The sequence below is a fragment of the Felis catus genome, chromosome E2 (genome assembly GCF_018350175.1).
Source record: "Felis catus isolate Fca126 chromosome E2, F.catus_Fca126_mat1.0, whole genome shotgun sequence".
Taxonomy (NCBI): domain Eukaryota; kingdom Metazoa; phylum Chordata; class Mammalia; order Carnivora; family Felidae; genus Felis; species Felis catus.
In genome coordinates, this window is record NC_058382.1 from 13,858,695 (window position 1) to 13,993,838 (window position 135,144).

Sequence of the window (135,144 nt, forward strand, 5' to 3'; positions counted from 1 at the left end):
TGTCTTCTCATTGCTGGACAAAGGTTGAGGAGGAGCATCTACCTGGAGCAGGCCAGTGTCATGTGAGGGAAGGAAAGTAGCAAAGCTATGAGATGATCCTTAAAGTTTATGCTTACCAGCTTCCTACCTCATTTTCACTGATGATTTATTCCCCAAGACAAGTTAAGTGGGCAAACCTGAAATGGGAGGGTGAGAAATTTAATCTGTCCATAGGGTAAGGTTCAGTAGGGAAGGAATATAATCTGCCAAAGACAATGTAGGCCTAAGACTCTGAAAAACCATCTTACAACCAGTTGGGGAAGCCCTAGAAGAGAACAAAGTCATAAGCAGACTAGTAGACCCAAAAGATACAGTTATGGACAGGATCCAGAAGGCTTATCTGAGCACCTGAATCCAAACATGGTAACGTCTGTCAACTCAGTGTGAGTTAACCAACTATTTTTGCTAAAGTTGCTTTGAATTGAGTTTCTACCACTTGCAACAGATGAGTCCTGACCCAGGGATATTGGAAAGGTTTTTGATTATTCCTGTCCTACACCTCTACCAGGAATTTGAGTGATAAATCAATTCAAATTGGAATCTGTTCTAACATGAACAGCTGATCACTAAGACACCTCAAAGCAAACAACTTCACTTCCTAGTTCTCCCCAATGATCCACACCTCGACATGCAGAACCAAAGTGGTAAACCAAGAATCTGAGAATCACTAACTGTCTCAATCTGAGCATCAGGGACACTGCATTTTAGGATTAGAAATTCTTTTTAATTTACATCTAGGCATTACATTAGATGATCCCCTAGCATGGTAGATGTCAATCGGAAGCAATTGGTATTTCTTCCCAGCACCTGTGAAAAATCCTTCCCACCCACTGCTTATAAAGAAGGAGGTGGCTGCATTCGGCTTCCTTCTGTAAACCCAGGGCTATTCCCAGACAAGGCATCTGATTGGCAGGAGAGGATGGATGGGAAGGAGGAAAGACAATCCTATTGTCACAGAGCTAACAGAGGAAGTAGGTGTGATCAGATTTCAGCAGAGGTGCTGAGCAGAATCATCTTCAAGCCACCAATGACCTTGCTGTTTTGACCAACCATTGCTCGTGGCCAGTTCCAGAATTTTGAAAGGTTATGCTCCATTAAATGAAAATCTGAACTCATGACATTCATTGGAAGGTGAAGCAGCTTTGAGAGGTCTGGATGTGGGGAAGGCTGAAGAGATGGCTTTAGCCCAGGATCTGTCATGAGCCACCTGTACTATCCTAGCTCCTATGATTGGCCACTGTTTCCCCTTCTGTGCAATGGGGATGGTGATGACCTCTGCCTCCTTACTTAAAAGCCTCACTTTTAGGTCAAAATGGAAACCGGGGTGCCTGGTGGTTCAGTCGGTTAAGCGTCGGAATTCGGTTCAGGTCATGATCTCGTGGTTCATGGGTTTGAGCCCCGCATCCAGCTCTGTGCTGACAGCTTGGAGCCTGGTCCCTACTTCAGATTCTGTGTCTCCCTCTCTCTCTCTGTCCCTCCCCTGCTCATGCTCTCTCTCTCTCTCTCTCTCTCAAAAGTAAATAAACATTTAAAAAAATGTTTTTAAATGGAAACCAGATGATACAGGGCCTGGAAAACTGTCACTGGCTACAGGCATAAGGACAGTTAACATGTGCTGAGCGCCTCCTGTTAAACACTGTCCTTTTAGTTCATTTAATCCTTACAACGTCAAAAGGGAGAGGTTGTGATGACCTGCATTCTACAGATGAATAACATGAGCCAAAAAGAAGTTAAGTACTTGCCCAAGTCACATAGGCAGTCTGGCTTCAGGTCACTTGCTCCTTTTTCTACCACACTCTCCTGGAGATTCAGGTTCAACACCAGTTATCTGTTGGGTCATATATGTCTCAGCAACCCTGTTTCCTCCATGCTGAGCCCTCTGACCTGAGACTCAAATGCCATCTGCACCTGTCCTAAAAAATAGCAATCAAATAATAATAACAAACAAATATTGGTGAGTGTCTATTTTGTCTTACCCATATGAAAATAATGATTACTTAACATTTATTGAGCATTTCGGTAGACATAATAACCATTTCTCTTGCATGGTGTCACCATGTCTTTACAACAAATTTGGGAGGAAGGGACAATATCAGTGGTATAATGGGAAGTATCTAACAGCTGACTTGCAGCAGTAGGGGTGGGGGGTATCCTCTAACTTAGAGCTGATTTCAAGTTATCAACTCAACGTAAAGTCACTAAACAGTGGGATTGAGAAGAAATGCCTGGTGGCTCTTGTGAGTTGGTACTGGCCAGTTCCAGCACACCACTGGTTTATGTTCATTTTACAAAGCAAAAAAGCAAGACTTCCATGATTTTCTTAAACTCACAGAGGGAGTAAACAGGGAATTGGGCGTTTGAACCAAGGCAGTCTAGATGCAAAACTAAGACTCTTACTCACTATCTTATACTGTCTCTCTAGACTGGGCTCCTCCTTGGACCAGAGATAATTCATAAAGAAACCTGTCCTCAAAGAATCCACTAGGAGGAATTAGCAGATTTATTCCCCAGAGAAAACGTTCCTAGCTTGCTAGTGTCCCTTAGCAGAGACTGAAGGCCTCATTGTGGAACATTAAACGACCACACAATCTGTACTGTCATGAGCTGAGAATTCTCTTATTTGCCAAGCCATAAAGTTGGAGGTCTGTAGCAATAATCTATTGTCTAGGTAGTTGTGTGAGCAGTTGGCTCAGGTTTGGTTCACACCAGCTCCTGATGTATTGTCCTCTCTTTCCATCTCCAACCTTGGCTTCATGGAGAAGATTCTTATGATCGACTGATAAAAGACAAAAACAAAACAAAACAAAACAGAAACAACCGTGGGCCTGGTTTATGTATGTTTCTAAGTTTTACTGACACCAAGTGGAAATGGGCTGATGGAGCATTAAAATTCATTAAATTCCTCAAAGAAAGTGAAGGAGTAAGAACTTTGACCAGTGTATTTGATGGTCCACATTGACCTGACTGAGAGAGGGCCGAAAGTATGAATATATAGTAACTCGTGGGAAGCCAAGTGCTCAGGGACTTTGAAAGAAAAAGATTAGAAGAAGACTGATGAAAAGCAGGTCCAGGGAAGAGGTGTTTGGACAGACCTCTCAGAATGGCCTTAGAATAGGAAGTTTGGGGGTGTGGTTTTTTTTTTTTTTCTGATATGAATTCTCAGTAAAGCACATCCAATGCAGAGTTTGGGCTCAGATGTATAGCATGATTTCATGGCATGTGGATTTCACTCAGCCTCTACCTCCAGCCACCTAAGTGTTTCCTCAATAGGCCCATATACAGAATAGACAGTGTCAGTGGGAGGGCTATGCATGAACTGAACAACACAGATCTAATCTCAACAAGGCTAACCTCATTATCTCCAATGCTGAGAGCCTAACCTGCCACCAGCAGAGACCAAAGCTGAGCCTCTGATGTAGGATCATCATTCGGGGGATACCAGCTAGCAATTCAGTGGATTGATTACATTGAATCCTTTCATCATGAAGAGGGAAGCTATCTTTCCTTATTGAAATAGACACCTATTCGGCATATGGATTTACCTTCCTTGACCATAATATATCTGCATTGACATCCACTGACTTAAAGAAGGCATTACTGACAATTGTAACATGCTGTAAAATATTGCTTCTGATCAAGGAACTCATTTTATAGCAAAGGAAGTGTGGCAATGTACTCTAGTCCATAGAATTCACTGGTTTTACAATATGTCATTACCCAGAAGGACTTAGCCTCAGAGAATGGCTGAAAAACCTTCTAAAAACTTTAAAGACTCAGTTACAATGTCAGTTGGAATGCCACACCCTGAAAAACCTGTTCTCTTTTACATAATGCTGTTGATACTTTGAATAAGTGACTGACACATGATTTTATTTCTCCCACAGGATTCAAGAATCAGTGGTGGCATGGGGCATGGGGCCTTTCATTAATAACTCACCTGTAGCGCCTTTTCCCTGCAGTTTTAAGCTCTGCAGTTTGGGAGGTCTTACCCGAAAGGAGGAGAGCTTTCAACAGAGTACCTGACATTGGTTCAATTGAAGGGGAGGTTGAGATTGCATCTCAACATTTTGGTCTTCTCATCCTATGGTACCAATGGGCAAAGAAACACTCTTAGAAGGAGCGGGCGATCCTGATTAGGAAGGAAAAATTGGATTGCTGATATATAAGTGGGGCATGCAGAAATATATCTAGCACTTAGATGAGTCTCTGGGTACCTCTCAGGACTTCTATGTCCAATATAGGAAATGTTAGTGGAAAATTACAACAACTGCAAAAAAAAAAAAATAGAGTTATGGAAGATTTAGGTAATTCAGACACAAAAATCTGGGTCATAGCACTTGTAAGTGGCCCCACCAACTAAGGTCCTGGTTGAGAGAAAAAGAACCATATGCAATTTGGTAGTTGGGTGAAGGAAATATAAATATCAGGGGCTGGAAGAATATGGTGGGGCAGCTTTCTGACTTGAGGATAATGTGCCAAGGCACCACTGTTTCCTTGCATAAGGAAAGGGTTGGATTTTACCAAACTTGGGTGGGAAATTTCTGAGATGGCAGGAGTGCTCTGCTGGGGAGACTGAGTTGGGATAGCAAAATACAGCATGCTTGGGCAGGAAAATTGATGATTTTTAGAGCCCTTGATTCCTTATTATTATTATTCTCATTTTGCTGGTGAGGACATTAAGTCTCAGAGCCATTGAACAACATACCCACAATTACACAGCTAAAAAGTAGCAGTACCCAGACTTGAACCAGATCTCTTTGGCTCTTTCTTGCCCTTTTGTATTCTACACACAGGCAAAAAGAAAGGTCAAGTGTGAAGTAACTTAACCTCCAGAGCTCTGTATGTTTCATAACACACCATAGTTGTCCAACTCCAAACATGTTCAGATTTGTGTGAACAGCTTAGGTTCCAATTTCAGATGCTTTCCATGGTGGGTGGGGGTGGAGGGGGGTGATGGGAGCAAACTCCAAATCCACGTGTCTTGTTTCATAACAAGGACATTAACAACAAGTGCTTGTTCAGACCATAACCATCCACGTGCACTGACTCTTGGGAGGTGGCTGAAAACCTCTGACTCACACAATCTTCAATGTATGGCATAAAGATTCATGAAATCTGGGAACTATGGTCTCAGTACCAAATACTTGAAATATTGCAATCATTATACACAGAATCATAGTCCCTTAAAAATAAAAATGTTCTTTTTTTTAGTGTTTATTTTTGAGAGAGAGAGACAGACAGAGCATGAGCAGGAGAGGGGCAAAGAGAGAGAGACAGAATCCAAAGCAGGCTCCAGGCTCTAAGCTGTCAGCACAGAGCCCAATGTGAGGCTTGAACCCATGAACCATGAGATCATGACCTGAGCTGAAGTCAAATGCTTAACTGATTGAGCCACCCAGCTGCCCCAAAAATAAAAATGTTCTAATATTTGGGGTGCCTGGGTGGCTCAGTCGGTTGGGCGTCTGACTCGCATCAGGCTCTGTGCTGACAGCTGACAGTCGGTTGGGCGTTTGAGCCTCGCATCAGGCTCTGTGCTGACAGCTGAGAGCCTGAAGCCTGCTTCCAATTCTGTGTGTGTCTCTCTCTATGCCCTCTCCCTCTCACATTCTCTCTCTCTTTCTCAAAAGTAAATAAACGTTAAAAAAAAAAAAAAGAATTAGTGATCAGACTAAACAATAAACTCCTATAAACCAATAAGGAAAACTCCAAAGGATATTCAGAGGCAGTCTGCCGTGGAGGAAATTGAATGGCCGACACACATTCTCAACTCAGCGCCACTTGGAGAAAAGTAAATGAAAGCAAGATAGAATTTCACACTCACTGGATTAGCAAAATTCCATAACTGACAACACTGAGTATTGAATGGCAATACAGGATTCTTTATACACTGTCCATGGGAGTATAAATTGGTTCAACTGCTTTGCACAGCAGTTTGTCAATGCCAAGTCCAAGCCAGCAGTTCCACCCCCAACGATCCACCCTGGAGAAGCTCTCACAGCTGAGCACAGCAGGTGCCCCAGCTAAAATGTCAACTCCGTGAGAGCAGGGCATTTTTGTCTGTTTTATTCTTTTCTGTATCTCGGTGCCTACATCTAGTCGGTGTTTGATTAATATTTGCTGACTTGATAATGAATGAACTGAAGACATGGAGATATTGAGAAAGATTGCTCTGGCTCCATCGAGGAGGTGGGGACTAGAGGCAGGAAGAGCGGTGTAGGGTGATACAGGTAGAAAGTGACTGTGTCCTCTATCATGGAGACCAGGTCAGACCAGTCCAGAGGGAGGGACTGTCCCTCCCCTATTGCACCACTCAGCCAGGAGGTTCTTTTTTTTTTTAAGTTTATTTATTTAGAGAAAGAGAGAGAAAGTGCAAATGGGGGAGAGGCAGAGAGAGAGGAGAGAGAATCCCAAGCAGGCTCTGCACTATCAGCACAGAGCCTGACCGCAGGGCTTGAAACCCCCACAAACCGTGAGATCATGACCTGAGCCAAAGTCGGAGGCTTAACAGACAGAGCCACCCAGGTGTCCCACAGCCAAGATGTTCTTAAATTCGTCTTCAGTAAATTGAGAGTCAAGCATCGTGTGTGATGGGACTCATCACTCAGAAACCCTGTTCCAGGATCTAGGAAACAGTCTGAGCTCCTCAGCCTGGCATTCAATGCCCTTTAATTCCCACCTTCCCCTACACTCAAATGCTCCCCCGCCCCAGGAGACTGACAGGTCACCAGCAAGTGATTTGGGCTGGAAGGGGACTGGGGCCGACAGCAGGTGTCCCATCTAAAATAGGAAGCTGCCACCAGCCCAGCAGACAAATAGGACAGTCCTCCTGACCTTCTCTGTCTTTCTGGGATCTTCTGCCCCCAGGAGTGTGTCTTTGCCTGACTCCCACACCCCACCCCATGTGATAACTCCTTTCCCAATGTCTTCCAGCTGTGTTTCTCTGTTGCCCCTTCTTCCCTGAAAGCTCTACTCCGGACCTCCCCTGCTTGCAGTGTCTCGCTATTTTCTCCTCTAAAGCCAGCCTTTCCTTGAAGCCCTTCAAGTGTTCCCCTCCCCCCACCCCGGCCTGTTGTCTGTCCCACAAATATGGAACGTCTGTGATTGTTTGATTCAGCCTGTACCTTTCTTCCATGTGTGCCCTCTACCCAGTGTCCCCTTGGCTTATCCTCCAATCCAGCCGCTATTAAGGGAACTGGTCAATGCCTGTGTTCTCACCCCAGCACTGAGGTGCCCATGGGAGGAGAGAGGGTTCGTCCCCTTCTGCTCCAGCCAAAGCCCCAGGTCCGTCTTTACTTCATCAGCTCCCCCATCTTTTCTTCGAATCCCAGGTCACCTCTCCAGGTCTGTGGCTGAATAAGGAAACCACGTTCCCACTGCCCTGAACCCTTTGCATGCCAAAGAGAGGCTGAAGGGATAAGGAGTGGGAGTGTCTCTGGGTCCCCAGGGTTGAAATGGAGAAAGCTCTGTGGGGATGTGAGTGTTCTTCTCTGCAGGGAGTGCCTTGTGCCCAGGAACTGAGGAGAAGAGAGTGCCACCAAGCATTCCGGCATGGACACGGACAGGAAGTAGTCTCAGCAAAGGATCTGGTGGAAGTGGGAGCAATGTCTTCTTTCACTTCTGCAGGGATCCAGGTATTACTGTTAATAGAGTGGGGTTGGGATTCTCAGCTTCTAGAATGCAATGATTCAGACCCCTTCTACACCTTTCCTGGGATGGCAAGGGGCTCTCAGAGCCGGACTCGCCCTTGGGAGAACAGGAACTTTCATTTTACTCCCCTACCACCCCTTTCCCTTACCTGCCACTGACTGAGAGGAAAGGATCGGGGAGCGCCTGGGTGGCTCCGTCGGTTAAGCGTCTGGCTTCAGCTCAGGTCACGATCTCATGGTTAGTGAGTTCAAGCCCCATGTCGGGCTCTGTGCTAACAGCTCAGAGCCTGGAGCCTGCTTCGGATTCTGTGTCTCCTTCTCTCTCTCTGCCCCTCCCCCACTCACTCTCTGTCTTTCACAAATGAATAAACATTAAAATATATATATATATATATATATATATATATATATATATATATAGAAAGGGTCAGGACCAGGGCACAACCCAGCCCCAGGACCACAAGCTGACACTGTCACACACAACCTCTTGTTCGGGATTCTCCCCCCGTTTTCATCAGTGCCCCACCTGGGAAGAAGATATCAGGCTGCCATTACCTGGGCTTTGGGAGGCCAGAGAGGGACATTAAAAACAATTCTCAGATTAGGGGCACCTGGGTGGCTCAGTCGGTTAAGTGTCCGACTTCATCTCAGGTCATGATCTCACGGCTTCTGGGTTCAAGCCCCGTGTCAGGGTCTGTGCTGACAGCTCAGAGCCTGGAGGCTGCTTCCAATTCTGTGTCTCCCTCTCTCTCTCTGCTCCTCGCCCGTTCATGCTCTTTCTCTCTCTCTGTCTTTGTCTCTCTCTCAAGAATAAACATTAAAAAATAATAATAATAACAGTTCTCAGGTACCAGGTATTTACATGGTCAGGTGCTCTGCTAAGCATATGACATGCTTGAGTTCACAGCGCTCTCTCAACAGCCGGGCGGTGCAGAAACCAATACCCCCACTTGGCAGACGAGGTCACTGTGGCTCACTTATCCAGGACACACAGAAAGGACGAGGTCTGTCTGATTCCAGAGTCAACCCCTCTGCAGTGACTGTTGATTCACTAAACGTTCCTTGAGCACCTACTATGAGGCAAGCACTGTGGATGTAGTAGCAAACAGACAGGTCAAGTCCTGCCCTCTTGTTACTTTCTAGGAGGGCAGAGAGGCTGTAAATAGACAAACACACATAGGTTCTTTTTTTTTTTTAAGTGTATTTATTTTGAGAGACAGAGAAAGCAAGCAGGGGAGGGGCAGAGAGAGAGGGAGAGAGAGAGAATCCCAAGCAGGCTCCGCACTGTCAGCACAGAGCCCAATGCGGGGCTCGAACCCACAAACTCTGAGATCATGACCTGAGCTGAAATTGAGAGTCGGATGCTTAACCAACTGAGCCACCCAGGTGCCCCAGCACACATACATTCTAACGTCAGGGAGCAGTGAGCACCTCAAAAAAATATAGCAATTAGTGGCTGCAGAGGAGTAGAGGTGGCTGTTTCCCATAAGGTGGTCAGCGAAAGCAACCGTGAGGACGAGAATTTGCTTTGAGATCTGAATGCAGTGAAGGAGTGAGCCATGTAGATGAGTTTGAAGAACAGAGAAGGCAGTCTGTGGAACTACACCCAGCATGTAGATTATTTTTTTAATTGAAGTCTAGTTGACACACAATGTTACATTAGTTTCAGGCGTACAACCTAGTGACTGGACAACTCTATACGACATGCTATGCTCATCACAAGTGTAGCTACCATCTGTCACCGAACAACGCGATGACACTATTATGATACCATTGATTATATTCCCTATATTTCATCCCCGTGGCTAATAACTGGAAGCCTGTACCTCTCACTCCCCTTCGCCCATTTTGCTCATGCCCCCTACCCCCTCTGCCCTGGCAACCATCAGTTTGTTCTTCAGATTTAAGGGTCGATTTCTCTTTTTTGTTTGTTATGTTTTTTAGAGTCCACATATAAATGAAATCACATGGTATTTGTCTTTCTGTCTGATGCATTTCAGACAGATAGACTTTGGGTCTATCCATGTTGTCACAAATGGCAAGACCCCATTCTTTTTTATGGCTGAGTAATATCCCATTGTGTGTGTGTGTGTGTGTGTGTGCGTGCACGCACGTGCACACGTGTATACACAACTTCTCTACCCATTCATCTATTGATGGACACTTGGGTTGCTTCCAAATGTTGGCTATTGTAAATAATGCTGCAATAAATGTAGGGGGGCATGTACCTTTTCAAATTAGTGTTTTCATTTTCAGTGGGTAAATAGCCAGCCCTGGAATTGCAGGATCATATGGTAACTCTATTTTTAATCTTTTGAGAAACCTCCATACTGTTTTCCACAGTGATTGCACCAAGTTTCATTCCCACTAACAGTGCACAAGGGTTCCTTTCTCTCCACATCCTCCCCAACACTTGTTATTTCTTATCTTTTTGATACTAGCCATTCTGACAGGTGTAAGGTGATATCTCACTATGTTTTTTTTTTTTAAGTTTTATTTATTTTAAGTAATCTCTACACCCAGCATGGGGCTTGAACTCACAATCCCTCCATCAAGAGTCATACGCTCTTCTGGCTAAGCCAGCCAGGCTTCCTTCATTGTGGTTTTGATTTGCATTTCCCTGATGATGAGTGATGTTGAGCATCTTTTCATGTGTCTATTAGCCATCTGTATGTCTTATTTGGAAAAATGCCTATTCAGGTCCTCTGCCCATTTTTTATCAGATTGTCTGCTTTTTTAGTGTTCAGTTGTATAAGTACCTTATATATTTTAGATATTAACCCCTTATTGGATATATCATTTGTAAATATGTTTTCCCAGATGCCTTTTTGTTTTGTTGATGGTTTCCTTCACTGTACAAAAGCTTTTTATTTTGGTAGTCTCAATAGATTATTTTTGCTTTTGTCTCCCTTGTCTGAGGAGATATAACCAGAAAAATACTGCTAAGGCAGATATCAAAGAGATTACTGCCTATGTTTTCTTCTAGGAGTTTTATGGTTTCAGGCCTCACATTTAGGTCTTTAATCCATTTTGAGGGGCGCCTGGGTGGCTCAGTCAGTTGAGCTTCCGACTTCGGCTCAGGTCATGATCTCGCGGTCCGTGAGTTCCGGCCCCGCGTTGGGCTCTGTGCTGACAGCTCAGAGCCTGGAGCCTGTTTCAGATTCTGTGTCTTCTTCTCTCTCTGACCCTCCCCCATTCATGCTCTGTCTCTCTCTGTCCCAAAAATAAATAAACTTAAAAAAAACCCACTTTGAGTTTATTTTTGTGTATGGTGTGAGAAAATGGTCCAGTTTCATTCTTCTGCATGTATCTGTCCAGTTGTCCCAGCACCATTTATTGAAGAGACTGTCTTTTCACCATTTATATTCTCAGAATGCATATTTTTTTCAAAATCTTGTTTCACATGGTATTAGAAGACACTTATAACCAAATCCTCCCAATTTCTGATTCCTTTGAAAAGCCAGAGTGTATCCTTTGGGAGTCCCCATCACGCTCCCCAACACAACAATCCAGTGTGGCTCCTGAGCACAGCAGCCCACCTGGGTTTCCAACGCTGAATGGTGCTGTCCAGGTACCAGGTTCTGAAAAAGGAAAAACAAGTCTCATTGACAGTGCAGAGGAGCTCGGGGTCTGTGAGGTGTTCCCTTCCAGCACGGGATGGTGACACTTGAGCCAGGACATCTCTCCCCAAACTCTCCCTATTCCTTGACCTCCAAGCTAGAGGTGAGAGCATATGACAGGAAACTTGGTTCATTCATTTATTCATTCAGCAGCTCTAGTAGTTCACAATCACCCAGTAGTTTCTGACAGTCAAGGTTGCTGGTGAGGGCCCACACCAGGCAGTTACAAAAAATTTCCTACAGGGGGCGCCTGGGTGGCTCAGTCGGTTAAGCGTCCGACTTCGGCTCAGGTCACGATCTCACAGTTCGTGAGTTCAAGCCCCGCGTCGGGCTCTGTGCTGACAGCTCAGAGCCTGGAGCCTGCTTCACATTCTGTGTCTCCCTCTCTCTTTGCCCCTTCCCTGCTCATGCTGTGTCTCTCTCTGTCTCAAAAATAAATAAACATTAAAAAAATTTTTCCTACTGAAACGTTCAGTCCTATTGTTTACCCCTCTGTCTGCTGCCCTTCATCTCCATTCTCTGCAGCTGATGACTTTGTAAATGTGAGGCCCAACATCTCCCCCGGCTCTTCCTGAAAGAATGGGAGGCACATTCTGCAAATTAACTGACCAGGTACTGGTACTTTTTTCAAGTATCAAGGTCATGAAAGGCTGAGGAATTGACATAACCGTCATCCAGTATGACATCCATCCTGGATGCTGGGTGTCAGGGAGTAAGGACGGGGGACTCCCAAAGGACACAGCCCTGGATTTTCAAAGGAATCAGAAAATGAGGGGATCTGATTATGAGATAAGCAGTTGGTTGACTCAAGTCCTCTTCTAAAACCATGTAAAATAAAATTTAAAAAAAAAATCTACATTCTAAGGGGATGCCTGTCTGGCTTGGTCGGGGGAGGGAGTGGCACGGTAGCATGCAACTCTTGATCTTGGGGTCATGAGTTCGAGCCCCACGTTGAGTGCAGAGATTGCCTAAATAAATAAGTAAACCTCAAAAAATCTGCATGCTAAGAATACACAATGGGGAATTTATAAATATTCATAAATTGGAGGAGCCTCAGAAGACACAAAAAACTAAACACAATGTGAAATTCTAGACGAAATATTGGAAGAGAAAAAGGCCACTCATGGAAAAACATAAACTGAAATACAGTCTGTAGCCAGTAGTGTTGTACCAATGCCAATTTCTTTTCAATTTAATTTAATTTTTTTCATTTTTTTAACGTTTATTTATTTTTGATACAGAGAGAGACAGAGCATGAACGGGGGAGGGTCAGAGAGAGAGGAAGACACAGAATCCGAAACAGGCTCCAGGGTCCGAGCTATCAGCACAAAGCCCGATGCGGGGCTCAAACCCACCAACCGTGAGATCATGACCTGAGCCGAAGTTGGATGCTTAACCTACTGAGCCACCCAGGTGCCTCTGTTAATTTCTTAGTTGTGTTCATCGTATCATGATCTTGCAAGAGGTTCTCATGAGGGGAAGCTAGGTGAAGGGGAAGCAAAATATCTTTGTACTCTCTGCAACATCTCTGCACTTCTGAAAGCATTTCAAATTTATTTGTTTGTTTGTTTGTTTCTTTGTTTAGAGAAGGAGAAGGGGAGGGGCAGAGGGAGATGGAGAGAGAGAATCCCAAGCAGGCTCCATGCCCAGCACAGAGCCGGATGCAGGGCTTGATCCCACAACCGTGAGATCAGATCATGAACTGAGCTGAATCAGGAGTCAGACTGAGCCACCCAGGTGCCCCAAATATATGATTTTATAAAAGACTCTTCAAATATCTGCCATTTTTTATCTTCCTCGGTGTCTTTCCACTGCATGAAAGCTTTTGATCAGATAATGAAAGGGAATTCTGAAACCCTTTAACATCATTTCCTTCATTAATTACCCTAAACCACAGCTCTTCTGAGTCATATTTATTGACCCCTCCTGTGTAACCTTCCCCTGAACCCCCTTTAAGGTAGAATGGCTTATAGGCAGAATGAAAGGCCACTTCTGGAACCTCTTAGAACTGTTGAGCTTGCACAGAGGTCAACCTCTAACCTCAGTTTCAGCATCAGAGCGATGGGTAGAGACAGGACATATGGCTAAACATCCTACCACCACAGTATACCCACACACACACACACACAAAGAATTATCTCATCCGAACATCAGTAGTGCCAAGGTTGAGAAACCCTACAATACATCCCTTCCTACCCCCATATTTCCTCTGTAGCAAGGAAAGCAAGGCAGGCTGCAAGAAGAATTCAAAGCCCCTTAAAAGCTCTCCTCATGAAGGCCACGTTCCCTAGTGAGGCAGTCCCATTGGGACTCTCTCAAACCAGTTCTAGGGTCAGTTATGGGCTTCAGATGGATCCAGTCCTGTCTCCTCCCCCAGAAGTAGGGATAGATGCCAAGGGAAACTAGAGATATATAATCTCATAATTAAGCCTTCTTCCAGGACCTGCCCTAACCCACCTTTCTGAGATTTAAACAACAGCATGGGCCCCGCCTTCCTCCCGGCCATGTGCCTGAGACCTGGGGTGTCAAGTTCCCCAGGACCTTCAAGCACTTCCTCCCCCACCTCCATGGGAAAGGTGAACATGGTGTATACCCACACACCTGTGGGGGCACCCACAGCTCCACCTGGCCTCCCAGGCCCTTGACCTCAGGGGCTCTCTCTCCCATCCTATCTTCTGCCACTAGAGTCCTAGGCTCACTCCATGTTTTTGAAACCTTCCCTTCTGATCTGGCCAGTTACTGGGGCAGGTGCCCAGAGCAGACATAGCTGGTGGGGGCTGAGGAGAACAGGGGGAAGACTATGTGGGCAGAAGGCAGCAGGGGAATCATTCAAATCTGAGATCTGGCAGCACCTAGCTGGCTCAGTCAGTGGAGGGTGCAACTCTTGATCTCAGGGTTGTGAGTTCAAGCCCCACATTGGGTGTAGAGATTACTTAAAAATAAAATCTTTAAAAAGGAAAAAAAAAAAAAAACAAGGGGTGCCTGGGTGGCTCAGTTGGTAAGTGTCCAACTTCGGCACAGGTCATGATCTCCCGGTTCGTGAGTTTGAGCCCTGCATCTGGCTCTGTGCTGACAGCTCAGACTGAGCTGTCAGCTCAGAGCCTGGAGCCTGCTTCAGATTCTCTGTCTCCCTCCCTCTCACTCTGCCCCTCCCCTGCTCATGCTCTGTCTCTCTCTCTCTCTGTCTCTCTGTCTGTCTCTCTCTCTCTCTTTCTCTGTCTCTCTCAAAAATAAATAAATGTTAAACATTTTTTAAACAAAACCAAAAAAAATACCCAAATCTGAGGTCCTTTCTCCTCCACTTCTCCCAAACCCTTCTCCCAAACCCTCCTCCTAAACCCTCCTCCAGCTTCCCCCTACTTCAGTCCTGCACTGCAGTCTGACTCATGGAGGTGTGAGACAGAAAGAGAAAGGGACAGAAAGAGAAAGAGACAGAAAGAGAGATGCTCAGAGACAGGAGGAGATGGTGGCTGAGAAAGATGTACAGGGAGAGAGAGACAGAGAGAAAGAGAAAAGGCACGGGGAGAATTAGAGACAGAACAGAGATGAGAGACAGAGACTCAGAAATGCAGAGGATGAGAGAACAAGAGAGACAGAGACATAAAGAGAGACAAAAAAGATTCAGACGCAGAAGCAAAGTGAGACAGATACAGAAACTCAGAGACAAACCACAAGAGACGGAGAATGGCCAGAGGGCTGTGAACAGGCTCCAGAGAATGGGAGAACTCCAGCCCAGGACAGAAAGGAACTTGCCTGAGGTCACGTGCAGTCACAGGCAGAAATGAACTTGACCCCAGATGAATAGAACCAAGTGCCTAAAACACCAAAGAGACCCTGCCCCCACCCCTGGCTCATTTTGCCCAGCCCCAAAACCCCGGGTCAAACCCAAAACCAGACTCAGGGCTCCGAATGGCAAACAAATGGAGATTTTGCCCCACTCCAGGGAAAACGGCCACTACTGACCACAGGAATGGGTGTTGAGGTCAGCCCGAAAGAGGCCAGTGGAGGGTTCCCAAGGGATGGCACCCACCCAAGGCATCACTCCAACTGGCTGCAAGCCCGGGCCGCTCCCAAGGTAAGGTATAAAAGTGAAAGGGATTAAAAGTCACTGGGAAAACTGGGTGTGGAGGGGCATGGGCTGTGGACAGAGGTGATTTAAGAGCAGCCCCCTTCTCCCCAGGCCACAGAGCCACAGGGCACACGCCTGGAGCAGATCATATCTCAGCCGTCCTAGAAGTTCAGCAGGTAAAGGGCCAAGTGCGGGTCACAGAGGAGGAGGGTGGCTCTCAAGAGCGGGGTCATCGGCTTCATTTCCTTGTCACTACGATTGGCCGGGATCTCCCTTTTCCTCTTCTGAGGGTTCTCAGGGTCTCTGGGCCTGTGTTTCTGGGGCTCTCTCTGGCTCTGTTCGTTCATATGACAAATGTTTTAGACCTCACGGTAGGCTGGGCACTGGGTCTTGATCACTGGCTCTTTACCCAGCGGGTGGCATCTGTGGAATGAGCCCTGAGCCCATGGGGTCAGAACCCCTGATTCTTTTCTATCTGATTCTGCCCCCTTCTCTGTCTCAGTCTGTCTTGGCCTCTGTTTCTAGGTGTCTGTCTAATGTTCTGTGCGTGTGTGTGTGTGTGTGTCTGTCTCTCTCTTGCCCTTTCTGTACCTTTCAGTGCCCATCTCTAAGTCTCTTAGGAAGTGTGTGTCTGTCTGTCCGCCTCTCTTCTGTCTGTCTCTAGCTCTGTACCTTGATTTGTCTGTCTCTGTCCTTGTGTGTCTCTATCTCTAATCACTCTCTGTGTGAGAGTCAGTCTCATGATAGACGGCAGATGATGACAGACAGACAGATGATAGAGAGACATCTATAGATATTCCAATATCTTACTTGGTTTTTCCAAATACCTCATTATCTCCATGTGTATCTCTGTCTCTCTGTCTCCATCTCTCCATCGGCCTCTGTTCCGTTGCTGTCTCTCTTGCTGTCGGTCTCTCTGCATTTTGACTGCCTCTGCCTCTGTTTTCTCCTGGTCTCCATGCCCTTTTTTTCCTTCTCTGTCCCCACCCCTCACTTCTGTCCCCTCAGGCCTTGGTTGTTCCCTCTCCCTGCCTCTCTATCTCCTCCCTTCTCTCTCTCTTTTTTTTTTTTAATATTTATTTATTTATTTATTTATTTATTTATTTATTTATTTTGAGAGATAGCCCAAGCAGGGGAGGGGCAGAGAGATAGGGAGAGAGAGGATCCCAAGGCGGGGCTCAAACTCAGGGAACCACGAGATCATGACCTGAGCAGAAATCAAGAGTCCAATGTCTAACCAGCCGAAACACCCAGGTGCCCCTCCTTCCTTCTTTTCTTCTGCCCCCATTTCCAGGGTGTGGGGGAGGCAAGTCCCAGGAGCTGCAGAGTGAAGGGATTTTGCTCCCTCCCTGGCCCTGCGGGTCCTATGCTCTCCCACTTCGCTCCCCAGATGTCTGCGGCTGCTTTCACCATAGACAGTATGAGCACAGCCATCTTGCTCCTGCTCCTGGCTCTCACCTGTGTGTTCCTGATGCTCAATTCAAGGGGCAAGAGCCGGCTGCCCCCAGGCCCTAGGCCTCTCCCACTCCTGGGAAACCTGCTGCAGCTTCGCTCCCAAGACATGCTGACTTCTCTTACCAAGGTGCAAGGACCTAGGGTTGGGTGAGAAGGGAGGAACAGGAGGAGGGGTCCCAGGGTCCCAGACCCTCCCCCCCCATGACGTCTGTTTCCCTACCCTCAGCTGAGCAAGGTCTATGGCTCGGTGTACACAGTGTACCTGGGGCCCAGACGCGTAGTGGTCCTCAGCGGGTACCAAACCGTGAAGGAGGCCCTTGTGGACCAAGGGGACGATTTTAGTGGCCGTGGCGACTACCCCACCTTTCTCAACTTCACTAAGGGCAATGGTAAGCCTGCTCCCCATCTTCTCCCCTCTCCAGCTCACTCCACACTGAGGGAGGGGATAAGGGTAGGGGACTGTCCTCCCAATTTTGGTGACACCCAGGGCTACTAATCTCACCAATGACACCAGCTGGGATGGAGCCAGACAGTGCTAGTCTAGGTAGACTCAGTTCCACCTTCTCCATCCCCAAATCCCACCACCATTTTGAAATGCGCTTCCACACCAATCCCCCACCTGCGTCCAACTCCAGCCCCATTCTCATCCCAATCCCTATCTCTAGCCTGACCACATTATCAAATCTCCATCTCAGTCAAGTGGCCAAATTATCTGGCCCAGCCCACATTGTCCACCTCAAGCCAGTCCTCGTCAACCCTACCTCCATGTTCCCCATTCCAACCTCAACTTTCATCGTTACCTGCAACGCTGACTTCATCTCCCTCCAACCCTCCATTCCCATTATGAACCCTCTCCCAAACCCCACATTAAAATCTGTTATCAACCCCATCCTGACCATCAAACTGAACTCCACCATTATTTTTCTCCCCAGCCCCAGCCCTATCTTCTATCCCAATCACCCATTGAAGTTGCTCGTTTCAGTTTCATTTTCAACCCTAATCAAACCGCCATCACCAAAACTAACCTCAGCACATATCCACCCAGCCCCAAACTAATCTCAAGCCCAATCTACCAGTCTTTTCCATTCTATACAACTCCATTCCCATCAGCAACCTCAATTTATCATCAACCCCATAATCCCTCCTCCTCCCCCATTGTCATCCCATCCCAATCCAAACCCAGGTCCATCCCACCTAGCCAACAACTCACATCAACTCCAAACCTCTCCTATCTCAATACCCTGTCCTCCTTAGGTTTGGAAATCACCTAGTCTTCCGGGTGTTCTTTCTTTTTTTCTTAAAATTTTTTTTAATGTTTATTTTTGAGAGAAAGAGACAGAGTGTGAGCAGGGGAGGGATAGAGGGAGAGGGAGACACAGAATCTAAAGCAGCCTCCAGGCTCCGAGCTATCAGCACAGAGCCCGACCCGGGACTCAAAGCCATGAACCATGAGATCATGATCGGAACCAAATCTGGACGCTTAACCGACTGAGCCACCCAGGCACCCTGTTTCTTTCTTTCTTCTTTTTTTTTTTTTAACATAAATCTTTTATTCAGAGAAAGCCATAAGACAAAGCCCAATAAATGACAAGGGAAAGGGAGGGGGAGAAAGAGATAAGATTGGCAGAAAGTTGCTCTGATTGAAACGGGGATCCTGGAGACCTGCATCCTCAACTATCCTTCTCCCCCTAAAGAACCCCTGGGGCTCCTCCTGTCCCCTTCACTAGGTGGGTACCAGCTGCTCCAGGATTTGGTAGCAAAGAGCTCTAGTTGAAAGCAAGAACAGGGGCACCTGGGTGGCTCAGTGGACTAAGCATCCAGCTCTTGATTTCAGCTCAGGTCATGATCTCACTGTTGGTGAGATCAAGCCCCACACTGGGCTCTGCGCTGATGGCATATGGAGCCTGCTTGGAAGTCTCTCTCTCTCTCTCTCTCTCTCTCTCTCTCTCTCTCTCTCTCTCTCTCTTCCCTCTCCCTCTCTCTCAAAATAAGCTTTAAAACAAACAAACAAAAAATCCAGTGCATTGAGTACACATTCCACCTTCATGTCCCCTTCCCGGTCTTGGTCTGATGACCTCACCCGTCCAGGTACACCAGGTACAAGGAAGTGGAGACAGTAGCGGTTTCTTTCTACTTGCCACACAGAAACCATCTGGATACATACTTTATCTGTTACTAGTTCTTCCTTACATAGTACAAAGGATAACAACAGGGTTCTGCTCCTTCCTGGGTGTGTGCCTTTGGACAAGTGGCTTCCTCTCTCTGACCCTGAGTTGGCTGGGATGAGAAAGCTGTTTGTTCCAAGTCAATGAGATAAGGCAGATGGTGTAAGGCAATCAGCGTCGTTTTTTCTTCTTTCGCTTCTAGTTCTCTGCTTGCTCCAGGGAAACCAGAGACAAACACATCGGGAGACCTTATCCTATTGTAGCCCCATCACCAAATTATGACCACCTAGCGTAGTCAGGGCTGGAATGGGGAGCTGTAGGAGACCAGCGGCAAGTGCCTGAGCCAGCCAAGGGAGGGTCAGCAAGGGCATCGCGGAGAAAGGGACCTCTAAGCTGAGACTTAAAAGATGAGGACCACCATTCAGGAGCAGACAGATGTTGAAGAGTGTTCTGGAAGGACTAGACTGTGCAAAGACCCCGAGTCCAGGGAAAGAAAGTTCCTAGACGAGGTCCTAATGTTTATTTCTCTTGCTTTTCTCCCTCGTTTGTGCTTTCATTAATTAATAAGCAATCACCAGCACCTCCTGTGTGGTAAGGCCGGCGATGGACAATGCTAGGGACAAGGTGGTGACCAAGACAGCCCCTCCACCCCCCATCTTCACAGCGTAGAGAAGGAGATAGCCCCATGGCCAGACAGTGATGGTCTAGAGTGATCAGGTCTGTGATGAGGGAAACAGAGAGATCAGGACTATGGTGAGGAAGCCCATGGCCCTAGGGAACCTCAGAGAAGGCACCTGACCTGGCCTGGAGGGTTAGGAAGGGCTTCCTGGGAGGGGGTAGATTCCACACTCTGAGTCTCTCCCCCAGAAGACACTGGGAAAGGGGACTCAGGTGGCGACGGTCTTGGAAATAAGCCATCAGTAGAGCTGGCCTCTCCCCTTCTCGCCAGGCCTCGCCTTCTCCAATGGGGACCGGTGGAAGGCCCTGAGGAGGTTCTCCATCCAGATTCTGCGGAACTTCGGGATGGGTAAGAAGAGCATCGAGGAGCGGATCCTGGAGGAAGGCCGCTTCCTGCTGGCAGAGCTACGGAAAACTGAAGGTTGGTCCTCGAACGCAGTTGATACGCCTAACTCACATCCATCTTACTTAGTCATCAGGACTGCCAGAGAGTGTGGGCGTGAACTTAAAACTGCTGGAGGCTCCTCACTTGGCCCACGGTGAGAGTGGTGCCCCCTGGAGGTGGGTCAGCTCCAGGTGCTATGTTCTCTGAGGTACGGCAAGACGGGTTATGTGGTGGTTGTTCCGCTGCGCTGTCCCTGCGTGGTATTCTGAATGCAGTGTGTATCATTGTGGTGGATGGTGATGATGATGATGATGATACTTTTTTTTTTAACATTTATTCATTTTTGAGAGAGACAGAGCGCAAGCAGGGGTGGGACAGAGAGAGAAAGAGACACATAATCCACAGCAGGCTCCAGGCTCTGAGCTGTCAGCACAGAGCCCGACACAGGGCTCGAACTCACAAACTGTGAAATCATGACCTGAGCTAAAGTCGGACGCCCAACCGACTGAGCCCCCCAGGCGCCCAATGATGATGATACTCTTGACACCACACCACTTATGGGGGCCCTGTGTTAAGCACACTTTGGTGCATAAGCCCCTGGAGCCTCAGAACGATCCATTTTGCAGATGAGGAAACAGAGGCATAGAGATCAACCAACTGTCTTGAAATGATCAAGCTAGTCAGTGGAGAAGCAAAGGTTTAAACCCGGTTCTTGCCGACACCAAGGTCCACACTTTGCACATGAATGCCCGTTTACTGAGTACTTCCTGAGACCAGGGGCTGTACTAAACTCTTCACACATATGAACACATCCCACGTCCCCTGAAACCCTAGGAAGCTATTACAAGTGATGAACCTCAGGCCCAGAAAGGTTAAGTCATGTGCCCAGGAAGTGGCAGAGCTGGGGTGTAAAACCCAGCTCAAAACTGCCCACCCATGAAAAAAAAAGAGTTAAGAATAAAGACACTTACATGGTGCCTACCATGGGCCAGCACTGTTCCAAGAATTTCGTGTATATTACCTCCTTGAACAATCACCCAAACCTAAGCAGGAGTCCTATTTTAAACCCCATTTTACAGGAGAAGAAACTAAAACACAGAGAGGCAGACAGCCCTCTACCCTGATCTCCAAATCTTGCTGGCTTTTGACAGGAAAAAAAAAAAAAAAATGATGCTGCAGGGTTGGAATGATGGGATGTAAGTAAAGGAATAACTGCCTGAGTTAGTTTCCTGTAGCTGCTACTTAAAAAAAAAAAAAAAAAAAAGCCGCAAACTTAGTGACTTAAAGCAGCACACATTTATTCTCTTACAGTTCTGGAATCCGAAGTCTAAAACTAAAACGGGTGGGCAGAGCTGACTCCTGGAAACTCTAGGGGAAAATCCATTTCCTTGCCTTTTCCAGCCTCTAGAGGCCACCCACGTTCCTGACCTCGTGGTCCCTTCCCCTCTTCTTCAAAGCCAGCAACACAGCATCTCCCAATATCTGTACTTCTCTCTCTCTCTCTCTCTCCCTCCTCCCTCACTCTCCCTCTCCATCATCATATCACCTTTTCTTACTCAGACCCTTCCGCCTCCATTGTAATTACATTAGATCCACTCGGATAAGCCAGAGAATAATCTCCCCATCTCAAACTCCTTAATTTAATCACAGGTTCACAGGCTCTTAGAGATTAGGACGTGGACATTTGGGGAGGGGCGGGGCATTATTCAGCCTACCACAGCACCCTGGCTTATACAGGCTCAGGATGGACCAGGCCCTTACCCAGCCACCCTTCCAACTCCTTCCACCAGCCCCATGAGGAGAAGACTGTCACCAAGCCCATTTTACAGACGAGAAAGCTGAGGTTCAGAGAAGGGAAGTCAGTTTATCCAGGTCACACAGAGATTAAGAAGCCAAGGCCAAGTCCAAACTGTCTATCTACCTCCAGACTCAGTTTTCTGGGCCGTGCTGTGTGGCATGGCCAATGGGCTATTTTCTGTGATCCCTTCAGTGGTCAGACCACTGGGTGTTAGGGGTTGTGTCGCTGTGTCACTGCTGGCTGAGGCTGTAGTGTTGTCAGGCGCTGATGTAGTATTGTGTTGTGTTGTTTATTGCGTGTGTTGTCTTGCGTGGTGCGTGCTGCGGGTCGGATGGCGAAGAGGAGCCTGTTCCGTTGCTTGGTGGTGGTGTGGATGTGCCGCAGGGCCTTGTGGGTTCTGCGTTGCCAGGTACTCTTGCGGTTGTTTATGACGCATGCTGGGTGGCCAAGGAGCACTTGTTTTGTGCTCCAAGTGACCTTGCCTCGTTGTACTGCCATTCAGGAATCCGGTGTGTTGCACAATGTGCCCCTTGACTCATTCTGCCCCTGACCCTCAGGCAAGCCCTTCGACCCCACGTTCGTGCTCAGCCGCTCGGTGTCGAACATCATCTGCTCCGTGATCTTCGGCAGCCGCTTTGACTACGACGATGAACGTCTGCTCACCATTATCCGCCTCATCAATGACAACTTCCAAATCATGAGCACCCCCTGGGGAGAGGTCAGGAGGCCTAGTTGGCGGGGGTACAGGGTTGGGGTTCGTCCTGGGACATAGGGGAAACAGCGGGCGGGGAAGAGGTGCGCTTGACCCTGTCTGGCCCCGCCCTTTCCCGTCTGGCCCCGCCCTTTCCCGTCTGGCCCCACCCCGCCTAGCCTAAGATCACTCTCTCCACCAAGTTGCCACACACAGAGTCCCCGCTCCACCTCGGCCTCTCCAGAACCTAACTGACCCTCAAGACTCCGCCCGCCCGTGCCTACCTGCTCCCCCCTGACCTCACCGGCCTCTGCCCCCCACACACTGCCTGATCCTCCAAACCCCTCCGACCCTCCCCCCATCCCCAGTTGTACAACGTCTTTCCAAGCGTCCTGGACTGGTTACCTGGGCCGCACCGACGCCTTTTCCGGAACTTCGGGCGCATGAAGGACCTCATCGCCCGCAGCGTCCGCGACCACCAGGACTCCCTCGACCCCAGCTCTCCCCGCGACTTCATCGATTGCTTCCTCAGCAAGATGGCACAAGTAAGCCCGGCCTGGAAGTCTCATCCCTGATCTGACCTGCTGCCCCAGCCTCAACCCAACGAGGATCCCGGGTTGAGCGGGTTTGAGAATGATCTCCCAGCCTCCCGGGAAGTGCAGTTAGAACTCCCGGCTCTGCTCGGCGGGAGCCCAGAGCCACTGGGGGCCACGGCCCGCCCCGATTAACAGCTCATTAAGAAGTCCCTAAGGCTCTGTTAATTGTGGGCCCTGCGGCTGAGATTTTCTCTAGCCGGCCCTTACGCACTCCCCAGCTTCCCCGACCGAAAGAAAGTTAAACAGAGGAGGGACTGAGCTGACACCCAACGGGGGTTGTGCAGAGCTGAGCCTGTGGTCAGTGTCCGGGCGGGATCTCCTGGCCCGGGCTCATATCCCCGCCCCTCAACCTCCGCAGGAGAAGCAAGACCCGCACAGCCACTTCCACATGGATACCCTGCTGATGACCACACATAACCTGCTCTTTGGGGGCACCGAGACCGTGGGCACCACGCTGCGCCACGCCTTCCTTGTGCTCATGAAGTACCCAAAAGTGCAAGGTGCGCGCGCCCCAAGCCTGCCCACAGCGCCAAGGGCCACACCCGCTCCGCACGCGTGCCCCACGGGCCTCAGCTCGCTCGCCTCGAAGCCCCGCCCAGCATGCCAGACAGCCCAATCCTCCGGCTTACGCCCGGGACCCACAGCCAAACCCACAAACCCACACGGAGGCCCAGCCCACCCACACGGTTCCCGCGGTCCACACAGCTTGCCGGACCCCGGACCCGGGACCGCGCCCTCATGGTCTTGCTTTGCGGCCCACCTCTGACCCTGACCACCCAGCACGCGTCCGGCCTCGGAGCCGGGATCTCCCAGTCCGCCTAGAGCCTGGCCCTGAGCCTCAGCCGCAGGGCCAGCCAGGAACCATCAGTCTGACCCACAAAGTCTGACCACCTGCCCACACAGCACGGTCTGCGACCCCATCTCGCCCAAACCCCGCCTCTGGGCAGATCCCGGAACCCTGGCCTCCGGCACAGAGTCTATTAGGGTCCACGCCGCCTGCCGCATCCGGGATCTCTCGGAGCTTACGCACAGCCCACCCACTCGACCCACCCCCCAGCGGGCCAGGTCCTCCCATCGGGGACCTGGACTCCAGGCAGCCCCTAAGCCCCTCCCGCCCAACCCCGCCCCTAGGAGCCCTTGCACCAAACAAATTTTCGTCCTCACCTACAACTCTCAAACCAACCCTTCCCTCCGTGGCCCCCGCTAACCCCCACAGGGACCTCTGCAGCGGCCCTCCTACTGGGAAGCAGGGGCTGGACCCCGCCCACACAAGCATACCCCGCTCCCCAGCCCAGTCGAGCCCTCTGGTACCCCCGACTAGGCTCCCCTCTCCACCTGCAGCCCGCGTACAGGAGGAGATCGACAGCGTTGTGGGACGGGCGCGGCTGCCGGCGCTGGAGGACCGGGCGGCCATGCCTTATACAGATGCGGTGATCCACGAGGTGCAGCGCTTCGCAGACGTCATCCCCATGAACTTGCCGCACCGCGTCACCCGGGACACAGCCTTTCGCGGCTTCCAGATACCCAAGGTGTGCTGGGCATCTGGCAATGGACAGCTGGCACACTAGAAGAGGCATCCCAGATTTGCTAATGGCTTCCGGGGCTCTAGCAAGGAGGATCCCAGGCCCTAGCAATCAGTACCCTGGGCCTTGGCGACTGGCATCCCAAGCCCCAGCAACAGACATCTGAGGCACTTAAATCCAGAGCCTCAGCCCCTTCCCAAGACCCTATTCGGTACTGTAATGGACTGGATCCTGACCCTGAACTCCAGATCTCTTCCCCGTGACAGGTTCCCTAACCCCTCTCCAGCATCCCCAGGCTCTAAGACTTCATCCTGGGGGTCCCCTGTGCCTAAGCACTGTTCTGAGACCTCTCCCTCTTCCCAGAAACCCCAAACCTGCTCTGACAAGGGGAGGTATCCTCCATCCCTGTGCACAAAGCTTCCAGCACCCACTTGGGACCCCAGAGAGTGACACACATTTCCTGAATCCCTGATGGAGTCCTATGCTTCACATCGCCTTCTCAAGTCCCTGGGACCTCCAGCCCGGTCAAATAGAAGTTTTAGCTTGAGAATCTCCCAGATTTTCTACCCCACTGATTCTGCCTCCCTACTCACACAGGGCACGGATGTCATTACCCTCCTTAATACAGTCCACTATGATCCCAGCCAGTTCCTGACGCCCCAGGAATTCAACCCTGAGCATTTTCTGGATGCCAATCAGTCCTTCAAGAAGAGCCCTGCCTTCATGCCCTTCTCAGCCGGTGAGAACCACAGGGGCAAGAGTCAGGGTCTTTGGGGCCCCATATTCCTACCTACATTCCTCAGTCCTTTTTTTTTTTTTTTTTAATTTTTTTTTTATTTTGAGAGAGAGAGAGAGAGACAGGGGCACGAGCAGGGGAAGGGCAGGGAGTGAAGGTGAGAGAGAATCCTAAGCAGGCTCCCCTCTGCCAGCGCAGAGCCAGACTTGGGGCTCAGTCTCACCAACCCCCAGATCATGATCTGAGCCGAAATTAAGAGCCGGATGCTTCACGGACTCAGCCACCCAGACGCACCGCCCCCCTCCCCCCCCCGACACCTTTTTTTTTCTTCAGTCCTAATTCCACTCTCAAACCCTCTCACTTCTTCATCCCACCGCATCCTCATGTTCTCACTCCGAACTCTGTTCCTATAGGGAGATAATGACTAAAATCCTTGCGGAGGGAAGCGGGGAGGCAGGATATTAATTCAACTTGGGAGGGGGTCACCGTCAGCCACTGGGTGGCGCAGGTGAGCAGTTCTAGTTTTCCTTGGCTTTGGTCTTTATCCTGCCGAAAAAATATCTTTCCTGTTCAACCCAGTAGCAGAAATAAAAAGGAGGGAGGGGGAATAATAATAAGCCACTTACATATTGTCTACTGTGTGCCAGGCAAAACTTTTAAGAAGACCTATTAGAGTGGTGGCTAAGAGGTTTTACAGCCAGACCCCAGCTCAGTCATCCCCCAGCTATAACGGCCTGGAATATGTTACTTCACCTCTCTGTGCCTCAACTTCCACGTCTATAAAGTGGAGAATGATAAGGCCCACCTCTTGGAATTATTATGAGGATTAACTTAACATCAGTATACTGCCTAGAGTAACCTATGACACGCAATGACCTACATGGCACCATATTCTCATTTCTTTACCTGAATTTACCATTCACAACACTCTAATGAGGTACTATTATCATCCCCATTTTATTTCATTTCACTTTTTTTTAAACGTTTATTTATTTTTGAGACAGAGAGAGACAGAGCATGAAGGGGGGAGGGTCAGAGAGAGGGAGACACAGAATCGGAAGCAGGCTCCAGGCTCTGAGCTGTCAGCACAGAGCCCGACGCGGGCCTCGAACTCACGGACCGCGAGATCATGACCTGAGCCGAAGTCGGCCGCTCAACCGACTGAGCCACCCAGGCGCCCCTCATTTCACTTTTTATCATCCCCATTCTACATACCCAGAAACTGGCTTGCCCAAGATCACAGAACTCGTAACTGCAGAGTCGGGATTGGAACCCGTGAACTCGCCCTTGTATCGTTGGGCCAGATCCTTCTTGGTCCCGGACTTAAAGCACCTTTACAGATCTTTAGATGGGTGGGTCTGTGACGTCTCCAACCATTAGCTTCATATGTGTTTCTCCGAGAATTTGGGACCGGAGCCCCTCACCCCGTCTCATCTCACCGCTCCTGGGCCACCTCCCCACCCCCGCAGGTCGCCGAGTGTGCCTGGGCGAGTCGCTGGCGCGCATGGAGCTCTTCCTCTACCTCACCGCCATCCTGCAGAACTTCTCGCTGCAGCCGCTGGGGGCGCCCGAGGACATCGACCTGACGCCGCTCAGCTCCGGGCTCGGCAACTTACCGCGGCCTTTCCAGGTGTGCCTGCGCGCGCGCTGACGCCGCGGCCCTTCCAGATCCGCCAGGGGGCCGGGAGGCCCGCCGTGGGGCTGGCGCCGTCCTCTTCTCGTTCCAACTGTGCCCGTGATCCCTCTCGCTGTCACGCTCGCTTCCCCGCACCTGAGCCTGCCGCCTACCGGTCCGTCCGCGCCCCCATCTCGACCTGGTCGGCGCCCCCCAGAAGCAGAGAAGCGCAAAGGGAAGGGGAAGTGCTTGCCTCGTTCCTATTGCGCGCCCTCTTGGGGGCCGTTTGTTGAATCATTTTCTAGTAAATTGTAAAAGATTCCAAGTGCCTGGGCTGAATTATAGAGAGGACGGTCCCCCAGGATGGGGGGAAGGAATGTCTGGCTGCAGAGAAAGGAGACACCAAACTGACCGGTTCTACCGTCACCCTTAGAGTGGCCAAAAACTGGGAGAAATTGTTTCCCAGGGTAATAACGGCTGTGAGGCCTGACGACAGAGAGGCAGAGCAACCCAGGCAGAGAAAAAGACAGCAGTCTAGAGACATAAGGATGCGGTCGGCCCAGAGATGCAGTACAAAGGTGGAGATATAAGCAGGGAGAACATGAGAGACTGAGCGATAGACACACAGAGACTGAGAAATAACAGTTACTCAAACTTACACAGTGCTTCCTATTCACTCTAAGGCCCCGTTTAAATCTCCCTGTGAGGCAAAGCAGCATGTTACACTTTTAGAGACTCAGAGAGATGAAATGCCTTGGCCAAGATCACACGGCCGGAGGGCGACGGAGCTGGGATCAGGATGCAGACTCCAACGCTGGTCCCCTCCACCTCACAAGTCAGAGACACAGAGCAATGCAGAGGGGTACAGGGACGGAGAAATGGGGAGACAGAGAGGAGAGAGAGAGACAAAGAAAGAAACAGAAATGGCCAGGGAAGAAGGGCAATGAAGAGGGGAAGGGAGGCACCAGGAAGCCTGAAAGACCATTCCCTTGTCTTGCAATGTATCCCTTTGGGGTAGGGATAGCAGTCCCAGGCATGGGGCCTCCCAACCTGAGACTGGGCTTGTTAGCCTGACATCCTGCTGACAGAAGCTTTTCTCAATGAGTGGGCAGGCATCTTAAGCTCCAAGGAGCCAGAGTCAGAGGGGCGGTGGCCCCCCAGCCATGGGCGGAGGTGGCTTAGGTGACCGTACCCTAAATGGGGCCTCCCCAAGGCCATCCAGAAGCTAGGACACAACACATTCTGCTGAGACTTATAGGCGGTCCCCACACCCACAGGCGTCGGCTCCTTAATCCCCATGCTGTTCCCACCACAGGCCAACAAGAGTCTGCCCCAAGGGCCCAGGCAGGGTCGCAGAGATGGAGAGAGAGAGGGAGAGACTCAGAGGTCCCGAGAAAGAAAGATGGGGAGACAACAGCAAAGAGAAACACATGGAAATACTGAAAAAGAGTTGGAGAGAGACAGGAGAGACCAAGAGATGCAGAGACAGATGGGAGAGATCATGAAAACCAAAGACCAGGAGTGACACAGAGAGACAGTGGACAGATGCTCAGAGAGAAGGAAGACAGGAGATGCTAAAACAGAGATAGAGGGGCGCCTGGGTGGCTGAGTCAGTGAAGCACCCGACTTCGGCTCAGGGCATGATCTTGAGGTTCATGAGATCGCACCCTGAGTCAGGTTCTACACTGACAGCGCAGAGCCTGCTTGGGATTCTCTCTCTCCCTCTCTCTGCCCCTCCCCTACTCATGCTCGCTCTCTCTCTCTCTCTCTCTCTCTCTCAAAATAAATAAACACACACACACACACACAAGATGAGACAGAGACACAAGAAGAGAGACAGTCACAAGGATTCAGCAAGACAGAAACTGAAAAAAATAGAGTCTAAGTTAGAGATAGAAACAGACAGAATTCGGGATACAGAGAGTCACGCATTGGTTCAACATTTACTGATCCCCCACTGTGTATTTTAGTGCTGGGGATACAGAAGTGAACAACAAATGCCAGCTCTTGAGGAGACCCAGAGAAAGCAGTTCATCTGAAAGCCTGACACAGTGGGATGGGGCCAGGTCAGGGGAGGGCACACCCCGCAGCACCCCTGCTGTCTCTGGAGTCAGCCCCTGTAACCGGGGAGGGGGGGGTAGGGTGGCGGGGGGCAGGGGGCCTGCCCACACTCCTTGCCAGTCATTGGGTTCCTGGACAGAAAGGCTGACAGGGAAGGAGATCCATGGCAGAGATAGAGGCAGGGAGACAGGGAAGAGGGAGATTAAGGGTAAGATAAACTGGGAGGGATACAGATATGAACAGAAGCAGGTACTGAGAGTAAAACAGAAAGAGAGAGAGATGAAGAAAGAAACAGAAATTGAGAGTGAGAGATGAAACAAAGATAGAGACAGAGATACTGAGAGACATTCCTGGAAACAAGCCCAGTTCCAGACAGTGCACAGCCCCCACCCTCTCCCCACCTCTGGGCCCTGTGCCAGGCACCTGTCAGAAGCCTAGATCTGGTGAGGCACGGCCAGGTGAGGCAGGTGCTGGTGGGAGGGTGGGCCTCATTCCTGAACAGTGTTTTGAGCTCTGACTCAGCCCCATCCCCAACCCTACCCCTGGGCACCTTGTGCCCTCTGGCCCACACCCCCAGGCGTGGCCATCAAGACCTGGCCTCAGGTGGGGGTGCCCAGTGAGACTCATGGGAAACTGGAGACATGGGGTGCAGCAGCATGGGCATAGGACATTCAGGGACATCTGGGAACTAGAGCATTGGGAACAGAGGTGGTGAGGGGTTCAGGGTAAGGCACAAGGCGGTCAGCATGTGGGAAGGCACCCAAGAGTCATAAGGCTAGGCACAGAAGTGCCAGGCTGATGGGTGCCAGGAGGCTAGGGGATTTGAGGGAGCATCTGGTAGATAGGTACAGAATACCAGGTTCCAAGAGCAAGGGAATGGAAGTGACAAGGGCTCAGGTGCGAGTCCCTAGCAATCACAAGCACAGGGCACAGGAGTGCCAGGCTAAAGGGTATGTCACCAGGGGTGTTTTTAGGAGTCAAGAACGTATTTAGGAATCAGAAGTATAGAGTACAGCATTCAGGGGGTCTCAGGCCCAAAGGTGGCCAGGGCATTCAGAAATGCACATCTACAGGCCAAGTAAGATGGACCTGAAGGACCCAAAGGCTCAGTAGGGTGCACCTGTTGGCCAGGTGTATTGATGTGAAAGATGCAAACAGGTGCATTGACATGGAAGTTGCCAAATAGGACACGCTGGGCCTGGCACAACAGAGAGCTAGAGCTGGGGGGCTGGGTGGAGACCTCGGATGGGGAATCTGCAGAATGAGTGGTCTGGAGACGCCCACCTCTCCCACTCCCGGTATGCGCCCCTGCTCCACCCAAGACCCAAAGGGAATCACATAAAGGCAAAGGGGGGCAGGCATGGAGGACACAGAGCATGATGTCCACGGGTGTCACAGCGCTGTTACTGCTGCTGGCGCTAGCCAGGCGGGGTTGGGGTGCACAGGGCACTCAGCCTCGGGGGGTCCTACCCCCTGGGCCCGGGCCGCTCCCACTGCTGGGGAACTTGCTGCAGCTGGAGTCTGGACGGCTGGACCATACTCTCATGGAGGTAGCCCCGAGAGTGGGTGGGGATGGGGGGGAGGATTCTGGACTCGTGGAGGTGGGACTGGGGGCTGGAACACACCTGGTTCTCTGAATGAAGACAGCTGAGGGCTCTGACCCCATGGGCCCTGAGGAAGGTTGAGGGGCCTGGAGTCCTGGGTTCCAGGAAAGGAGGAGACTAGGGGTGGAAGCTGGGAGCCCCGGCATCAGTTTGAAGGAGGAGGGGGACAGTGGGCCTGAGCTCCCGGTGCCGCCCGCTCCCTGCCTCCCTCTACCCGCCCCGGTTTCTGGGTCCTGAGGGAGTTAACAGCCTAGGGTGGGACGTCAGATAGGGGATCCGGGGGGAAGGGGTGCAGAGAGGTCTGCTCTCCTGGTTCAGGGTGGGGAGGAGAGTACCGAGGGCTCAGACGCCTGGTTCTGAGGGTGCAGAGGGCTCGGGACCTCGTCTTCCAGATCTCGAGGGAAGAGGGAGCTGGGGTCCTGGACTCCTGTGGATGAAGGAGGAGGTGGGGACCTGAGCGCCTCGGCCAGGAACGAGGGGCTGAAATGGGGACTCCTGGGTCTGAAGTTAGAGAGAGATGGGGGCGGGGCTCTGGGGTGGAGGAAGCGGTCAAGAGTCCCGACCGGGACCCGCTGAGCACCGGCTCTGCGCAGCTTTCTGGCCGCTGGGGCCCGGTGTTCACAGTGCGGCTGGGCCGGCGCCCTGCAGTGGTTCTCTGCGGCTACTCAGCGCTGCGGGACGCGTTAGTGCTGCAGGCGGATGCCTTCTCTGGCCGTGGGGCCACGGCTGTGTTCGAACGCTTCACTCGCGGAAACGGTGAGTCCCCGGCGGCGGCGGAAGTGCTGGTCTGGACCACCCAGTTCGAGCGATTTAAGGGCTGGACCCGGGCAATGGGGCGGTGCCTAATAAGAATAAAGGCCAATGAAGGCAAACAGCAGGAAGGTGGGGCGGAGCTAAAAGGGACCAAATAGGAGCGGGGGCGGGGGGTGGTGCCGGTTCCTCGTGCAGCCAATAGAAGAGAAGAGCCTAAGAGTCAAAGCCAAAGAGATCAGGCGCTCGTAAGGGATCGAGACCAGTAGAGGTGAGGCCAGGTAGGACCGAGAAGGCTGGGTTTGCAGCAAAAAGGTCTGGAAAGCAGCAGAGTGAAGGGTGGCGAGGAGGCGGGCTCCAAGACCGGACGCTTCCAGGACGGGCGTGGCCAACTCCCCGGGCCGTCCCCTTCTCTGCCCCACCCCCAGGCATCGTGTTTTCTAACCGGCGGCGCTGGCTGACGCTGCGAAATTTTGCACTGGGAGCACTGGAGGAGTTCCGGCTGGGAGCGCGGACCGTAGAGGAGCGCATCTTGGAGGAGGCGGATTGTCTGCTTGGCGAATTTCAAGCCACCATTGGTGCGGCCTGGTCGGGAAAGGAAAGGGACCTTTTGTGGATGTAGCTAATGATCAAGAAAGGGTTGGTGGGGCGCCTGACTGGCTCAGTTGGTAGAGCGTGGGACTCTAGATCTCAGGATGTTCCAGCACCGCGTTGAGTGTAGAGATTACTTAAACAGGAGGTGCGGCACATTTGTAGTGAACAAAGTCAGTAAGCCAAGCCACCGCATTAAGATCCCGTCCTGTTTCTACCCCCAGGAGCACCGTTTGACCCCCGGAGGCTACTAGATAATGCTGTATCTAATGTTATCTGTTCGGTGGTCTTCGGGAACCGCTATGGCTATGAGGACCCAGAGTTCCTGAGGCTCCTGGACCTCTTCAATGACAACTTCCGCATCATGAGTTCCAGATGGGGTGAGGTGAGAGGGCCCACCCCAGTCCCTTCCTCCCGTGTCAAACCTGTGCCAAGCCCTAAGTACATACACTTTGCCTACATTGGATCATTAGATTGAGAGTCTTGGAATCTTGGAAGGGAAGAGTTCTAGAACTAAGAACATTAAAATCCTGGTGCAAGGGCACCTGGGTGGCTCGGTCTGTTAAGTGTCCAACTCTTGATCTCAGCTCAGGTCTTGATCTCAGGGTCATGAGCTCAAGCCCCGGGCTGGACTCTGTGCTGGGACTAAAGCCCTACTTTAAAAAAAAAAAAAAAAGTCCTGGTTGTCATTTCCCCTGCAGGGGACCTAGTGGTCTTGTTCAAGGTCCAGTTGCCATCTTGTTCCCCCAGATGTACAATATTTTCCCCTCCCTCCTTGACTGGCTCCCGGGTCCACACCACCGAATCTTTCAAAACTTCACGGAGCTTCAGGTCTTCATCTCTGAGCAAATCCCGCAGCACCAACAGACACAGCAGCCAGGGGAGCCCCGCGATTTCATCGATTGCTTCCTCGATCAGATGGAGAAGGTGCAGGCCGGTTACCCTAAATTCTACCCATGCCGCCCACCAAGAGGTGCCAGGCACATGGCAGCCGCCCATCTCTGTACGCAGGAACAGAAAGACCCAGAGAGCCACTTCCAGGAGGAGACGTTGGTGATGACCACACACAACCTTTTCTTTGGCGGCACTGAGACCACAAGCACCGCTCTGCGTTACGGGCTCCTTATTCTGCCTAAGTACCCTGAGGTGGCAGGTCTGTGAGCTGGAAAGCCTGGGATGAGGGGCTAGGGTTTGGGGGTGGCTGGGGGTCAGGACACACGCAGCTCGCGCCCTCTGCCCACCCCAGCCAAAGTGCAGTCAGTGGTAGGTCGGACACGCACCCCGAGGCTGGAGGACCACAAGCGCCTGCCCTACACCAACGCATGCTGCACGAGATCCAGCGCTTCATCAGCGTGCTGCCGCTGGGGCTGCCACGCACCCTCACCCGGGACACCCACCTGCGTGGCTACTTTTTGCCCAAGGTACCCACCGAGCAAGGGGATTCTGTGCAGGGCCCCAGAGCTCCTAGAACCTAAAGCATCAGACCTGAGCCTGTCCGATGCTGAGTTACAAAGTCCTGGGAACAGAAAAGAAGGTCCACCTTCCCAGTGGCTTTTACAAGGGGTCTTGGATGGATAAAAGGCCGTGGCTAATCAAGTCCACAGGGTAATCCTTATGCATTCCCCAGGGCACCTTTGTGATTCCTCTCCTGGTGTCTTCACACCAGGACCCCACCCAATTCAAGGACCCAGACTGCTTCAATCCCACCAACTTCCTGGACGACAAGGGCGAGTTCCAGAGCAAAGATGCCTTCATGCCCTTTGCCCCAGGTATGGGCCAGGAAGGGAGGGGACAAGCCTGGGCAACACCCCCCCCCCCCCCCCCCAGCAGCTACATGGTTCCCACCCTGCGTCCCTGTGTGCTCAGGCAAGCCAATGTGTCTGGGTGCAGGCCTGGCACGGTCCGAGATCTTCCTCTTCCTCACCACCATCCTGCAGCGGTTCTGTCTGCTCCCCATGGGGAGCCCCACCAGCATCGACCTCACCCCGCAGTACACAGGCCTGGGAAATATTCCCCCAGCCTTCCAGCTCCACCTGGTGGCCCGCTGAGGCCAGGCTCAGCTGCCCTCTGCTCACTGGCTCTCAGACCTCCTTACCTGTCTTGGTCAATAAATATGGCCCTGAATTGCAAATAGACAGGTCTCCTTACCAGTAAGAGGGAGAGGAAGAGTCAGAAGTTTGCAGCTCTGAGGTAAACTTTTATTTCTTGGCTGACAGGACTTTTCACGCCCATGCTCCTCCCAGCACCTCTTCTCCTGCCCACGTAGTGGCAGCCTAGTCCAAAAGGTGCCACGGCCATAGGGGTTGGGGAGTCACTTCACATTCCAGGCTGGAGGAGTTGGGGGGGGAGGGGCTTGGAGATACTCCCCCACCACAACAAACCTTTGCCAGCATTAGGCCATGACATTCCCACCCCTATTCCTGCATCCTGGCGGGAGGCAGCAATACCTCCTTCCAGCTCTCCATGTCTGAGGAGCACGACCAGACAGGGCAAGCCGCAGGCCCCCAGCTCCAGTGACGGTAGTTCCCAACGCTGGCCCCTGCCCAGGTCACAACCCCAGCCCGCATCAAAGGGCAGCAGAGGTCTCTCCTCCTCCTTGGTCCTCAGCGTCAGACGGAGCCCTCCACACCAAGCAGGACAGAGGCAAAGCCAGAAGCAGCAGCGGTGGCAGAAAAGGAGCAGGCACCGAGACCGGTGGGCTGCTGGGCCAGCAGCACAGGGGCCAAAGGCTCTCCCGAAGTCAGGGCAAGCTGTCTGTCCATGCAGCTCTGGGGCTGGCCACTAGGTGGGCGTAGCAGGTTGTGAGACAGGTACTGGGACACCTTTCTGCCCGGATGCTGGGGGTTAAGAGGAGAGGAGAGGGGGAGTCATCAGGGAAGGGACACAGAAGCCAAGAAAAACCTGGGAAGATGGAGGAGAGGACCAGAAGAAATGGGGCTCATGCTGGGGGGTGCTGGGAGAGTGGGGCTGTCTAGAGAAGATGGGCAGAGAGGAGAAAAAAATGAGTCACAAAATTTAGTTAAGAGACTGACAAGGTGAATTAGGGGACTTGAGGCCTTGGGAGGCACATGGAATAGTAAGGGTTTGAGGGAGGGGATGCCCTTCGGGAAGCAGGTACCTAGCTGATACTTGTCTTTGGCTGCTGCCCGCTCCTTGGCATCAAAATACCAGACAGTGATGGCGTACCTGGGGACCAGAGCAGCCCCAAAGGGCAGTTAGAGATTACTTTTCTTCAATTCCAGCCACCGTATCCAGTGACACTAGAGTTCACCCTTCGGAGCCTGGTTCTGTTCCCATCTAGGCCCCTCTCAGCACCTCACCACTCCCTGGCCACTCCCGGGGTCTGACAAGTCTTTGTTGGCACAGAACGGGACACCTGAGCACATCCCCACAAGCATGGGTCATACCTGGTGGCATAGGCTGGTTTCACCTCATGGGGGTTCCGCCGATCAGACCAGAAAATGAGCAACCGATCAAAGAGTGGCTCGATGTTGGCAACCACAGGCCGGCCCTCAGGGAAGATCTGCAGCAGGCCGCCATGCACCTGAGGGCAGGCCAGAGGATGAGGCAGGAGGCTGGGCGGTCCAGCCCCCACCCTCTGCCTTGCACTACCCTGCCCTCCAGAGCCTGCCAAGGGGATGTGGCAGCTGCACATATCATTCCCTCCCACCACTCAGGTTCTTAAAGTGAATGACAGCCCAGAGTCTGCATCACCATGGAGCCGGGGCAGGAAGCTACTAAAGACAGGAAATGGGATGGGGTAGGGGTAGGGGTGGGGGTGGGGGGGAGGGGAGGGGAGTGTTCCTTAGACCAGGGGTGAGGCAGACAGCACCATTCACCAAAGGGGGAGGGGGGTATGTGCTGCCACCACATGGTCAGCTGGAGAGGAGGAGGTGCCATTTCCCAGGAAAAGCCAGCCAGCAGGCTAACTGCACTGCCGGCTGTGGACTGAGAAGAGGAACGGGAGAATGCCAGAAGCTGAGCTGGGAGCGGAAAATGGAGCGGATGCAGCCGCCTCACCCTCACCCCCTACCTTGACGTCCCAGTTCTGATTCAGGTAATAGATACAGGTGATGCAGCGGCCATCGCCATGGGGATTGTCAACATGCCTCACGTACCCCAGCCCGTTGCCTGGGTAACACGCCACCATGGCCTGGCAGAGACAGATGGAGGTGGGTTTACTGGGGCTAGGCAGCGATATTTGGGGAAGAAGCCATTACCTCCTCTCTTTCACCCCTCCGTGCCCCTTGTCTGTCCCCTGACTCCTCCAAGAGCTCCAGCCCCCAGACTTTCTTCTTTTCCAGCTAAGCCACCATCTACCAGAAACCTCAGCTCTTGGCCCTGAATAACCCTCTCCCTGTACACACATGCCCAGAGCCTGGCACCCAGGTGGGCTCAATGAGCAACTGAGGATTTTACTTCTTAAAGATAAACTGACCCCCGCCCCTCTGAGACCTTTCGGTGGAATAAAACCAATTTAAATGTTTTCTGGTATGGAAGAATGTGGCCTACTGCTCTAGACCACGGTTCCTGACCTTGGCTTCAGAGTGGAATCACCTGGGATGCTGATGCCCAGGCCCATCTCAGAGGTTCTGAAATATCTGGTCTAAGGTGGAGGCTGGAAATTTTAAAGGTTCCCCCAGGTAATTCTAATGTGCAGCAATGCTGAGGACTGCTGCCCTTGACTACAAAGAATCCCAAGTTGTGTGTTTCCTACACATATGAAGAGGCACCCAAACCCTGAGTGTGACTAGAACCTGAAATCCAACTCCCACTCCAAGAATGACCTGCTGGGTAGCCCCTGACAGTCCCGTCATCTAGATGGGCCTCAATGGCCTCATCTGTACTAAACACCTCCTCTGTTTACTGCCCTCTGACTTCAGAACCCTGGATTCCTGACCCCCACAGACCTAAGAGAAATCACTCCAGCTCTTGGCTTCGGTGTGTACAGGTCTAGCCACAGGGTTCTGACCTCCTCCCCCTGCTGGGTGCCATCCCCCTGGCCAGCCTTGACCACATGGAGGCCTAGGCCCTGTCCACTCGGGGTACCTGTTTCTCATTAGGGAGCTGACAGAAAAGTGGATGTGGTGTAAGGAAAAGGGCCCAGGCATTCCTTCAGACCTAACTCCCAGGTTCGAGTCCCAGTGCTGCCACACGAGCTGTAACATCAAGTGAGAGACTTCACTTCCCTGTCTTAGGTCCCGCATCCATGAAATGGAGCTGATCAACTACCTCACAGGTATTGTGGGAAGCAAACAAGACAGATGTTTGGGCAGGCACCAAGCAAGGTGCCTGTCACATGGAGAGCCGAAGCACAGACTAAAATGACACTAAAAAGAAAAAAAAAAAAGTCCCTATCCTACCCTTTGCCCAAAGCCACTTGGGAGGACTGTGTAAGGCAAAAGGGGAGTAATGGCAGGCAGACCCTCCAGCTCCTTGGACCACCTGTCTCGACGCCTTGACCCACATTGGTGCCAGGCCACAGACCACCTGCTGATGCTCCCCACTAACGCTCAGCTACACCTGTTGGCCACAGCCCTGAAAGACAGCCCTGACCAGGAAGATTGGCATCTGCTGCCAAAACAGGAGCCTTGCCTAGCACTCTGTGGCAGGCCAGGCCGACTCAATCCTCAGCCTTCTTCCAACACATCACTCCCAGGGCTCAACCCAGCACGAATGGTAAACAGCTCTGCGTTAAACACGTGTCCCCGAAACAGCACAGCGCCTCCCTGGGGAGGAGCAGCCAGGAGGGCTTCAGCTGGGTAAGGCCATCCAGCCGTGGAGAGCCATGCTTCTCTCTGGCAGCGCCAGGGCGAGACCTTGGCCCCCACACCCCCGGTTCAGGAGAACCTTCTTTGCACTACTCACTCCCTGCAAACGGGTCAGTGTTCTGAGCAACCACACCACTGGGAGGAAGAATGTGGCTACGTCCGGGTGGCCTGCCATCAAGCCCTCCCCAGACAGAATCCAAGCAGAGATTTTGCTGGTTCTGCACAAGGACGGGGTGAGGAAGGGAGTCCAGGACTGTGGCCTCTTTCCCACAATCCATCCCCACACGGCAGCCAGAGACCCTTTTCTCCAGCTCTTCCTTGCTCAGATCCCTTCAAGACCCCCACCACATTCCAAGAAAACACAAAATATAAATTGTGTATTTTCACAGCCTCAGCCTTCAAGGCCACCAACCTCACCTACCATCCCCATCACTCTGCTCCAGCACCTCAGGCCTCCTCATTGCTCTCACCAGACCAAGCTCAGCCACAAGGCCTCTGTACCTGCCTGGTACACACTTCCCCTGGTCCTCCTTGTTGTTCATGTCTCAGGTCCAAGGGCACCTTGAGTATCCAGCTGAATACACCTGGGCTGATCTTCCATTCTACCCTCTCAACGTGAAATCAGCACAAGTACTTGTTTACCTAGTACTGGCCTGACAGGCAGGCCCATGGAAGCCTCTGGGGCCGAGCTTGTCTCCCTAGCGCCCAGGCAGTAGCTGCTGACTGAAAGCACTCCTCTGGGTCTCAGGGACTCCAACCTGTCCGGCCCTCCACACCCTTACACAGGGTCTCCCACCCATGCATGCAGGGACAGCGTCTGTATTCTGGCATGGAATGGGAGTCGTGCATGAAGGCTGGCAACAGAAACAGGCCCTTTAAACTCCCACCGATCCCCCCACCCACCCACCCACCCCCATACACACCATGGCCCCAGAGAAGCATCTACTTCCGCTCCTACAAGGGAAAAGGACAACAAGCAGAGTGACATGGAAGTCTGCTCCTCACCCTCCCATCTCAGGGAAGGGGTAGCTTGTGTCAGAGCCAGGAGACTTAAAGATTTAAGGGCTATTGGTGACAACGTGCCAAAAACCCAAACCCAAACACACACACACACACACACACACACACACACAGTCAGAAACTGGGGAGTGAGACAGTCCCACCTCCAAGCTGCTCTGAAAGGGACTAACCAAGCCAGCCAGGCCCGCCCTATGGTCCCCGATGGCAGTCCTTCATGCCAGTGGGAGTCAACTCTCTCTCACCTGCAGGTCAACTGAGCAGAGAGACTAGAGAAAGTTGGGAGAACAAAACACAGGAGTTCCACTCAAGAATGACCAATAGATGGGGTGCCTGAGTGGCTCAGTCGGTTAAGTGTGCAACTTTGGCTCAGGTCATGATCTCGCGGTTCCTGAGTTTGACCCCCGTGTCCGGCTCTGTGAGGACACTCAGAGCCCTAAAGCCTACTTCGAGTTCTGTGTCTCCCTCTCTCTCTCTGCCCCTCCCCTGCTCACACTCTCTCTTTCTCTCTCTCAAAAATAAACAAACATTAAAAAAAAAAAAAAAGAATGACCAATAGGCAGATTGTTTCTGACGCCAGCCACACTGGTGATCTGTGCCCCCAACACCTCTGTGGCCACCCACGTCAGCTCACTCTTATTCCAGAGCCTGGGGAGGGAGGCCAGATGTTGCCCTTTGAAGGTAGGAAAGCCTGGAGTTGCTATCTCACTGGGGCAGGGGAGGGTCTGAGAGGAACTCCAGTGATTGGGTTGGGTCCTCCCCTCCATTCTCAGTTGGCCTGATTTGTTCTTACCTCCCAGAGCAACAGAAGTCACCCAAGACTAAAATAGTCCCAACACCCCCAGTCCCCAACCACATCCAAAGCACCAAAGGAGAAGAAATCGGCTCCCTCTACTTTCCCCTTCTCTCTTAAAACTGCCAAAGACTAGCTGGGGACTTAACTGATTTTCGTATCCTGTAGATGAGCAAACTGAGGCTCAGGAAAGCATGCTGCTCTGGGCCACTCAGCTCTCGTGGTCTCCCGCCCAAACTCCCTCCTGTGAAGGTGGGTGACCTGGGGTGCAGGTGCTGAGGACCTTGTGGCCAGGGAGACTCCCACTCATCTCTCCTGCCTTGCAGGAGCAGAGCCTAGGGAAAGGCCTCCTCTGGCTTTCCAGCTATCAGGTAAGGGAGGAGGAGGAAGGAAGTAGGACAGGACAAGTTCCAGCTGGGTGGGGAGGATGCCGGCTTCAGCCCGGTGGGAGCCTGGATCCCTAAGCCAGCTCCAGCCAGTGACAGAGCTGTACAGAGGCAGGACCCAGGATGGGATCAGACTGAAGAAGGAGACATCAGGAGCACAGCCTCATGCCCGCAGGGAAGCAAGCAGCCCCGCCACCAGCCAGGCATCACTGGCGTGCAGCAGGCGCTCCCTATGAGGCCTTGTCCAGAAAGGCCCTGTGGACCAAGGTCTTCTGAAAAGCTCCTGACCCTAAGTTCCTGAACGGGCAGCTGGAGACACTGATGACTGCCCATAAACTCCACAAAAGAGCATTTTTCTTAAAAAAGGGTTTGTGGTTCTGACAGATTGTCAAAAAAGCCCAGGTGTCCAAAAAAAAAAAAAAAAAAGGATTAACAACAACTACTCTAAAACAAGAAAAAGGTACCAAAAGACACAAAATAGAAAAATCAAGAAAACAGATTAGGACCGACAGGAACGAAGTGATGGATAAACGAGACAGAAAGGATGAGGGGAGAGTCTAGGATGGGGAAGCACAGGAAAGGTGGAGGACAGGACCCCCATCTCCCAGGCCAGCACACAAGCAGCCAGCGCCACCCTCAGGAAGCTGTCCTTGCTGCAGATGCCACAGCATGGCACAGGGGTACAATGGAGTCCAGCGCCAGCCAGGCGCAGCGGGCAGCACCTCCTCCCTCAGCCTGGCACTGGCTTCACCGCTGCCACCCTCCCCACTCTGTCTCCTCGTTCTCCTGCCTGGAAGACAGAACAGACGGACCAGAGACAGACAACAGGAGGGACTAGACAGACCAGGAGACAGGGATGGATGAAAGATAGAGAAACAAGGAAAGAGAAAGTGCACAGACCCCCAAAGTCCCCACACGGAGGCAGAGCCCAAAGCAAACTCCAACACCAGCACTCCCCCCACTGGAGCTGCCTAAACCCTTCTGTGACCCCAGAAGCCGGTCTCCAAGCGCACAGGTACCCGATAGAGAAGCGCTGCCCCATCCCCCTCCAACAAGGCCCTTGCAGCCTTACCTTGGTGCGCCCGTTGATGACGTAGCCACCCAGGCGCCCAGCACAGTGGCGGATTACAGCATCCACGTGGGCCATGAGGACCCCGATGCTTCGGCAGCCCGGTTCGTGGCCTTCCACCCAGGCAATCTGGTCCCCGCGAATGCTGCGTGGCGGGATAGCCCGCTGGCTCACCAGCTGCCCGTCACGCAGGCGCCCACTCCGCTTCAGGGCCTCCACCTCGGCCAGCACACAGCCACCCAGTGCTGCCCCCAGGAAGCTGTCCTTGACACAGATGCCATAGTACCGCATGCAGGGCACAATATAGTCCAGGGCCAGGCGTTCGGGCGTGGCGGGCAGCACCTCCTCCCTCAGCCCTGCGCTGGCCTCGCCACTGTCACTGCTGCAGCCCATCCCGCCCTCCCCTTCGGCCTCTGCCTCCCGGTTCTCCTGCCTGGCCCAGGACCGCTTGCTGGGTGCAGGGGCATCCCCGCCATCCTCTGCCCACTTCCGTTTGGGGGCCTCAGGCCGGGCGCCCTGGGCCGCCAGTCGCTGGCACCCCTTGGTGACCAGTGCTGCAGCGCCCTCACTCTGCAGGGGCCGCAGCTCACCACCATCCTGCCCGCCTAAGCCCTCCCGCAGGGGGCTGGCTGTGGTGGAAGTGGCTGTGACCCTGGGGGTCCCGCTCCCCGCCGAGGCCTCACCAGGTGCTCCTGGTCGGTGGTAGGAGGGTAGCAGGGGACAGGGCAGGTAACTCTCCACCCCCATCCTGGCCCGGCCAGGCTCCAAGGGCTCTGACACAGAACCCGGCAACTGAGGGAGAGCCTGACTCAAGGGCTGCGGCTGGCACGGGCTGTCCATGGCAGCAGCGTCTTCATCCCCCGGGCATGGAGGGCACGGCCCGGGCCCATGGTGCCACCCTCCTCCGCCTCCGCCTCCTCCACTTGATGCAGCCGGGGGCCGGAACGGCTGAGCCTGGCGTGGGGCAGGATGAGGCAGGGCAGGCAGCAGAGGCTCTTCTCGTGCCCTGGGGGTGCTCGCTGGTCCCCAAGTCCTCTGCCGCCCCTAGGGGCTTGGGAAAGGACCCGTCAGGGTGGCTGAAGGGGGAGAGAGAAAAAACGGAATGTGAGAAGAGCTAGAGGCAGTCCGGCGGGGGTAGCGGTGAGGAGTGGCAGGGGCAGTGGGGAGGAAGGCAGACTTGGCTACGGAGGCCCCCCCCAAACGCCAAGCCAAGTCGGGGAGAAGATCATGGGAATTTCGGGCCGGAGGGGGGAATCACGGAGAGAGAAGGCAGTGAGGGAGGCAGCCGGAGAGGAGTGAGACTGGGGAGATGACCCAAAGGCACAGGACTACGGTGGGGGCTCAGACACAGAAACTGAACAGCAAGGAGAGAGGGGGCCTGGAGCAGAAAAGGAATACTGGGGCAGCAGGGAGCGCGAGAGTTGGAAACAAATCCACAAGGTGGGGGGGACTCTGCCTGGGGATTCCAGGGACACACGGCGGGAACGTAAGGCTCCACAGACAGAGCAAACCGGGGAGTCCAGAGACAAAGAGAATGGGGGGATCCAGAGACGGAAAAGCCGACCGGAGAGAAGCTGGGAGGGCGAGCCTGAGACGGCCGGACTGAACGGGGCGGAGGGGTCAACCTAAGCCCAACGAGAGGAAGCCAGCCGGCGGCTGACACACACCCAGACGGAAGGGAGGGCCTAAGACAGACAGACAGACGGAAGGCAGCCGCGGGAGGAGGGTCCACAACGACAGGGGGAAGGGCGGGGGAGGGGACAGGACAAGAGAGGGCGGCCCCTCCCAACCTCCTTCGGTGCGGGCCTCCCAGCTCGGGGCGCCGCAGGCGACGGAGGCCCGGCCCGTGGACCGCTCGGACCCCGGATTCCCTCCCCCCGACCACCGCCGTCGGCCGGCGCGCGCTCTCCGCTCCCCCGCCCTCAACGGCCGGCACTCAACGCGCCCGGCGCGTTCCCTCCCCCACGCCCTACCCCCACCCTTCCCTTCCCGGGGTCGCAGCGCTCCGCCACGCCGGGCCGGCAGGCGCCCCCACCCCTCGCTCGGCTCGCGCCCGCGCCCAGGCTCGCGCGCCCTCTCCGCCCCACTCCCTTCCTAGCTCTCTCCTCACCGAGCTTTTTCCTCCGGCCTCGGCGCCGTCGTTTGTGCCAGCCGCCCAGCGCCGCACAGCGCGCCATACCCCGCCCCCACCTCCCGCGACGCTCCGCCCCTGCCTCGCCCGCTGGGCACGTGACCTCACCCGCTGAGGAGGCCGTGCGTGCGCAGGCGTGAGCCGCGCGGGGCGGAGCAAGGAAGTTCAGAACACCCTCCTGGAGGAAGGGGAAATGGGTCGGCCGCCAACGCGAGGCTCATTTGCGTACTGCACTCCGCCCCTTTTGCCCAGGAGGAGGAAGGGGGTTAAAAGAGCTGGATCAGGGAAAGGGGGGAGGGTTCTGCGGTAGGCCAGGCGATGTGGGAGTGGCATGCAAATAAGGTTGTTTACATAGGCCTGCCCACCCTCTCAGAGCCCAGAGCGCCGGAGAATGACGTGTAGCCGGGTCGGACAGTGGCATGCAAATGAGGTTATTTACATGGGCAGCCCCGCCTTCTCACCGCCCAAGAATAGAGATGTGATAAATGTCTGCACAGTTAGTTGGGAAATGTATGTAAATGCACACATTAGTAATCTACTTAAGTACCTTCTATAACGGAGGGAAAGAAGTGCAGAACGCCCCTGAGAGAAGAGAGAGCGGACTGGAAGGGATGTGTGCCAAAATATGATCCGCTTCATCCTGCCTCTTCGGGACAATTGTGGGCAACCTAGGAGGGCTACGCAGAGAAGACATTTGTCTAACAGTCTTGGGTCTATGAACATTTTGGGCGACCCTGCCTGGAACGACTATGCAGATAAGGTCATTTAAATACCCTGCCCCCTCCACCATCGCCAGGGCAGACGGGGGTTTAGGGGCTCAGGCCTACCCTCTCTGAGTGGGTTAGTGCTGACCTGGGGATGGCAGAGAAATTGGGAGGGTCTCAGGGGGCTGCACCTGTCCCTGGTTTTGTCAGTTCACCAGGACGCAGAGAGATACACACCAGTCTCAAGTATGCAAGGGTCAGGGTTGCACAAAGGCCCACAAAGCCTTCAGGGGCATACTCAGGGTTCATGGTCACACACAGGTGTATCAAAGATGCCAAATTCACACTAAGACAAACACACCTCAGGGGCATACATACACAGTCACACACGCAATAGTCAGACACTCCCTGGAACTTTCAAGCATCAAACACACGTAGGTTTCACCTACAAACCTGAATTTTCATTCCCCGGCATTGGTGCCAAACACCACCAGCCTCATGGATACAATCACTGAGGACACAAAGCAGTCACAAGCAACAGTGTCACACACCATCAGCACACATTCCTACAGATGCCATCACACATCCATCACACACATCACAAACACAAGGACATCAGCGCTACACAGGTGGGCCTCCAGCATGCCTTGTCACAAGTGCAGTGAGAAACCCCCCTCCACAGCAAACATCTGAGTCAAGGTGTACCCCCACATCATATCCAAACCACAAACATGACCCCCCAAACACGTGGTTCTTCCATCAGGGACCTCTTCTGTCTCCCCTCCCTCCCCATCACCCCAAAATAACGGAGGCCAAGACGCAGGTGTAAACAATGCTTTATGGAGGTGGAGTAGGGACTGAACAGGCCTCCAGGCAATAAATAACACATACTCGCAATGGCAGGGCCAGGCGGGGAGCTGGGGCCAATTGCCCTGGTCTCAGGCTTTGGGAACTCTTAAGAGTATGGTTAGGGTTTCAGGGGGGACAGGGGTTAGCCAAGACAGAGGAAGCAGCAGCAGGTACAGATTCCCCCTTCCCCCGTGGCTCAGTCTTGCCCCTCAGCCAGGCCCCACCAGGCCAGGGAAGGGGGATAGGTGGCGGGGCAGCTTCTCTGGGGCCAGGACAGGTGAGGGGCTCTGCCTCCCAGGGCCTGGGGCTAGGCCCCAGCCAGAGGGCAGGGCTGGTCCTGGAGAACAGGTGAGCTGAAAGAAAAGTGTGTGGTGAACTACAGGGATCCTCAGTCTGTCCAGCCGGTATCTCTGCCTCATTTCTGGGTAGCTTCCTGCCCTCCTATCTGTGTCTGTCTGCCCATACCTTTCTTTTTCTCCCAAAGTTCCTACATTTGCCGTCTGATTTTCTGCAGGCAATTTGGAGCTATCTCTTTGAGGGTACTTGTATCTCCCTATTTATCTGTCTCAGAGAGCTGACCCCTGGAGTCTATAGACGAGTATCTCAATATCTAAATTTCGCATCCCACCTTTGTTATCTCTGTGTTCCTGGATCACCGTGGCTCATTCCAGTGTTTTCCAAACTGAAGAGCCGCATTTGGTTAGTGGTTGTTGCTTCAGCTACAGATAGCATTACCTGGGAGCTTCTAGAAATCCGGAAATCACTTCAGAGTCTCTGGGGTGAGGCCCAGACATCAGTAGCTTTTAAAGCTCTCCAGGTGATTTCAGTGTGCGGCACTGCATGAGTGGGCTGGGAAATCAGTTTGGTGGGCCTTGGCCAATTTGTCAATGAATGAATAAAATAGAATAGAGAATATCAGGGGGCACCTGGGTGGCTCAGTCGGTTAAGCGGCCGACTTCGGCTCAGGGCATGATCTCGCGGTCCGTGAGTTCGAGCCCCGCGTCAGGCTCTGTGCTGACAGCTCAGAGCCTGGAGCCTGCTTCGGATTCTGTGTCTCCCTCTCTCTGACCCTCCCCCGTTCATGCTCTGTCTCTCTCTGTCTCAAAAATAAATAAACGTTAAAAAAAATTAAAAATAAAAAAAAGAGTAGAGAATATCAGAGTGCATCACATGTAATAGGAATATTGGTCCACAGCGACAGCAAACAGATTGCTGGGTGTCAGAGGCTGGGGGGATCGGGGAATGACTGCCTAATGAGCACAGGGTTTCCTTAGGGTAATGAAAATGTTTTGGAACAAGACAGAGGTGGTGGTTGCACAATTTTGTGAATGGACTAAGTGCCACTGAATGGTGCACCTTAAAAGGGCTAAGTTTAGGTCATGTGAATTTCACCTCAATCAAAAAACATTAGTGCTAGGAAAGTGTTTCAGTCTTTTATGTGTGTGTGACTGTATTAGATCAAAGTATACAATTGATTTCCTCCTGCAGACTGCAGTCAGTAACATCTGAAAAAGCACTGTCTTATTACATTTGATTCACTGAGGGTAAACACTGAAATGGATGCTATACTAAGCCCAAGGGTGAAGAATACGCACCCATCCATTTCTACACAGCCCGACCCTTTAAAATGGATAGTAAAAAGAAAAATAATTCACAGCCCTCATTTACCGAGTCTCCACTAAGTGTCAGGCCCTGTTCTAAGGACTTTACATGGATTAATGTAATTAATCTTCACAAAACCTACGTGAGGTAGGTGCTATTATTAGCCCCAATTGGAAGGTGAGGCAACCAAGGCCCAGAGATGTTAAATAATTTGCCCAGTGTCACACAGGTAGCAAGTGACAGAGTCAGTTTAAACACAGGCAACCTGGCTGGGGGAATCTCTGATCTGTCACCTCCCTCCTTCTCAGATGGGGAAGACAAACACAAACAATACTGATCAAGTATTCAGACTGAATGCTTTAAAAAATAGGGGGCAGTTGTGAGACCACTCGGCTAGAGGCAGTGACCCCATCTGGGAAGCTGATAAAGGTGTCCTGCAGCAAGAATCGTTTTAGCAGAGAGCAGATGATGAGTGGCATCTGGCCTAAGAAAGGAGGCTGGAGGACAGACAGGCACACCTAACCCAGGCACAGCAGAGGCAGAGGCATGGAAGGAAAAGAATTTTCTGCCCTAAACACTCACCCTTGACTCCTCTCTTTCAAATGCCATATCCGTTCATCAGGAAATGATGTTGGCTCTGCCTTTAAAGTATACCCAAGGTCGAGCACTTCCCCCCCTCAGCCACTCTGGAGCTGCCAATAGCAGGAGGGGGGGGGGGGTGAAACAGAGGGGATAATTGGCAAGACAGACACCCTCCCAAAGAAGTGGGGATGGGACCTGATCCTGTAGGATCCTGCAAGCCCAGCAAGGAGTCTGGACCAACCACAGGGGAAGTGAGGCTTGCCGGAGGAGGGGGAGGCGGTCAGAGATGGTGTTCCTGGCAGAGGGAACAGCATGAGCAAAGAGCCAGAGAAACGGAAAGAACTTCGGTGTGGCTGCGGTGGCCTGAGTGCTGGGGAGAGGCGTGAGCTGAGGCAGGAGAAGCTGGCGGAGGCAAACACCAGGCTGGGAGCTTCAGCTTGGTCCCATGAACCCTGGGAGCCACGGGCGGTTTTAAACAGGGGAGGGACGGGATCAGATTTGTGCTTTAGAAAGACCCAGTGGCTCCATCAAGAGGGTACAAGACTGGAGACAGAGACCAGGGAGGATACAGAGCTATCCACGTCTCAGTCCCTCCTCCCCCCCAACCCTGGTCCTGTCCCCCATCTTCTCTCAGCTTGACTTTGCAGTAGCCTCCTCACTGGTCTCTCAACAACCACCCCCGCCCACCCCCTTCTCTCCTCTATATGCAGCCAGAGGGACCCTGGGAAGACCTGAATCAGGTCCTGTCCCTTCTTTGCTCGGAGCCCTCCTGTGGCTCCCATCCCACCCAGGGTATAACCCAGAGCCACCTCAAGGACAGCCAGGCCCTACCTGATGATCTGCTTCCCCTGATCCCTGACTTCATCTCCTGTTTACCGCTCCCAGCCCTCAATACACACACATACTCCACTCCAGCCACACCGGCCTCCGTGGACTTCCTCATCCAGGCCAGGCATGACTTACCTCAGGGCCTCTGCACTGGCTGTTCTCTCTGCCTAGAACACTCTTCCCCCAGGGACCCATATGACCCTGTCCTTCTCCTCCTTCAGGTCTTTGCTCAAATGTCACCTCCTCGGTAAGGGCTTTCCCGCATCATCATAAAACTCCACTCCTTACCTCCCCACCCCAACTTCCTTGCTTTATTTTTCTCCATAGCTCTTATCTCCTTAACTACAATATCATTTTCTTATGTGTCTTGATTATTGTCTGTCTCCTCCCCAGAGCATGTTGGCCCTGCGAGGGCAGGAATTCTCTATACCACTGCTCAAACAGGACCTGGCACACAGGGGACACTCGATAAATATTTGCCAAATGGGTGGGTCGGAGATCCAGGGCAGCGAGGTGGTGGTGAGATGGAGAGGACATCCCTGAGGCCAGGATGATGGCTCCTTTCACTAAACCGCTTTTGCGTCTCTCTTTTCTCACTCTGTTTTTCTTGTCACCTCTCCTTTTCTGTGTCTCCGTCTCCGCTCCGTATCCCCCCCTTGCCAGGACACCACCCCTGCCGTCCCCAGGCCCTGGGCTCCCACCTGGCTCCGGACGTCTCAGCAGCCACAGGGCTGAGGGGCCACGGCCTGGGCACTCCGAGGCTGCCGCAGCTGGCGGAGGGATGCGTCCCCATACTGAATGCCTGAGCCCATCCTCTCGGGGTCGAGCTCACCTGGGGGGCAGGGGAGAGGTCAGGACTTGTCCCCCAGAGACCTCTGGGCCCTGCCTCCTACTCCCACTCCCACTCTGGGCAGTCAGGGGCCTCACCTGAGTCGATCTTGTTCAGGATGGTGCGGGCACACTTCAGGAAAGCCTCCTCCACGTTCTCACCCGTGAGGGCACTAGTCTCCAGGAACATTAGCTCTAGGGGGCAGGGCCTGGGTCAGTCCCCAGCCTCCCCTTGACTCTGACCTGCCACCTCTCATTCTGCCCTCACTCCAGGCCTCTGTTGTCCTGCTGTGAAGGGCCACCTCCCCAGGTTCCCGCCTACACACCTCTTCCCCCAGAAAGTTCTCTCTGACCTTCCAGCAGGACCAGGTGCCCCACCCTGGGCTCCCAGGGCCCCTCTGTGTCTCCCCTATCCCAGCCCTGACCTCTCTGGGCTGTCATTATCTGCAGAGGGTGGTGTCCCCTTTCCCCACCCACTAACGGTGAGCCCACGACAACTGGGCCCAGGGCGTCTTTCACACTCTGTCCCCAGCACCATCTAGGACAGGCCCAGGCCCACCACAGTCTACCCTTCAGCCACATGACAAGGCCACACAGAAAGTAAGAGCCAGGACTCAAACCCACATCTTTCTCATGGCAAGACATCCTCTAAACCTGGAAGTTACAAATTGGGAAACATGGAGACAGACCCTGAGCCAGTACATGTTTGGCCCACACGAAGTTTTCAAGTGAGTTTATACTTGCACACCTTTTGCTGTGGCCGTTGGTCCTGTCCACGCCCCTAACACTGGTGCCTGCTAACCTGGGGTCTGCCCTGTCCTATCTCTTATTCACAAAACAGGCCTGGCCCCTCGGGCCATCAAAGTTTGCAACCCCCACATTATACCAATACCCTGCACTGGCCAAAACCTTCTTAGCAGCCAATGTTCCTCAAGAGGCCGCTGCCACATCCGGGCAGTGCGGTGGGCTCTCCATGGACCAAATCCCTTGAGCCATCCATCACGTACTATGTTGAGACAGAAAGGCCGTGACTCCCACTTGTCAGATGAGGAAACGGGACCAGAGTGGTGGCACAGCTCACATGTGGCAACACTTGAATTTGAACCCAGACCTCTAAATCTCCACATTCTCTTGCTGGGCATAGCCGCAGATGGCCGGGAGGCCTGCAGGCCTGCAGGGACTGCCCCTGCTCCTCTGCTGAGCACCCCCCGTCCCCCCGCCACTGGCCCACCACAGGACCCTCACCGTTCTCCTGGGCAAAGCGGGAGGCCTCCAGGAAAGTGACCTCACGCTCCGGGTCCAGGTCCTTTTTGTTGCCACAGAGGATGACCACGATGTTGGGGCTGGCCAGCGTGCGGGCATCCGTCAGCCAGGCAGCCAGCGAGTTGTAGGTCTCCCGGCTATGGAGAAGGGAGACAGGAGGGAGGCAGGCACAGGACAGGGGCTCTGCCCAGGCCCTGCCCCACCCTCTCCTCTCCCTGTACCCACCTGGTGATGTCATACACCAGCAGAGCTCCAGCCGCGCCTCGGTAATAACTCCGTGTCACCGACCTGTGGGGCCAGGGGGACCCAGTCACCCCCGAGGCTGGGGTCTGCCCTGAGACTGCCCCCCTCTGCGGAGAGAGACTGGTGGTTCGGAGGCCCCCCTTCACTGCTGGCCCATCCCCCAAAAGCTGGCAGTGGTCTGGTCTCGCCACAATTTCTTTCTTTGTCTCCCTCAATCTCTGTCTCCTTTAGCTGTCTGTCTGTCTGTCTGTGTCTTTCTGTATGTCCTCACTGGTCTGTGTCTTCCTGTCCATCTCTCTTGCGTGTGTATGTCTCTCATTCTGTGTCTCTCTATCTCTGTCTGTCTCTGTGGCCCTGGTTCTCTCACCCTCGCTCTTGATTTCTCATGCGTTCATTCATTCACCTCCCCTTTGCCCAGCCCTGGCCACGTGCTCTGCAACTACATCCGCTCGTCCCTCTCCCACTGTGGCCGACTGTATGCATCTCCCAGTCACCTGTCTGGGTCCCTCTGGAACTCAGGCAATCATTCCGTGAGCGTACACTGAGCACTTACTGCAAACCCAGCTCAAGCTGCACACCCTTCGCCTTCTCTGTGTCTCCCACACAGTGGATCTACACGCCAATATTAACGTAGCAGCGACGACTTGCTGGCCTGGGACCACACTTCCCCATGGATTGGGTTCCCTCATGTGTCTCCTCTGTCTCTGTATCTCAGATTCAGGGTTTCTATGCATCTCCCACCTTTTCTGCAGCCATTTCCTGAAGACATACTGTGCACTGAGCCCTATACCTTTCTCTCCCCCCCGCCCCCCCGCCCCAAAACACATCCATTTCTCTGTCTCTCTGGCTCTGCCTGTCCCACCCTCCCTGTCTCTGGCTCTGACCTGCTTCTCTTTGTGTCTCTTTATCACCCTTATCTTGCTCTTCTGCTCAGTCTCTGTCTCTCTTTCTCTGTCCCTTTTGGAGTGTGTACATCTCTTTCCAGTTTCCCTTTCTCTTTCAATCTCTCTTTTTTCCATCTCTACCCCTTGCCCCCAACCTAAGCACCTCTCCTGGGGTGCCAGTGTCCATCCCTCCAGCCATATGGGTCTATCTATCGCTGTCGCTCTAGGGTCTGTTGGTCTCTCCCTTCACTAGGCTTCTTTCTCAATGTCATTTTCTCTCTCACTGTCTCTGCTCTCTCTCCAGGACTCCTGCTCTCTCTGGCTAGAGGTAACTGTAAGCAGTCTCTGTCTCTCTCCCTCGACCTTGCCTGCCCTCTCAATGTCTCCTGGCTCCTGTCATATCTCCAAGTGATTCTGCACACACAACCCCCCCTCCCCCGCCCCCATTTTCTTTCCTCTGTCCTCTGCCCGCCCCCTCCCTTGGGAGCCCAGGCCACCTACCGAAACCGCTCCTGGCCGGCTGTGTCCCAAATCTGTAGCTTCACAGTCTTTCCACCCACGTTGACCACGCGAGATCCAAACTCCACGCCGATTGTGTGGTTGGAGTCCTGTTTGACTGGGAGTGGGAGGGAGAGAAGAGGCAGTGCAGGGGCTCAGAAGACTCCCTGTCCTCCAAGGCCTCCTCAGCCTGTACAAAACCATTCTCATTGCAGGGGTGATTGAGGCTCAGGGAGGGTCTAGCAAAGAATACATACCAAGGCAAGGACCAGGCAGCCAGCACTGGAACTGTACCTCTGGCCAGCCCTGCCCCTGCCCACACCATGCCCATGCCCACAGTTCAGTGATCCGGGGACCATTCCCAGAAACTCACACTTATTCTCAATGAACTGATGAAGGAGACATGATTTTCCAGTTCCTGCGCTGCCAATCACCAGGAATTTGAAGAGGAAGTCTGAGCAGGTGGAGTCAAAATCAGGAAAACCCATATGGAGAGAATGATACAGGGCAAAAGATGGAAACCAAGAGACCATCACAGTTATAAGGAGACAAACAGACACAGGCAGAATCAGAGTAATGGGTAACAGACAACTTTTATATACAGCTTACTACATACCAGGCACAGTTTTAAAGTTCTTTACTTACATCAACAGCTTGCCTCATTCTCAGAAAAAACTCTATGAGGGAAGTATACTAACAATCATCCCCATCTTCCAGATGAGGAAACTGAGGCCAGAAAAGTTAACTGGCTTGCCCACGATCCCACAGCCAGGCAGAACAGGGATTCGATGGGGCGCCTGGGTGGCGCAGTCGGTTAAGCGTCCGACTTCAGTCAGGTCACGATCTCGCGGTCCAGGAGTTCGAGCCCCGCGTCAGGCTCTGGACTGATGGCTCAGAGCCTGGAGCCTGTTTCCGATTCTGTGTCTCCCTCTCTCTCTGCCCCTCCCCCGTTCATGCTCTGTCTCTCTCTCTCCCAAAAATAAATAAACGTTGAAAAAAAAAAAAAAAGATCAAGGATTCGAACCCAGGTCAACTGACTCCAGAGTTCAAAATCTTACCTACTATGTTGTGAACACCTCTTGAAAGCCATCTTGAAATCCTACCCTTCACAATTTCACCTCCTACCACTCTCTCATTCACTCTGCTCTAGCCTCTGGCCTTCAGTCTATTCCCTAAAAATGGCAAGTGGGTTCCCACCTCAGGATCTTTGCACTTGATCCCAATGCTTTTCCTTTATTTGTTGAAGGAATGTAGCTCCTTCTGACTCTTAAAACAGTGTTCTTTCTATCGCACCCTGTCCTCCCACCTCCAATTCATCCCTTCATCCAGATTTTCCAATTCTCAGCCCCTCCTTCCCAGGCCCAAGGCCCTGCCCCATCCTCAAGTTTAAGCCCCACCCCTTGTCACTAGTCCCTCCCACCTCCTAATTCAAGGACAACTCATCCCCAACCCCATTCCAGACCTCTCAAGCCAGAGCAGTCCCAGGGTCCACAGCATCCCCTCAGGATTCTCCTAGCCCACCCGGCTCGACCCCTGCCATTCCCATCAGCCCCACCCGATCCACTCAGGCTCCGCCCTGACACATTAAGGCCCACCCTTTCTCTCAAGGCCTGCGCAGATCCACCAGGACTGGCTACCTCAAATCCCGCCCCAGATCTATTTAACCCACACACCAGACCCTCAGGCTCCGCCCAAATAGATGGAGCTCAGCCTCAGACCCACTAAACCCCTCCCAGTATCCACCAGGCCCTGCCCCATACCAGACCCCGCCCCCTGGCACATAAGGCTCCGCCCCATTCCCCAAAGGCCGCATCCTCTCTGGGCCCAGACCCCAGACTCCGGCTTCGGCACACCACCCTCACCGTAGGTCTCGGCCATGACTCGGTCGCGGCCGCTTGGGGCCGCAATATGGCGCCGCGGCCGCGCCTGCTCCTCGGCTGGCAGCCGCTCCACTCCGGCTGCAGCCCCGGCTCCTTCCTACTCCCGGGGCCGGCGCCGCCACTTCCGCCTCCACCCCCCTACGGCGCGACCCGCTAGGGCTGCGGGATACCAGGCCACGCTGCCCAAAGGCAGGGATTGGCGAACTCGACGGCCAGGAGGCGGGACAAAAAGCACGGATTGGCGGCGTGAGAGGGGGACGTGCCGAGGGAGGCGGGACTAAGACGAGCGATTGGCTGAGCAAGTGGGAAGGTACCGTACAGAGGTGCTTAGCCGAGCTGAGAAACGAATTTGGTCAGGAGTATGGGTGCAGAGTCGAGACTCCAGATTGGGTAGGAGCGGACCTGGGGGCGGGGACACAGCTGCAAAGAAGGGGCATGGGCAGAATTGACAGAAAGACCCTGAAGAAGAGCGGGTAATGAGCGGGCAAAGGCTCTTTCTGACCTCAAAGGCAAGGATGAAAACTGCGGGAATACGCGCAGGCTAACCTCCCACCTCCCTTTTCAGATGATCTTCCATGAAAACCTCTATTCTGCGATTTATGTCTTCCTCATAGTCCGATTGGCTCATTCCCAGTAGTTCAACTCCCTTCCATTGGTCTAGAGAGGACACTACAACCCGCAACCGGGATGTTCAGGTTATTCCACCTTCTCATTTGCTTGTGTGTGATATCTAAGCTTAGGTGCCCACCTCCAGTACCCAGCTTGGAGCAAAGAGCTTTTAGTGAGTGGAACTCTGCCTAGCAACCACTGACGTTACCACAGTCAGTGGGTTGACTGGCCAAATTCAGAAACCTGGGGAAACATTTCCTTTGTTACCCACCCCCCCAGCCCACCCCCCCACCCCCCGCCGCCCCCACATAAAGACCACAGAGACCCGCAGTTTGCACTTGGCTGATATATTTGCATAAAGCCGGGAAGGAAAAAAACCCAGCAGGGACAGTGGTAGGCTGAGCTCACTGGCAGTAGAAATCCCATTTCTGAAAAAGAGAAAGGGAAAACAGTGGGGAGAAAACCAGCGGTCACACCACAAAGGATCTAGCGGTTTTAGCAAAAGCTGTAGCCGCAGGGGCCAGGTTTGGCCAAACACATGCTATGCAAATTAGCCCGGAGCCCTCTAATCTGCACCGCTCAACCTGACACAGACTTAGAAATCCCTCTGCATTTTACAGATGAGAAAACCGAGGCACACAGCTAGGCAGCCGGGGAGCCAAGGGTCGGAGAATCATTGCCCATCATCACAACCCAAGAGTCCGCCCTCCAGATCCCTGCCAGCCCCCAAGAGACTCACATCTGTCTTCACATCAATTTTGCCAGGTTTCAGGGTCTGGTCTTCACGTACGACACTACTGGGGAAATAGCCCAGGCGAGCAGCTAAATCTCCATAGTAATCTCCCTGAACCTGGGGAGGAAGAATTAAAAGCCAGGGTCCGGAAAGATGGCAAACTTATTCCTGCTGAAGACCTTTGTACATTTTTTCTTCCTGGTCTCCAGGTGGCTGGCTCCATCCTTGTCACTCAGATCTCAGCCTCGAGGCACTGTGTGGATGCCCTCCCTGACCACCTGATGTAGTCACCCAGTCTGTACTAATCCTCAAAGGATATATATTTGCTGATGTTTTTTGATGGCTTGTCCCTTTCCATTAGAATTAAAGGGATCATTCGCTGTTCTTTCTTCAGTGACCGTAAGACTAGCACCATATAGTTAGTTCGTGCCCTATAATTGCTCAACAAATTAAAAATCAAGATCACAATACCCCCTCCCCCTGCCAAACTATTTCAGTCCACCGCTTCAAATTTTCCCTTTAGGTGGAAAATTAGGGTGTACTCCCACCCCAGCCCCCTACCCTTTCCTCTTCTGTTCTCCCAAGACTCACGCTGCCTCCCCAGAAGAGCCGCCCTCGGCCCTTCAGCTTGGAGAAGACGTACACAACTTGGCCCCTGTGTATGGTCAGGAAACGGCAGTCGGGGGCCACGTAGTCTTGCAGGGCCACAGCCATGGAGATGGGGTCTGGGGGAGGAATAGAAGAGAATGACAGCACCCTCCACACAGGCTGGCAATCCAAGCCCCCAGTCCCCCACCCCCCCACCCCCCAACTCTTACAGCTGCATTCCTCATCAGCACACAGCTTGCGGTCAGCCAGCTTGGGCATGGCGCGACCCCCGACACTAGGCCCTGAGAAGGCAGACAGCAAAATGATGACACCGAGGAACACTGGCGACCCAGCCATTGTGAACTGTGAGCAAGAGAGTGGCCAGGGTGGAAATGGGGTCTCCAGTTTCCTCCTGCCCTCCCTCTCCCCAGCAGCACAAGGAAACTTGTGTTCTTGGTCTCGTCTCCGCCCTTAACCAGTCCCAAATTTCATCCACACCACCTAGAGGCTGCTACCCAGCCAGAACCATTTCAAGGACAGGGTGAGGGCTGCCCCCCCAAGGAAATACCCAAATAGGCCCAAAGCAGCCCAGGCCACTCCAGGTGCCAGCCACCCCCCCGACAACCAGAGGCCCGGACAGGCAGGTTGAGATATTCGATTCCATCTAGAGTCCACTTGGGTACCTGGGCCCCTCCGGGAACAGAAACAGGGAGCCGGTACGGAAAACTACCTTGGAATTTCCTGTAAAGGACAGAACAAGGCAGCCCTTTGATTCCCAGGAACAGCCCCCACTCCGAAGGACCAAGTTTTACGTGCCAGGCCTTACTTAGGCTAGGCAATGCTCTACCATAACCACTATTTATCCTCACAAGCCACTTCCCGAATGGGTGACCTGGGCTCAGCTATTTCTCCTCGCTTTTCTCCTCTGTAAAATAGAGACAATGAAAGCTAGCGGTCCTTTAAAGAGCACTCACCCACATACATCTTTATTAACTCAAATGGACACTCTCCGTCACCTCAAGAGGGCTGTTATAACCCCACTCAACGTGGAAATGGCAGTGAGGAGCCTTAAGAAACTGGCCAGCAAGCGGAGGGGCCAGATTGGGGTCCAGGCCCATACCCGTCACTTACTCAGCGTGGAGTGGTCAGTTGTCAAGAGAAAGCGGTGGGAGATTTGATCTCAGGTCTCAACCTCTAAAACTGCCCTTCAAATAGATCCACGTACCAAGATCATTCTCCTGAGTGGCCATCTCTGTCCTCAGGCATTCTCACCTTTGGCCTCAAGTCCAAACTTTCATGAGGGGGAAGTAGATTGGGCGCATATGGGCATGGGGATGGGGAAGAATCCACGTGGTGCAAAGCCTGGACTGAAACCATCTCTATGCACCCAATACCCATCACCACAACCGTGGGAGAAACCACTGTGCTCAAATGTCCCCTCAAATGACTGGCTTTCTTTGATCACCCAGGACCGTTCCCCAGCCCTTCTGGCCCACCACCCCCGTCGTTTGTACCAAAAGTGTTTGCAGTTAGCTCATCTGTTTCACTCACCACTGCATGTCCTGTCCCAAGAACAGTATCTAGCACATGCCAGGTACTCAGCAAGCATGTGCTGAATTTATGGTGTTTACTAAGTGCCTGGCAGTGGGTGTGCGTGTTGGGGGCAGTGGCGAGTACCGACAATACCACAGTATTAACCTACAGGAATTCTCCCCTCACACAGGAAGAAAATGAACCTTAGAGTGGGGACATCAACGACACAAGGGAGCAGCTAAGGAGTCCACCAGGCAGACGACAGAAACCAGGACCCGCTGATCACAGAATCCGTGGTCACCAGTGTGGTGGGCGAGGTGTTTGCATTTGTCTACAATATTTGCCTCTTAGTGAAGACAATCCCCTTCCCCTTTCAGATCCTACGAGCACAAAGACTGTATTTGGTGCTGTGAAGTCTTCACTGCAAATGCTGATGTTCCTCTTTAATAGAAAGAGCAGAGAGGTACCTGGGGGAAGCTCAGTCGGTTGAGCATCTGACTCTTGAGTTTGGCTCAGGTCATGATCTCATGGTTTGTGAGCTCAAAGACTGTATTGGGCCTCTGTGCTGACAGCACAGAGCCTGCTTGGGATGCTCTCCCTCTCTCTCTCAAGATAAATAAACAGATAAATAAGTGAAAATTTAAAAAGAGCAGAGCAGAAGCAGGCTTGGGCTTAGAGCCTTTGCAGAAGATATCCAAACAGAACATCGTCTTCCTGTATTTATTTTTGTGGTCAATTTTCTACTTCTGGCAAAGGATCTCATTTTTCTATCTATATGGCATGAAGAAGGGTCTTAAGCGATTTATGTATGTTTTTTTAGTCAATTACAAATTTCTGGGGGGGGGAGGGTGGGCATCTGGGTGGCTCAGGCTCAGGTCATGATCTCATCGTTTGTCAGTTCGAGCCCCGCATCGGGCTCTGTGTGGACAGCTCAGAGCCTGGAGCCTGCTTGGATTCTGTGTCTCCCTCTCTCTCTGCCCTCCCCTGCTCGCACTCTCTCAAAAATAAATAGTAAAACATTAAAAAAAAAGTTTCCAGGAGTTGGGTGCCTGGGTGGCTGTTGGTTAAATGTCCCACTTTGGCTCAAGTCATGATCTCATGATTCATGAGTTAGAGCCCTCAATCAGGCTCGATGCTGTCAGCGCAGAGGCCACTTCGGATCCTTCCCCCGCCCCCCTGCCCCTTTGCCCTTCCCGTACTCACACACGTTTTATATGTATGTATGTATGTATGTATGTGTATGTGTTTATACACACACACACATACATACATACATACATACTTTTAAAAATTTTCCAGATCAGGGCACCTGGGTGGCTCAGTCCATTATGTTTCCAAGTCTTGATTCTGGTTCAGGTCATGATCTCATGGTTGTGAGATTGAGCCCTGCCAACAGGCTCCATGCTGGGTGTGGAGACTGCTTGCGATTCTCTCTCCCCCTTGGGACACCTGGGTGGCTCAGTCAGTTAAGCGTCCGACTTCAGCGCAGGTGACAGTCTCATGGTTCGTGAGTTCAAGCCCCGCATTGGGCTCTCTGTTGTCAGCACGGAGCCAGTTTTGGATCCTCTGTCCCCCTCTCTGTCTGCCCCTCCCCACCATGCTCTCTCAAAAGTAAACAAACATTAAAAAAAAAAAAAAAAAAAAAAAAGATTCTCTCTTCCTCTCCCTCTGCCCCTCTGCCCTTCCCGTGCTCTCTCTCTCAAAAGTAAAACAAAATTCCAGATCAAGGGTGTGAGGGACTAAGGAAGGTCCCCATTCGATCTCCCTTCCATTCATAGTTTCAGTTAGATTACACGACTGTCCAACCGGTAACTACATTTCCTAGACCTTCCCCTGCCGCCAGGGCACTGGAGCCAGAGCTGGATTAGTCACCTGCCCCAGGCTCCTGGCTGGAGGGTAGCCGGGAGGGAAGATCACCAGTGTTTGACGGGGCCACACCCCTTGTGCCTGGTTAGTAGCTCCCCGTGTGGGATGGGGCAGTTCCATCAGCTGCAGTGGCACCTTCCTGGACTCCAGACTGCAGCTCAGTCACAGGTTGCAAACCTGAACTCAAGTGTCCCCAACCCAGGCTGCCACTCCTGCTATTCTTCCAATGAGTTCCTGAGTACCCTGTTCCCATCCTTTTCTTCCTGAAGTATCTAGCATGGTTTTTGGGGGACTGCTGCTATGACAGAAAGCATTTTTGTGAAGATTTGAAAAAGGTGAAGGAAAACCTCTTTCTTGGGGCACCTGGGTGGCTCAGTCGGTTAAGCGACCAACTTCAGCTGAGGTTATGATCTCGTGGTTCGTGAGTTCGAGCTCTGCATCAGGCTCTGTGCTGACAGCTTGGAGCCTGGAGCCTGCTTTAGATTCTGTGTCATCTTCTCTCTCTGCCTCCCCTGTTTGCACTCTGTCTCTCTCTCTCTCAAAAATAAACATTAAAAAACAAGAAAGAAAAACCTCTTAACACTCTATCATGTTAGAAAAAACATATAAATCTATAAAATGAATAGGGTATCCTTAAAGGTAGCATCCTTGTGCAGTACACAACCTGCCCAACTGTACATGGCAGCCTGGGTTTCAATTTCCTGCTCTGAATGCTGATGGAGACAAAATAGAAATTTTCCCAAAGTAGTAAAGGTAACTGAAACTTAGACAAAGTTATACCCTATTCTGTGTTTTCCCAAGGTTGCAAACCCCAATACCCTGAGAGGTCCAAACACCCAGAATATTCTGATGTGTGAGAAAGGGAGGCACAGAGAACAAGAAAATAAAAACGACAAATGGTTGTGAAAAACCAAACCTCAAAAAAAAACCACTTTAATTCCGACCTAACAGCACCAGGTGCAATGTCTGGGGACAGACTCTGGGTACAATGCTGTGTGGCGACCACTCACTCACACACGGCTCTGAGAAAGCCCCCGAGGGGGGACTTACCTTCAGGGGGCTGAGCCAAGGGGGGAAGGGGTGGCCCCAGAACAGGGGGCAGGGGCAGGCAGGGGAAAAAGGTGCTACTTCTTGGCAAAGGAGATCTTCATGGCATTGTTCTGGGTGATCTTGAAGCCCTGCAGGGCATCGCGAGCAGCCCCTGCCTGTACCTCATTGTCAAACTCCACGAATGCTATATCATGCCGCCCGGGGACCAGTCGGACCTCCTTGAAGCCAGGGAACCTGAAAGAAGGGAACAGACCTCAGGTATCCAGACTTGGCATCTCCTTCCCACGTTTTGGTATCTGGAGCGCAGAGGCCAGGGATGTTGCTAAGCATCCTACAAAGCACAGGATGCTCCCAGTAACAAAGGACTATCCAGCCCCAAATATGCAAAACGCTACATTGAGGAACCCTAACACAAACAGGTACACACAACATAAGCATATGGTTTAAGGAAATACTTTAACGTGAACACCTATGCAATCATAAATAACCTAAACCAAGAAACAGGACACTGCCGCCATGTCCTTCGTCAATCTCAACCCACCCACCCCATTCCAGAAACAAATACCACCCTTTTTTGATCGGCTGTTTTTCTCCATTCCCTCTTCTCTGCCCTACCTTCCTTCCCCATTAGGCAACCATCTTCAAGTTTACTAGGTATCCTTTCTTCTGCCGCTATTCTTACAAAATACCTATCGCTTGGGGCGCCTGGGTGGCTCAGTTGGTTAAGCGCCCAACTCTTGATTGCGACTCAGGTCATGATCTCACGATTTGTGAGTTTGGGCCCCGCCTGGGGCTCTGTGCTGACAGCTCGGATCCTGAAGCCTGCTTCAGATTCTGTGCCCCCCCCCAACCTTCCCCGCTTGTGCACGCGCCCTCTCAAAATAAACTTAAAGAAAAAAAAGAAGTTCTTTAGAACGTAAGATCATAAGCAGGGCCACCAGGTGAGCACACACTCCCCTTCCTTCACTAACCAGTGAACAGTTACCCTGTGCGATAGCCACAGTGGCCTACACCCCGGCACGCAAGATTTTAAATATCCCCACCGCCAGCAAATGCAGTTCGAGTTGCCAATTATGGCCAATCCAGCCAGTGCTCCATGCCACCTCATGGCTGTTTCTTGTGCACCTTGCATTTCTGACTCAGAGGCTGGAAAGACGAAGCCCAGAACCTTGACTCCCCCACCCCTCACAAAAGTGGAGGAAGGTCCAGCATGCTCAGCTGCTGCTTCCTCCGTTTTTTGCCTCCAGTCACTGTCCTGCCTGCAAATCCCAAGCAGGCTCAGGGCTCCACCTGCACAACCCCGAGACTGGTCCCCATGGCGCCATCTCCTGGCCATCGCCCATGGGGCCCCTGCCCAGCTACTGGCCCCACTTACTGGTTGAAAAGCATGGACAGCATGAGCTCGTTGGTCTCCTCGGGCAGGTTGGTGAGGAACAAGATGTGATTTGGTGGATTTTCGGAAAGCTGCAAGGAAGTCAACAGACCCCGTGAGTCTAGTGGGGACTTACCGCCTTCCCATTTCCCACCCCCTGCCCCACTGGAGTTCCTTCCGGTCCTTCGCCTGACACACCTGATGTTGCCTGTCGACACTGCCCTGCCCCCATGGGACGATAAGCCACAAAGAGCACTGCTGTATCCATTAGCAGGGGCTGAGCAGAAGTTCACCAAATCAATCTAGGCTCTGGCCACCGCTCTAGCCTCACCCTGCCTTTCCGAAGCTCTTCCAATAAACATACCGATCCCTCTCTACCCCAGGGCCTGGCCCCACTGCCATATCCTTATTCTTATCATCTAACGGCACCTCCTCCGGGGGGCCTGCCCGGATCACCCACCCTAAGACAGCACCCCCACCCATCCCTTTCTAGTCCCGTGTTCTGACGGTTTGTATGAGACCCCAGAAGTAGACACTTACAGGCTGGGCAGGTGGCATCTGCCCCGGCATAAGTTGCTGGGGGGGCATGGCCCCTGGTGGGATCTGGCCGGGCGCCAGGCCTGGAGGCGGGATCATGCCAGGCGGTGGCATGTACGGAGGCTGGCCCGGCATGTGGTGCATGATGCGGGGTGCCTGAGTCATCGGGGGCATGCCCTGCAGAGAGAGGGAGGCAGGACTGAGGGGGGTGGCTGACAGGCAGGAGGCAGGTTTGGGGTCAGCAGGAGGCAGAGAGAAGAGGTCATCAGAAGAAACCCTGGGTGTGAAAGACAACAGGGAGAAAGACCCAGATTTGGAAAGAAGTGAAAAAGGGACCTATAGAGACAAAGGTCACCCAAAGGGAAATGGATGGAGCAAACCAGACCCAAGCTTCAAGGGCAAACTCAAGCCAGAAAGTTAAAAAAAATTTTTTTTCTAACATAAAAAAAAACCAGTCAACGTGACCTAACTTTGTTTATCAATACAGGAGCAGAAAAAAAAAAAAAAAAAAAAAAAAAAAAAAAAAAAAAACCTGGAAAAAATCAAATGCTGACAATTGTTAACAAAAGGAGTGAAAAGAAATGCTATAATGAGCAAGCTGTACTTTTCCTTCCAAAAATAAACTTCAAGGCAAAAAAAAGGGACCTGCAGAAAAAAGAACACAGTGCAAGGCAGAGGTGGACAGGGACAGTCGGGGCAGATGCAGAAAGAGACGGGAGAGGTGGTGGCAAAGGGGGAGAAGGGAGCCAGTCTGAGGGCACACAACTCATGCACCCAGGGGAGATACCCAGGGAAGGCACCCCGGGGAGGTGGGGCTGCTAGAGTTGAAATCACAGCTGCAGACAAAAAAAGGTGGACAAAAAGCTGGGTGCAGAAGAGGAGAGTAAGAACAGGGAAGCTGGGCAGCGACTCCCACACCGTTGCCGATGCCAGACAAAAGGGGAGCTGGCGTGGGTAAAAGTAGGACAAATACAGGGTGATCCGGTCAGAAAAGCCAACGTGGAGACTCAGAAATAAGGAGTAGATGCAATTCATCTATCCTACTAGGGGCTTTCTCGATTCTGTTTAGAAAACAGGACGGCTCTACTTTCTGTGGCCTCACAAAGGTCCCAAAGAGATTTTCCTGTTTCCTTCTAGAATCTTTTTTGTTCTAAGCTGTCACACCGAGGTCTACAATTCATCTCAAGTTAACTGATACAGTTGAGGTAGAACTAATTCTTTGCCTTACAGATACCCAGTGGGCCCAGCACCATTTACCAGCAAAAAAAAAAAAAAAAAAAGGCCTTTCACTACTGGACCCCAGTGGTAACTTCATAGGCTGAGTAACCACACCTGTGCAGATCTATTTCTGGACTGTGTTCTGTCTGCTTCCTGGTCCATCTTCCTCCCCTTAGGCCAACATCACATCATCTTGATGACTACAGCAGGTCCGCCAGCTTTATTCTCACCTGCCTCGCTTTGCCTTTCCACAGACACTTGGAAACAGACTGCCAGCGCCTTCCCAAAATTCCTGTTAGCATTCTGATTGCAACTGTGTTGAGTTTTAGACCAATGTGGAGAACTGACATCTCAACAAGTCTTGAGTCTCGCATCCATTTGTTGAATTCATCTCCCACTTCTCTCAGCGAGATTCTGTTGTTTTGGTGGGGGATTCTACACACCTTCCGTTGGATTTACTCCCGAGCTCTTTTTCAGTTTGGAGTCTACTTCTTTGGTGCTAGCACACGGAAATAAAACTTCTTCCGTACCGACCTTATGTCTGGTGGCCCTGCTAAATTAAATTCGCTAATCCAGAAAAAGTTGATGCGTGGCTTCCTCTGGATTTTCTGCACAGGCATTAACTTAAAAGACACAGGGAGCAGGATCAAGGTCAAGGGGAGGAAAAAAAAAAAAAACAAAGGACTGAGACACAGAGAGAGATCCTGAGAAAGCTGGGCAAGCAAGGAGGCATTTCTAAGTGCAGACACCATTACACAGGTGTTTAATCCCTGAGACAGGCGCACAATCTCTAGAAGGAAATGAAGGAGAGGGGGTGTCAATGCCCAAGGGGAGACCCCTATACATACACTGTGCCCATAAGCCAGGCCATGAGGAAGGCCTGACGGGGGAAAGAGCAGTATCCCTGGGCTCTGGCTTACCGGGACAGGCCCCTGGACAGCCCCCACCACGGGGGCGGCTGCCCCACCCTGCACGGCCTTCTTAGCAGCTGGGGTCTCCTGGCTCTTGGGCTTCCTCTTCTCCCGCTTGCGGTCCCGCTCCACGAAGGTGCCCTTCATCTTGGCAATGATATCCGAGTCAGTCTTGGCATACTGAATGCGCTGCCAAATAGAGAACAGAAGGGTGAAGAATGTAGGTTTATTTCAAGGCCAAATGGCCCGGGTACAAGAGCAGACCTTCCCAGTCACTCTGAGAGCCATGTTACAGAAATCACCAGCCTCAACATTCTCATCTGTAAAATGGGGACTGTGGTATTTCCCATTCGAAAGGATGAGTCTAAGGACTAAATGAGCTGAAGTGCTTTGAAGAGTAGCTGGCACGTAGTTTGGTCACTGGGTGTTGAAGGGAAAATGGGACAGTCCTGGGCATCGGGCCAAAGGCAGAAAGCCTGAGGAAAAAAAGGGCAACACAGGAACACTGTGCAAGGGGGTTCCAGTCACACCAAAGTTTAGACTCCCAGGCTAATAAATCTCAACCTCAGTAGTCTATGGAGAACCTAGACTCTGTGGGTACAGCAATGAGCCTATCAAAAGGCCCCCGCCCTCATGCTGTAATTCACTGAGGAAGACACAATGAAAAAAGATTAAAAAGTGAATTGGAGGGGCGCCTGGGTGGCTTACTCGGTTAAGCATCTGACTTCGGTTCAGGTCATGATCTCACGGTTCATGGGTTCGAGCCCCGTGTAGGGCTCTGTGCTGACAGCTCAGAGCCAGGAGCCTGCTTCTGATTCTGTATCCCACCACCCCGCACCTCTCCTGCTCATGCGGTCTCTCTCTCAAAAATAAACATTAAAAAAAAAAGTGAACTGGAGAAGTGGATGGGAAGTGTTGAAAAAAACTGAAAATTTCAGGGGCGCCTGGTGGGCTTAGTCTGTAGAGCATGGGACTCTCAATCTCAGGGTCAGGAGTTCAAGTCCCATATAGGGTGTGAAACCTACTTAAAAAAAAAAAAAAAAGATTAAGAATTGAAAATTTCATAGGGCGCCTGAGTGGCTCAGTTGGTTGAATGTCCAACTCTGGATTTCAGCTCAGGTCATGATGCAGTTCGTGAGATCGAGCCTGGTATTGGGCTCTGGAGACTGCAGAACTTGCTTGGGATTCTCACTCCCCTTCTGCTCCTCCCAGGCTTGTAGGTACACATGTGCTTATTTATGCTCCCTCACTCAAAATAAATAAATGTTTAAAAAAAAAATTTTTTTTAGATGTGGCCAGGAAAGGCCTCAATGATGTGACCCTGGTGTAGAGACAGAGGAATGGAGGGAGATCTAGGGAAAGAGCCTTCTAGCAAAGGACCAACAGAGTGAAGGTGTGCAGTGTGTTCAAGGAAAGGCAAGATCAATGCAGACTCGGAGGAAGGAGATAAGATCACAGAAGCAAAGGAGGAACTCTGGAGACCTTGGTGAAACTTGGCTTTTTTTTCCCTAAGAAAGCTGGGAGCCATGGAGTGTCATAAGCAGGGAGTGATGAGACTTCACTGGTGTGCTGGAAGAAACGCTGTGGCTGCGGCACAGAGAACAGCCTGTGGGGAGCAGGGGTCAGAGCAGAGACCAGGTCAGCAGCAGGGGAGGGGTGAGGAGTAGGCAGCGGTGGATATTTTGAAGGTAGGGTTGACAGGCTCCCCGACAGAGCTCACTGGTGCTTGAGTGTTTGATATGGTCCAAGGGGTGATTTGGGAGGCAGAGCAGGGAGGAGGATCAAGTAAGATCGTGGTCTTTATACTTCAAAAACTAATTTCTAGCTGCTCCAGAAAAACATCAGAAGATGTGGCCAAGTCTGGGCTCCCACGCCCAGAGAAAACAGCAGGCAAATCAGTGCCCCCTCCCAACATGGAGGGGAGGGTTCCAGGCTACCCCACGGCCCCCAGGGCCCACTGTCTTCCACAGAAGGCGACCTGCCTGGGACCTGGACACCTGAGCATTGCTTTCCCTACCCAAGGGAGTAGGTTCAGGGAGGCATATTCCAATCAGATGTAACTCAAACACTGGTTAAGAGGGACAAGGGGAAAGGCCCCAGGAACCAAAGATGTCTGCCAGTGATGTGGCAGGAATTCTAGTTCAGGACGGGCACTTTAAGCCATTCTTCACCTCCCAGAAGGCAGCCCCCTCCCCAGCCCCCCGGCCGGCCACTTAGTCTCCTGAACACCTGCAACCCACCCGATTCTCCCCATTCACGACCCCCCGCCCTGGTCCTGGCCCAAACCCTCACACCTGGGAAGCTGACCCAGCCTCCCCTAAACTCCCCCCTCAAATCCATTCTCCCAACGGCCAGAGGCAACTCCCTAAACCCTTCCATGGCTCCCCACCACCCGCAGAGTCAAGTCCACTTGCAAGACAAACTCTGGCCCCTGGGCCTGACTTCTGACTTGATCTCCAGGCCATACTCTGCCCCCACTCCCACCCTTTCGCTCCAGCCAAACAGACTTGACCCACTTTCCTAACGTTCTCGGTTATCTAACGCTTTCTCCCCTGCTTCCCCCAGCTAGTCTTTCTCCTTGGAGCCTCAAATCCAGAAAGCCTTCCCTGAACCCCTGGACTGGGTAAGGTGCCTCCTCTAAGCTCTCCAAGCTCTGGGCACCTCCCCCATCCCAGCCCTGACACTTCTAAGAGGTCACCATCTGGGGGCACTGTGTGTCCTCCACCCCCACCCCAGTACAAAGAACAGTGAATGGTGACAAACAGCAAGAGGGACTGCCGACTACAGGAGACTGGACGGCGGGAGACGGGAGGCCCAGACCCATCCAGTCTACCACAGCACCGCGGTGCGTGCACACCCTCCACACCCACAGCGCTCACCATGGGCTTGTCGTAGAAGGGGAAGCCCTGCATGGAGCGCAGGGCGTTGGTGGCGCTGCTGACCTCCTTGAAGATGACAAAGGCCTGGCCCCTCATCTTCAGGCTTCGGGAAACCAGGATATCCAGGATCTGGCCAAACTGGGAGAAGATGGCGTACAGGGACTTCTTCAGCTCTGCAGGGGGAGGAAGGAAAGCACCCGTGGGTGACTGGAGGTCTTGGTACCTTGTCCTGGGGGTTGAGTTCCTTTTTCAGAGCCAGGCATGGCCCAGAATGGACGCCATCAGCCAAAGGCCACGGTTGCCACAGGTCTGGAATCCCCAAGAGGCAGCAACACCAGCAGCAGCCAAGAATCACTGGGATGGGTTGTGTGCGCTCCCCTGTGTGCACGGACAGTACTGGTACCTGCCTCCTGGGGCTGTCGCATAAAGTACAGGAGCCACACGTAACAAAGGGCACACGGTAAATGCTCGATACATGGGAGCATTCTTTTCTTTGTCACCGGCACCTTGACCCAGGCCTATGTGACGTGGCCCTGGCCAACATCTCCAATATCATCCCCCCACACTCCACCCCTCTCCCGTTATCTCTAGCCACACTGGCCTCACAGCCCTTTCTCAGGCCGGTACACACGTGTGGCCTCAGGACCTTTGCGCTGGCTGCTGCCTCCACGGCAAAGACCTTTCTCCTTCTGGTCACCCAGGTCTCAGTAAAAGTGTTCCCACCACAGAGACCTTCCCCGACCACCCTGTCTAAATAAATGCCACCTCCCATCACTCTCTCCACTCCTTGTACCTAACTGCTTTTCCCTCACGGCATTTCCCACCTCCTGACGTCACGCTGGCTAACCTGCCGTTTAGCTATCCTGAAGAGCCACAAGCCTCTCCACTGTTTACTGCAGTAACCCCATGCTCAGTGCAGGCTGTAGCACCCACGCTTCTCCAAAAACAGTTGTATGAATAACAATACCACTAAACGTCTTTTTACGGAAAGAACTTCACTAAATTCTTACAACCGCTTCCTGAGGCAGCAACTGTAATGGTCTCACTTTTTTAATAACGTGGAAATAGGCTCTCAGAGGATTTGTCACTGGCTCAACAGGAGTGTCCCGAAGGTACCGGGAAGAGCCTTAGAGAGCTGGGATGGGAGCCAGGACCCAAGTCCATCTGAACCCATAGCTCACTAACAAACTGCCATACCTAACAGAATAGAATACCGGGGCCCCTGGGTGACTCAGTCGGTTGAGCATCTGACTTCAGCTCAGGTCATGATCCCACAGTTTGTGAGTTCCTGAGTTTGAGCCCCGCTTCAGGCTCTGTGTTGACAGCTCGGCACCTGGAGCCCGCTTTGAATTCTGTCTCCCTCTCCCTCTGCCCCTCCCCTGCTCACGCTCGGTCTCTCTCTCAAAAATAAAATGTTAAAAGAAAAAAAATCTCATACAGAAAAGGCACCCGAGCTGAAGATACTTGCTGAAAGACTAGGTGAGGCAAGAAAAGAAAATTCAGGAGAGGGTGGGGTCAAGAGGGAAGTAAAAGGTGTTCTGGCGCAGTTAGCCAAAAATTCTGCTGACACCTTTCTGGTGTTGGTCTCCATCCGCCACACCCATGAACCCAGTTTGAGGCTCAGCCATTCCCCCGGACTCTGGGCCTCTCTCTTTCCCTTCTCTCCTGCCCGCTCAAGTTCACCCTCCACACATCGTGTCCCTCGCCTGGCTCCCAGATGCCCTCAGAACAAAGTCTATGGGCCCATCCTCCCACAAGATCCCATGAGCTATCAGCGCACTGCTCACTGGAAGGTTCTGAGTCCCAAGCCTCAGTCACACACAACTACTTGGTAGTTTCCAGAATAGCCTGGGCTCTCTTTTGCCCCCAGACACCATCATATGTTGGTCCAGGTTCAGGACGCTCTTCTCCCTCACATCATACATACTGTTTCTTCGACCTGGAAGGCTTTTCCAAGACATCTCCTCTTCTACGAAAGGGAACAAATCCCTCTACCTAGGTGCTCAAACCCAGTCCTGATCACTCTGGTTGTGCTTCCCAATCACGGCCCTGGCGACTCTGGGGTATCACTGTCTGGAAGCAGGTCTGTCTTTCCCAATGGAATATGGCTCCATGAAGGCAAGACGGGGAATGTCTGTCACCGGGTGTTTTCCCAGCATCATAGAGAACTGGCTGAGCATGATACTCTAGGAGCATATAAGGGATTTACGTGGCTTGTTTTTCTTTCTTCAACAGTAACTTTATTGGTAACCTCAAAACTTAATCCCAGCAAGCTCCATTGGTTCTCCCAACAATTTTCTTAAGGTGATAATAAGAGCTAAGTTCCATCCAGCCCATACTAACTGCCAGGTACCATAAAAGTCAACACTGTTTGGATGTTTAGCTAATTTAATCCACGTAACATCCACGCAAAGAAAATATTAGGACTTTGCTCAATTTTCAAATATAGAAAATAAGGTTCAATCAAGGTGATAATGTCAAAAATCAAGGTTTTTTTTTTTTAATTTTTTTTTTAACGTTTATTTATTTTTGAGACAGAGAGAGACAGAGCATGAACGGGGGAGGGTCAGAGAGAGGGAGACACAGAATCTGAAACAGGCTCCAGGCTCTGAGCAGTCAGCACAGAGCCCGACGCGGGGCTCGAACTCACAGACCGCAAGATCATGACCTGAGCTGAAGTCGGCCGCTCAACCAACTGAGCCACCCAGGCGCCCCCAACGTTTATTTATTTTTGAGACAGAGAGAGACAGAGCATGAACGGGGGAGGGTCAGAGAGAGGGAGACACAGAATCTGAAACAGGCTCCAGGCTCTGAGCAGTCAGCACAGAGCCCGACGCGGGGCTCGAACTCACGGACCGCGAGATCATGACCTGAGCCGAAGTCGGACGCTTAACCGACTGAGCCACCCAGGCGCCCCAAAAATCGAGGTCTTAAGCAGAATTCCGGAGTGGTGGTCTCAACCACTTTACCTTGCTGCATGACCCTGGGCAAACCACATCATGCCTGAGCCTGTCTCCTCATCTGAGAAACAGGAGTAATAGCTCCTTCCTGAAGGTTTGTTGTTGAAAATTTACTGTAACAGAGATGTACGTACCAGTACCTGGTAACAGTGTTAGCCATCGTTACTATGATCTCATTTTCTTTTTGAAATTAAAACCTATCCATTGTGGGCTGATCGGGGAGAACAAACACCACCGTGACCAAGACAATCCCAGAGCTTACCCTCATGCTCACGTAACAGCCCAGAGCCATCAGGGCTTGAGCGGGAGATGTCCAGGGCCTATGGGAAGTCAGAGGCAGGCACCCGAGGGGAAAGAGGATGGGGAAAGCTTCTTGGAGGCGTCCTGTGAGCTGAAGCCTTGAAGGATGGACAGTGACCAAGCTGATGGCCAAGCTGATAAGATGAACTGAAGGAGTGTTAGAGACACAGAACGCAGCGTGGGCAAAGGCTCAAGGATTAACCCTAACAGTTTGGCTGGCTAGAGAAAGGGAAGGAAGAGAAGTGAATGCTGGAGGTGGAAGAGTGCGCGAGGTAACCTGCAATCTGGACTATCCTGAGAACTCACCATCCTTCTTGATCTTCTCGTTGAGGTTGTTGATATAAATAGTGTGGTTGGGGCGGGTCTCGGGAACTGCCATGGAGAGAGGTGCCGAGGTAGAGCTGAAAGAAGGAAAAAGGTTAACTTCAGCCCTGGGTTTCTCCGAATCCTTTGCCCCAAAGCGGCCTTAACGGGCTGCTCAGGGATCTTCCTTTCACGAGGAAGCCAGGAGAGGCGGGAAGGAGGCAGAGATTGGAAAACAAAGCGAAAGCAGGACACGGCTCCGCCTCCCCGCGTGGGAACTCTCGAGAGGTTTACTACGAGTCCCAGGATGCTCTACGCGAACCAGTAGGCGGAGCGTCCTAAGTGGCAACTCCCATAGGCCCACGAGCTCAAAGGGCGGCCCAGGAGAAAAAGTGCGAATGTAAGAGCCAGTTAAGGAGAGACGACTCCGCGGCGCCCTAACCTCGCGCAGCGGGAAAATAGTTTCTCCACAGGAGGCACGGGAAAGCCCAGGCGCCAAGCGCTCCGCCCGCCCGGCGTAGATGGCCGCCTGCACCCCAGATTACTCACCAACAGAGGCGCAGCTCACGCAAGTGTCGCCTCCTACGTTTCTGAGAGCCGACTGTAAAAGCTTCCTCTCCTGGTCCCGCCCTTGTCTTTCTGCAAGCCAGTCCCGTGCCGAAACTCAGCAGCTTAACCAATCAGAGTAATCCTCGCCCCTTCGCCCCAAACTTGCCAATCAAAACGACATTTGGGTTCCCGCCTCGGCCGAAAACGCCCCACCGGACCCTCCCCTGGGGGTCCACGGACCAATCAGTGAAGGCCGGGCCCCCTCACGCGCTTCTTGCCAATGGAGAAGCCGCTCGCGCTTCAGTCTCTTCCGGGGGCAGTCCTTTGATAGCTTCTCCTCTCCCCCACCGCCCTGCCTTCTCTCGTCACGTGACGCCACTGGGCGGGACACGGGTCGCGAGTACTACCACGTGATATGGGAAAAAATGTGTGCTGCGGCCACCATTTTGCTGGAAGAGGAGGAGCGTTTTATTTTCAGGCTCCACTACCTATCCCGGCGGTGTTGCGGCTCACAACGTCCTCCGATCCCTGAACCTTCCCCAGGCCACGGGACTTTTCCTTTTGCGCTCTGATTCCAGGACCTTCTCTACGACTAAGCCATTCTCCCTGCCGGGTGTCCTTTTGATCTCTTGACCTCTGATTCAAAGGTCAGCTTGAAGGTTCCGAACTCGGGCCTGGAATGTGAGGGGTTACAGAGCCTAAATTCCCTAGTCTCTAGCCCTGGGCCCCGAAGTCCCACCCCGTAGGGCCTCGCCCCAAGTCCTATCCTTCATTTTCCCGAAACTGACTCCCGAGTTTCCAGACCTGGCCCGGGATGATACCGTAACTTTTACTAAATTACCCTCCTTGAGCCTGGCAAAGCAACCCCAAACCACAAATCTATTCCCGGATAAAAGACCACTCCCTGTTAACTGTTAGATCTCTGATGATACGGGTCAGCCTAACCCCTGCTCCCCTAGTTCCACATGTCAGTCCTGATCCTTTTAATCCCACTGCTCAGCACCCAAGTTCTGGAACTCCGCTGTAAAACCTTCAGAACTTACATCCCTGCGATTAACTCATTTTAGAGGATCCATCCCTCTCCCATCCTCAAATCTTCCAGGCTATGCATGCTGTGGGAGACCCAAAAATGAGTTCTCCACGCTCTCCTCCCCTAGAGCCCCCAGCCCCTTCTCCAGGAATCCCTGTCCCCCAAGGGCCCATCACTCCACTTCTTTCTCTACCCCCAAACCTGCCCAATTTAGCTTTGCTGCCCCCTGCCTCCAGTCTCCAGGCCCCTATTCCCCCACCACCCCCGTTGCCGCCTCCACCCGCCGTTGGGGGGCCGGCTCCCCCTCATGTCTTCGGTCTAGAGAAGAGCCAGCTCCTGAAGGAGGCTTTAGAGAAGGCCGGCCCGGTCCCCAGGAGCAGAGATGACGTGAAGAGGCTCCTGAAGTTGCAGAAGGACCGGTAGGGTCTCACCGAACCACCCATCCGCGGATCACTTCTGCCATCTCTTGGGGTTTCCCATTTCCTCAAGGTCAAACAGCCTGAGTGCTTCAGCCCCCTACTTAGACCTGTTCAGCGGTGTGCCTTCGCCAAAGAAGAGAGATCCTGCCCTCACAGGCACCTAGTCCAGCAGCAGAGACAGATCCCTCCCTCACCAGTGACAGAGCTGTAATGAGGGAGTCCTGAGGGACCACAAGGCCAAGGCTGGCGGGGGAGGTGTTAGTGGGGCCTGCCTGGAGAAGGGGACCCCTGAGAGCTATCCTGTAGGTGCAGGGGTATGCGATGAGGGGAGTAAACAAACTGTTCAGAGGTGCGGGCTGAAATGGAGAGGTGTTCTTTTCAGGCATCTGCAAATATTTCTTTTTTTTAAAATTTTTTTTTTCAACGTTTATTTATTTTTGGGGCAGAGAGAGACAGAGCATGAACGGGCGAGGGGCAGAGAGAGAGGGAGACACAGACTCGGAAACAGGCTCCAGGCTCTGAGCCAGCAGCCCAGAGCCCGACGCGGGGCTCAAACTCACGGACCGTGAGATCGTGACCTGGCTGAAGTCGGACGCTTAACCGACTGCGCCACCCAGGCGCCCCTGCAAATATTTCTTTAACAGGATGGTGGGGGGCAGGTAGTAAACATGGGGTTCCACAGGTGGACCGGAGCCAGATCACACAGAGCACGGGCGCCACGTGGAGGAAGGTGGACTGTCCTGAGGGCACCGGGGAGCCATTGAAGGGCTTTGCACAGAAAGGGAGGCTACCTGAGGGGAGTAGGGGTGGTAAGACAGTCAGGGGGCCCAAGAGACCCAGGCAGGAGGAGGCTAGACCTGGCCTTGGGGCTGTGGTGGGTGAGCCGATACAATGAGTTACTCAGACCCGTGGAAGAAACCCCCAGCTCTCTAGATAAGTTTATAATCTGTTCTAAATGCCCTAACCAAAGGGAGGCAAGTAACAATCACCCGTTATTCCAGGTCTGCCGTTTATCAGGCCCTGTGCTGAGTGTTCTTAGGTAGGTACTTTATCCTCTCAGTGATTCTATGAGATAGGAACTATGATGTCATTTTCCAGATAAAGAAACGGGAGGCTCAAGAAGGTGAAGTCACTTAGCCAAAGAGCTTAGAAGAGGGAGAGCCCAATTTGCATTCAGGCGGCTTTTAACCACTGTGCTGTGATAACACCTTTCCTCCGGAGGGTGCCCCAAACTGGGAACCAGGAGCTTTAGGTTCCCCCCCCACCCCAGTCTTGCACTTGGAACAGAAGTACTGTGTAAGCAAGTTGCCCTTCCCCTCCTGAGCCCTGGGGCAGGATCGGGATCAAAATTTTCGGAGTGGCCCCCCCCCCCAAGGGTGGGGCTGGGCAGGCCTGCAAGGGCTCATTAGCAGGGTGATCTCTTAGGCCGTGAGCATGTTGTTACCTGTTTCTACTCGAGGCTGAGTTGAGGAATCTTCATCCCTATTTTGACAGGCACGGGAAGGGGGAAAAAATCGCAGGAAGCGTTTAGGTATAGAGACACCTCTTTGAGAAATGTTCTCTAATTAGTCCATTTTTCTGGCTCCTAGTTGCAAAGCTTTTACACGTCTGTCCTTTGCTCCTTCAATAACTGAGAGAAGGAGCAGGGAGGGAGCAGAAGGTGGAAGAAGGGTTCCCACTGAGCAGATGAGGAACACTGAGGCCCGGGAAGGGAGAGGTGTCTCCTCAGGGGAGAAGGAAGTCTTCATCAGAGCCTGGAGCTGCCCTCAGGCTTTAGGACAGCCCGGCCGGGCGCCTTTCACCACCCCTCAACACCACTGTTGCAGGATTTTTTGCCACAATACCCGGGGTTTATTGTCTCGCAGCTTCGAAGAGTGAAGAGGTGGACGCATAATGAGCAGCAGGCAAAAGTTTACTGGAGTATAAGATGAGAAAGTAAGAATAGTACGAAAGTGCTCTTTGCAGAGGGGACCTTTGAAAGTGAACGCCCAAGGACTATAGGCAAGGGTCCTTGTTTTCTAAGGTCCTGGTCGCCCTCCCCCCCCCCTTCCGCCTTGTTCCTTCTCAGGTTATTGGCTGGACAACTCTAGGTGCTGGGTTGTCCACTCCTGATTGGCTCGTTTCCACTGTAAGAAGGGTGGTCTATAGCCCCACCGTTCCTTGTGGGTTGTAAGATTTTAGGGTCTGATATTTAGTCGGGTCTTTTGTCAAATTCCTGAGGGAGTAGGTAGTGTCTGTTAACATTCTTAAGAGGAGCCTTACCCCTGGGAGGGGGGGGGTTTGCTGTGGTCAGACACTCCCAGCATTGTGCCAAAATATCTCTCTCCCCACCCAGGGACCTCAGGCCCTAATCCTTTCCCTCTCTGCCTGTTTTATCCTATTTTTTTCCAATCATACTGTTGACAGGCAGACCTCAAGGGGGGACCGAGGAGCTGGTTCCCCTGTGACCTGAGTACGGCTCTTATTCAGTTTCAGAAGTGACTTGCAGTGGATCCTCTTCTGTGCCGACCTGCCCTCCCTCATCCAGGAAGGCCCTCAGTACGTGCCCTGATCTGGGACCCCAACCCCTGTCTGCCTTTGCTGTGCTTCCAGAGAACCTATCTGTAGGGTGGGGGGCGTGGGTTCATCTCAGCCCGCATGAGGCAAGGAGGAGGGGTGGGAAAGGGGGAACTTGAGGGGGCAGGGGTCCAGGGCGCATGCGGAGTAAACTGCTGGAATGGATGAGCAAGTAAGCAAGCAAATGGTCTTCATCTCTGACTCCGCTTCTTCCGCACCTCCTCCTCCTGAAAGCTCAGGTGACCTTCCCCACCCTCCCATTGTCCCTGCAGCCCTCCAGCCCTGGCCACAGGCCATGGTCTCCCTCTCCCCTAGGAAGGGGGAAGTGAGGTCTCCCCACCGGGCCTGGGAGAAGGAGGGAAACCCCCAGTGCAGTAGACCTCTTCCCCACACTCCAGCTTCCGGGACAGAGAGGGCCCAGTAAAGACCCGACTTAGGGGTTCAGGGACTGGGCTTGTCTCTCTCCAGGTGTGGGCTGGTGGCCTTGTGGATGGCAGGCACGCTCCTGGCACCGCCCAGCGGCATCCCCCTGGAGAGACTTGTGCAGATGGCCGTGGACAGAGGCTACACGGCCCAGGGAGAGATGTTCTCCGGTGAGTTGGGTGCAGAAGGGTCACAAGCCAGGCGTGCAAGGAGACCCCGTTCCGTTCTTCAGGCCCTTCTCCCCACCCAGTAGAGTGTTATGAGTTGGACTCTGGAGACAGGATGTCTTCATTCCCCCGCCCAGCTCTGCCACCTCCTGCCAAGTGGCTGTGGACACGCAGCTTGCCGTCTCTGTGCCTCATTTTCTGCATTTGTACAAAGAGGTGGTGGTTGTGGTGACAATTAAAGGCACCGATCCTCAGTTAGCCCGTGGCTTGGAGCCAGGCACATGGTGATCCTTCTGTCTGTGTCGTCCTGCAGTGGCCAACATGGGCAAGCTGGCCCAGGAGGCACTGGGCTGCCAGGCTGAGCTGCTCTGCGGTGGCCTGGGTGGTCCCAACAGAGACCGTGTCCTGCGGCACCTCGTCTCCGGACATCCCTTGCTCATCCCGTATCCCAGGTCCTAGAAGGGAGCTGGGTGGGGATGGGGAAGGGTCGTTCCCAGGACCACACCGCAGCTTTGGCCTTAACCCCGGTGGCAGCTACGACGAGGACTTCAACCACGAGCCGTGTCAGAGGAAGGGCTACAAGGCCCACTGGGCAGTGAGCACAGGTGGGTCTTCCCTCCCGCATCCCTGGATGTCCCTAGCCCCCGTCACCCCTACATTCTCACCCTTATGCTGGCATTTCACTCATACTTGAGGCAGGGACTGGGGCTGGGCTGTCCCTGTCCCAGCAGGGTACTCAGCAGGGACCTGGCAGGGAGCAGGTGACTCAGTATCTGCCAGTCACCGTTTCTGTAAACAGAAGCTCAGAGCATTGACTTCAGAATCAAACAGGACTCCAGGTCTGGTCCAGCCACTTCCAGGCTCTGTGACTCTGGGCTTCCATTTCTCCGTCTGGAAATCAGGATGACAGTGGGCAAAGTACATAAAATCTGAACGACGCAGGCACATTGCTCGTGTCAGTAAACAGCGATCGGCCTGGTCATTCCCAGCTGCCTACAAGAAGGCTGATTCGCACGTTCGGTGGCCTGGATTGAGGCTCCCCCCATGCCGGGGTCTGTGGCCTCGAGGGCTCCACTGAGCATTGTTTTTGTTTTTTGTTTTTTTCACTAGACAGCAGGAGAGGATCGGGTGATTGATGCTTGCTCTGTTTAATGCCACCTCCCCTCCCTGTGCTACCAGGCTGGAGGAGGCGGGACTTTAAAAAGCCTGGAGCCGGGAGCCAGATACCCTGGGTCAGTCCCAGCCCAGCTGTGTGCCCATGGCCCACTGACTTCTCTGTAATGTGGTGTGAGGGTGGTACCACACCTACCCTGAAGGGCTACGGTGGGGAGCTCACTCCAGCTCACAGCCTCTGTTCTCCTCCCAGGGGTCCTGCTGGGGACGCAGGCTGTGCCAGGCCTCGGCTATTCTGAGGACCCCGAGCTGCCAGGTCTGTTCCACCCGGTGCCCAGCACAGCCCGCCAGCCGCCATCCCTGCCAGAGGAAGGTTCCCCAGGAGCCGTCTACCTTCTCTCCAAGCAGGGCAAGAGTTGGCATTACCAGCTGTGGGACTACGACCAGGTCCGGGATAGCAACCTGCAGCTGACAGACTTCTCGCCCTCGCGGGCCGCTGATGGCCGGGCATACGTGGTGCCCGCTGGAGGGGTGCGGGCCGGCCTCTGTGGCCAGGCCCTGCTCCTCAGCCCGAAGGACTCCAGCTGCTAGCCTGCTGCATCCCTGAGCCAGGTGACAGGGCCCCCGGCCACAGCTCAGCTCTGTCACCATTTGAAGAGTGCCCCAGTGTCCTTTTTCCAACAGCCGTGGGAGTGGGCTCTGTTCCTGAGGACCTCCAGCCAGAGATCCTCCATGCAGAGGCCCCCTCCCGCTCCCCGTATGTCTCCTTCTCCCACACTCGCCCCCGGTAGTAAGCCCCTACTGTGTGGCTGGGGGCAAAGCCAGGAGCAGCTAGACAAGCTCCCTGTCCAGGAAAGACACTGACCACAGGTCAACCCGCAGATCCCGTCTGTCCCACCTGAAGGTTGCATCCAGCCATTTTTCACTGGTGACCATCCTCCTCTTTCTGGACTGGAGCCTTCTCACTAGACCCTTTGCTGCCCCCCAGTCTGTTCCCATGGAGCCTAGGAAGCCTTGCTTTTTAAAATGCAAACCAGGGGCGCCTGGGTAGCTCAGTCGGTTGAGCGTCGGACTTTAGCTCAGGTCATGATCTCACAGTTCGCGAGTTCAAGCCCTGCATCAGGCTCTGAGCCTGCTTGGGATTCTGTGTCTCCCTCTCTGCCCCTCCCCTGCCCATGCCCTGTCTCTGTCTCAAAAAGTAAATAAAAACATTAAAAAAAATTTTAAATGCAAACCAGGCGGGGCGCCTGGGTGGCTCAGTCCATTGAATATTCCACTTCAGCTCAGCACCATCATGATCTCACGGTGCGTGGGTTCAAGCCCCACATTGGGCTCTGTGCTCACAGCTCAGAGCCTGGAGCCTGCTTGGGATTCCGTGTGTGTGTCTCTCTCTCTCTGCTCCCTCCCTCTCTCAAAAATAAGTAGCATTAAAATGCAGACCAGGTCTCAACCCTTGCCTCCAGAGCTTTCCAGCAGCAACTTGTTGCTCGTGGGAGGGAGTCTCCCAGCCCCAGCTCATCTCTCCTGATCTCTGACTGTTCTTCCTCACACTTCAGGCCACTAGCCTTACTGGCCTTTCAGGTCCCTCGAGTGTCACTCGCCTGCCCCTGCCCCTCTGCTGAGGAGAACTCCATTCTCTATTTTGGCCTCTCTTTCTCAGGGAAGACTCCCTAGCCCCAGGCGAGGCCCCTCCCTGACCTTGGTGTTCTGATTGAGCAACTGGACTGTAAGTGCTAATTTATCAAATTCTTCAAGTTAGGAAGGTAGTAGATCCTCCCCCGTTTTACAGATGAAGACACAGGGACCTGGAGAGGAGCAGCCACTGGCCTAAGGTCACATCCTGGCTCCCAAGCGGCAGCACCAGGATTCCAACCCCGCAGTTAGTGCCTAGAAGACGTGGAGAAAGGTTATTCACTGAACGAATACCTGTTGCCTGCATTCTGGAAGGGGAGGAACAGGTTTGCCTTGGTCACTCGTGTAGCCCAGTGCCCAGCAAAGGTGCGGTGTTTCTTTTTTTTTTTTTTTTTAACGTTTATTTATTTTTGAGGCAGAGAGAGACAGAGCATGAACAGGGGAGGGGCAGAGAGAGAGGGAGACACAGAATCGGAAACAGGCTCCAGGCTCCGAGCCATCAGTCCAGAGCCCGATGCGGGGCTCGAACCCACGGACCGCGAGATCATGACCTGGCTGAAGTCAGACGCTTAACCGACTGCGCCACCCAGGCGCCCCAAAGGTGCGGTGTTTCTAATCAGGAGAGGGGTGTCCCCGCCCTGGCCACTCTGCACCAGCCCGGACACCCCGGTTGGCGCTGTCCAGTGCACTGTCCTGGGAGCCCCCCGAGGGCACAGCCTGGAGCTGTCTTGGTCACTAGTATGTCCCCCACATTGTCCGACACAGAGCCAGGCACCTGAGTAGCAGCTTGGTAAATGCTGAATGAGTGAACCAGCCTGCTCTGCGCCCGAATCTCTCCTGAACGGGTCATCACCCCATTACCCCGCCCAGCGCTAATGGTGAAATTATGAGCTTTGAGCCCACACGCCCCAGATGCGAAAGAAAAAATCCACAAAGTTGACGCTGAATGTGATTTATTGGGGCGTCGTCACAGGGGGAAAGCACATGAAGCGATTTTGCCTCCTGTTCCCCAGCGCTGCCCCAGCTAACGACTACCTCTCATATAAATAAGTATAAAGACAGTTTGTAGAAAAAGGAGCACGCCTCCTCAGGCCTGGAAGACACATTAGAGCTTCAGCTTGGGGAAGAGGGAGGTGCCTGGTTCCCAGCCTCCTAGACTAGGAAGCCCAAGGTACGGGTGCAGGAGGAGGGGGACGGAGGGGCATCACCCACACCTGAGAAGGTGCTGGGGTCTTTGGTTTGGACCAGGTGGCAAGCCCTCGGTCACAGCCACCTACCCTGCATCTCTAGAGGAAGGCAGCTCTGATTCCCAAGCCTCCTCTTCTAGGTCTGAAAGCCCTTCCTGCCACCAGTCGGCTAGAAGCAAGGGAAAGGGGGTCAGGGGTGGGAGGAGGGGGTCCCAAGGCTGAGGCTGGTGCCCGAGGAACGAGGCTGTGCTAGTCAGTGCTGGCACAGGACGTGGCTGTGGCCTGGGTCGGCAGGGGGTCAGCAGAGTTCTCTCAGGAGTGGGGAGGATCCCATGGGGTCAGGGGAGGGCAGGACAGAGAGAACTGGGTCCCCGCCCAACAGCAGCAGCTCTCAGACCTTGTGGTGTCACACCCTCCTGAACCTCTGTCAGCGCTGGAATGGCCCCAGACGAACAGATGGGGTTGTGACTCTCCCGGGCAGACAGGTGGCTCCTGCATTTGTTCACAGGTGAGGTCTGGTTCCCCCAGGCGCCAGAGAGGAAATTCACCCTTCCCAGGCCTCCGGGAGCCAGCCTGCAGCCGGGAGAGGACTGACAAGGAGACGGTGATTACAGTCATCCCTATGGCGAGAGGCACGTCGCCCCTCAGAAACCTTCCTGGCTGGTCAGAGGGCCCAGTCTGGTTCTGATACAAGGTGGGATGCAGCCATGGCACGTCCCCTCTCCAGTCTTCAAAACCTCTGTATCATGAAAGGGGCGGGGCTCCAGGGCCCTCCGGGCCTTCCACTCATGTCTTGCATGGTGAACAATGCAACCTCTCCTAACCCCGAGGTCAACCCCCACGGCCAATCTCGGGGCACCGCCAGCCAGATGGGCACCATCCAGTAAGTCACCCCGGCAGTGGGCAAGTGGGTCAACCCTGGGCCAGCCCCTGAAGGAGGCGGATCAGGTTGTCCAGACCCCAGAGGTACCCATCCTCACGGTTGCCCTCAGCCCAGGGCAGTCGGTGGCTGAGCGTCTGGTGGTCAGGCAGGGCTACCGTCTTGCCAAAGTCGATCATCCAGACCCTGGCCAGGCCAGTGTGGTCATGCACGAAGAGGAGGGAGCTGCCCACCACCTGCAGGGACAGAGGCGGGAGGTTAGGGGGAGGGGCAGGCACTGGCTTGGGTCCCCTCCCCAACAGGCAGCTGAGCAGGGTGCTGAACTCTGGAGCCTGAACTCAGGCTGTCTGGGTTCAAATCCTGGCTCGGCCACTTAACTGGCTCGGTGGCCTTAGGCAGGTGACTTAACCTGTCTGTACTTCCGCTTGCTCACATACAAAGTGGGAATAAGGGAATAACCGTACCATTTACTCAAAGGCTACCCTGCACGTTACATGTGGGAATTCATCCGTATAAGTTCTTAGAACAGTTGCCAGTATAGCAAACAGACGACAATGTTAACCACTACCCTTTTCCAAGCTGGGGTACAAACAAACACCTGCAGAATCTTGCACGGGAGAAGCGGATAATGTCTTCCCCTTGGAGAACTGCTCAGACCCAGCAGAGGGCTGCTGGTGACCCTAGGGCACGGGGCTTCCATTCTCTAGACCTCAGTTTCCCCATCTGTCGAATGGTGATGCTAAGGTCATTGCAGCATTCCATGAAGCACTTTGCAGTGCTCGACACACCGCCCTCGGTAGATGCTGGTTTGGGGTTTTTTTTGGGTTTTTTTGGCTTTGTTTTTTAGAAACAGTACTTTCGTTGCCTCCATGTGACTCCAGGTGGGCAAGCCCCTCCCCTTTTCCAGTCGGGTTTCAAACTCCACTGCTCCCAGAGAACCCAGGTGACGGGGCAGGTGAGCAGGCGGCTGGCAGAGGAGGCAGCCTCCACCCCACTCTGGCCTGCTGGCATATGGTGAGCAGCCCGGTGCTGCCACGTCTCCCAAAGTGCCAGGTAAACCGGAAGTCTCACGTTTTAGATGTTGGCAGCTTATTTTTTAAAATGCTAAGTCACCAGGTGGGTGAAACCGAACATGAGCACATAAGGGACGAGGTCCCCAGGCCTCCTCTTTGTGACTTGTGTGTAAAGCCCAAGGGCAGTGATGGGGACGGCAACGAGGATGACATCTGATGATAATGAACATGACGGTAACAGCTGGCACATGCCGAGGGTTTACTGTGGGCCATGCTCCCATGTATATAAACCTGCTTCGTCCTCCCCACGCCCACGGGGCAGGTGCTCTGTTAGCCCGTCCTGCCTGTCAAGGAGACGGGTCTGCAGAAACACTCCCAGGCGCAGGTGGCTGAGGTGTGTAGAGCAGGATTCGAACCCAGGCAGCCCGACTCCCAGATCAAGGATCTTTCAGGAGTCGCCAGGAAAAAGAAGTGAGGGGGACCTGACAGGGGAGGTGGAAGAGCTTGGAGAGAGGAGGGAGAGGGAAAGGACACACGCTGCGACATCCCCACCTCATAGACCTGCTGAGACGGCCCCAGACTTCCAGAGACACACGGGCTGCAGAAGGGAGGGATGGGGGAGGGGGGGAGCCACCAAATAGGAATGCAGCCACGGATAGCTGGAAATAATTATGATTACAAAATAATTTTAAGAGCAAGGAGTTAAATGTACTTCCATGCTCCAAAGGGCACTCGACAGTTGCTGGTCTCACACCTCAGCAGCCCTGCGAGGAAGGCACCATTGTTCTTCGTGTTAGGAGGAAACTGAGGCCTTAGAAAGTAAGTCCCGTACCCAGCGTGGAACAGCCTTCATTCCAGGCCACCTGTCTTGAGCCCCTGAAATCCCCTTTGCTGCCTACCATCGAAAAGCAAACCCCAAACCTTGGGGGTTCCTTTTAATAGCCTTGCCCGGTAATCTGTCAGCTGTTTGCCAGGCGCTGACCCCCCCCCCCCGCACTGAACCCCCAACCCCCCACCTCCCACCACCCTCACACACGTGGCCTTCTGCTCCCCATGGCAGCGGGGGCTCGCACCTCATGGGTCTTGAAGAAGGGGGAATTCTCCAGAGCCTCACGAAGTTCTTCCAGGCGCGCCACGTACTTTCTCTGTGTGAGAGGGAGCGTTTCACGGTCAGCACAGGGACTTTGTGGGTCCTTACCCGCCTTGAGGCCTGACCTCATCCTATACCCTCAAAGAAGCGAGCAGACCACAGCCAGGAGGGGATCAAAGGAGCCACGGGGAAAATGGGTGGTGGGTGGGGGCTTGGATGCCCTGGGGTAACACAGGCAAGAGTGTGGCTGGGAGAATATGTGGATACTCATAATTCCTAGCAGCTCCTCCCGCCAAGAGTGGAGTCGAGTCCCTTTAATTTCGGTTGGGTCAGAAGATTTGCTTTGGCCAATAAAACATGGTGGAAATAATGGTGGCCATTCTGAGCCTAGCCAATCAAGACACTTGACAATTCCACTTGTTCTCGGGGCCACCTGTTTCTAGGCTGAGAACGAGCCCAGGCTAGCTTGCTGCATCATGAGAGACAAGCGGCCAAGTCGTGAGCCAATCACCAGACATAGGAGCAGGGCCCTCCTAGACCAGCCAGCGCTAGCCAAGCCACCAGCTGACCGCAGATGGTGAGCAACGCCAGCCAGTATTGGCCATCCTCGGCCTAAAGCAGAAGACCGTTGCCTTACAAGCAGCGATGATGGCGGGGGGCTTGAGCTGCTAAATACAGGGCCCGGTGTCCCGCTCACCAGGATTCCACGGTTCCCGTCCACAAAGTCCTCTAACACCTTTGTCACCTGCTCCAGCTCCCGTGTCTTCTTGAAATTGGTGTTGCAGGTCCCGTTGGCTTTCTGCAGGGCAAGGGGTGAAGGCCCAGTATCACCTTTTCCTTCTCACGCCCGACACCAAGCAGCCTCAGGCATTTCCTGAGACCCCCTGCCTGCCCCTCACACTTGCTGGTTATTCAGGGGGAGCCAGCCCACCTGCTCAGCCCAGTTCAACCCAGCCCCAAATCACACTCCAGAGCAACCAGTCCTTCTGAGTCCAACCTTGAACCCCCTGGTTGAGCCGGTTTAGCCAAGTGGGCTTTGGAGAAGGGTAGATCTGGCTTTGAACCGTGACTCTGCTACTTCCTAGCTGGGCAGCCCCAAACAAGCCACCTCACCGCCCTCAGCCTCAGTTTCCTCACCTGGAAAATGGGGACTGCGTTGCTATTGGCTGCCTAAAGCTGGTATAAGGATTAAAGGAGACTGGATATGTAGGATGCAAAGCACAGTGCCTGGCACACAATTAAGTAAGCACTCCATAAATGAGACTAATAATTTTTATGTCTGAGGGGGGCACAGAGAAGCCACCTGAGTCTTTCTGCCACACTGTGCCAGGTGCTGTGTGGGTGCTGATAACATGGAGGTAATAGGACAGACACAGTCAGGTGAAGGAGGCAGGTATAGAACACTAAAATCATCACAAAGGGAGAGAACACAATAATAGAATATAGGGAGCCATGAGGAGGTAAAGAGAGGGCCCTGATTGAGCAGGATGGAAATTAAGGTGGGCTTCTTGGAGGAAGCAAAATTTGAAAGGAGACAGGAAAATGACCGGGTATCAATCAGAGGGAACAGTAGGGGGAAGAGCATGTGCAGAGGTCCTGTGGCAGGAAAAGAAAACTCTTTCAAGGAAATGAAAGCACTGTGGCTTGAAGGTAGACAAAGAGGGAGGGAGAGAGGAGGGATGAGGCTAGACCCTGGAGGGCCCTCTAGGCCAGAGAACTTCTCCCGAGGGGACTAGGGAGCCATAGAAGGGTTTTGAATAGGAGAATGACAGTAGGTTGTACAACTTGGAAAGGTGCCTCAGGCGAGGCCGTGGGGAAACAGGCGGGGTGCACAATGATTCTACTCTTGTGAAAGGAGTTTGGCAATCTCTGGCAAAATTCCCAGCGCATTTCATCTCTGACCCCGTCTTCCTCCTTCTGGGAATCTAGTCTACAGTTAAACCTATACACTTGCAAAGTATCTCATGTACAAAGTGATTCACTGAGGCACTGTCTGTAATGGCAAAAAGTGGAAACGCAGGTGGCCATCTGTAGGGGACTGTGTCACATCCACAGAGAGCTATTATATAACTGAGGAAGGAAGAGAGGAAGGGAAGGAAGGAAGGAAGGAAGGAAGGAAGGAAGGAAAGAAGGAAGGAAGGGAGGGAGGAAAGAAGGAAGGAAGGAAGGAAGGAAGGAAGGAAGGAAGGAAGGAAGGAAGGAAGGAAGGAAGGAAGGAAGACTTGCTATGGAATGAAAAGCTGTCCAGGTTTCTGCCACCGTTTGTGTAAGACTGGGAGGAGGAAATGTTAGGATATGCAATTGCATTTGTATTTGCAGGAAAAAATAGAAGAAATTGATAAAGTGGTTCCCCATGAGCAGGTCGGGGGTGGAGGGACAGAACGGGAAGGACATCAGCAGAGCTAGGAGAGAGATTTCCCCTGTATATCCCAGTATGTTATTTTGATTTTTGAACTGTGTGAATACCTCTTCAAATAATTAGGTGTAATTTACAAAAAAGGAGAGAAAGAAGGAAGGACAGAAAAAAGAAAATCTCTCCCCATAAGGGGGGAAAAGGATTCTTCAAGCTGCTGTGTTGGATGAGGATCAGAGGGGGTGAGACCACAACCCAGGAGCCCAGGAAGGCTAGGGAGGGAGAGACCAGGGAGGTTAGGGCAGGAGAGATGGGCTGGACCAGGGGCTGGGGGGAGGGGTGGAGACAGAATCTGGAGCTGCTCAAGGAGACAGATAAACAAAACTTGGTCAGTGATGGGGGTGAGAGAGAAACAGGGCTTCCCAGAGCCCCCGTCTATTCATCTTCTACAGTCTCCTGCTTTTTCTCCACATCCTGCTTCTTTCCAGCCTTCCCTGATGCCCATGCTCCCCAAGAAGCCTGGCCTCAGATCTAGCTCCCAGCACTCTGGTGACAGGCTAGCAGCTCCTGGCCTCACCTTGATGCCCTCAATCCGGAAGCCCAGGGTGGAGGTCGAGCTCACGGTCTCCCTCCACTGCATGTAACGGGGCTTGGTAATGGCACCCTGGGCGTGTTCCTCAGGGGTGGGGGCCCCAGGGTCCACAGCCACCATCTTCTCATACATGTCCTTCCGGGGCCGGGGTCGTTCTCGTGCCTTCACCAGCTCCTCCTCCAGGTAGGTCCTGGGACAAAGAGGACGTGGCAAAGGAAACTGTGAGGAACAAAGATGGAGGACATACTCCCTGATATCAAGGCAAGTTATAAAACCACAGCATGGCACAAGAACAGACAAACAGATCAATGGACCAGAACAGAGTCTAAAAACAGACACACGTGTACATTCGCCCAAATTATGACACAGAAGACCCAGCAATTTGGTGGAAAGGGGAAATTTTTTCAATAAACAGTGCCAGGTCAAGAGAATAGCCATATGGAGGGGAGGGGGCGGGCAGGGTAAAGAACCTCAATCCCTACCTCACACCATATATAAAAATTAATTCTAGATGGATTGCAAATTTATATGTGAAAGTTAAAACAATAAAGCTTGTAGAAGAAAACATAGGAGATCTTCATGAACTTGGAGTAGGTGGATTTCTTAAACACAAAGCTACTAATCATGATGACAAAAAATGACAAACTGGCCTAAATCAAAAGTGCTTCTGTTTATCAAAAGCTACTATTAAGAGAGTGAAATGGGAAAGCTGGACAATGTGTGCGTATGTATGTATGTGAGTCTCCAACAAAGGAATTGTATTCAGAATATATAAAGAATTACAAATCCAAAAGAAAATGACAGCCCAACAGAAAAATGGGCAGGGGCACCTGGGTGACTCAGTTGGTTAAGCGTCCGACTACTTTTGGCTCAGGTCATGATCTCATGGTTCCTGAGTTCGAGCCCCACACTGGGCCCCGTGCTGGCAGTGCGGATCCTGCTTAGGATTCTCTCCATCTCCCCCTCTCTCTCTCTCCCCCTCCCTGCTCACTCTCTCTCTCAAAATAAATAAACTCAAAAGGAAAGAAAGAGAAGAAAGAAAGAAAGAAAGAAAGAAAGAAAGAAAGAAAGAAAGAAAGAAAGAAAGAAAGAAAGAAAGAAAGAAAGAAGAAAGAAAGAAAAGAAAAGAAAAGAAAATTGGGCAAAATATTCAAAGAGGCACTTTTCACAAGAAGATCTCCAAGTGGCCAATCAACCAATGCTCAACTTCTTTGGTCATCAGAGAAACAGAAATTAAAATCCTAATGAGACACTCACCAGAATGGTTACAATTAGCAATACCAAGCACCCAATGAGAAGATAAAAACAACTGGAACTCTCACGCACTGCTGGTGGGAGCACATGCGGGTACTACCACTCTGAAGACCTGAGAGGCACCATCTCCAAAATGCCCAACGCTGGCCCTCTGCATCTGCCCTGTGGCTAAACCCACCTGCTGCCCATCTTGCAGTCCATAATGGAGGGGCCCTCAAAATCCGCCAGGAGATCTTCCATCTGGTTGAAGGCCTGGCCATCCCGCTGCACCATGCCATAGTAGGTGGGCACGAAGGGTCGCAGGGGGTCACTCATCAGCTGCTCCAGGCTGCGCTGCTCACACTGACAGAAACGCTTCAGGATCCGACCATCCTCTCCTGCCTGGAAGTTCCCTAGGGGAGCACAGCCGACGAGAGGGTCAGAAGCTGGATCAGCCGGAGCCTCCCCTCATCTCCCGCGAACGTCAGATCCTGGCTGCCCTCATCTTGCCTGACCCCTTCCAGAAGGCTTTCTCTCCTTCCCTGCACCTCTCAAAGTCGCAGCCAACATGTGGCAAGGGAAGGGCCTACTGCTGCGCCTCATTTCAACAGAGTCCTGTCCACAGCATGTAGGGGCCTCACTTGTTTTGTCATTTCGGGTTGTGAGCTCATGATGGGCTGTGGGAATCTGTGTGAGATCAGATTCGAGAGCGTGCGGCTCCAGAGCAGCTCTGCGTCTGCTTCTGCCTGGAGTCCCGCCGTGCTGGCGCCCGGGCCCACTTCATGTCAACTGACAACTCAGGCATTTCCTGGACCGCACAGACCGTGTAGATCAGCGTTACAAACTCTTATTGGGGCAAATCGTATTTTCAGCTTGTACGCGCCGCCGAAGATGGCCACAACAACAGTTCCTGTCTCACGGGCTCTTCCAGAACTTCACCACTCCCCACCAAGAAGTGGAATCTAAGTCTTCTCTCCTTGAATCTGGGAGGGCTTCTGGCAGAAGTGACACCGTGACTTCAGATTCGAGGTCACAAAAGGGGATGCGACCTCCACTTCGTTGGCAGAGACGACTGCCTTTGCGGTCCGGAGATGCCACGTAAGAAAGCAGACTCCTTGTGGCGCCCGGTGGCTCAGTCGGTTAAGCGTCCGACTGTGGCTCAGGTCATGATCTCGCGGTTTGTGAGTTCGGGCCCCGCACCGGGCTCTCTGCTGTCAGTGCAGGGCCCGCTTCGGATCCACTGTCCCCCTCTCTCTCTGCCGCTCCCCTGCTCATTCTCTCTCACTCTCTCTCTGTAAATACATAAGCTTTAAAAAAAAAAAAAAATGAGGGGCGCCTGGATGGCTCAGTTGGTTAAGCGTCTAACTTTGGCTCAGGTCACGGTCTCATGGTTCATGAGTTCGAGGCCCACATCGGGCTCTGTGCTGATAGCTCAGAACCTGGAGCCTGCTTTAGATTCCCTGTCTCTTTCTCTCTCTCTCTCTCTCTCTCTCTCTCTCTCTCTCTCTCTCTCTCTCCCCCCTCTCTCAAAAATAAATAAACATTTAAAAATTTAAAAAAATATTTAAAAAAGCTGACTCCTCTGAGGCCACCGTACTGTAAGGAAGCCCAGGCTGCTCCACAGAGAAGCCACATATAAGCTCTCCAGCCAGTGGCCCCAGCTGAGACTCAGCCAACAATCGGTTGTGAGGCACGTGAGTGAATGAACCTCAAAAGTTTCCACCTTGCAGTTCCAAGTTGTCCTACCCCAGACTCCATGGAGTAGCAACAAGCCATCCCTGCCATGCCCGGTCTGGACTCCTGACCCCAAACCCAGGAGTGCAATAAAATAGTTGTTTTATCCCACTAAGTTTTCTTTTAACCACCACTAACTTTTGAGGTTTCTTTGGTATTTTAACTCAGTAACTGGAAAACATGGCGACGGCAGCCCCGGGTTTACAGTGTCGGGGGTGTGGGGGTGGGGGCTGGCCTTTTCGATGACTCAGATCTAAGGATACACTAGGTAGGTAAGCTCCCTTCTTATCTTCCTTTGCTGGTGGGCCCCATCTGTCTTGTCCCCACCGGTACGCATTTTTGTGAATAAAGTTTTATTACAACACAGACACAGTCATGTGTTGATGTGTCATCTCTGGCTGCTTTCGTGCTAAAACAACAGAATTGTGCGGTTGTGACAGAGACCGTATGGCTCACAAAACCCAGGACGTTTATCATCTAGCCCTTTACAAAATATGTTATGTCCTAGGCATTGTGCCGCTATGCGCCGGAGACATCACACTAGGTGCTGGGAGAAACCATTAGAGCTGCTATTTATTGAGCACCTACTATATTCTGGACACGGAGGGGCTGAGGAATGATTATTTCTACTTAGGAGGGGCCTGTGTCTCAATCTTCATATATATATATTTTGATGGTAACTCTCCAGTGAACCCTGCAAAGGAGGTAGGATTAGCTCCATATTACAAGTGAGGAGGCCCGGTGAGAGGAAGTAACTTACCCAGGATCACCTGTAAATAAGTGCAGAATTAGGGTTTGCGCCCAGGACCATTTTTCCCCCAGGGTTGAGGATTTGCTCCCCGTCCCCCTGGCACTGGGAACGGCCCTCAGCCCCTGCCCAGGCCTAAGCACTTCCCGTAACAGCCTCAAGAGGTGGAGACTGTCCTCAAGCCCATTTGACAGACGGGGAGACTTGAACTACAGAGAACGGCCCTGTAGCTTTCTTTCCCCAGCTCAGCTGTCTCTGCCCAGCCTGTCTGCCCGCCCCCCCACCCGGCCGTCCCCTGCACCCCTGCTCTCACCAGCGTGTCCCGACAGCTGGACCCAAGGGTAGTGTTTTCGGAAGGAGACCACGAAGGGCGAATATCTCAGAACTGTCTTCAGCTTCTTCCACGGTTTGTTCTGTTGTGAGGCACAGCAGGGTGGGGTCACTGCCGAGGCTGGGGAGGGCGGGGGATGGGATGCAGCACGGAGGGGAAGCGGGTGGACCAGGGGGCTTCCTGGGAGTGCTGCTCCCTAGCTCATTGGGGTGAGCGAAGCCCACTAGTTCAGCAGTCTTGAGATTCCCCATAGGCCTCAGCAAAGGTGGGGAAGAGTCTGTCCATTTCTCTCTGTCCTCGTCATCGTTTTCTTTAGACCCTTGTCTTTCTGTCCTTTTCGAATGAGTAAAAATAGGCCAGGTCACACACCAAAAACTTGGAAACCTCACTTCTGTCCTGAAACCAAGTCAGACCTTCTGGAGAAAATGATAGAGGCAGGACTTGATGAATGGAGGCTGAACCACAGAGAAAGACACAATTAGAAACAGATGGCAAGGTGACGACAGAGACAGAGAGGGACAGAGATGGACACTGGGGCAGTCAGGAGAGCTGCTCACCAAACAGCTCCAGCCCATCCTCCCTTCTAGGGACATCCCTGCTACCTTGAACTTCGGCTACTGGCTTGCTTTGGCAAGTGAAATGCCTAAGCGTTAGAGCCAGTACGTGATTCTCCATGTTCCTTTCCCTGCTGTGGAAGTGGGTGGGGAGTGAGGAAAGAGAAATAGAAGCTTCCTCGGTCTGGGCCTTGAGTGAAGACGTCACCCACCAGTGGCCCATGGTGCATGTGCAGTGTCAACGATAATAATCCTTCGTGGTTCCAAGTCACTAAGTTCGGGGGTTGCCTGTTACCACAGCAAATCCTGACCTAGCCTGACTAATACAGTGACAGGTTACCAAAAGACAAAGAGAGAAATCTAGAAAGACAGAAAGGGAGACACGCATACCAAGTGATGACGGGAAAGAAAAAAATAAATGGAAGCAAAGAAAGAGAGAGAACAGCAAGAGAAAACCAGTAAAGCAAACCGAAAACAAAGATTTCATTGTATCACGTTGACTCAATCAAGAGGTTCTTGAGACTGGCTTAGAGTCTGATTCACATGTATGAGCACGCGTGCAGACACATGAATACATTCTCTGCTCCAGGCATATGGCAGTCCCTTAGACAAGTATTAGGAGAATGGGTCCTCTCCAGAGAAGGAATCTGTGTGGCTCATTCCCCCACTACCTTGGGGTCAAGGCCATGTTCTCTCCCGCCTACTCAGAGCCCAGCTACCTAGCAGACATCTAATTGACAGTGGGAAGGTCAGGCAGAGGCAGGGTGTTGGACTACGAGATTCAGGAAGGGCTATTCCTTCCACCCTCCAGCTGCCAGCCATGAAGGGGAGGTGATTAATAAAGGTTCCTGTTTACTAAGTACCTGGAACATTCCAGGCACAATGACAAAGACTCGGTGAGCCATAACCTACTTAATCCTAAAAACACAACCCCAGGAGGATTGTTGACACTGTGTTACAGAGGAAACAGAGGCTCAGGGGGATGAAGTCACTTGCCTAAATCACACAGCACAGTGCTGGGGTTCTAACTCTGAACGCACTGCCCTGGGCTTACACACTACAGCCCTGCTGGGCTATAAACTCTGAAGGCAGGGATTGGGGTTGTCATGGTTATGACTGTGTCCCCAGCCCATGACCTAGCACACAACAGCTGTTCCAAAAGCATTGCTTGGATTGAGGGAGGTTAGTTGTAACTATCTTTTTTTTTCTTTTTAATCATAAGCAGTTCATATCTTGTCTCTTTCTTGGACCTGATGGTTAATCTGCGCTTTCTCAGATGATTTCATGATGGTCTCATCTCCCATGTCCCCTCCTCCAGGAAGTCCTCTCTGATACCTCAGGTGTGGCCAATCACCTCCTGCAGTCTTCCACGACACTAGGCGTCCCCCATCCCAGCCCCCTGACCACTCTGTATGGTGATGGGCCTGTCTTCTCCACTGGCCTGGGAGCTCCATGAGGGTAATGTCTCAGTCACTGCTGTGTCCCTAGCAAAACCAACGCAGGGCTGGACACACACCAGAGGCTCCGAGACTGTCAGTGGTCTGATTAGGAGCACAGGATGGATGTGTGAAGGAAGGACGCGGGGAGGAAAGGAAGAAAGTTGTGGGACTTCTAAGGTCAGATGGGATTTCAAAATTAAGCCAGAAGGAAGCAAGGGTTTGTTTTCTGGGCGGTGGGAAATGAGTGAGCAACAGCTCACGAGTGGAGGCAGGATGGTGGCAGGGCGTTCGAGGAACAGTGTGCACTTTGGCCTCCTTGCAGTGGAGGGGGGTTAGGAAGGGAGAAGGGCAGCTGAATGCGGGAAGCAGGCCTGGAGACAGGAAGCTCTAAACACAGGGTTGAACTCCTGATCGCTATCTGGAGGGCCCTGGGGAGCCACGGAGGGTGATGAAAAGCAGGGAGAGTTCAAGAGTTGACCAGAGGTGGGTCTTGGAAGCAGATTCTGGAAGGATGAAGAAAAACTGGAGACACGGAGGCGTGGGAAGAAAGCAAGTTAGGGACGGATCCACCCATACACCCCAGAGCTTGAAATAACTGGGTTTTCAACTCAGCCAGGACTGAGTTAGAATCCTGGCTCCGACCAGGCTTGGCCAGCCCTAAGCAAGTGACCTCACCTCTGCACACCTGTTCCCTCATCTATAAAATGGAGACAATAATAGTCCCAATGTGATTGTGCTGTTATAAGGGTTAACACGTACACAACCCTTAGAAAAGTGCCTGGTATGCGAAGGGTTTGAATCCCCGCTCTGTGTCTTCCAAAGTGTGTGACCTTGGACAAGTGTCATTGACCTCATCTGTAAAATGGGGATAATAACAGTATCTCCCTCATAGGGCTACTGTAAGGATTAAAAAAGTTAATACGAGCAAGGAGCTTAGTACAGAGCTGGGCGTGAGTACTAGTTGCTATTTTTTTTTTTTCCCATCCACTCCCAGATCAGCTGTTTGGAGATGCCAAGAACGTGAGAGAGTAGGTGGAGGGAACAGCTAAGGCAGAAAGACCAGAGGGTCAACTCCTGTGCTCTGGCACAGGCAGGTTGAGGCAGGTCTGTCTCTACCTGTGGCCACACGTGTGAGCACATTCCTAAGGGAGCCCCCGTGGGGTGAGGGGGGCTCAGGGCAGACTCTGGCCAGGGGCCCCAGACAATGGGAGGGCCCAGCAGGCCAACCTACTTGAGTCTGTCACACCTGCCTCCCAGCTGACCTTCCCTGAACCTGCCCTGCCAGCCCTCCTGATTCACCAGGAGAGAACCGCACCCAAGGTGGGGGGCATGGGGGTGGGGTGGGGTGGCGGTGAGGGTGGAGGATGTAAACAAGAGTGTGCAAGGGGCCCCCTGGGGAGCTGGAAGGCAATGGTAAAACCAGATGGTCCCTGGCTAAGCTGGGGGTCCTCAGCGTTTGGGGCTCACACAGCCCTCTGAGAAGCTGATAAAAGGGGGGGGGGCTCACTCCCTACAAAAGCAAATGGCTAAAGGGTGGCAAAGGTTCATGACCCCTTAAGGCAGCCACAGTGCCTTAAAAATTTAGAGTAAAGGGGCACCTGGGTGGCTCAGTCGTTTAAGTGTCTGACTCTTGATTTCAGCCCAGGTCATCATCTCACGGTGCTGAACCTGCTTGGGATTCTCTCCCTTCCTCCCTGCCTCTCCCCTGCAGGTGAGCTCACGCGCGCGCGCTCTCTCTCTCTCAAAATAAATAAAAATATGTTTTAAAAACTTAGGTTAAAAAGTGTACCCTTTCTGTCCTCCTTTACTTGTGCTCTTCTAGAGGATCCGACAGAAACCATACACAGTTGCTTCAAAAATATGTGTGTAAACACACACAGACTCCCACGATCACACAATTTCAGGAGTCCCTGGGCACCATTAAGTCAGCCAGTGGCTGTCCATTTTAGACCCCAGGACCGGAGGCAGTGGGTGAGGAGAAAGGGAAAGGATCAGGAGGATGCCTGGAGTGGGTCGGTAACCTGGCTGTCAGAGGGAGGAGGTCGACAGATAGAAGAGGTACCTGGAGATAAAATTGCTCGTGGGTGCTGGAAAACTTCTCAAAGCAAAGGCAGGGGGATAAGGGGTCTGGGGAGATGTGGCCTAAGGGCAGAACGGTTCCCACTCACCCCAGACCTGTCCTCGGGGTCGCTGGCACCTCCGCCCCCGGCCACCACATCATCCTCAGACTCGTCGAAAGAGGAGGCAGAGGAGAAGCCGCCACTGCCCCCCTCAGCCCGGGAGGGGGGTCCCACTGGCTGAGCATCAGGCTCAGGTGTTTCAGGAGTGATGATGAGGCGGGGCACAGGGGTCAAGGGGCTACACTCCAGGCGAGAGTACAGGTGAGCCCCCAAGTCCCTGGGTTCTGGTTCCTCTAACAGGCCATCCTGCTTGGATTCCCCCAAAAGACAGTCTGTCCCAGGTTCTGTCTGGGGTCCATGAGTATCTTGTGTCTGGGGACCATCAGTGCCAGGCCGAGTCCAGGAGCCAACAGAATCTTGCTGTGTTGGGAAACCATCAGTGCCAACCTGCTTCCAGGCTGTTTTAGTATCCTGTTGTATCTGGGAGCCATCAGTGTACAATTCTTTCCAGGAGCCATCGGCACTTGGCTCTGTTGAGGGACAGGCCCCCTCTGGCTCAGTCCGGAGGCTGGACCTGTTCCTATGGGTCCAGAGGTTATCAGCCCAGGTCTTGGCCCTCTCTGGTTGGGTCTGTGACCCATGTATTTCTATCTCTGTCCAGGGCCCATCAACGACGGGCTGTGTCCAGAGGCTGGCCTTCTCTGGCTGAGGCTGGAGGTCAGACCAGTGTGAATCAGTCAAAAAGCCATCTGTCCCAGTTTCCGTCCAGGGACCGGCTGTCTCCAGCTCTGAGCAGTGGCTGCTCCTTTCTGGATGTGTCCGGAGGCTAGATACGTCTGTCTCCGTTTTGGGGCCGGGCCGCTCAGTCTCCGCTCCGAGGCCAGCTGCTTCAGGCTCAACCTGTCCGTCTGTCCTCGGCTCAGGCCCGAGGCCGACCCTCTCGGGCTCGCTGTAGAGGCTGGACCCCTCGGGGCTGGTCCGGGGCCCGCCCCCGTCCGGCCGCCCCGCCGGGCCCCCTGCGCCTGGCCCAGGTCGCTGCTGCCCCGGCTGCCGCCGCCGCCCCCCTCGCGGCGCCTCTAGCCCCATGCGGGCCGCCCCCGGCAGCTCCCCGGCCTCTGCCTCGCTTAGGCTCCCCCGGCACGGGCAGCGCCTCATGCCCGCTCCCTAGGTTCGGGCTTCGACCCGACCCGGCCCCTCCTGCCCCTTTAAATCCCGCGAGGGGTGTGGCTGGGGAGCCCCAACTCCCGGGTTCCGGCCCGCGGAGCTCCAGCTCGCACGGCCACCCAGGGGTTAACCGATACTCCCTCCCCCGCGCCCCGGGAAAGCCCCGAAGCCCCGCCCCACCGGACGTGACGAAAGGGGGACGGGCGTTGCCTGGCCCCGCCCCCTCGGGTTGAAGCGGGGTGGGCTCCGAGCGCTAGATCCTCGTCCAGGTTGTGTACTGCGTTCCGGCGTCCTGGTTGCTGGCCGGTGGGATTCCCCTCCTAGACCCCTGCAACGAATCCGATCTTCCTACACCCTCGAATATCCAGTTCAGCCTCCCTGGAACCTTTGGGGACGAATCTAGCAGCGCGCCCATTCTTCAAAGGGGGCAAGGACTGACTTTGAAAGACGGAAATTCTAGTGACCTGGGTTCGAGACCCGCCTCTGCCACTTCCTAGCAGTGTTACCTTGAGTGTGTGACTTATGTTTCCCCGCTCCTGCCCCAGCCCCAGGCTCATTTTCTCACCTGTAAAATGAGGACACATAATACCATTGTATTGTTCTCGAAAACGTGTGTTCAATGCCACAAGAGCCAAGCATTTTTGAACAACAGGGAAATTAAGGCGCAGAGCAGCGAAAGAATTTATCTAAAGGCAAAGTGAGGATGCCTGTTTTCAAATCCTGGCTCCAACACTCACTTTTGGGATGATCTTTCCCCACAGTCTTGTCTCCTCAGAGCCTCAGTTTTTCTCATCCGTAAAAAGGTTAGCGTTAATAGTTTTCTCGCAAGACTGTTACGGGGATTTTTACTTATTTATAACAACATTTACATTTGTGCGCTTCCTTTGTGCCGGGTGCTGTACCTGCCAGTTTATACCCCAACTCCTGTGAGGTAGGGATCATCATTTTCCCTTGCACAAACAGGAGAACAGAGGCACAGAAAGACAAAGCAGTGAGTCCAAGATCACACATCTAAGTTGTGTAGATTTGAATTCAGGCCTACTTAACCTAAAGCCTGGACTTCGGTTGCCTACAGGGCAATATAACTTGTTTAAGGCTGTGGGTGTTGGAGAAAGAGCCAGAAGTTGAGTATTTCCTCTAAATCAGATCATATCCTCCTCTGCTCAGAACCCTCCATGGTTCCTATCCCACTTAGGGTAAAAGCTGTAGTCTTTACTGTGCCTCACGATGCCCTAAGTGACCCGGCTCTGGTTACATCCCAGACCGGCTCTCCTCTGTCTTTCCCCCCTCACTCACTATGCCCATCAGCCTCTTTGCTGTTTCCCTGAGATATTTTCCACCACAGGGCCTTTGCACTGGTTGTTCTCTCTTCCTGGAATGTTCTTCCCTCACATATTCCGATAGCTCCCTCCCACACCTCTTTCAGGTCTCTGTTCAAATGTTACCTCCTCAGCTACCTCCTCAGCGAGGTCTTCCCTGACCACCCTGTTTGACTTCAAAATTTTCTCTCTACTCCCTGCCTCCCTTCCCTGGTTTATTTTTCTCCTTAACACGTATCACCTTACTAAATATACTTATTTATTTTGTTTATTGTCCCCCTCATTGGACCCAGAGGGCAAATAGTTTTTCCTGGACTCTTCCTTTTGTGGCCCCTAGAAAAGTACATGATAAGTGTTTAATAGAAATTTTGGAAAGAATGACTTTTCCATAAGAAGTTTCTCTCATGTATAGAGCTTTTGTTCCGTACCAGGTCCTGTGCCAACCTCATTACAGACGCTATTTCACTGCATCTCTTTCTCTCACTAACACGGAGCAAGAGAGGATGCTACGGCCCCGTTTTACAGATGGAACCCTGAGGCTGAGAAATCGGCCAGCCTCTAGCTAGTCTTTGCTGGTCACCGCCAGGCTATTTGATATGACCCCATAAATGTGAACCATGTGGCACCGGGCTTCACACTATCAGCCACGGTCCTGTGGGGTTAGTTATTGTCATAGGTGCTTTTTATGTATTTTTGCCCCCAAGGGTGAGCTGTCACCCAGCTCCTGAGTCAGACCCTTACGTCCGGAAGGTGATGGGGGTGTTTTGTCTTGAAAATGAGTCATCTGGGGGTGGGGCATCGGGCACAGGCCCAGGGCTCTAAAATGAGTCATCTCTTCACAGACCAGTGAAAAATCATAGCAGGATCCCCCTAACAAATCATATAGGCTGGGAAGATGAAGTCCAGAAAGAGGGCTCACATAGCACAGGCACAGAGACAGGGAGGTCTGATTCCCGACAACAGGGGTTAGAGAGTGGGAGGGGAGGGTTCTGTGAGGGAAGAGTCACATCGCTCCTTCTCCCAGCCGTGGGAGAGATGCCCCAGCCAGCTGCTTCTATTCCAGACTGTGAGGAGGGGTGAGTCAGCCTGTTGGGGGGGTGGGGGGCAGGCTTTAAGCCTGCCTGTATCCCCATCCCCACCCCCCAACACACACCCAGATGGACTGGAAGCTCGTTTTCTGGGATGCCAGGGCTCCTGACTCAGCACTGGGAATCTTGGCTGAGTGTGTTCTGGGAAATGTCAGGCCTACAGGAAACAGAGGGCCCCCACTCACACCATCCCGCAGGTGGGCGGGGAGTGGAGAGAGCAGGGTGTATGAGAGAACAGGGGCCCAGTGTGCAAGGGGCTGAGCATGAGGGGGTTTATGTACACAGGAGAGTTGAGAGTATGAGAGAGAGACAGTTGGCAAGCAAGGCATGGGGTTTATCTGTGCAAGGGAAGAGGCTGGGTGCCAGGTTGTGGGTGTTTGAAGCAGAGGCAAAGTGGAGGGGCTCCCAGGGCAAGGGAAATGTTTGCTGGGAGGACGTGTTCAAAGGAGACATCCAGCCTGCTAGGGGCAAAAATAAGGGACATTGGCAAGACGTTCGTGCAGAGCAGGGATGCGGAGTTTGTAAAGGATGTTTGCAAAAAAGACGGTGTGGGGAAGAGAAAGGTTGGCCAAGCACACAGCACTCAGGTGAGCGGAAGAGCACGAAATGGCACGTGCGCCTTCCTGCGGTACAGCGACAATCCCCAGCAGGCCCCAACGCCCACCCTTAGGCCCCGCCCCTCACGCACAGCGGGGTGTTCTACGTGCCAGTCAGTGAGTTGCTGCTCCTCCATTGGCTAGCTGGCCGGAGTGGGCGGGCGTGCGGAGATTCCCGGAAGCGCCAGAGGCCCCGGCGCGTAGTGGACCCGGATCCAAGGAACAGTGGGTGCTTAGCAACGGGGGGAGGTGCCCAGTAATGGACGGGGGTGGGGGGCAGGAATTGTGAGTGCCTAGCAACAGAGAGGAAGGCGGTGCCTAGCAAGAGGGGGGCTCAGAGGAGTGGAGAGGTAGCCCTGGAAGGTCTGTGGGTGTCTAGCAACCGGGGAGGACCCTAGCAACGGCGGGGAGTGGGACAGGGCGAAAGTGGGTTTTCGGAGGTGCGCAGGAAGAGCTATGGGTTCCTAGCAACCAGAGAGGGAACCAGGAGAAATTCGGGGAATTATTGACAGGAGAGGAAATCTTTGGTGGGTGGGACTATTAGGGTGGACACAGAGGAATGTGAGGGCTTGGCAAGGACAAGGCAAAGCAAGGAGGGCAGTGCCAACTCCTACCCGAATAATCCCTCCTGTTCTCCCCCAGGCGATGTGGCTGGAGGTGGGGGGCTTACTTCGGGGGACTTGTGGACAACTGGGCCGGACTGTTGGTCTGCCTTGTGGGGCCCTGGGGCCTGGGCCCCACTGGTGGGTAAGAGACTGGGGGCGGGGGGGGGGTTGCTCCTAGGCGGAAGAGGCTGAGGGAGGCCTTAGGGGGTAAAATAACAGGGAGGGGTCCAAAAGGGCCAGGCAGATCCCGTGTCCTCCACTCCTTACCAATATCCACTTTTCTTGCAGGGGCCATGTGGGGGTTCTTGGGCCCAAATGTTCCATAAGGGTGGGCCTAGCAGAGGCCTGGGTGAGGAGGACATTCGCAGGGCACGGGAGACTCGGATCAGGAAGACACCCCGGCCCCAGGTATCATTGTCTCCCACCTACCCAGCAACACCCCTTGAAGGCAGCTGGCCTCCCAAGCTTGGGGAAGGGTATGGCGGCAGGTTGGTTGGACTCCCTGGGCACCTTCCCACCCTTAGACTTTCTCCCCATTTCCCAGCTGAGCGACCGCTCTCGAGAACGCAAGGTGCCCGCTTCCCGCATCAGCCGCTTGGCCAACTTTGGGGGTAGGTGTGACTGTGGGAAATTGTGACCTAGAACAGAGGAGGCCACATTTATAGAATGAAGTAAGGGAGAGGGTGAATCAGAGACAGGAAGAGGAGTAAGAGATGGAAAGGGAAGGAAGGCAAACGCTTGCAAAACTAAGAGAAATAGGAAAGTAACATTTATTGAGAGCTTGAATGTGCAAGGCCCCATGTGCACTCGATCTCTGCACAGAAGTGATGAGTGTTAGTTTCCATTCTGTAGATGAGGAAATGGAGGCTAAGGGAAGAGAAGTGACTTGACCCTATGTTATACAGCAGGATTGTTCAAACTTCAGGTCACGATCTGCATGAAATAATTCAATGGATTGCAGCCAGCATCCAAAAGAATAGAATGGAATATGTGGGTGCACATGTAAAGGAAATTTTCGTTTCATGAAACATTACACATATTGTATATATAACATACATTTATATTATATTACATATGTATCATATATTTATATACATACCATATATATGTATGTATGTATACATACCCACTGTTATAATGCAGGTGTCTTCTTTAGTATGGATGATGGTTCAAGTTTTAAAGATACTGATTCACAGTCTAAAGAGGGAGTCAAATGCACTGGTTAGAGCTTTGATCCCTGGCTCTAGGTTCAAGGGGTTGATTCTGCTACATCCTCGCTTTGTGACTCTGGACGGGTTACTTCACTTCTCTGAGACTCGATTTCCTTTTCTGTAAAATGGAAGTTTTTCTGTGAAACTTATCTCACGCAGGTGTGAGGACAAGATGAGGCAATGCATAGAAGGTGCTAGGAATGGTTCCTGGCAGGTAGCAAGTGCTCAGAAAATGCCAGTTCAATTATTTACAGAAATGGGGATAGTGCAAGAGGCAGATAGACTCAAGATACCTTTAGGGACAAGGAGACAGAGGAGGCAGAGGAAATCAAAGGCTGAGAGATAACATCAAAAGAAGGGACAGAGACAAAGAGGCCAAAACAAATGTACCATGTGGAGGTACATGTGGAGGGGGAGAGATGGAGAAAAACCAACTTAGACAAGGAGAGGCACGAAGAAGATGAAGTGTGGACAGAGAAACGGGAGTCATAGGAAGACAGAGAGACTCAGGGGGATCGTTTGGGGGCCTTCTTACTCTTGGCTGCACACTAGAATCATCCAGGATGCTTAAAAAATATATATGAGGACACCTGGGTGGCTCAGTCAGTTAGGTGTCAGCTCAGGTGTTCGGCTCAGGTCACGATCGCATGGTTTGTGAGTTTGAGCCCCGCGTCAGGCTCTGAGCTGACAGCTGGGAACCTGGAGCCTGCTTTGGATTCTCTGTCTCCCTCTTTTTGCCCCTCCTCCACTTGCACTCTGTGTCTCTGCCTCTCTCAAAAATAAATAAAACATTTTTAAACTATATATGTGTGTATACACACACACACACACACACACACACACACACACACACACACATACATGAATTCCAAGGATCATCTCAGGCCATGATAATGGGCATTGTATTTGCCAAAGCTCCTCACGTGACTGGGATGTGCAGCCAGGGGTGAGAACTGCTGACCCTGTAGATAGACTTGGAGAGAGGGGTAGGGAAAGAGGCAGCTGTACCTTGAAGGGAACCCCAGGCAGGGAGAGAGTGGGTAAGAGACTGAATTGGGGACAAAGACAGACAAAGAGTTGCCAACAGAAAGCTGGGAGACAGCTTGCTTAGGGAGAGGCTGAGCACAGACAGGGGGTCGGGGGAGAAGCCCGGGGCAAGCAGGTACCCAGCCTTCTCTCTTACTCCCCAGGACTGGCTGTCGGCCTGGGATTGGGAGTGCTGGCTGAGGTGGCCAAGAAGTCCCTGCCAGGAGGACATCTACCATCAGGTGAGTGAGCCAACTGCCTGGTTCAGACCTTGACCTTGCTGTGTGACCTGGCACAAGTGGCTTCACCTCTCTGAGCCCCAGTTTCCTCCTCTGGACAATGGATGATGTCAGTGATGATGATGTACCCACCTCTTCGGGTCATTGTGAAGATGCTTTCAGGGTCATGATGGGGAGAAGTATATCATGTGAGAAAAATAGGAGTGTCAGGGGGCCTGTGGTCAACAGAGATAGAAAGAGAGGTGTTGAAATTAGCACTGGTGGCTAAGATTCCACCAACAAATCAATGTCTGGAAACAAAAATGGGGGTAGATATTCTGGATTAAAAAGGGACTAAGGCCACAAGAACTGACAAATGAAATGTGTGACCCATAATTGCATGTCAGTTTGAGAAAAGTTACTATCGAAGACTTTTGGGGACAAATGGGAAAATCTGAATAGGGGTATTAGAGATATTAGAGAATTAGTGTTCATTTTCTTAGGTGTGATTATGACACTGTGATTGTGTAGGGGAACATCCTTACTTTTAGCACAGGTTGAGTGCAGCTACATGTAAATGGTCTGCAAAAACTGACGGTGAGTGTTTGGGCGCGCACACACACACACACACACACACACACAGATAAATTATGCAGGTGAGGCAGAACGTGAAAAGTTTGAATTGGGTGTGCAGGTGTCCATTATACTGTGTGTGCAACTTTTCTGTTCGTTTGGATTTTTTTCAAAATAAAAAGTCGTGTATAAGTGGAGGATTAGGGTTTAGGTAAGGCCATACTGAGTCTACACGCTGTTCTGCCACTTCTGTGCTGTGTGACCCAGGGCCAGGCACTGTACCTCTCTGAATGTCTTGCTTCCTCACCTTGAAAGTTAAGGCACTGGTAGTTGTCTGGTTTTTTTTTTTTTCCTTAATGTGTATTTTTCATTTGTGGGGGGGGGGGGGGGAGAGAAAGAGAGAGAGCATGCAAGAGTGGGGAAGGGGCAGAGAGAGAGAGAGAGGGAGTCAGAGAATCCAAAGCAGGCTCCAGGCTCTAAGCTGTCAGCACAGAGCCTGATGCAGGGCTTGAACCCATGAACCATAAGATCATGACCTGAGCTGAGGTTGGACGCTTAACTGACTGAGCCACCCAGGCGCCCCAAGGCATTGGTAGTTCTTACTTCCTGAGCTGATTGTGGGGACTGAGCCAAAGAATCCACAGACACACTTGGAATTCTGCCTGGCACAGGGCAAGCCCTAGCTAGGGAAAGAGCTCAGTACATTTTTTATCAAATAAATAAAAGCTTAATATATGCTTTATTGGGGTGCCTGGGTGGCTCAGTTGGTTGAGCGTCTGGCTTCAGCTTAAGCTATGATCTCACGGCTTGTGAGTTCAAGCCCTGCCTCGGGCTTTGTGTTGACAGCTCAGAGCCCGGAGCCTGCTTCAGATTCTGTGTCTCCCTGTCTCTCTGCCCCTCCCCTGCTCATGGTCTGTCTCTCTCTCCTTCAAAATAAATAAACATTAATTTTAAAAAATGAATAAATAAATGCTTTATTGAGTAATCGTATAATTTATATGTGGAGCTGTGCACGTATCCTAAGCGCGAAGCTTGGTTCATTTTCACAAAGTGGATACATCTGCTTCCGCAGAGCAAGAAACCCTAAGGCAGCAGTTCTCAAACTTTTTGGTCTCAGGAGTCTGCACACCCTTACAGTTTAGGAATAGATAAACAAAATGTGTTATATTCATACAATGGGATATGACTCGACTGTAAAAAGGAATGAAGTACTGATCCATGCTACGATGTGAATGAATCTTAAAACTATCTTAAGTGAAAGAAGCCAGACACAACAGATCACATATTGTGTGAGCCCATCCATATGAAATGTACAGAATAAGTAAATCCATAGAGACAGCAAATTGATGGTTTCCAGGGGCTCAGAGGGAGGCGGTTGGGAGAAATGCGGGGGGGGGGGGTGTGACTGCTAATAGGTATGGGGTTTCTCTTTGGAGTGTGAAAATGTTCCAAAATTGCTTGTGGTAATAGTTGTACAGCCCTGAATATATTAGAAGCCATTGAACTGTATACCTTAAAGAGGTGAATTGCACGGTTGGCGAATTATATCTCAATCTGTTAAAAAATAGAATGAGGACCCCAAAGACCCTTTTATGGATTATATTTTTGCGTTGTATTTATGGGTATTTACTGCATTAGAGATTAAAACAGAACATTTTAAAACACAAGAATACACACACACATTCCATCAGCTGTCAGAACAATGGCATTGGTGCTCCTGGGTGGCTCAGTAAATTAAGCGTCCAGCTCTTGATTTCAGCTCAGGTCATGATCTCACAGTCGTGAGATTGAGCCCCGCGTCAGGCTCCACACGCGTCCACACATAGTGTGGAGCCTCCTTGAGATTCTCTCTCTCTCTCTCTCTCTCTCTCTCTCTCTCTCCCTCCCTCCCTCCCTCCCTCTGCCCCTCTCTCCTGCTTGTGCTCTCTCTCTCTCTTAAAAAAAAAATGGCATCGGGGCGCCTGGGTGGCTCAGTCATGATCCAGCTCAGGTCATGATCTCACAGTCCGTGAGTTCAAGCCCTGCATCGGGCTCTGGGCTGACAGCTCAGAGCCTGGAGCCTGTTTCAGATTCCGTGTCTCCCTCTTTCTCTGACCCTCCCCTGTTCATGCTGTCTCTCTCTCTGTCTCAAAAATAAATAAATGTTAAAAAAAAAAATTACAAAAAAAAAAAAATGGCATCATCACAGGTCATGGAGGTTCTGGAAAATTCCACCGAACACTTATGGGAGAATGAGAATAAAAAGGGGCAAATAACATTATTATGAAAGTAGTTTTGATCTCACAGAGCCTCCTTGAAGCGTCTCAGGGTCCCTCAGGGTTCCTAGAACCACACTTTGAGAATCACTTCCTCTCATTCTCTGGAAGCTCCTATCTGCCCGCTCTTGGCCACTTGTCCTTCCAGGGGAAGCCACCCTCTTGGCTTCTGACCCCCAAGATTAGTTTTGACTGTTTTTGCTCTTTAGACCAACGGAATCGGACAACGTATTCTCACATGTGTCTGGCTGCTTTGGCTCAACGTTCTGTCGGAGGGATGCCTCTGTGTCACTGTGAGCTGACGCAGGCTGTTCATTCAATGCTGTAGCAGTCACTTTGTGACTGTTTCCAACATGCCTTTGCTCACGCAATGGACTGTCGCTTGGGTTGTTTCCAGTGGGGGACTGTTCTGAGGAGTGCTCTTTGGGAACCTTCTAGGACTCTCCGGACGCACACATGCATTTGTCTTGGGTACATACCCAGGAGAGAAGTTACACCAGGTATAGGTGTATGCTCTACTGGAAACTTCCCAGAGGGCCCGTGCCACGACACTCATCAGCAGTGTGGGTGTTTAGGCCGCTCCTCGTCCCTGCCAGCACTTGGCATTGCCTTTTTCATTTTAGCCATTCTGGGGATTATGCGGTAGTGCTACAATGATTATTTTTGTGCTTGTGACACAAATGATTATTCTCTGCCCCACAGAGAGCGGCACCCGGCCAGGCTCCAGTCCCTTCCTGTCAGAGGCCAATGCCGAGCGGATCGTGCAGACCTTGTGTACAGTTCGGGGGGCCGCCCTCAAGGTTGGCCAAATGCTCAGCATCCAGGGTACAGCGTGAGCCTCAACTCCTGACCCTTGACCTCACGGCTCCCCCACCCCCACACACCAACAAGCACCAACTTCAGCTACTCCCACGGGGGCCCCTCCCTCGCCTCCTCCCTCACCGCTTCCCCTTGTCCCCCTGTCTCCCAAGACAACAGCTTCATCAGCCCCCAGCTTCAGCGCATCTTCGAGCGGGTCCGCCAGAGCGCCGACTTCATGCCCCGCTGGCAGATGCTGGTGAGTGCCCGGTCGGGGAGGGCTGGTGAGGGAGGCATGCTCCACCCGCCTGACCCTCCTGGCTTCATGGCGCTACTCCCTGACTGACTCTGAGCCTCAGTTTCTCTGTCTGTAAAATGGGGACCACTAAAACACGTCTCAGAGGATCGCTGAGGTGACTAAGTGAGAGAGTGGTGCAGGGCGCTTGGTCCAGTCCCTGGCAGGCTCAGGGCTCTGTCACGGCTCCTAAAGAGGCAGGGATGTGCCGTGGTTGGGGGCCAGACTTTGTGAGTTCAAATCCTGGCTCTGCCATGTACCGCCTGTGTGATCTCAGACATGGGGCCTGACCTCTCTGTGCCTCAGTTACCTCATCTGTGAAATGGCGGTGGGGATGGCAACACCCACATCATAGGGTTACATAAATCAGTATAGGTAAAGCACTTAGAAAGGGCCCCTGGCACACGGTAAGTGACATGCCAGTTCTAACTGTTATTAGTACTGGTTTTTTAATTAAAGGAGATCATGTCTGTAAATAGGTTGGCACAGTGCCTGGCACTGAGTAAGTGCCCAAGACACGAGCTGTTCTTCTAATAACTGGCTAAGGGTGTGGAATCTGGATCCAGCTGCCTCCCTTCCTTCTGATCTCTGTTCTGCTCACTCACCACATGACCCTGGGTTATTACTGCCCCTCTCCAAGCCACTCTGGGTAGGACCCGGCTCACAGGAAGCCCTCTGTAAATTTTAGCTCTTTTTTTTTTTCTTTAAGTTTATTTATTATTATTTTCATTTTTTTAATTAAAAAAAATTTTTTAATGTTTATTGTTGAGAGAGAGAGAGAGAGAGAGAGAGACAGAGCATGAGTAGGGGAAGGGCAGAGAGAGAGGGAGACACAGAATCCAAAGCAGGCTCCAGGCTCGGAGCTGTCCGTAGAGCCTGACACAGGGCTGAAACTCATGAACTGCAAGATCCGAAGTAGGATGCTCAGCCAACTAAGCCACCCAGGTGCCCCTTTAAGGTTTTATTTATTTTTGAGAGAGAGACAGAGCATGAGTGGGAGAGGGGCAGAGAGAGGGAGACACAGAATCGAGCTGTCAGCACAGAGCCTGATGTAGAGCTCGAACCCATGAATTGCAGGATCACGACCTGAGCCGAAATTGGCCGCTTACCGACTGAGCCACCCAGGCGCCCCTATTTATTTATTTTTGAGAGAGAGAGAGAGAGAGAGAGAGAGAAGAGAGCACAAGCTGGGGAGGGGTAGAGAGAGAGAGAGAGAGAGGATCCCAAGCAGGCTCCGCACTGACAGCCTCCTATGCAGGGCTCAAACTCAAAAACCATGAGATCCTGATCTGAGCCGAAACCAAGAGTCAGATGCTTAACCGTCTGAGCCACCCAGGTGCCCCTTAGTTCTTCGTCACGTTATGTTTTTCTTTTATCTTTGAGAGAGACAGAGTGCGAGCAGGAGAAGGGCAGAGAGAGAGGAAGACACAGAATCTGAAGCAGGCTCCAGGCTCTGAGCTGTCGGCACGCAGCCCAACATGGGGCTCGAACTCACAAGCCATGAGATCATGACCTGAGCCGAAGTCCGACACTCAACCGACTGAGCCATCCAGGCGCCCCTTCTTCTTTATCACATTAACCTTGAGTTGATGATACAATATAGGAGTATAGTGAAGGATTATTATCAGTCTTGACTTTACATAATAGCAATCCCCACAATAGTCCACATGGCCTCAGGAGTACAGGTTCAGGCCGGGTCTCTCGGTCTGCCAGCACCTGGCTTGTCACCTTTGCCAAAAGACTTAGCCTTGGTTTCCTCATCTGTAAAGTTGGGTAATAGCCAGGAGCTTAGCCCAGAGGCCAGCATGGGGTGAACGGGATTATTAACACATAAAGCGCTCAACACAGAGTGAACTCCATTGCCCACAACAGTGATGATGGTTGTTTCTTTTGGCTACTGTCCCCAGAGAGTTCTCGAAGAGGAGCTGGGCAGGGACTGGCAGGCCAAGGTGGCCTCTTTGGAGGAGGTGCCCTTTGCTGCTGCCTCTATCGGGCAGGTGCACCAGGGCATGCTGAGGGATGGGACAGAGGTGGCCGTGAAGATCCAGGTGAGGAGAGAGGCAGGGCGGGGGTGGGCACCCCACTGTCCCGGAGGAGTGACTCCCGCTCTCCGTCCCTCCCTGCTCCTGCTCGCAGTACCCAGGCGTTGCCCAGAGCATCCAGAGTGATATCCAGAACCTTCTGGCAGTGCTGAAGATGAGTGTGGCCCTGCCCGAGGGTGAGGCGGCACTCCAGCCCTGGCTGCGGCCGGGACACCCTGAAGGGAGGGAGTGGGGCTCGGGGCAGGGTGTGAGTGTGGGCGAATGTGTAAGTCCACGCGTTTGAGACAGAAGGGACACCAAGGCAGGGAGAGCCCAGAGAACCTGAGTGTGTGAGAAAAAGACGAACTTAGAGATTCTGACACAACCAGAGACAGAAGCCTATGCTGAAAGTCAGAAACAGACACACAGGGTGCCCAGAGAGGGACTGGAGGTCTGGAAAAGAGGCACAGAAGCAGGAAGGGAGTGTAAGCAGGACCTCTTGCACGCGTGCGTGTGTGTGTGTGTGTGTGAGAGAGAGAGAGAGAGAGAGAGAGAGAGAGAGAGTCCTGGACACAAGATTTCGAGGCCGTGAGAACGGTGCGAGAGGCTATGAAAAAGAGAGAGTAGGTGCTGTGTGTGACCACAGAAGAGATGCCTGGGGACTGGTACACAAGCCTGTGGGAGAGGCCCCAGGAGAGACTTCAGAAGAGGCCCGTGTGAGGGCCGGACGGCAGGTGTGTGGGCAGACGACGTGGTAAAAGGCACGGAGCAGAAGGTATGAGGGGCTTCGAGAGACAAACGGACAGCGAGAGAAAACGTCCCTGAGTGGAAGCCTGGGGGTGGCTGTCATGGCGGGGGCAGGCCGTGGCCTGCCCTGGCTGACACGGCTGCCCCCTCAGGCCTGTTTGCTGAGCAAAGCCTGCAGGCCTTGCAGCAGGAGCTGGCCTGGGAGTGCGACTACCGCCGTGAGGCGGCTTGTGCCCAGAACTTCAGGTGAGCTGAGCCCCCTGAGTCCCTGCCCCGCCTCCCCCCCCAGCCCCGGGACCCCTTGCTTCCCTCCCAGAAGGAGAGGGAAATGGATATCCCACCCCCCAGCCGCTGGCAGCTGGAACCCTGGGGTGGGACCTGCAAACTCTTTATTCTCTTCACTTGCTCATCCATCTGTCCCTCACCCCTGCCTTGATTTACCCCCTGGGTCCTCTGGGAGCTTGGGCACGCCACTTCCTCTCTCTGTCGCTTTTCTCATCTGTCGAGTGGGACGCATAACCACATGGAGTCTGAGGAAGGAGAAGGACTTGTCGACAGGCACTTAGTCATGCCGCGAGATACCGTCATTCCGCTGGACAAAGAATAAGCAGTCTGACAGTGATGCGAGTGAGAGAGGACAGGGCTCCAGGCCAACCCTTACATACCGTGGGCAGGGAGAGAAATTGAGATAAGCATTCAGTTTGGCATCATCAAGGCTCAATATTCCCATACAACCCCATAATTGCCCTCCTTGCTAAATAAATGCTCCAGGGCCCCTTGGGCTTGTGTATACCATCAGCCTTTTCCAGAATGCTCAGAGCAGCAATAGCCCCAAAGTGGACACAACCCAAATCTACCAAGTTCATCTAGCAGGGTAGATAAATAAATGAAGGCATAATCCATCAGCGGAATATCATACAGCAGCGAAAATCAATGAACCACCTACGGGGAACCGTGTGGTGGTATCTTAGAAGCATCGTGATGTGCAGCAGTTAAGATACATTCGGTGAGACCCTCCACAGCATGGCCCACGGGTTTATTGAGCCAAGGTCAGTAGATACGGAGCAAGAGAAGGGGCAGTAGAAGACAGTGACTAGGGGCATGGGCCCTGGACTCGGATGTGGGATTCAGTCCCAGGTCAGCCCTTAGCAGCCTGGGTGGCTGAAATCTGCATGCTTGGGACAGCATCCTCCTCATAGGGGAGTGAAGGAAAAAGGGGATTGTGCTTTCATCAGCCCAGCAGGAGTGGCTCAAATACCGAATATTTTATAACAGGGACAAAAATACAAGCGTCAAAGCGGGGCCTTGAAGAGGACAGGATGAAGCAGGCTGGGCAAGAGCATTCGTCTGTGAGATCTGGAAGCCCCCTTCTCAGTACCCTTAGAATAAAACCCACATCGTTCCCCTGGCCTTCACGACCTCCTTGCCCCCCTGCACCACCCCCCGCCTAGCCCTGCCACTGGTCCCAACCACGAGTCTCGCTCATAACCTTTGCCTCCCAAATCTTACGTTGACACACTTACCCCAGTCGATTATTGGCCTGTTTGTATATTTGTTAGAGTCTCTGGTGTCCAAGGGGCAGGCCCAGAGCTCATCCACCCCTCTGGCACTCAGCCTCGCCCAGCACAGGGACAGATACCAAGAAGGAGTCAGAGTGTTAACCAGCACTCAGAGTAATGACCCCAAGGACTTGCCGACGAGTATCACTATGGACTTGGAGATTTGTATATCGGCGACTTCTTTTGGGATGGATTAATTAATAAATTGATGAAGAAGTAATGCTCATCAAGCTTAGTGCATTGAACTCATCCTGGGGCAGCCAGAAGTCACAGAGGTGTTTTCGGTAGGGAAGCAGTAACTGGGGCTCCAGCAGCATCCAGCTTAAGGGTAGACACAGAGTAGGCACTATGGAGGTATTTGGTGAATGAGTGAACGACTGAAATATCTGAGTGAACGTCACCTCGTCCATCACTCAGGACAGACAGGCAAGAGGAGGGCAGGAGGGAAGGCAAGACATAAGCTGTTCATGGAGCACCTCTCAGAGGAAGAGGAGGAGGCCTCAAGCTGGGCCCCAGGGGCCTGAAGGATGAAGTCCCGTCCCTTCCCTTCCCTTCTGTCCCAGGCAGTTGTTGGCAGGTGACCCTTTCTTCCGAGTGCCAGCTGTGATTGAGGAGCTGTGCACAACGCGGGTGCTGGGCATGGAACTGGCTGGAGGGGTCCCCCTGGACCAGTGCCAGGGCTTAAGCCAGGACATCCGGAACCAGGTATGTGGTCTTGAGGGGACAGTAGGGAGGGCACTGCCCCAGGTCATTGCTGGCAGGGCTGGCTAGACACGCAGTCCTCCCTCTCCGGTCAGAAAGAGCTTTACAGGGGCCGACTCTGTGATGTCTGTTACTCCTCCCCACTCCAGATCTGCTTCCAGCTCCTGAGGCTGTGTCTGCGGGAGCTGTTTGAATTCCGATTCATGCAGACGGACCCCAACTGGGCCAACTTCCTGTACGATGCCTCCAGCCACCAGGTTGGTTCCCTAGGATGTGTATCAGGGTCCATGAGCTGCTGTAACACACAGTTCCCGATCATTTCAGTAGCTCAACACAACAGTAGTTATTACCCACATAACAGGCCGGAGTGGCCGTCCTCCGCACGGTGGTTCAGGGACCCAGGCACCTTCCCTTCTGTGATTGTGCCATGCCCTTAGGCCTTGCCATGCTCTCCTTCCAGTGAAAGGGGAAAGAGAAGCTAAGAGGGTAGCGCCCTGCCTAACTGCTTTGGCCAGATGTGGCCCATCATTCCCTATACCATTCCATTGATAAGAACTGGTCACACAGCCTGTCTAGGTGCAAGGGCTGCTGGGAAACGGAATCTCTGCGAGGCAGTGGTTGCCCAGTGGCACCGCTTACGGAAGGCTGTTCATCATCACTGCCGCGCTTGTCATTCACTTAGAACGCGCCAAGCGCCCACTGCCTCTTGACAGTGATGCCAAGACAACTCTGATCCTTGCCCTTCTCAGAGTTCCCAGAACAGCGGAGGGACCCGTGACCAGACAGTGATTGACTGAGTAGTCAGTACCACGATGGCGAAACGTGGGCCAGAGTGGCAGTGATGGGGAAGCACAGGGGGCTGGGGGAAGCCAGGGAAAGTGGCTGACTCAGCACGGCGTAGGCCAGGTCAAGGAAGGCTTCTCAAAGGCAGTGCCATTCAGGCTGACACCAGAAGGATGAGAAGGGGAGGGCCACCTGAAGAGCAGCGAAGAGTGTTCCTAGCAGGGGACACAGGGTGGCCGAGGGTCTGGACTGAAAGACTTAGCGTGCCTGGCTGCCAGATGGCTTTCCAAAGTCGTCTGTACCCATTCTGTCCCCAGAGGGATCTTTCTAAAACCAAATCTGGCCAAGCTGTCCCTTCTGCAGCTCGCCAGCCGCCTCAAGATCAAGTCTGAGCCTTCTGCTGAGTGTGATGTGGCCCCACTGAGTCTCCAGCCTCAGTCCCCTGACACCTCCTCCCCCCCCAGTGCACAGATACCCTGTATCCCTCCTAGGCTCAAACTGCTTGGAAGTATTTTTCTAACTGCAGGTAAGGGGGTGTGATAGGAGTCCTGACATCAGTTTACTGGGTCTCAACATCTTTTTTTTTTTTTTTTTTTTGAGAGAGAGAGAGCGTGAAGAGAGAGAGAACAAGTGGGGGAGGGGCAGAGAGAGGGGGAAAGAGAAAATTGCAAGCAGGCTCCACGCCCAGTGTAGAGCCCAACATAGGGCTCGATCCTACAACTGTGAGATCATGACCTGAGCTGAAATCAAGAATTGGATGCTGAGCCACCCAGGTGCCCCTAACAGCATTTTTTGTTTTAAAGCCATAGAGTAGAGAATATCAGTGTGTCGCAGATGGGAGGGATCCAGAGTATTTCAGGATGCTTTTGTTTGACCTTATATTTGTGTGTGCATGGGCACTGGTGTCCAATATAATCCGTATTTCTTACTGTGGGTTGTGATCAATAGTGTGAACCCTGCTGCCCTAAAGAAACTCTTACACATGTGTCCACGGGGCACTGTTTTTAATAGCCAAACCCAGAAGTAACCATGGTGTCCACCAGGCAGCTAAACGCCTTGTGATATATTCACACAACGAAGTCCTAACACAGTAGTGAAAAAAAAATGAATGAGCTCGAGCTGCACATAGCAACGGGGATACATTGCAAAACCATGCTGGGCACAAAGAATAAACTGCAGGACACCTATCATAAATACCCTTTGTATGAAGTTTTCTTAAATGTTTATTTTGAGAGAAAGAGCGAGAAGGGGAGAGGCAGAGAGAGAGAGAGGAAGAGAGAGAATCCCAAGCAGGCTCTGCACTGACAGTGCAGAGCTGGACACAGGCCTCGAACTCACAAACTGTGAGATCATAACCTGAGCCAAAACCAAGAGCTGGACGCTTAACCGACTGAGACACCCAGGTGCCCCCAGTAGGAAGGAAGTTTTAAAACACACAAAGCATTACTGTTTATTGTTCACAGATGCCCGAATATGTAGAGAATATAGAAATTCACACATGGGAATTTCAGGAAATAATAATTCAGTAATAATAACTTTAGGAAAGTGGTGGCCCTGGAGGAGAGGATGGGGACAAGACAGGCTGGGGGCCGTGGGAGGTATTTAATATTTTAAACCTGGTGGTGGGATTTGTGGGTGTTCATTTCGCTTTTCTACGTATTTTATTCTTTAGATTTCTTTCTGTGCCTAAAACCTGTTATTATAAAAATAAGTAGGACCAGAAATATAAAAGCCATGTCCCTTCAGGTTTTATGCAGGGGTGGATGGGAAGCGTGGGCCCAAAGCCAGGAACCCAGGGAGGCAGCCATACCGGGACTCTTGAGAGGAGAGGCAGGATGTGGGAATGGACCCGGGTGCCCCACCCCCCACCATGGACAGTGGGGGTGGGGGGTGGACTCCCAGCATCCCTTTTACCATCTCCCATTCCCAGGTGACCCTGCTGGACTTTGGTGCAAGCCGGGAATTTGGGACTGAATTCACAGACCATTACATCGAGGTGAGTCCCCCCAACTCTGGGGTCTTTGAAGGGCCAAGCCTTAAGCCCACTACCGAGGTGAGGGGGAGAAGGAGCAGTATCATGTCTGGAGTTAAGAAATCAAAAGTAATAGTAACGGTTGACAAATACCAAGCCCTTAATATGTCAGGCACTGCTTTAGGTGCTATACATGTGATACCTGATCATAGTGTGTGGGGGCAGGACCATTTTTAGTCTCACTTTACAGAGGAACTTACTGGAGCTCAAAGAAGTTAGGGATCCAGACTCAGGGAGCCTAGGTCCAGAGCCCGGGCTCCCAAACCCTGACCAGCTCCCTTCTAAGAGGCCCACAGTGGCCATCCTGCCACCTCCCCACACCCCAGGCTGTCGCAGGCCTTAGTGTTCAGCCTTACACTCAGATACCTCTCTGGCAGGCTGCTCGTGGTCGGGGAGGGGGCACAGCTCTCCTCAGGAAGCGTTTCCTCACTTCTGCTGCCCGTCCTTCCCACCCACTTACTGGTGGCGTCTCGTTGCCTCCAAGGCATCTCATTTTTTTGTTGTGATTAGCCATTTGACCTGGGTCTTCTATTCATTCACTCATCAATCCAAATATTCTCTGACAATTCCCCCTGTGCCCAGCCCTCTTCTGGGCCCAGGGACAACAGCAACCAATCCAACCTACTGTCCACCTTCACAGAGCTCACAGACCAGGAGGGGAACAGACAGTAAGGACCCAGAGTGGTCAGGGCTGGAATGGGGAAGCACAGGAGACTGTAGGACCCCAGAGGGGGAGGCTGGGCCAGCCTAGGGGGTCAGGGAGAGCTTCCTGGAGGAGGAGGCCTCAGAGAAGGAACCTGAAGGATGAGGAGCCCAGTCAGGAAGAGGCAAAGAGGGTATTCCAGACTGATAACATAAAAAGGCCAAGAGGAGAGAAGGGATATTCCCATTAGAGCAGCGCTTCTCAAACTTTAGTGTATATGAGAACCCCACAGCCCCCACGACCAGCATGATCCTATTAAATGCAAATTGTGGTCTGGAGTCAGACATAAGATGCTGCATTTCTAACACACTCCCAGGTGATGTCAAAGCTTACTGGTACAGGACCACACTTTCAATAGGAAGTCCTAGAGGACCAAAAGGAAGTTCATTTCTGACTGGGCCAGCAGGTTAGGACAGAGTAGGAGCCAGCTCTGAGGCCAAATCACTCTGGGTCTGAAAAGCCATGCTTTGCAGCTTGAACTTTAATCCAGGTACCATGGGGACCCATGGAAGGGATTTGAGCAGGGAAGCACAGAGAATTAGAAAACTCCCTCAGAATAGCAGGTAGCCTGGGAGACTGGGGGCTGGGAGCCCAGGACAGGGAAGAAAGGACAAGACCCAGGGCTCTGGCTTGGGGACTAGAGGATGATGGGGCCACTGGTGACATAAGGACAGGAAGGAGGGGCTGGTAATCCCCCCCACACACACACACATAACACAGGCCCCTTGGGCCCTCTCTCAAGGCCACTGGAGGCACAAAGCTGAGGCCTCTCTCTGTGTAGTTGGGACATCTTGTGTGTCCCCCCGTTCTCCCCCAGGGCTATTGGCAAGGCTCTCCTCCAGTCTCTCCAGCCTTTTCCAGTTTAAAAAAGCCCTGTCACACCAGTCCCTGAGGACCACAGGCCTGACAGATGGCCAGACAGGCTCGCGCAGGGGGGACTGGGACAGACTAGAACTGCCACATTTAATTCCGTATTCCCCTTCCTCCCGAGAAAGTGGTTCAGATTTCCAGTCCCCGCCTTGCTATTCCCCCAGTCAGCCTTTGTCCTTTTCTGTGAAGTAGGGACCTTCACGTGCACCTCTTAATAATGGTAGCTCATCATGGTTATGGCTCTTTCTACAGGCAGGCTCAGTGCTAAGCACCCCACAGATCCCACCTCCTTTGTCCCTGCGGCCACCCATGAGGAAGACACTTTCATCATCCCCACTTCACAGATGAGAAAGTGGAGGCCCCAGAGCAAAGCGACTTGCCCAGAGTCTCTCAGCCAGCAAGTAGCTGGGATGGAGCCCAAGCAGGCTGGCTCTGGATTCTGTCTGTCCGCGCCCTCAACTCCTGCTCTCCCCACGTGCACTCACGTCTGGCAAGGTGCCTAGCTCCGCACACTAATTTGCCAAACAAAGGTTCACCAAGGACCTCCTGAATGCCAGAACTTGTGCCACATGGGACTAAGCACAACCGGGATCCCTGTTCTCTTGGGGCTCCAAGCCCCTGTAGGAGACAGACACCCAGGCAATGACAGAGATGGCCCCATGGCAGCCTCACATGCAGGTCTGGGTCATGGTCACATCCTTGTCCAGTTGAGTGTGTGGACCCACAAATAGACTTGACATTTACTTCCCTCTGGCTGTTTCACTGTGGTAATTTCCAGGCAGGCACTGTGTTCCAGGCCAGGTGGGTAGAACCCCTGACCACCCCCACCCCCAGGTTCTGGAACAGTCTTGAGGGAGATATAGATAGGGGCAAGGTGAGGAGGGAGCAGCTTCTAGGGGAGAGGGCTTAAGTAGACAAGAATGCAGGTGGGTACAGGGAGGGCCAGGCTTCTAGCTGGTTCATCTCCAGTTTTCAAGAGCCCTCCTTGAACTCCACTCCCTTGGCCTTTGACTTTCTGATGAACACCCATTTCCCAGGTGGTGATGGCAGCAGCCAATGGAGACAGAGACCGGGTCCTGCAGAAATCCCGGGACCTCAAATTCCTCACAGGCTTTGAAACCAAGGTTGGGAAACACTTGGGGGGCGGGGGTGGGTAGGGAGCTGCTTATCTGTACTGGGGGGCTCTGGGGAGGAGTGGGGGAATGAGGGCTACTTGGCTACACAGAAACCCTGGGGAAATGGGCCCCATTTATCTATTCTAGAAGGAGGGAGTGGGGGACTGCTAGTGGGTACTGGGGGTGGGGAAATGGAGGCTGTTTCTCTGTTCTAGGGACTGAGGGCTACTTTTCTATTGGAGGCTCTGAGAGGAAGTAGAGAGCCATTTGGGGGAGGCCTAGAGGTTCTGGAAGGAGTGGCAGATACTTAACACTCCTCAGGGAGTAGGGGGCTTGTGTTTATACTTGAGACTATGAGGGAGATGGGTTAAGTGGGGGCTGTATGCCACACTGCGGGTCTCTTGCTCTCCCCGTCCATAGGCATTCTCGGATGCCCACGTGGAGGCAGTGATGATCCTGGGGGAGCCCTTCGCCACCCAGGGCCCCTACGACTTTGGGGCAGGTGACACTGCCCGCCGAGTGCAGGGCCTCATCCCTGTGCTGCTGCGGCACCGGCTGCGCCCACCGCCGGAGGAGACCTATGCCCTGCACCGCAAGCTGGCAGGGGCCTTCCTGGCCTGCGCCCGCCTCCGCGCCCACATCGCCTGCCGGGACCTCTTCCAGGACACCTACCACCGCTATTGGGCCAGTCGCCAGGCCTAGCCTCTGCCTGCAGCCTCCTGACCAGAAGGGACTTGGGGTCGGACCCTTTAGATGGCCTCCATCCTGTGATTCTGGCCCCAAAGCAGGCCATCCACTGCTGTGATGCCTCCTTTCCATTCCCCTGCAGGCCTGGGGACCACCCGGTCTGATTTCCTGGTTCTTGCCTAGCCCCCTTCCTCGGGGCTGGGGAAACCTCCAGCTAGGGAACTCCCAACTTCACACCCCCATATCCTGATCTTCCCACTCCCGTGTGGGCACCCAGGAACTCTACGCCAGGGATTAATTTATTTTTGCCAACGTTTAAGAGCCTTAGGCCCTCTGCACCCAGTCATGCAGATCCAGACTCATCTAGATGGGGAGCCCCACACCTCTGGGTCAGGTCTCTCACGGATCTGGCCAGTGAAAGGGGAGGAGCGGTGGCTGGTGGAGGCAGCCCTCACCTTTGCTGCCCTCACCCCTCCACCAGCTGTGTTCTCCCGGGCTCCATCCTTTCTGTGTGCTGGGGAGGGGGTAAGGGAGGGTGTTTGAAACTTCAGTCAGAATAAAAGTGGCTCTCCCCTTCCCGGCTCTTTTCTCTGCGCTGGGTGGCGGTGGGGGTGGGGAGGAGCTCTCAGCCAGCCTCCAGGTGCAGATGGCCAACCCCCTCCCATCCTCTGGTCTGAAAGCCCCAGCCCTGCCTGGGCCATCTGTTGCCGGGAACCTCCTTCTACCCATTCCCTCCCACTTGCCCGCCCCCCCCTCCCGCACGTGCTGACCACCTGCTCGAAAAGGCCATGGCAGCTGAGAAGGCCAGCCCTCCCCGTCCCCGTCCCCCCCCTCCCCCCCCCCCCCCCGCCCCGGCCACCTCCCAGGCCCCTCGCTCCCTCCCCTCGGCTCCCAGCAACCTCGCCTTTGCTAATGGGCCGTAATGCCCCTGCCAGCTGCTTTGCCAAACCCACAGGATTGAGTGGGAGCTGGGGTGCAGTGGCGGCCAGAACCGCGCCCAGGTCCCAGCCTCGCGCCCCCGCCCCCAAAGCTGAAGGGCTCCCGCACCAGGATGCCGGGGTCTGTTCATTCCCCCTCCCCTTCCTTGCAAAAAGTGCCTCGTCACCGCTCCTGCCCGCCCCCGCTAGGCTGGAAGAACCGTGGGGTTAGCTGGAAGATTTGGGTATGTGGGGCGGCAAAGAGCTTCCCGAAGCAACTCTTTTGCGGACGTGGAACAGAAGGGGACCGGAGGTCAAGGGTCACAGAGGGGAAGAGAGCCCACGCCAGGATGGGCCTGGGGGGAAGGTCTCTGCGAGGCTCACATGCTGCCTCAACCGGGGACTGGCCAATGGGCGTGGCGGGGCGGTGGCCGCGCTGGAGTAGGCGGGGCCATATCTGCGTATGGGCGTGGCCTGCCGGCCAGGGGGTGGGGCTTGAGCCGGCCAGGCGCCGGGCCGGGGCGGGGTTCTTTTTGCATATCCCGCAGGCGGCGGGCCAATGGGCGGGGCTGGGGCGGGGAGCCGAGGCAGGAGGGGCGCTCCCCCGCCCCCGGAACGGAATCCTCCGGGGAGCGGAGCAGGCTCGCTCGCGTGCATCCCGCACCATCCCCCGGCCCCCGGCCCCGGCCCGCGTCAGACCGCGCTGCCGCCGCCGCCGCCGCCGCCGCCGCCACAGCAGCAGCAGCGCTCGGGGATCCGGGCCCAGCCGGGGCCGCGGGAGGCGGGGGCGCCCGGGCCCTGGATGTCCCGCAGCGCGGCGGCCAGCGTGAGAAGGGCGGGAGAGGGGGGACTCGGGTGGGGGGCGGCGCCGCTGCTGATGTGGCGGAGGGTGGGAGGCGGCCGCGGCGCCCGGATGGAGAGAGGGTGCCAAGACTGGGGAGGGTGGGCCTGGGTGGGGGGTCCAGAACAGGCCCCCACCAAGCCAAAGCTTGAGAGACAGGGGGTCTGGGGCACAGGCCCTCTCTTGCCAAGGCCCTGAAGATAGGGATCTTGGACGTAGACCTGCCCCTCAAAGAAACCAAGGACAGGGGGACAGATTCTAGGTACAACTCCCTGGGCAAGGTTTTGGGGATGGGGTCCAGGACACAACCCCCACATCAAGCCAAGGCCTCCAGGAGGCCATTCCAGACCAGACGCAATCCCTACCCTCCCTCCCTGAGGTGGTCTCTGAGCACAACAACCCTCTAGGCAAGGTCTTGAGGCTGGGGTCCCTGGGAATGGCTTCCCCACCAAGCCAAGGCCTAGGGGGCATCCCAGGCACAGTCTGTACCCAGGCCTCAGAGACACCCTGGGCACAGCATCCCCCCCCAATCCTTGGGCGGCGTCCCAGGAATAGACCCTTCTCAAAACAAGGTCCCTGGGTCTGGGACTCCACCCCCCACCTAGCCTGAATAAAATAGGGAAATTTTAGGTAACCCCTAAAGGCTTGGTCAAGGGTCCCTGGGGCTGCCCAGCTGCCTGGGAGTGGCCCCACCCGCAGACAATGCGCCGCCTCCCCCTCCTGGGTATGGGCCCCCAGGCTTCAGGATTCAGGCTGGGGGTGGGGGGTGGCTCCCCAGGGACCCAGCACAGCCCTGTCTGTCTGCAGCGTCTGCGGTGACGGTGACGGGTGACGGGTGGCTTTGTGTGTGGTACCTGGGGGGAAGGGGGGAAGCAAGCGACGGGAGGTGGCTAAGAGTGTGACCCGGTGTTTGTGTTACTGTGGTGTGTGTGTGTGTGTGCGCGCGTGTGTGCGTGCGCGCGCGTGTGCTGGAGCTGGTGACTGTGAGGAATCCTATATGTGTGTCTGTGTGTTGTGCTTGTGGTTGTGTCTCATAGTGCGCACGTTTGTGTCTGTTTGTGACCCCAGCATTTGTGCGACTATGTGTGTTTGACAGCTGCTCCTTGTGCAGAACCCTGTCACTTTTTAGTGTGTGTTTGTGTGTGCATGGTTGTGACTGCGTGGTTGTGTCTGTGATTACATCTTTTGTGACCCTGGGTGTGTGCTTTGGTAGCTATAACTGTGTTGTGACAGTGTGTGTGTTGGGCGTGGGGTTGGGCGAGTTTTGTGTGGCTGACAAGCTGTGGGTGGAGTTGGGACTGTGTACATGGAGTTGTGTCTATGACTCTATGTCCATGTGCCACTCTCCCACTGACTTGTGAGTGTCTGTAGTTGTGTCCGTAACTGACTGTATATGTGGGTCACGCATATGTCTGTGTGACACACAAGTCTCCCTGCAATTCTGGGTGTGTGTCTGCCATTGTACATGAAGTCACGTTGTATGTGGTTGTGTAATGGCACTGTGACTTTACACATGTGTGCTCATGGCCACATCTGTGTAACAAGGGTTGTATAAATGACTCCATCTAGCTCTGTGTGTTGATGCTAAGTGACTCTGTGCATTTATAGGTGTGTGTGTGTGTGTGTGTGTGTCCCCATGTGCATGCTGGACTGCCTGGGTTTCAGTCTGCGTGATTTGGTGACTGGGTGACTGTCCTGACTGTGGACGTGGCTCTCTCAGGGACCATGTCTTCTGTGTCAACTCAGCTATAAATGCTTTGCCTGGGTCACTGCATTTCTGAGTTCTCTTTCTTCATCACTGTGTGCTCGTGATGTGTGAAGTAGAAATTGTGTGCTGATGTCTCTATGTGTGAGATGTGTGTCTGTCCACACGGGGCTCTGATTGTATGCGACCACATGCTTATCCCTGTGACTTGTGTGTTCGCTTGAAGAGAGACTGTGCGTTTCTCTGTGATGGGGTGACACGGTGGGACGTGGGGTGACTGTATCGAGACCAGGGTACGTGGCTGGGTAATGTGGACACTGATGCCGTGTGACTTTGCCCACGTGGCCATTTCTGAAATGTGTATGGCTGTGACTCTGAACCGGCAAATTGTCTGGCCGTCCCTGAGTGTGGCCATCCTTAGGGACGGTTGTCTCTGGTTACCTGCGTGTCTTGAGTGTGCGTGCCTGTGTCTCTAGAAGGCGTAGGCCATGGCCGTCGGTGTCTCTGTGTGTGATTGGGTGTGGAAGACCATCTGTGTAAGTGTGGCTCATACCGTGACCGCATGTGTGCCCCCCTGACAGGGTGTGTGTGACTGTGACAGCACGTGACCAAAACGGTGCGTTGGTGTGACCGATACCAGAGGGGCTGGGTACCCGTGTGCCGCTGTGGGCCTGTAGATGATTAAACCCACGTGGCTGTGACTGGATGTGGCTGTGCGTGGCCAAACGTGTGTCAGATGTGACAGCACTTGTGCCTGTGTGTGACTTGGGGCGAATGGGTGCCCTCTGACTGCCGTGATTCTGTGTGCGTGGGTCTGCAACATGAGTGTCTTGGGCGAGGGCCTGAGGAGTCATGACTGTCGTGGGGAGTGCGCTCCTCTGCCTGGGCCCAGCTCTTGGTATGTGGCTGAGAAGACAGAAGTGACCACATATTTGGTAGCTGATGGGCCCAGATGTTTGTGGCAGTGCCGCGGCAGGCTGGGGCTGGAGATGCGCGTGGACAACGTCCGTGTCTGTGAACGTGGATCTGTGACCAGATGGTTATTGTGGCTGCGACTGTTTATGTGCATCTGTGTGATGCGGTGTGTGTGGCTGTGGTCGTGCCTGTGTATGACCACACGTGGAGAGCTGTGACCAGGTGCCTGGGGCGACTGTAGACATGAGTTGCATGCATGCATGTGACCGCATGTTTATGTGTAGCCTGGACAGGTGTCTAGAGGTCAAGGCCACTCCCTCCTCACACCGTCCCCTTGCCTCCTGAGACCAGGACATCCCCAACACGTGCCCCCAGAAACACACCTACTCATTCCTAGGCCCTTGCTACCAGGTGGCTGATCTCCTGAGTAACGGTTGCTATGACAACCAGGGCTCTCACCAGGGAGCCTGAGATGGAAGGGGGGGGGGGTTGGCTGTTGTCCAAAGAGGTGGGGAGGTAGGGGACCGAGCCCCAACCCAAGCCAGTGTCTCACCTTCTCCTCCCTTCCTTGGGCAGGGCGGACCCAAGAGGCCTGAGCAGCGTTTGCCCCCAGCCCCCTGTGGGGCCCTGGGGCCCCCCGAAACCTCCAGGACGGAGCCAGGTGAGTGACCAGCTGGGGCCAGGGCAAGGCTGAGCAAGCAGGTGGGTCAGCCTGGCACGACCAGAGGAACTGTCCCTTTGCTCCCACCGCAAAGGCTGCGGAGGCGCAGTCGCACTCATGAGGGGACACCCTCGAATGTCTTCCCCGCACACTCAGTGACCATCAGTCACACCCTCACAAATACCACTCGTGAACACACTCTCACAGACAACAGCCCCACGTTCTCAACCGCTGCACTCTCGGCCAGGGGCAGGGTCTCTTGGACAAGCCTCACAGCTGCACACTGCCACAGGTGACCGCCATCGAAGACCACAGCCACACCCTCAGGCAGACACACGGCTTGGAAGATGACGGTCACGGCCACGCCTTTGAAAGACAACGGCTTCATGCTCGCACACATCGTCACAGGCACGGTCCCCAGACACACACGGACAACCACTCTCGCACTTCGATCCCCTTCGGCAGCAACCTTCAGGGACCTACTCTTCCAGAAACAACCACACCCTTGGACCCAGACCCCCCCTCACAGATAGCATTTCCGGACACACACTTTCTCAGACAGCCACTGTCAGACCAGTGTCCTTCTGTATGTTCAGCCTTCAGAAATACACGCTCACAGATGATCTCTGCATGCTTAGATCCAGACAACGTTCAGGAATCCGCCAGTTATGCGCATACACACACACACAGTCCCCATCTGCTGGCAGTGTTCTATCCTCCTTGTCCCCTCGGGTTCCTCCTGGGACAGTCCGTATGGCTTATCAGTCAGAGAGACTGTCTTAGCACAGACTGTCCCCACCTCCGTTGTGGCCACCTCCACTACTGCCCCTTCCCCTGATGGTTACAGGTGCCCCAGGGGCTCCTGCCTTAGACCAGAAACAGTTGTCAGAGGAGTGCATCTCAGAGGCACAGAGATGAGCCCCCAGCCTCCACACCCTCGGGTTCTGGACCTCAGTCCCTGGACCTTCTGTGTCCCCCCAACATCGAACCCAGGCCTCCCACATCCCCCACATCAGACCCGTGCAACACCAGCTCTTGTGCCCTCTGACCGTCTCAGCCCCTGACCTCCTACCCCTAAAATCCTGGCCTTGTGACCCCTGAGCCCTATGCCTTCTAACCCCCATGCCCTCCAATGTCTCGACTCCCCATTACTTTGGATCCTCATGCTTCTGGACTGCCACGTCCCCAATCTCCAGACAGCTCAAAGCGGACTCCTGACCCCCATCCCAGACCTCCATGCACCTTTGCCCTATGTTTTTCTTCTGAATCCCCACCGCTGACTCTGGCACGCCCCTGCCTTCCCTTGCCCCGTTTTCCAGTGGCCCCTGACCGCTGCCGCTGCATGTTCCCTGAGTGCCACGCCCTCTGACCCAGGGACCCCCTGACCCTGTAACCCAGATCCCGTGTTATCTGACCCTCCCTGCCCTTGACCCGCGCCCCTGTCCTGTGTCACCAGAAGGGGCGGGCACCATGAACAAGTTACGGCAGAGCCTGCGGCGGCGGAAACCAGCCTACGTGCCGGAGGCGTCACGCCCCCACCAGTGGCAGGCGGACGAGGATGCGGTGCGCAAGGGCACTTGCAGCTTCCCAGTCAGGGTGAGTGGGCGGGGCGCGGGCAGGGGCTGTGTGCATGCGGTCCCGGGGCCCCGGGGTGCTGGGCGATGTGGCTGAGACCCTGGCCCAAATGCGAGAGACGACGCATCCCCAAAGAACCCCACAGCCTGGGCCCTTCAAAGTTGGGATTAAAACCCAACACGCATTCTCTTGTACCAGGAAGGTATTACCTGGGGAGCCAGGGGACATTCTTCCTTGAGTCACCCCATCCTCTGGGAGCTCACAATTTCCAAAAGGCACCGGAAGGCCACAAAAGCCTGTGGTATTTGCACAGCCCTTTACTGTGAGGTGCTTTTTGGGTTAGACCATCACGACTCTTCAAAATGCACACTGCGCTTCCGTGAGGGAGACAGCAGGATTCAGGTTCAACTCCCAACTTAGTCCCTTGCCTGGCTGGGTGACGACAGCCGATTGTCGTAAACCTTCCGTTTTCTTTTCCCTTCCCCCCCGGAAGTAGGCATGGAGTGGGTGGGGGTGGGCGGGTCCATTTGGAAGTGTGAGAAACGCTGGGAAGGAAAGAAAGCGAATAAAGGTTGTGTCACTAACCTGCAGTTGTGGGCACTCGATGACTCGATGTCATCGGGAAAATGCTGGGAAATAGAGCCATCCCCCCAACGGGGTAAGGAGGCTGGGGTGAGCGCACCCCAGCTCCCATGGGTCGTTGGCAGGCCGGTGCTGAGGCCCGGAGACGCAGACTCTGGCCCCTAGAAGGACGGGAAGTAACGTGTTAGGGCCAGGAATAGAGGCAAGATGGGAGTCAGAACTCCTCGCTAGCCTCAGTGTCCTCATCTGTGTATCTGGGATGGGAACAGAGGACCCACCTCGCAGAGTGGCGGCACCGCGAGTGAGTTAATGTGTGTGATGGGCTAGGGGACATTGGGTGACACGTGGCAGCTGCTCGGGAAACACTAGGCGGTATTGATTACTGTGCTGCTTTCCTGTCCTCCCGTCTCCTCCCCACCAAGTACCTGGGCCACGTGGAGGTGGAGGAGTCCCGGGGGATGCACGTGTGTGAAGACGCTGTGAAGAAGCTGAAGGCGGTGAGTGAGGGCTGGGCCGGGAGGGGGCAGGGCCGCACCGGAAGAGGCAGCCCTGACCAGGCCCTCTCTCCTCCTCCCCCACCCCCAGATGGGCCGGAAGTCCGTGAAGTCCGTCCTTTGGGTGTCAGCCGATGGGCTCCGAGTGGTGGATGACAAGACCAAGGTAGGAGGCTCGTGGGGGGTGGGAGTGGGCCCCAGTGGGCCCCCTCTCCTCACCCTGCTTGAATCGGGGCTCAGCACACCTTCCCACCCACCCCCATGATGTCCCTCCCTCCCGGACCTTCTAGGCCATGTGCTCCTGCAGCATCTTGGCACTCCTCGTGGTCGTAATTCAGGACCGAGTCCTACAGTTACCTGTGAGCTGGCGCAGGTAGTGGGTGTGGAGCAGCCACCTTCGCTGGCATCCCTGCTCACCCACGTATCTGCGGGGTGACCCAGAGTGTGAGGTTCAACCCCTCCGTGCTTCAGTTGCCTCATCTGTAAAATGTGGATAAACATGGCCCCTACCCTTACGTGAGAAGGTGTATGCGTGCCGTGTAACCGTCCCTGGGGCAGCATATGTGCTCAGATCAGTGGATGTTAGCTGTTCCGTGTTTCTTGTCCGTGTTCCCAGCCAGACGGGAGCATCCCGGACCTGAGCATCTGTTTGCTCACCATCGACTTCCCTGCACAGAGACTGCCCAAGGAGGCGGCAGCACAGGGCAAGAGTCAGGTTACCAACTGAACGGGATGGACACCTTTGCACACGCAGTTCCTTTACCCTGAAAGACTGTTCCCTGCCTTTTTGCCTGGTTAATACTTCCTCCAGGGGCGCCTGGGCGGCTCAGTTGGTTAAGTGTCCGACTTCGGCTCAGGTCGTGATCTCGCAGTTCGTGGGTTCGAGCCCTGCGTTGGGCTCTGTGCTGACAGCTCAGAGCCTGGAGCCTGATTTGGATTCTGTGTCTCCCTCTCTCTCTGCCCCTCTCCCGCTTGTGCTCTGTCTCTCTCTCTCTCTCTCTCTCTCTCTCTCTCTCTCTCTCTCAAAAATAAATAAAACATTAAAAAAAAAATACTTCCTCCAGGAAGCTTTGCCTGGTTCCTCACCAAGCTGTGTCAGGCACCCGCTCCTGACCGCCACAGGTCCCTGCACCTCCCCCACCCCGGCCCTGGCCCCTCGCCTGTGCCTCTGTCTGGTGATGGGCCTGATTCCAACACTAAGCCGGGAGCCCCGTGCATGCGAGCAGGGCCCACTGCTGTTTCAATGGGTGCAGGGTCCCCACCCCGTGCGGAACAGGACAGAGAGCAGTCGCTAAGGGGAGTGCTGAATAAGTACGTGAAAGATAGTTCAAGTTCCTCTCCTGGTTTCCCTGGCCACCTTCCAGGACCTGCTGGTAGACCAGACCATCGAAAAGGTCTCCTTTTGTGCCCCTGACCGCAACCTGGACAAGGCTTTCTCCTACATCTGCCGTGACGGTACCACCCGCCGATGGATCTGCCACTGTTTCCTGGCACTCAAGGACTCTGTGAGTATCACCGGAGGAAGGATCACCGGGAGGAAGCCAGGCTGAGTCTTGTCTCCCTGGAGTCGGGCCAGTCACTCTCCCCTCCCCTCCTATCCCCTCCCCTCCCTTCTCCTCTCCATGCCCTGTGTCCTCACAGCTCCTAACTTAGAGGATTATGGGGAAGCTTGCGTGGGTTAATACCAAGTATTTGGAATGATGGCCGGACATCAGAAGCGCTCGGGGAAACATTAGTTATCGTCCGCCTCATTATCAGTGGTTCTTCATGTTTCTCTTACTTTTCTTTTTTACGAGGGTCATATGCATATAGTAACATGCACAGGTGGTCCCGGCACAGCTCTGTAAAATTCTGGCTTATGTAAAAACCCCACCCAGGTCAAGTTGTAGAGCGTTTCCTGCCCCCAGCAGGCTCCCTCCGGCCCTTCTCAAAGATACCCCCCCAGGTCCTCCTGCTTCTTTCAGCCTTGATTCATTGTGTTTGCAGTTCTTTACATTTGAGGGGGTGAAGGCCCCCTCTGAGAATCTGATGAAAGCCACAAATGGACTGTCTTCTGTGATACAGTCTCACAGTTAGGATTCTGAGGCTCTGACAGAAAACCCCCAGCTGTCAGTCATTTCAGTGAGATAGAAGTTTGTTCCTGTTTCATGTGAAAGACATCCAGAGGCAGGCAGTGCAGGATTGGTGTGCTTCTCTCTGCTCATCAAGGGCTGTGGCCTCCCCTCCATGATCCAAAATGGGTGCACATGCTCCAGCCTTCACATCTTCATTCCAGCCACATGAGGGAGGGAGGCATGAAGAGGGGCACACCCTCTCCTTTTGGGGAGTCACGGAACAATTACATCCCGTTGGACATCCCTGGCTGCAAAAAAAAAAAAAAAATGGTGGAAAATATAGTCTTTATTCTGTCCTGTTCCCTGGACCCTGACCTCAGACCCCACCCAACTTGGTAGGAAGGCAGTCTCAGCTGCGTACATTAGCCAGTCTTCAGTGGCTGGCAACAAAAACTAATCTGGCTAACGTAAATCCAGAATAGTGTGATAGGAGGCATCTCACAGAATCGAAGGACAGTCAGAGCATTAAGCATCAGAAAGGTCAGGGAGCTGGGCAGCCTGGGGACAGAACGTCAGGGGACAGTTCCTTTCACTGCATTGCTGCAGAAATGAATCCAGCCTCCCAGTGTCGTGGGTTAAAATTCCAACAAGAGGGCATGGGATTGGCCTGGCAATGGGTCACTGCCCACCCCTTGGTCAGGGGAGGCTGGAGCACACAGCCTGACATACCTAGTGTTGAGGGGGAGCTCCCCAAAGGGAATCCAGGGTGCTGTTACCAAAAGCAAGAGGAATGGATACCGGGCAAGTAAAACGACATGCGTCCCTCTCAGATTCTAACAGTATCCCCCACAAGGATTCCTTCGTATTTCAGAAATTCAGAGCTCTGAACCCCCAAAACTAGTTAGTACCCCCAACTTCCTCACTCGTACGCACAACTCCAGATCTCAGAACTGGGGGAGAAAGATAAATTTGAGCATGTCAGGATTGATTAGTCAGTACTGATTATGGCTGGCTGGGGGGCTAGCATGGAGATACGAGAAGCCCAGAGCCCATAGCAACTGCTGTTTCTGGGGCATAGTGTACCAGTTGTAGCAGTTACCTGTGGCTGCGTAACAAATTGCCCCAATGTTTAGCGGCAATCATTTATTATCTCTCGGGGGGTTTGTAGGTCAGGAATTCGGACAAGGCTCAGCTGGGTGGGTCCAGAGTCGGTCATGGCTGTTACAGTCTGGAGCTGTAACACCAGGAGACTGGCCGGACATCTCCCGCTCTTCATGTAGTCTCAGGACCTCTCCAGAAGGTCTCTCCAAGCCTGGAGGCTTCGGGAGGGCTGACTTCTTACACGGTGGCTCAGGGCTTCCAAGTGAGTTAAAGGAGAGAGAGAGCGAGAGCCCAAGCTCGCGCCAGGAGGAAGTGCTGTCGCCTGTGTGGACTTAGTCCTGGAGACCACGGCATTGCTTCTGTGATACTGTGTTTGTCCAGGCAGTCACAGAGGTCTTCCCAGGCTAAGGGGAGAGAACACAGACTCCACCTCTGATAGGGGAATGACATAATTCTGGAAGAGCGTGTGGTTGCCAGAAACTTGTTGTGGCTATTTTTGGAAAACACACTGCCATGTGGTTAGTGTGGATTCCGTGTCACCCCACCTAGCTGTGGGACGTCGGGCACAAGTGGCTTCCCTCTCTGGGACTCAGTTTCCCCCTCCATAAAACGGAGATAATAGCAGTGGCTGCTGACAGGTGTGTTGGTGAAGCCTGTATATTATGGTCACACACAGAAAGTGTTAAATAGGGTCCCATAACAAATGTTCAGTAACTAGGAGCGGTTGCTTTCATGTGACAAGTACTTGGGGCACCTGGGGCGGGTCAGTCAGTTAGGTGTTTCGGCTCAGGCCATGATCTCACAGTTCGTGAGTTCCAGCCTCGTGTCAGGCTCAGTGCTGACGGTGCAGAGCCTGCTTGGGATTCTCTCTCTCTTCTCTCTGCCCCTCCCCTGCTTGTGCACTCACTCTCATTCCCCCCACCCTCTCTCTCTCTCTCAAAAATAAATAAACATTAAAAAAAATTTTTTTTAATTCTTCATTTTAAAGCATACAGTTCAGGGCGCCTGGGTGGCTCAGTCGGTTAAGCGTCCAGCTTCAGCTCAGGTCATGATCTCGCGGTCCGTGGGTTCGAGCCCCGTGTCAATCTCTGGACTAATGTCTCAGAGCCTGGAGCCTGTTTCCGATTCTGTGTCTCCCTCTCTCTCTGCCCCTCCCCCGTTCATGCTCTGTCTCTCTCTGTCTCAAAAATAAATAAATGTTAAAAAAAAATTAAAGCATACAGTTCAATGGCATTTAGTATACACGCAATGCTGTTCACTAATCATCTCTAGTTTCCAGTGTTCTCATCACTCTTTTTTTTAATATTTATTTATTTATTATTTATTTATTTATTTGTTTATTTTTGCAAGAGAGAAAGCAGGGAGAGGCAGAGAGAAAAGGAGATAGAATCCGAAGCAGGCTCCACGCTGTCAGCACAGAGCCTGATCCATGAGATCATGACTGAGCCGAAATCAAGAGTTGGATGCCTAACCAACTGAGCCACCCAGGCACCCCTCATCACTCTTTTTTTTTTTTAATGTTTTTATTTATTTTTGAGGCAGAGAGAGACAGAGCATGAGTAGGGGAGGGGCAGAGAGAAAGCAAGACACAGAATCTGAAACAGGCTCCAGGCTCTGAGCTGTCAGCACAGAGCCCAACGCAGGGCCCGAACCCACAAACCGTGAGATCATGACCTAAGCTGAAGTCAGATGCTTAACCGACTGAGCCACCCAGGCGCCCCTTATCACTCCTTTTTTTTTTTAATGTTTATTTACTTATTTTGAGAGAGAGAACAAGCTGGGGAGGGGCAGAGAGAGAGAGGGAGAGAGAGAACCCCAAGCAGGCTTTGCGCTGTCAGCATGGAGCCCAATGTGGGGCTCGAACCCACAACCCATGAGGTCATGACCTGACCTGACATCAAGAGTCGGACCCTTAGCCAACCAAGCCTCCCAGGCACCCTTACCGTCACTCCTAAAAGGGACCTTATACCCATTAAGCAGTCACTCTCTGTTCCCCACACCCACCTCCCCAAGCCTGGTAACCGCTAGTCTGCTTTCTGTCTCTATGGAGTTACCTCTTCTAGATAGTTCATGCAGATTGAATCATACAGCCTGCGGTCTTTTGTGACTGGCTTCTTTCACCTAGCAGAATGTTTTCAGGCTTCATCTGTGTTGTAGCGTGTGTCAGGACTTCCTTTTTCATGGCTGAATAGTATTCCATTGCATGGCTCTATTACAAGTTGTTTTCTCTGTTCATCCATTGATGGATGTTTAGGTTGCTTCTACCTTTTAGATATCGTGAATAATGCTACTGTGGACATTGCTGTGCAAGCATTTGTTTGAATAGCTGTTTTTAATTTTGGGGGGGGTCTGTACTTAGAAGCTAGATTGCTAGATCATATAGTAGAGCTACGTCTAACTTTTTGAGGAATTGCCAAATTGTTTTCCGCACCATTTTGCATCCCCACCAAGCAATGTACAACGGTTCCAATTTCTCCACATCCTAGCCAACACTTATTTTTTTCCTTTTTTTTTTTTTTTTTTTTAATTACAGCCACCCTAAGTAGGTGTGAAGCGGTATCTCATTGTGGTTTTGATTTGCATTTCCCTGCTGACTAATGATGTTGAGACTCTTTTTATGTGTTTATTGGCCACTTGTTTCTCTTCTTTGGAGAAATGTCTATTCTAATCCTTTGTCCATTTTTTTCAACTGTTTGTCTTTTTATTGTTGCGTTGTAAGAAATTTATATATTCTGGATAGTAGATTCTTATCAGTTCTATGATTTGCAAAAATTTTCCTCCATTCTGTGGGTTGTCTTTTTACTTTCTTGGTAGTGTCCTTTAATGTACAAATTGTTTTTAATTTTTTTTTTTTTTTTTTGAGAGAGAGAGGGTGCAAGTGAGCTAGGGGCAGAGAGAGAGAGGAGAGAGAGAGAGAGAGAGAATCCTAGGAGGGGCAGGGGAAGGCGGGAGAGAGAGAGAGAAGCAGGGTTCACCCAAATTGGGGCTCAAACTCATACACTGTGATATTATAACCTGAACCGAAGTCAGATGCTTAACACTGAGCCATCCAGGCACCCTAAATTGTTTTTAATTTTTATGAATTCAGCGTATCTATTTTTTCTTTTGTTGTTTGTGTGTTTGGTGTCGTAAGAACCCATTGCCAAATCTAAGGTCATGAAGATTTACTACATGTTTTATTCTAAGACTTTTATAGTTTTAGCTATTACATTTAGGCCTTTGATCTATTTTGAGTCAATTTTTGTAAACAGTGTGAGGTAGGGGTCCAGCTTAATTTTTTTTCCCTGTGAATATCCATTTGTCTCAACACCATTTGCTAATAGGACTATTCTTTCTCCTTTGAATAGTCTTGGTACCCTCACTGAAAATCAATTGACCATAAATGTGTGGGTCGATATCTGGGCTCTCAATTCTATTTCATTGATGTGTATGTTTATCCTTATGGCGGTATCACATTATTTTGATTACTGTAGCTTTGGAGTACTATTTTAAATCAGGAAGTGTGAATGCTTGGGGCACCTGGGTGGCTCAGTCGGTTAAGCGTCAACTTCAGCTCGGGTCATGATCTCGCCGTCCGTGAGTTCGGGCCCCGCACTGGGCTCTGTGCTGACAGCTCAGAGCCTGGAGCCTGTTTCGGATTCTGTGTCTCCCTCTCTTTCTGCCCCTCCCCCGCTCACGCTCTCTCTGTCTCTGAAAAATGAATAAACCTTAAAAAAAAATTTTTTTTAAAACTTATAAAATTCTTCAAAAAAAAGTGTAAATTCTTTTATTTTGTTCTTTTTCAAAATTCCTTTGGCTGCAATTCTGGGTCCTTTGCAATTCCATATGAATTTTAAGATCAGCTTTGCTGTTTCTGCAAGAGCAGCTCTTCTTATTTCTTCAAGAGTCTGTTGGGATTTTGATGGGATTGCATTGAATGTACAGACCACTTTGGAAATACTGCTATGTTAACAATATTAAGTTTCCAAATCCATGAACATGGGATGTATTTCCATTCATTTAGGTCTTCTTTAATTTCGTTTAGTAATGTTTGGTAGTTTTCAGCACACATGTCTTTCACTTCCTTGGTTAAATTTATTCCTGGGGCGCCTGGGTGGCGCAGTCGGTTAAGCGTCCGACTTCAGCCAGGTCACGATCTCACGCTCCGTGAGTTCGAGCCCCGCGTCAGGCTCTGGGCTGATGGCTCAGAGCCTGGAGCCTGTTTCCGGTTCTGTGTCTCCCTCTCTCTCTGCCCCTCCCCCGTTCATGCTCTGTCTCTCTCTGTCCCAAAAATAAATAAAAAACGTTGAAAAAAAAAATTTATTCCTAACCATCTTACTGTTTTAGACGCTGTTGTAAATGGGATTGTTGTAGCTTCATTTCTGGGTTGTTCACTGCGGGCGTATATAGATATAACTGATTTTTGTGTATTGACCTTATGTCCTGCAACTTTGCCAAATTCATTTATTACCACTGATAGTTCCTTTGTGGATTCTTTAGGATTTTCTATATATAAGATATGTCATCTGCAAATAGAGATGACGTTGCTTCTCCCTTTCCAATTTGGATGCCTTTATTTCTTTTTCTTGTCTAATTACTCTGGCTAGAACTTCCAGTACAGCATTGAAAAGAAGTGATGAAAATGGGCATCCTCATCTTGTTCCTATTCTTATGGAAAAGCTTTCACTCTTTTACCATTGAGTATGATGTTAGCTGTGAGTTTTTCATGAAAATCCTTTATCAGATTGAGGAAGTGCCCTTCTATTCCAAGTTTGTTGAACTTTGTTTTATCATGAAAGGATGTTGGATTTTGTCAAATGCTTTTTCCCCATTAATGGAGATGATCATGTGGCTTTTTTCCCTCTTTCTGTTAATGTGTATTGCATTCACTGGTTTCATAGGTTGAATCAACCTTGCATTCCTGGGATAAATCTCACTTGACCTTGGTGCATAACCTCTTTACTCTGCTGAGGAGTTCAGCATGCTAGTATTTTGTTGAGAACTTCTGTTCCCAAGTTTATCTTTAAAAGGTGGCTGAGGGGCGCCTGGGTGGCTCAGTCGTTTGGGCGGCCGACTTCGGCTCAGGTCATGATCTCGCGGTCTGTGAGTTTGAGCCCCGCGTCGGGCTCTGTGAGCTCTCTCAGCTCAGAGCCTGGAGCCTGTTTCGGATTCTGTGTCTCCCTCTCTGACCCAACCCCCATTCATGCTCTGTCTCTCTCTGTCTCAAAAATAAATAAACTTTAAATAAATAAATAAATAAATAAATAAATAAATAAAAGGTGGCTGAGCATCTTGGTGAGGAAACAGAAGCTAGGTTGATCTCATGAGAATCCCAACCCTGCCACTCACTTAGAACGGGTGTGTTGACTAAGGCTCAGTTTCTTCATCTGTAAAACAGGCTCATAAGCATGTCCATCTCCTGGCATGATTGTGAAGATTCCAACAAAGGGTGGACAGATTTAAAGTGACACCTATGTGGTGTTTCCCTGTGCTAGGCTCTCGTGCCGGCTTCCGGTGCTATGTGCCTCCTTGCATATATTAGCTCATGTAATTCTTGCAACAACCCTGTTAAGTGGGTGCTGTCAGGGCCCACATTTTACAGACAGGGAGGCTTAGGCACTGAAAGGTAGAGTGGTGTTCTTGAGACCACGCAGTTGGAAAGTAGGAAGCCAGAATCAGTGTGGCCTTGGAGCCTCTTAAATATGTACTCAAGAGGGGCGCCTGGGTGGCGCAGTCGGTTAAGCGTCCGACTTCAGCTAGGTCACGATCTCGCGGCCCGTGAGTTCGAGCCCCGCGTCGGGCTCTGGGCTGATGGCTCGGAGCCTGGAGCCTGTTTCCGATTCTGTGTCTCCCTCTCTCTCTGCCCCTCCCCCGTTCATGCTCTGTCTCTCTCTGTCCCAAAAATAAATAAACGTTGAAAAAAAAATTAAAAAAAAAATATGTACTCAAGAAATGGGCTGTTTTTGTTTTCATTTTTTAAGAATTTAACTTTTTTTTTTAAGTTTACTTATTTATTTATTTTGAGGGAGACAAAGAGAGCACAAGCAGGGGAGGGGCAGAGAGAGAGAGAGGGAAAGAGAGAGAATCCCAAACAAGCTCCACACCACCAGTACAGGGCCCGACATGGGGCTCGAACTCGCGAAACTGAGATTGTGACATAAGTGGAAACCAAGAGTCGGACGCTCAACCGTCTGAGCCACCCAGGCGCCCCCACCCCAGGTCATTCTCTTTTGAAGTAAAATTCCCACCCCTACCCCCCAAAGAACGGCCACTCTTTGACTTTCTTTTCACGGTAGATGAGTTTTGCTGGTTCTCGAACTTCGCGTAAATGGAGCGGTGCGGCACTGCTCTCTTGTTTCTGGCTTCTTTCCCTCAGAGCTGTCATTTGTTTCCGTCCCGGTGCAGACGCACACTGAGGCCCCTGGGTGGGGTGGGGGCGCTTGTCCAGGATCACCCGACACCCAGCCGCGGGGAACCCAGGGCGTCTGGCGTCCGGCCTGCACAGCACAGCGTCTCTAAGCGCGCGGATCTCCACCCACAGGGCGAGAGGCTGAGCCACGCGGTGGGCTGTGCCTTCGCCGCCTGCCTGGAGCGGAAACAGCGGCGGGAGAAGGAATGCGGGGTGACGGCCGCCTTCGATGCCAGCCGCACCAGCTTCGCCCGCGAGGGCTCCTTCCGCCTGTCGGGCGGCGGGCGGCCCGCTGAGCGAGAGGCCCCCGAGAAAAAGAAAGGTGGGTGCTGCGCAGAGGGCAGGGCTGGGCACAGAGTGGGCCCCGGGGGTGGGGGGGGTGGGGGTTGGAGGGGGGGGGCTGGGGGCTGGGGATCCGGTGTCGCTGCGGAGAGCTGCAGAGGTACGGGGACTCTGCAGTTTACAAAGCAGAGCACCAACCACAAAGTTTGGTTCCAGTTTATAAAGCTCACTTGGGTTTAAGGAGTTCTTTGGGCGGTGTGCTGCAGGCCACAAATCACAGCAGAGCTCCCGGCGCTTCATTATGAGGCATTTCAAACTGTGTATCCGGGCCGGCTAATGGGTTGTGAAGTCAGCTTTGGTGGATTGTGGCTTGCGCTGAAAAAAAAAAAAAAAAAAAAAAAGAAATAGAAAAGAATAGAAAATAACAGATTAGCTGAATGTAGTAAGGGTAAGTGTAGTTGAATGATACTATTATCTCAGCGTATATATTTGCGTGCGTGTGTGTGTGTGTGTGTGTGTGTGTGTGTGTGTGTGTGTAACAGGCTACCGTGCAAAAGGTATTTCTTGTTCTGGGTTGCCATCAAAAGGGTTTAAAAAAATACCTGGTAAGGGGCACCTGGGTGGCTCAGCTGGTTACGTCGGACTTCAGCTCAGGTCGTGATATCTCAGCCTGTGAGTTGGAGCCCCGCGTCGGGCTCTGTGCTGACAGCTCAGAGCCTAGAGCCTGCTTCAGAGTCTGTGTCTCCCTCTCTCTTGGTCCCTCCCCTGCTCATGCTCTGTCTCTCTCTCCCTCTCAAAAATAAACACACACACACACACACACACACACACACACACACACACAAAGAAAAAAGAAAAAAAACCTGGTAAACTCTAACATTGTACCTAAGTGGCAAATACTTCATAAGTTCTACAACTGTGTTCTTTTTTTTTTTTAATTAATTAATTTTTTTTGACAGAGCACGAATGTGCCCACCTGCATGTTGGGGCGGGGGGGAAGAGGGGCAGTGGAGAGGAAGAGAGAGAATCTTAAGCAGGCTCCACACCCAACCCCGAACCCGATGGGGAGCTTGAGCTCATGAATGTGAGATCATGGCCTGAATCGAAATCAAGAGTCAGATGCCTAACTGACTGAACTGCCAGGTGCCCCTGAAACAGTGTGTTTTTTTTAAAAATATAAGCATGCTGTGTTCTGAGTCACAGTGTAATTTTAAGTTTATGTATTTATTTTGAGAGAGAGAGAGCTGTAGGGGAGAGTAGAGTAGGGGCAGAGAAAGAGGGAGAAAGAATCCCAAGCAGGCCTCACGCCGTCAAGCACAAAGCCTGACATGGGGCTCCACAAACTGTGGAGATCATGACCTGAGCTGAAACCAAGAGTCAGTCTGTCATTTAACTGACTGAGCCACCCAGGTGCCCCCACCCCCAGTTTTGTGTGTGTGTGTGTGTGTGTGTGTGTGTGTGTGTGTGTGTGTATTCTAGTTTTTTAATTTTTGGAAAACACTGCTTAGAATTCATAAAGAACTGGGGCACCTGGGTGGCTCAGTCGGTTAGGCATTCAACTCCTGATTTTGGCTCAGGTCATGATCTCAAGTCTGTGAGAATGAGCCCCTCGTTGGGCTCCATGCTGATCATGGAGCCTGCTTAAGATCCTCTCTCTTTCTCTCTTTCAAAAAAAAAAAAAAAAAAAAAAAAAGAATTTACGAAGAACTTACCATGGGGAACTGACCCAGATTAAAGGAGACTACAGAGATTTGACAAGTAGTAATAAACACAAGGTATGGTGACCCTGAACGCTGAACTGGATTTTGGATTACCTGTGTCTATAAGGGACATGAATTTTTTAAATTTTTTTTAACGTTTATTTATTTTTGAGAGAGAGAAGAAACAGAG

General features: G+C 52.8%; 10 protein-coding genes and 3 long non-coding RNA genes across 40 annotated transcripts in view; 6 read left to right on the forward strand and 7 right to left on the reverse strand.

Moving 5' to 3' along the window:
- Positions 1 to 11,044: 11,044 nt before the first annotated feature.
- Positions 11,045 to 16,416, reverse strand: LOC123382302. Its single transcript, XR_006590493.1, has 2 exons — positions 16,202 to 16,416; positions 11,045 to 11,266 (listed from the first exon to the last, which is right to left on the reverse strand). It is a non-coding gene; the product is annotated as an uncharacterized LOC123382302 (long non-coding RNA).
- On the forward strand, positions 15,254 to 27,337 carry CYP2F1 (cytochrome P450 family 2 subfamily F member 1). Of its 2 annotated transcripts, XM_006941235.5 has the most exons (11): positions 15,316 to 15,380; positions 15,486 to 15,550; positions 16,765 to 16,956; positions 17,056 to 17,218; positions 19,944 to 20,093; positions 22,413 to 22,573; positions 22,915 to 23,091; positions 23,501 to 23,642; positions 24,484 to 24,671; positions 25,263 to 25,404; positions 26,871 to 27,337. In XM_006941235.5, exons 3-11 carry the CDS (start codon positions 16,765 to 16,767, stop codon positions 27,050 to 27,052), a joined length of 1,497 nt encoding a protein of 498 aa, XP_006941297.1. In that variant the 5' UTR covers positions 15,316 to 15,380; positions 15,486 to 15,550; the 3' UTR covers positions 27,053 to 27,337. The 2 variants fall into 2 exon arrangements, with proteins under 2 accessions (XP_023101103.1, XP_006941297.1); XM_023245335.2 differs by lacking the exons at positions 16,765 to 16,956; positions 17,056 to 17,218 and having other exon boundaries at positions 15,254 to 15,380.
- On the reverse strand, positions 21,335 to 23,094 carry LOC105261252. The gene is made up of 2 exons (XR_891159.4): positions 22,952 to 23,094; positions 21,335 to 22,563 (listed from the first exon to the last, which is right to left on the reverse strand). It is a non-coding gene; the product is annotated as an uncharacterized LOC105261252 (long non-coding RNA).
- Positions 27,338 to 30,456: 3,119 nt separating the features above from the next.
- Positions 30,457 to 34,153, forward strand: LOC101087695 (cytochrome P450 2F2-like). Its single transcript, XM_045046996.1, is given in 10 exon segments — positions 30,457 to 30,639; positions 31,275 to 31,437; positions 31,653 to 32,009; positions 32,247 to 32,407; positions 32,773 to 32,949; positions 33,034 to 33,175; positions 33,269 to 33,343; positions 33,346 to 33,443; positions 33,650 to 33,791; positions 33,889 to 34,153. Coding segments are annotated over 10 exon segments (1,680 nt in total). The 3' UTR covers positions 34,071 to 34,153.
- Positions 34,154 to 34,198: 45 nt separating this feature from the next.
- Positions 34,199 to 41,907, reverse strand: EGLN2 (egl-9 family hypoxia inducible factor 2). The gene is made up of 5 exons (XM_003997782.5): positions 41,062 to 41,907; positions 36,056 to 36,175; positions 35,430 to 35,566; positions 35,141 to 35,208; positions 34,199 to 34,859 (listed from the first exon to the last, which is right to left on the reverse strand). Exons 1-5 carry the CDS (start codon positions 41,896 to 41,898, stop codon positions 34,804 to 34,806), a joined length of 1,218 nt encoding a protein of 405 aa, XP_003997831.2. The 5' UTR covers positions 41,899 to 41,907; the 3' UTR covers positions 34,199 to 34,803.
- A 94-nt stretch (positions 41,908 to 42,001) lies between these two features.
- On the reverse strand, positions 42,002 to 53,502 carry RAB4B (RAB4B, member RAS oncogene family). 3 transcript variants are annotated; one of them, XM_045045557.1, is made up of 8 exons: positions 53,333 to 53,502; positions 51,844 to 51,924; positions 51,474 to 51,588; positions 50,071 to 50,133; positions 49,828 to 49,982; positions 48,682 to 48,777; positions 48,456 to 48,586; positions 42,002 to 42,134 (listed from the first exon to the last, which is right to left on the reverse strand). In XM_045045557.1, the coding sequence occupies exons 1-7, from the start codon at positions 53,346 to 53,348 to the stop codon at positions 48,471 to 48,473; spliced, it is 642 nt and encodes a 213-aa protein (XP_044901492.1). In that variant the 5' UTR covers positions 53,349 to 53,502; the 3' UTR covers positions 42,002 to 42,134; positions 48,456 to 48,470. The 3 variants fall into 3 exon arrangements, with proteins under 3 accessions (XP_044901492.1, XP_019675063.1, XP_003997832.1); XM_019819504.3 differs by lacking the exon at positions 42,002 to 42,134 and adding an exon at positions 43,848 to 43,866; XM_003997783.6 differs by lacking the exon at positions 42,002 to 42,134 and adding an exon at positions 44,713 to 45,095.
- A 162-nt stretch (positions 53,503 to 53,664) lies between these two features.
- Positions 53,665 to 57,517, forward strand: LOC109494796. Its single transcript, XR_002149857.3, has 2 exons — positions 53,665 to 54,045; positions 57,004 to 57,517. It is a non-coding gene; the product is annotated as an uncharacterized LOC109494796 (long non-coding RNA).
- MIA (MIA SH3 domain containing) lies at positions 54,291 to 56,084 on the reverse strand. Its single transcript, XM_006941240.5, has 4 exons — positions 55,511 to 56,084; positions 55,284 to 55,417; positions 54,699 to 54,809; positions 54,291 to 54,387 (listed from the first exon to the last, which is right to left on the reverse strand). The coding sequence occupies exons 1-4, from the start codon at positions 55,635 to 55,637 to the stop codon at positions 54,364 to 54,366; spliced, it is 396 nt and encodes a 131-aa protein (XP_006941302.1). The 5' UTR covers positions 55,638 to 56,084; the 3' UTR covers positions 54,291 to 54,363.
- Positions 57,518 to 59,579: 2,062 nt separating the features above from the next.
- SNRPA (small nuclear ribonucleoprotein polypeptide A) lies at positions 59,580 to 70,897 on the reverse strand. 3 transcript variants are annotated; one of them, XM_006941241.5, is made up of 7 exons: positions 70,759 to 70,897; positions 70,213 to 70,307; positions 66,647 to 66,819; positions 63,777 to 63,956; positions 61,642 to 61,815; positions 61,105 to 61,193; positions 59,580 to 59,963 (listed from the first exon to the last, which is right to left on the reverse strand). In XM_006941241.5, exons 2-7 carry the CDS (start codon positions 70,283 to 70,285, stop codon positions 59,804 to 59,806), a joined length of 849 nt encoding a protein of 282 aa, XP_006941303.2. In that variant the 5' UTR covers positions 70,286 to 70,307; positions 70,759 to 70,897; the 3' UTR covers positions 59,580 to 59,803. The 3 variants fall into 3 exon arrangements, with proteins under 3 accessions (XP_006941303.2, XP_003997834.2, XP_044902825.1); XM_003997785.6 differs by lacking the exon at positions 70,759 to 70,897 and adding an exon at positions 70,652 to 70,707; XM_045046890.1 differs by lacking the exons at positions 70,213 to 70,307; positions 70,759 to 70,897 and adding an exon at positions 67,693 to 67,834.
- Positions 70,898 to 71,037: 140 nt separating this feature from the next.
- On the forward strand, positions 71,038 to 77,605 carry CE2H19orf54 (chromosome E2 C19orf54 homolog). 9 transcript variants are annotated; one of them, XM_023245034.2, is made up of 8 exons: positions 72,071 to 72,207; positions 73,209 to 73,246; positions 74,034 to 74,142; positions 74,677 to 74,745; positions 75,232 to 75,356; positions 75,667 to 75,796; positions 75,888 to 75,958; positions 76,720 to 77,605. In XM_023245034.2, exons 3-8 carry the CDS (start codon positions 74,135 to 74,137, stop codon positions 77,055 to 77,057), a joined length of 741 nt encoding a protein of 246 aa, XP_023100802.2. In that variant the 5' UTR covers positions 72,071 to 72,207; positions 73,209 to 73,246; positions 74,034 to 74,134; the 3' UTR covers positions 77,058 to 77,605. The 9 variants fall into 9 exon arrangements, with proteins under 9 accessions (XP_023100807.2, XP_003997907.3, XP_023100805.2 ...); XM_023245039.2 differs by lacking the exons at positions 72,071 to 72,207; positions 74,034 to 74,142 and adding an exon at positions 71,038 to 71,405; XM_023245038.2 differs by lacking the exon at positions 74,034 to 74,142.
- A 1,429-nt stretch (positions 77,606 to 79,034) lies between these two features.
- ITPKC (inositol-trisphosphate 3-kinase C) lies at positions 79,035 to 94,672 on the reverse strand. The gene is made up of 7 exons (XM_006941342.5): positions 93,421 to 94,672; positions 89,242 to 89,341; positions 86,646 to 86,859; positions 85,199 to 85,403; positions 82,966 to 83,067; positions 82,252 to 82,323; positions 79,035 to 80,401 (listed from the first exon to the last, which is right to left on the reverse strand). Exons 1-7 carry the CDS (start codon positions 94,525 to 94,527, stop codon positions 80,198 to 80,200), a joined length of 2,004 nt encoding a protein of 667 aa, XP_006941404.3. The 5' UTR covers positions 94,528 to 94,672; the 3' UTR covers positions 79,035 to 80,197.
- A 3,005-nt stretch (positions 94,673 to 97,677) lies between these two features.
- Positions 97,678 to 116,315, forward strand: COQ8B (coenzyme Q8B). Of its 7 annotated transcripts, none has more exons than XR_006590698.1 (16): positions 97,678 to 97,764; positions 98,182 to 98,286; positions 98,433 to 98,552; positions 98,689 to 98,755; positions 100,546 to 100,623; positions 104,130 to 104,252; positions 104,399 to 104,484; positions 106,428 to 106,568; positions 106,657 to 106,738; positions 107,441 to 107,534; positions 109,411 to 109,552; positions 109,699 to 109,806; positions 110,696 to 110,858; positions 112,263 to 112,328; positions 114,190 to 114,432; positions 114,975 to 115,061. XR_006590698.1 is itself a non-coding variant. In XM_011289889.4 (15 exons), the coding sequence occupies exons 2-15, from the start codon at positions 98,185 to 98,187 to the stop codon at positions 115,752 to 115,754; spliced, it is 1,578 nt and encodes a 525-aa protein (XP_011288191.1). In that variant the 5' UTR covers positions 97,680 to 97,764; positions 98,182 to 98,184; the 3' UTR covers positions 115,755 to 116,315. The 7 variants fall into 7 exon arrangements, 4 of the variants coding, with proteins under 4 accessions (XP_011288191.1, XP_044902821.1, XP_044902820.1 ...); XR_006590697.1 differs by lacking the exon at positions 114,190 to 114,432 and adding an exon at positions 115,473 to 115,523 and having other exon boundaries at positions 97,679 to 97,764; XR_006590699.1 differs by lacking the exon at positions 110,696 to 110,858 and having other exon boundaries at positions 97,679 to 97,764.
- Positions 116,316 to 116,775: 460 nt separating this feature from the next.
- NUMBL (NUMB like endocytic adaptor protein) overlaps positions 116,776 to 135,144 on the forward strand; it is a 26,471-nt gene continuing 8,102 nt past the window's right edge. For 4 of the 9 annotated variants that reach the window (XM_006941242.5, XM_003997787.6, XM_045046882.1 and 1 more), the window contains exons 1-7: positions 117,206 to 117,482; positions 120,694 to 120,778; positions 122,235 to 122,374; positions 123,358 to 123,432; positions 123,521 to 123,595; positions 124,794 to 124,934; positions 133,105 to 133,294. In XM_006941242.5, coding sequence (XP_006941304.2) covers positions 117,216 to 117,482; positions 120,694 to 120,778; positions 122,235 to 122,374; positions 123,358 to 123,432; positions 123,521 to 123,595; positions 124,794 to 124,934; positions 133,105 to 133,294 — 973 coding nt within the window. In that variant the 5' untranslated portion in view covers positions 117,206 to 117,215. Of the gene's footprint in view, positions 116,902 to 117,205; positions 117,483 to 117,614; positions 117,760 to 120,693; positions 120,779 to 122,234; positions 122,375 to 123,357; positions 123,433 to 123,520; positions 123,596 to 124,793; positions 124,935 to 133,104; positions 133,295 to 135,144 lie in introns of those variants that run through there. The other 5 variants (XM_045046883.1, XM_045046884.1, XM_019819506.3 and 2 more) reach the window with 5 other exon arrangements.

Excerpts from the sequence above, each read along its gene's own strand:
- CYP2F1 (XM_006941235.5), top strand. The coding sequence starts at position 16,765 with ATGTCTGCGGCTGCTTTCACCATAGACAGTATGAGCACAGCCATCTTG. Across the intron at positions 23,092-23,500 it reads TCCTCAGCAAGATGGCACAA|GAGAAGCAAGACCCGCACAG; the intron begins GTAAGCCCGGCC and ends CAACCTCCGCAG. Across the intron at positions 24,672-25,262 it reads GCGGCTTCCAGATACCCAAG|GGCACGGATGTCATTACCCT; the intron begins GTGTGCTGGGCA and ends CTACTCACACAG.
- EGLN2 (XM_003997782.5), bottom strand. The coding sequence starts at position 41,898 with ATGGACAGCCCGTGCCAGCCGCAGCCCTTGAGTCAGGCTCTCCCTCAG. Across the intron at positions 35,567-36,055 it reads ATCAGAACTGGGACGTCAAG|GTGCATGGCGGCCTGCTGCA; the intron begins GTAGGGGGTGAG and ends GCCTGCCCTCAG. Across the intron at positions 35,209-35,429 it reads AAACCAGCCTATGCCACCAG|GTACGCCATCACTGTCTGGT; the intron begins GTATGACCCATG and ends TCTGGTCCCCAG.
- RAB4B (XM_045045557.1), bottom strand. Across the intron at positions 51,589-51,843 it reads TCAGTTCATTGAGAATAAGT|TCAAACAGGACTCCAACCAC; the intron begins GTGAGTTTCTGG and ends TCCCACTCCCAG. Across the intron at positions 48,587-48,681 it reads CCTGAACAAGATCGACTCAG|GTGAGCTCGACCCCGAGAGG; the intron begins GTGAGGCCCCTG and ends CCTGCCCCCCAG.
- MIA (XM_006941240.5), bottom strand. The coding sequence starts at position 55,637 with ATGGCTGGGTCGCCAGTGTTCCTCGGTGTCATCATTTTGCTGTCTGCC. Across the intron at positions 55,418-55,510 it reads TGCTGATGAGGAATGCAGCT|ACCCCATCTCCATGGCTGTG; the intron begins GTAAGAGTTGGG and ends TTCCTCCCCCAG. Across the intron at positions 54,388-54,698 it reads AAATTGATGTGAAGACAGAT|AAATGGGATTTCTACTGCCA; the intron begins GTGAGTCTCTTG and ends TCTCTTTTTCAG.
- SNRPA (XM_006941241.5), bottom strand. The coding sequence starts at position 70,285 with ATGGCAGTTCCCGAGACCCGCCCCAACCACACTATTTATATCAACAAC. Across the intron at positions 66,820-70,212 it reads CGAGAAGATCAAGAAGGATG|AGCTGAAGAAGTCCCTGTAC; the intron begins GTGAGTTCTCAG and ends CTCCCCCTGCAG. Across the intron at positions 63,957-66,646 it reads CCTTCTACGACAAGCCCATG|CGCATTCAGTATGCCAAGAC; the intron begins GTGAGCGCTGTG and ends TCTATTTGGCAG.
- CE2H19orf54 (XM_003997858.6), top strand. The coding sequence starts at position 71,864 with ATGCATGCTGTGGGAGACCCAAAAATGAGTTCTCCACGCTCTCCTCCC. Across the intron at positions 72,208-74,676 it reads CTGAAGTTGCAGAAGGACCG|TTTCAGAAGTGACTTGCAGT; the intron begins GTAGGGTCTCAC and ends GCTCTTATTCAG. Across the intron at positions 75,959-76,719 it reads CCACTGGGCAGTGAGCACAG|GGGTCCTGCTGGGGACGCAG; the intron begins GTGGGTCTTCCC and ends TTCTCCTCCCAG.
- ITPKC (XM_006941342.5), bottom strand. The coding sequence starts at position 94,527 with ATGAGGCGCTGCCCGTGCCGGGGGAGCCTAAGCGAGGCAGAGGCCGGG. Across the intron at positions 89,342-93,420 it reads ACCCCGAGGACAGGTCTGGG|AACAAACCGTGGAAGAAGCT; the intron begins GTGAGTGGGAAC and ends GCCTCACAACAG. Across the intron at positions 86,860-89,241 it reads CCAGCTGTCGGGACACGCTG|GGAACTTCCAGGCAGGAGAG; the intron begins GTGAGAGCAGGG and ends GTGCTCCCCTAG.
- COQ8B (XM_011289889.4), top strand. The coding sequence starts at position 98,185 with ATGTGGCTGGAGGTGGGGGGCTTACTTCGGGGGACTTGTGGACAACTG. Across the intron at positions 100,624-104,129 it reads AGGAGGACATCTACCATCAG|AGAGCGGCACCCGGCCAGGC; the intron begins GTGAGTGAGCCA and ends TCTGCCCCACAG. Across the intron at positions 106,569-106,656 it reads AGGTGGCCGTGAAGATCCAG|TACCCAGGCGTTGCCCAGAG; the intron begins GTGAGGAGAGAG and ends TCCTGCTCGCAG.